The sequence below is a fragment of the Nerophis ophidion genome, linkage group LG11 (assembly GCF_033978795.1).
Source record: "Nerophis ophidion isolate RoL-2023_Sa linkage group LG11, RoL_Noph_v1.0, whole genome shotgun sequence".
NCBI classification, from domain to species: domain Eukaryota; kingdom Metazoa; phylum Chordata; class Actinopteri; order Syngnathiformes; family Syngnathidae; genus Nerophis; species Nerophis ophidion.
The window spans coordinates 12,161,922-12,306,100 of record NC_084621.1 but is presented as its reverse complement, the minus strand read 5'-3'; positions in this window follow the sequence as shown (position 1 = coordinate 12,306,100).

Below are 144,179 nucleotides of genomic sequence, written 5' to 3'. Positions count from 1 at the left end.
TGTATCACAACATTTTTTTAAATTTTTTTTTTCCCCATTTTTTGAAAGAGGTCCAGGGAGCCACTAGGGCGGTGCTAAACAGCTCTAAAACCAATAAAAAACTGACCTGCCACCCATTTTTGCTCCCACCCTGATTGTCATAGATACAAAAATAGAGTTTAATCAACAATATTGAGAGAAGTCTAGTACAGTGTAACATGTTATCGCCATCCTAGTAAACAAGTGTCATTAGGTTCATACAGTTCACGCACAGGATACAATGTTTGGTGGACAAAATGAGGCAAAGAAGGCGTGGCATAAAACACGTCACTCTGTGGCAGTGTCAGAGAAAGTTGCGCATGTAAACAAACTACGATGAGTTCAAGGATCACCAAAATTAGTAGGAAAAAGCATCCATCCATCCATCCATTTTATACCGCTTATTCCCTTTTTGGGGTCGTGGCGGGCGCTGGCGCCTATCTCAGCTACAATCGGGCGGAAGGCAGGGTACAGTGCTTGCCAAATATTCTCATCAGTGAAGCATGTATAACATCAACAGTGGGATTTTTTACAATTAGGAAGGTTTGTGTCATGTCAGAAAATATATCAAAACAATTTTATTTTTTTTTCCAATTTTCTGAAAGAGGCCCAGGGAGCCACTAGGGCGGCGCTATACGGCTCTAAAAACCGTGAGTTGCTGACTCCCAGGTTAACCAATAAAAAAAAACTGACCTGCCACACATTTTTGGTCCCACCCTGATTGTCATACAGTTCATGCACAGTATGAAATGTTTGGTGGACAAAATGAGACAAAGAAGGCGTGGCATAAAACACGTCTTTTTGAGGCAGCGTTGGACAAAGTTACACATGTAAACAACCCCCGACGAGTTCAAGGATCGCTGAAATTAGTAGGAAAAAACGGGGCTTGCCAAATATGCTCATCAGTGAAACATGTTTAACATAAAAAGTGGGTTTTAGAACAATTAGGTCATGTTTGTTCTCCTACAGAAAATGTATCAAAACATTTTTTCTATTTATTTTTTCCCCATTTTTTGAAAGAGGTTCAGGGAGCCACTAGGGCGGTGCTAAACAGCTCTAAAACCAACGAAAAAACTGACCTGCCACCCATTTTTGCTCCCACCCTGATTGTCATGGATACAGAAATAGGGTTTAATCAACAATATTGAGAGAAGGCTAGTACAGTGTAACATGTTTTCGCCCATCCTAGTAAACAAGTGTCTTGAGGTTCATACAGTTCACGCACAGGATACAATGTTTGGTGGACAAAATGAGGCAAAGAAGGCGTGGCATAAAACACGTCTTTTTTAGGCAGCGTTGGACAAAGTTACACATGTAAACAAACTCCGACGGGTTCAAGGATCGCTGAAATTAGTAGGAAAAAACGGGGCTTGCCAAATATGCTCATCAGTGAAACATGTTTAACATAAACAGTGGGATTTAGAACAATTAAGAAGGCTTGTGTCCTACAGAAAATGTATCACAACATTTTTTGTATTTATTTTTTCCCCATTTTTTGAAAGAGGTCCAGGGAGCCACTAGGGCGGTGCTAAACAGCTCTAAAACCAATAAAAAACCGACTTGCCACCCATTTTTGCTCCCACCCTGATTGTCATGGATACAGAAATAGGGTTTAATCAACAATATTGAGAGAAGGCTAGTACAGTGTAACATGTTTTCGCCCATCCTAGTAAACAAGTGTCATGAGGTTCATACAGTTCACGCACAGTATGAAATGTTTGGTGGACAAAATGAGACAAAGAAGGTGTGGCACAAAACACGTCTTTTTGAGGCAGCGTTGGACAAAGTTACACATGTAAACAAACTCAGACGAGTTCAAGGATCGCTGAACAAGTGTCACGAGGTCAGCTATCGGGTGCCCTGGGATGGGAACCGGAGGGCGTCTGCCCCTCTGAGCCCAGCTGTCAGTCTCGGGAAGACGTCCGTCTCGTCGCCGCGTTCGGACCGCCGTGTGACGCCCAACGGTCGGTGGCCGCGCTTTCACGTGGGAACCCAGTTTTGCAGACTAACCAAACAGGAAAAAAAAAAAGGGCCGGCGAGAACCTCCAAACTGTCACGGACTAGCGAGAGGATGAGTTGCCCCCCCCCCCTGCCCGCCCCCCCCCCCCCCTTAGTCCAAGACACCCCCTCGCCGCCAACTCCCGCCTCCTCACACTCATAGTGAGGAAAACTCCCATAAATCGTCCCTCGAGGTGTCTACGCCCACTGTCAATCAGCGGGTGTCACCGCGGAACTTCTCAGTAAAAGGGAAGACCGGAAAATGGGCCAAAAAGTGGCCCATCAGTCACTTGATGGAGCTCCCCCTCCCCCACCCAGAAAGTCTTTACGGGACAAAGGGACAAACAATAGGGAGCAAGAAAGTAAGCAAAAGTGAGCGGCGGGCAGAGGAGAACTCGAGTGCTGCCATTTTCTCACTGGCCGAGCGCAACAAAAGGAGCAGGGGGCACGGGGTGGGGGACCCTGCACGGTCCTGCACCAGGGTGGCGCCTCCCCCCCTTCACCCCCCTACCCTTCACCCAGAAAAATAACCCTCCTCTGAGGTCACCCCTCCTCTGACCCCGCCTCGATTGTTTCCCGTCGCTCCGTCAGCTCTGATTGTCGCTGACTGGTTAAATGGCTGAGACCTAAAGTGGAGGGGGCCTGCATGGGGGGGGGGATAGTGGGGGGGCGCTGGGAAAAAAAAAAAGTGGGAAGGAAAAAAGGGTGAGGATTTTTGGGTTGGAAGACGCCCACCCCTTTCTTTCTGGCTGAGATAACTGACTATTTGACCCAAATAAACAATCTCTCGCCACCAAGTGGCAAAAAGGGGGGGGGGAGGTTGTGGAGGGTGGTCCGACAGCGCCCCCTATGTAAGAAGTCACAACAACCCAAGAACTCAAATAAGAACTTGCAGTGAACTCAATAATGACAATTAAAAAAAAACTAAAATATTATTTATTTTATTAAAATATAATATATATATAAATTATATATCTATTTATTATAATATTGTAATTTTTAAAACTAGTATAAGTTAATTAATATTTTTTTTTAAAGTTTTTTCTTGATGCATTTAAAGCAATCTTTATTTATTGATACTTTGCAAAGGTTAACTTGTTTACACAACAAGTAAAAGTAACGGAACTCTACTTTTCTTTAAGTTAAGTAAAGTTAACTGCTTTAGTATTTTTGTAACTCTCAATATTATGTTAGATCCACTATGGACTGGACTCTCACACTATTATGTTAGATCCACTATGGACTGGACTCTCACTATTATGTTAGATCCACTATGGACTGGACTTTCACACTATTATGTTAGATCCACTATAGACTGGACTCTAACTATTATGTTAGATCCACTATGGACTGGACTTTCACACTATTATGTTAGATCCACTATAGACTGGACTCTAACTATTGTGTTAAATCCACTATGGACTGGACTCTCACACTATTATGTTAGATCCACTATGGACTGGACTCTCACACTATTATGTCAGATCCACTATGGACTGGACTCTCACACTATTATGTTAGATCCACTATGGACTGGACTCTCACACTATTATGTTAGATCCACTATGGACTGGACTATCACACTATTATGTTAGATCCACTACGGACTAGACTCTCACTATTACGTGAGATCCAGTATGGACTGGACTCTCACTATTATGTTAGATCCACTATGGACTGGACTCTCACACTATTATGTTAGATCCACTATGGACTGGACTCTCACACTATTATGTTAGATCCACTATGGACTGGACTCTCATTATTATTTTAGATCCACTATGGACTGGACTCTCACTATTATGTTATGGACTCTCACTATTATGTTAGATCCATTATGCACTGGGGGGGTCCCACATCTACGGTCCCCTCCAAGGTTGTCAGTGTCTCATTGGGTTGAGTTTTTCCTTGCCCTGATGTGTGATCCGAGCCGAGGATGAGGTTGTGGCTTGTGCAGCCCTTTGAGACAATGGTGATTCAGGACTGTATAAGCAAACATTGATTGATCGGTTGATTGGCGCTTTCAATGAGAGAGACGCCGCTCCTGATTAAAAGGCATCAACATTATTTCAAGGCGGTGGAATGGCAATAAAATAAAAAATTAAAAAACAGCTAATTTTCCTCACAGGTTTCCTCGCTATGAACAGGAAGGAGCTGAGGATGCGTGGGGAATGAGATAAGTGTTTAAAGACCTGCTCCTGATCAATGATGCAGGCCGGTGAGTTCCCTGGGCAGCACTTGGCGATCAAAGGGCTAAACAAGCCAGTCTGGACACGCCCCCTTTGCTCTAATTAGACAAATGACTTGTTTAATTGATCATTGACTGCTGATCAATAGTGAGCATGTGTTCCTGCTCTTTCTACAAGCCAGTTGACGGAGAGCCAGCTATAAAATCCGACGGCTAGTTTGATGCTCGCCGATGGGCTCCACGTGGTGTTCTGCGGGTGGAGGGGGTCGGGAGGCTCTTTTATCCGGGAAAAAAACAACTTACTGTGTTTCCTTCAACTGCCGCCGGGGCGCTAATTAATTTAAAACCTCTTCTCACTCCAACGTTTGCCAAAAACATGCGGTAAATTTAGGCCTGCGCTTATAAATTTGAGTGTGATGTAAGGATACCATCATCCATTCATCCATTTTTCTACCACTTATTCCCTTTCGGGGTCGCGGGGGCACTGGCGCCTATCTCAGCTACAATCGGGCGGAAGGCGGGGTACACCCTGGACAAGTCGCCGCCTCATCGCAGGGCCAACACAGATAGACGGACAACATTCAAACTCACATTCACACACTAGGGACCATTTTAGTGTTGCCAATCAACCTATCCCCAGGTGCATGTCTTTGGAGGTGGGAGGAAGCCAGAGTACCCGGAGGGAACCCACGCACTCACGGGGAGAACATGCAAACTCCACACAGAAAGATCCCGAGCCTGGATTTGAACCCAGGACTGCAGGAACTTCGTATTGTGAGGCAGACGCACTAACCCCTCTGCCACCGTGAAGCCCGGATATTTAATTAAAAAAAAACGTTGTCATGGTCATATCTTTACTTATAAATGAAGTCCAGGCGCAGCTCCTTCAGATTAAAGGTTTATAGAAGTCTTCCTTATCTTTCTTCAGTTTTAAACGTTTCTCTGTCTCAATGGAGATATTCCTTTATTACCTTCTGCTTATATCCATTTTCTACCACTTATTCCCTTTGGGGTGGTGGGGGCGCTGGTGCCTGTCTCAGCTACAATCGGGCGGAAGGCGGAGCACACCCGGGACAAGTCGCCACCTAGGCGCAGCAATTGAAAGTCCAGTTTAGAAAACTGTTTTATTTTAGATATGTTAAAAAGTGCTCACTCTTGCTGCTTGTTGTCACTTCGTCTGCAGCCGAGTAGTCGCAAGAAGGATCACTAGCGCCCTCTACCACCAGGGAGGCGGGAGTCATTTAACGACTCATATTTTGACACACGCAGCTACGGTATATTAATAAAACATAGCTGCTTATTTAGAAAACTGTTTTATTTTAGATATGTAATCCACCATGTTAAAAAGTGCCCACTCTTGCTGCTTGTTGTCACTTCGTCTGCAGCCGAGTAGTCGCAAGAAGGATCACTAGCGCCCTCTACCACCAGGGAGGCGGGAGTCATTTAACGACTCATATTTTGACACACGCAGCTACGGTATATTAATAAAACATAGCTGCTTATTTAGAAAACTGTTTTATTTTAGATATGTAATCCTCCATGTTAAAAAGTGCTCACTCTTGCTGCTTGTTGTCACTTCTTCTGCAGCCGAGTAGTCGCAAGAAGGATCACTAGCGCCCTCTACCACCAGGGAGGCGGGAGTTATTTAATGACTCATATTTTGACACACGCAGCTACGGTATATTAATAAAACATGGCTGCTTATTTAGAAAACTGTTTTATTTTAGATATGTAATCCCCCATGTTAAAAAGTGCTCACTCTTGCTGCTTGTTGTCACTTCTTCTGCAGCCGAGTAGTCGCAAGAAGGATCACTAGCGCCCTCTACCACCAGGGAGGCGGGAGTCATATAATGACTCATATTTTGACACACGCAGCTACGGTATATGAATAAAACATAGCTGATTACTGTTCTTTTTTTAGCATATTCAATAGCTTGGACCTTAAATCAGACAAAATGTAAACAAATGCAATAACAGGTGCGTCACACCCACAAAGAGGAATAAAGCGTCATCTTACCGGCTGTCCGTCCAGCTTTTGCTTTTGGTCCTTTTTTTGTTATCAACAACTCTGGGTTATGGTCAAGGATAGTAAACCTTCTTCCAGTCTGCACTGCGGTGGTGTCCAATGACTTTTGCACACCTTGATTGGACGCAGCTGTCTAATTATCGGGCTCGCGCACCAGCAGGTGTGCATGAACGTGAATAGATCGGCTCTGATCATATAAACTAGGGGCGTCCAAACTTTTTCCACAGAGGGCCGCACATGGAAAAATGTAAGCAAGCGGGGGCCATTTTCAAACCATAACAAAATATATGGATTTGTTTTTTTTTTTATACTTTAGGGCTCCTGGGGAGCATAGAGGGTCTCAGTCACTAAAATGTTAAAAATAAGTCAAATTATCATTATTTTTTTTATTTAATGCTCACAGTAAATCTCTATATCAGCTTGAGGTTGATATAAAGTCAAACAAATAAGGTTTAATGCCTGCTTTGTTTTTTATAGTAAAACTGAAATATGCAGTATTTAAATAGAGAGATAGTACTTTATTGATTCCTTCAGGAGAGTTCCTTTATTTAGCAATTAAAGCCCTCAAAGATCAATAATGCAGGACACCATTGATTTTAATGATTTAACATTTTTGAGTAATCACAGTGAAAAGTTAAATAAAATCCTACTAAATATATTTCAGATCCGAAAGGTTCCCCACTCATAATGTGATGCATTTTTTTTTTTTTTTTTACTTTTAATACTTAAATTTCAAGATCAAACTCTGATATAGAACTATTGTTTTGAATGAATGAAGTGAATTATATACTTTTCTCTGGTGACTCAAAGCGCTTAACGTAGTGAAACCCAATATCTCAGTTACGTTTAAAGCAGTGTGGGTGGCACTGGGAGAAGGTGGGTAAAGTGTCTTGCCCAAGGACAGAACGGCAGTGACTAGGATGGTGGAAGTGGGAATCGAACCTGCAACCCCCAAGTTGGTGGCACGGCCACTCTACCAACCGAGCTATACCTTTTGTCAAAACTTTGATGTTTTTATATGGCAACCACACAACATATGCAATATTTTTTCCCACATAGATCATTTTTAAGTAATAATTCATTATAACATGGATTTTTATGTCCTTTTATTTTGAGCAATGGAAAAAAAAAAAGAAAATAAAGACAAAATGAAAAAGAAAAAACTGCCTGCATGGCAGCTTTGTGTCAACATTGCCGCTTTTTTTTTCATTACATTTCACCGCATTCCACTTTTTTTAAAGTTTTTATTTTTATTTCGCAATACTATTAATTTTGCAATTTTTGCAGCAGGTGTGGCGGGCCAGTAAAGGATTAGCTGCAAGCCGTAAATGGCCCCCGGGCAGCACTTTGGACACCCCTGATGTAAACAGACTGGCTGAACTGATGCCAACTTGGGGTTGTGCTTTACCATAAAATATCATTTATTTATTTTTTTTAAATGGGTTCGCCGCCGTTGCGATCTCGCGCATCAGCTGATGAGACAGTTGTTCGCCGCTACAGGCACTCAGCATCAAGGCTTGGAATTGGGGGTTGAATCACCAAAAAATGATTCCCGAGCGCGGCATCGCTGCTGCCCACTGCTCCCCTCACCTCCCAGGGTGTGATCAAGGGGATAGTTCAAATGCAGAGGACAAATTTCACCACACCTAGCGTGTGTGAGACAATCATTGCTACTTTAACTTTAACTTAAACTTAATTCATCCCTAAAGGTGTTCTATCAAGTTCAGGTCAGGACTCTGTGCAGGCCAGTCAAGTTTATCCTCACCAGACTCTGTCATCTGTATGGATCTTGCTTTGTGCACTGGTGCAAAGTCATGTTGGAAGAGGAAAGGGCCCACAAGGTTGGGAGCGTGGAATCGTCCAAAATGTTTTGGTATCCTGGAGCATTCAAAGTTCCTTTCACTGGAACTAAGGGGCCAAGCCCAACTCCTGAAATACAACCCCACACCATAAATGGTTGTACTTGTGTAGCGCTTTTCTACCTTTTTTGGGGGGCGAGGGGCGTGTTTGGGTGCGGGGAATTGTTGGGAGCGTGGTTAAGTGAAGTGAAGTGAATTATATTTATATAGCGCTTTTTCTCAAGTGACTCAAAGCACTTTACATAGTGACACCCAATATCTAAGTTACATTTAAACCAGTGTGGGTGGCACTGGGAGCAGGTGGGTAAAGTGTCTTGCCCAAGGACACAACGGCAGTGACTAGGATGGCACAAGTGGGAATCGAACCTGCAACCCTCAAATTGCTGGCACGGCCACTCTACCGACCGAGCTATGCCGCCCATAGCTCGGTTGGTAGCTATGGGTGGTTAAGAGGGGAGGAGTATATTTACAGCTATCCATCCATCCATTTCTACCGCTTATTCCCTTTGGGACGCCTATCTCAGCTACAATCAGGCGGAAGGCGGGGTACACCCTGGACAAGTCGCCACCTCATCGCAGTATGTGTAGAAATCTTTATTTATAATTGAATCACTTGTTTATTTTTCAAAAAGTTTTAAGTTATGTTTATATCTTTGTTTTTCAAATAGTTCAAGAAAGACCACTACAAATGAGCAATAATTTGCACTGTTACACAATTAAATGAATCAGAACCTGATGACATAGTGCTGTATTTTACTTCTTTATCTTTTTTTTTTCAACCAAAAATGCTTTGCTCTGATTAGGGGGTACTTGAATTAAAAAAATGTTCACAGTGAGTATTACATCACTGCCAAAAGGTTTAGAACCACTGCTCTAAAAGCCGTAGATGTTATTGTCACATATGCATGCACAGTACATGGCAGTATTGTTCGGTTTAAGAGTGTCACAACATTGCTGTTTACGGCAGACAAACCGCTTTACGGTAGACGGAAACGTGACTGCTGTTGTTGTGTGTTGTTACCGCGCTGGGAGGACGTTAATGAAACTGCCTAACAATAAACCCGCATAAGAAACCAAGAACTCGCCCTCGACCATTCTACAGTTATAACGTCACTGGGCAGGCTCGCAGTTTATATTGTGGGAAAGCCGATGTGAAAACTGGCTGTCGACACGTCACTCGGGTCCCCATGGAGCTGGAGGGGGCGTGGAGATAATTTTGTCCTGGGAGGTTTTCGGGAGAGGCGCTGAATTTCGGTAGTCTCCCGGAAAATCCGTGAGGTTTTGGCAAGTATGACGTTCGCCTCTTTCCTCACAAGCGTTTGTGCAAAAATGTGCCTGTCCGCGCGAAAATTTCAAGCGTCCTAAATACAAAGACTTAAATCATCCGTGGCAAAGCCCTTTCAGTCTTGATAAATCAAACTGTGAGCGCCAAATGACCATATTTTCACATTCTCCCGTACTGTGGGCATTCTGATAATCAGCATTTATTCTTTTCTTTTATATTTTTTATTTCAGGCTATGACATAAGAAATGTACAAAGTTGACAACACACAATAATATAAATGAATATGATGCAAAAGGTAATGTACAATATGTAAGTATAATGATCCACTTTTGCCTGAAAGGGAGTGGGAAGAAGCTCAATTATTTAATCCCATCCCCAGTTCCCCTTTCAGTGAATCATACATTGAGTTTCACTTTTACTTTGTTCAAGGATTATATGACAAATGTTGTAGCATTTGTTGTATATTTTCCGTTGTGGTGAAATAAGGAGCTGAGCTGGAAGGCAAAGCTCTCAATTTACCGGCCGATCTACAAACCCCGTTTCCATATGAGTTGGGAAATTGTGTTAGATGTAAATATAAACGGAATACAACGATTTGCAAATAATCATTAACTTTAGAATTTGATGCCAGCAAAGAAGTTGGGAAAGGTGGCAATAAATACTGATCAAGTTGAGGAATGCTCATCAAACACTTATTTGGAACATCCCACAGGTGTGCAGGATAATTGGGAACAGGTGGGTGCCATGATTGGCGATAAAAACAGCTTTCCAAAATAGGCTCAGTCTTTCACAAGAAAGGATGGGGCGAGGTACACCCCTTTGTCCACAACTGCGTGAGCAAATAGTCAAACAGTTTAAGAACAACGTTTCTCAAAGTGCAATTGCAAAAAAATTCAGGGGATTTCAACATCTACGCTCCATAATATCATCAAAAGGTTCGGAGAATCTGGAGAAATTACTCCACCAACCAACATTCCATCCCCTCAGACGGCACTGTATCAAAAACCGACATCAATCTCTAAAGGATATCACCACATATGCTCAGGAACACTTCATAAAACCCATCCATCCATCCATTTTCTACCGCTTATTCCCATTTTGGAGTCGCGGGGGCGCTGACGCCTATCTCAGCTACACTCGGGCGGAAGGCGGGGTACACCCGGACAAGTCGCCACCTCATCGCAGGGCCAACACAGATAGACAGACAACATTCACACACTAGGGACCATTTAGTGTTGCCAATCAACCTATCCCCAGGTGCATGTCTTTGGAAGTGGGAGGAAGCCGGAGTACCCGAAGGGAACCCACACATTCACGGGGAGAACATGCAAACTCCACACAGAAAGATCCCGAGCCTGGATTTGAACCCAGGACTGCAGGACCTTCGTATTGTGAGGCAGACGCACTAACCCCTCTTCCACCGCGAAGCCACTTCATAAAACCACTGTCACTAAATACAGTTGGTCGCTACATCTCTAAGTGCAAGTTAAAGCTCTCCTATGCAAAGCGAAAGCCGTTTATCAACAACATCCAGAAACGCCGCTGGCTTCTTTGGGCCTGAGATCAACTAAGATGGACTGATGCAAAGTGGAAAAGTGTTCTGTGGTCTGACGAGTCCACATTTCAATTTTTTGGAGAAATATTCGACATGGTGTCATCCGGACCAAAGGGGGAAGCGAACCATCCAGACTGTTATCGACGCAACGTTGAAAAGCCAGCATGTGTGATGGTATGGGGGTGCATTAGTGCCCAAGGCATGGGTAACTTACACATCTGTGGAGGCACCATTAATGCTGAAAGGTACATACAGGTTTTGGAACAACATGTGCTGGCATCTAAGCGCCGTCTTTTTCATGGACGCCCCTGCTTATGTCAGCAAGACAATGCCAAGCCACATTCAGCACGTGTTAAAACAGTGTGGCTTCATAGTAAAAGAGTGCGGGTACTTTCCTGGCCCGCCTGCAGTCCAGACCTGTCTCCCATGGACAATGTGTGGCGCATTATGAAGCCTAAAATACTACAACGGAGACCCCGGACTGTTGAACGACTGAAGCTCTACATAAAACAAGAATGGGAAGAATTCCACTTTCAAAGCTTCAACAATTAGTTTCCTCAGTTCCCAAACGTTTATTGAGTGTTGTTAAAAGAAAAGGTGATGTAACACAGTGGTGAACATGCCCTTTCCCAACTACTTTGGCACGTGTTGCAGCCATGAAATTCTAAGTTAATCATTCAGCACTTGTTACAACAGCGTGCCTTCCTAAAAAAAAAAAAGAGTGCGGGTACTTTCCTGGCCCGCCTCATGTAACATCTCACAGCAGAGGAGTATTTTATCAACAGCTGCTTTTTAGGTCTTAATTAAGTCAACTATGTGTGCAGTGCGAGGAGGTTGTTATGTCATCATCTCAGCTGGAAATAATATTTATGGATGGCATTCATGTGCATCCGTGCGTGCAAACCTTTTGCATGAGATAAAATAAATAAAATATATGCCAATTAGAATGTTAAGTGGGTGTGCATTTAAGCACGGTGTGTTTTAGTGGCGCCGTGGAGTCATGTTGGACTGCGACTCGACACCTGTCAGCGGATGCTATCTTGCTTCGGAGCAACTTTATGGATTATCGTACAAACCCCGTTTCCATATGAATTGGGAAATTGTGTTAGATGTAAATATAAACAGAATACAATGATTTGCAAATCCTTTTCAACCCACATTCAGTTGAATATGCTACAAAGACAACATATTTGATGTTCAAATTCATTAACTTTATTTTTTTTTGCAAATGATAATTAACTTTGAATTTCATGGCTGCAACACGTGCCAAAGTAGTTGGGAAAGGGCATGTTCACCACTGTGTTACATCACCTTTTCTTTTAACAACACTCAATAAACGTTTGGGAACTGAGGAAACTAATTGTGGAAGCTTTTCAAGTGGAATTCTTTCCCATTCTTGTTTTATGTAGAGCTTCAGTCCTTCAACAGTCCGGGGTCGTATTTTACGCTTCATAATGCGCCACGCATTTTTGATGAGAGACAGGTCTGGACTGCAGGCGGGCCAGGAAAGTACCCGCACTCTTTTACTACGAAGCCACGCTGTTGTAACGCTTGCCGAATGTGGCTTGGCATTGTCTTGCTGAAATAAGCAGGGGCGCCCATGAAAGCGAACAACCGTATTTAGTGACGGTGGTTTTTGTGAAGTGTTTCTGAGCCCATGTGGTGATATCCTTTAGCGAATGATGTCGGTTTTTGATATTTGCAAAAAAAAAATGTTTAAATGATAAATGATAAATGGGTTGTATTTGTATAGCGCTTTTCTACCTTCAAGGTACTCAAAGCGCTTTGACACTACTTCCACACTTACCCATTCACACACACATTCACACACTGATGGAGGGAGCTGCCATGCAAGGCGCCAACCAGCACCCATCAGGATTAAGGGTGAAGTGTCTTGCTCAGGACACAACGGACGTGACGAGGTTGGTACTAGGTGGGATTTGAACCAGTGACCCTCAGGTTGCGCACGTCCACTCTACCACTGCGCCACGCCGTCCCAATAAGCAGGGGCATCCATGAAGGCGAACAACCGTATTTAGTGACGGTGGTTTTTGTGAAGTGTTCCTGAGCCCATGTGGTGATATCCTTTAGCGAATGATTTCGGTTTTTGATATTTGCAAAAAAAAAAATGTTTATGAGTTTGAACATCAAATATGTTGTTTTTGTCGCATATTCAACTGAATATGGGTTGAAAATGATTTGCAAATCGTTGTATTCTGTTTATATTTACATCTAACACAATTTCCCAACTCATATGGAAACGGGGTTTGAACCGCCTGTGAAATCTAAATCACCTGCCAGCTGTGTCTCGCCGTCAGCACCATGGACAGCGACAGTGACTTTTGCTCCTAAAGCTGGCTTCACCTCCCTCCACACAGCGGTCGTGAGTAGTGAAGTGAATTATATTTATATAGCGCTATTCTCTAGTCACTCAAAGCGTTTTTACATAGTGAAACCCAATATCTAAGTGTGGGTGGGACTGAGAGCAGGTGGGTAAAGTGTCTTGCCCAAGGACACAACGGCAGTGACTAGGATGGCGGGAGCGGGGATCGAACCTGGAACCCGCACTCTACCAACCGAGCTATACTGCCAGTAAAGTAGCAGGGCTCGAATTTAAAAAAGTGACAGAAGAATTGATCAAAATCTGTGGCAAGAACATATTTGTGACCACCCTTGACTTTTCCTTGTTAATGGACGAGGGATGTAACCATAAACGGTAAAATGATCATTTGCGATAATTCCTGACGCTTATAATACGTCACATTTTTTAACTACCATAACCCGGTTTCCCTCTGATTAAATGGAGCCGAGCGTCATTTTGCCTCGCTTCCCAAACGTGCGTTTAACCTTCGTCTTGTGTTGGGGTCGGCACCGACCCGTTTTAGTTTTTAAATGCATAAAAGAACCACATAAATGTATTTTTATGCATCAAGGCTTTTTTACTTTATCAGGAACCTCTATTTCAACAAAATAAAACTTGTTTTTTTTTTGTTTCACTAAATTATAAAATGCTCTGGTTGAAATTATGACCTTGGTGTTGTTAGGGTCGGTTTTGACCCAGTTATAAAAATAAGACTATAAAGCACTAAGTAGAGCCAAAACTGAACACGCTGACGGCCAGCTCCTCTCCCAATCATGTGAGCTTTAGTGGATTCTCATTTTACCTTGTTATCCTGTACAAAAACAAACACAATTTATGAGGTTCTTTTATGCATTTAAAAACTAAAATGTCCAGACATTTGAGGTCGATTCAGTATAGAGTTGTTACTATGTTAAAATTATTAAAATGAAAAAATAAATAAAACAAATTTATTTAAGAGATGTGTTCTAATACCCCTCCGTAATGGTCAGGTAACACAACAACCTTTTTTTTTTATTTATACGATTCTCTTGAGGTTTGTTTTACCATTTTTTTCAATTGAAATCGAGGGGTATACTGGCAAAAAAAAGGCCTAATGGCCCACACCAAAAATATTAAAACCAATATTTTCATGGATAAGGAAACCTAACGAGGTCACCAAGAGATGAGAAACAAATTGGATGATAGATAATTGTTTTTAGTGTATTTTACAGCTGATTTAAGACATGGGTCAAAACCGACCCGTTAACATAAGAGATGGTAACAGAAAGTTAACACAAGAGGAAGGTTAAAGGCCTACTGAAATGAGATTGTCTTATTCAAACGGGGATAGCAGGTCCATTCTATGCCTCATACTTGATCATTTCGCCATATTGCCATATTTTTGCTGAAAGGATTTAGTAGAGAACATCCACGATAAAGTCCGCAACTTTTGGTCGCTAATGAAAAAGCTTTGCCTGTACCGGAAGTAGCAGACGATGTGCGCGTGACGTCACGGGTTGTGGAGCTCCTCACATCTGAACATTGTTTACAATCATGGCCACCAGCAGCTAGAACGATTCGGACTGAGAAAGCGACGATTTCCCCATTATTTGAGCGAGGATGAAAGATTTGTGGATGAGGAAAGTGAGAGTGAAGGACTAGAAAAAATAAAAAATAGACGGCAGAGCGATTCAGCTGTTTTTAGACAAATTTACGAGGATAATTTTGGAACATCCCTTATTTGTTTATTGTGTTACTAGTGTTTAAGTGAGATTATATGGTCGTACCTGTACAACCTGAAGGTTGGAGGGGTGTGGCCACGGATGTGGTGACTCCCAGTGTCTTCGAGGGAAGCCACGTTTCTCAACGAGGCGATGGCAGCGAGTGGGGCCGGGCTGATTTTTTTTTCTTCCCCTCCTCCACGGTGGAAGCATCCGACGGTCGGGGGCAACCGGTGGGAGGAGGCAAGAGAGTCTGCAGCTGCCTCTTTGACACATGCTGGAGAAACGACGCAAGCTCTCCGCTCATGTCTACGGTAAGAGCCGACTTATTACCACCACTTTCTCACCGAAACCTGACATGTGGTAGGGAACCATATTCGCTTGACTGCTCTGTTCCATAGTAAAGCTTCATTGTCATCTTTCGGGAATGTAAACAAGGAAACACGGGCTGTGTTTGTGTTGCTAAAGCCGTCCGCAATACATCGCTTCCCACCTACATATTTCTTCTTTGATGTCTCCATTATTAATTGAACACATTGCAAAAGATTCAGCAAAAGAATACTGTGGGATTATGCGATAAAAAGAGACTGTGCTGGCACAAAATGTCCTCTACAATGCGTGACGTCACGTTTAAGCATGATACCTCCGCGGGATATTTAAAATTGTAATTTAGTTAACTAAAGCGGGTTGTGGAGCTCCTCACATCTGAACATTGTTTATAATCATGGCCACCAGCAGCTAGAACGATTCGGACCGAGAAAGCGACGATTTCCCCATTAATTTGAGCGAGGATGGAAAATTAGTGGATGAGGAAAGTGAGAGTGAAGGACTAGAAAAAAAAAAAGACTAGACGGCAGAGCAATTCAGATGTTATTAGACAAATTTACGAGGATAATTCTGGAAAATCCCTTATCTGCTTATTGTGTTACTAGTGTTTTAGTGAGATTATATGGTCGTACTTGTACAACCTGAAGGTCGGAGGGGTGTGGTGACCGCCAGTGTCTCTCAGGGAAGCCCCGTTTCTCGACGAGGCGAAGGCAGCCGATGCTTCCTCCACGTTGGAAGCATCCGACGGTCGGGGGCGGGCGGTGGGTGGAGGCAAGAGAGTCCGCAGCTGCCTCTTTGACAGGTGCACGAGGAACGACACAAGCTCTCTGCTCATGTCTACGGTAAGAGCTGACTTATTGCCACCATTTTCTCACCGAAACCTGCCGGTTGACATGTGGTAGGGAACCATGACCGCTCTGTTCCGTAGTAAAGCTTCACCGTCATCTTTCGGGAATGTAAACACGGGAACACCGGCTGTGTTTGTGTTGCTAAAGGCGGCCGCAATACACCGCTTCCCACCTACATCTTTCTTCTTTGATGTCTCCATTATTAATTGAACAAATAGCAAAAGATTCAGCAACACAGAAGTCCAGAATACTGTGGAATTATGCGATAAAAAGAGACGACTTGTAGCTGTGAACAGTGCTGGCACAAAATGTCCTCTACAATGCGTGACGTCACGTTTTAGCATGATACCTCCGCGGGAAATTTAAAATTGTAATTTAGTTAACTAAAGCGGGTTGTGGAGCTCCTCACATCTGAACATTGTTTACAATCATGGCCACCAGCAGCTAGAACGATTCGGACCGAGAAAGCGACGATTTCCCCATTAATTTGAGCGAGGATGGAAAATTAGTGGATGAGGAAAGTGAGAGTGAAGGACAAAAAAAAAAAAAAAGACTAGACGGCAGAGCAATTCAGATGTTATTAGACACATTTACTAGGATAATTCTGGAAAATCCCTTATCTGCTTATTGTGTTACCAGTGTTTAAGTGAGATTATTTGGTCGTATTTGTACAACCTGGAGGTCGGAGGGTTGTGGTGACCGCCAGTGTCTCTGAGGGAAGCCACGTTTCTCGACGAGGCGAAGGCAGCCGATGCTTCCTCCACGTTGGGAGCATCCGATGGTCGGGGGCGGGCGGCGGGTGGAGGCAAGAGCGTCCGCAGCTGCCTCTTCGACATCGACAGGCGCACGAGGAACGACACAAGCTCTCTGCTCATGTCTACGGTAAGAGCTGACTTATTGCCACCATTTTCTCACCGAAACCTGCCGGTTTACATGTGGTAGGGAACCATGACCGCTCTGTTCCGTAGTAAAGCCTCACCGTCATCTTTCGGGAATGTAAACAAGGAAACACCGGCTGTGTTTGTGTTGCTAAAGGCGGCCGCAATACACCAATTCCCACCTACATCTTTCTTCTTTGATGTCTCCATTATTAATTGAACACATTGCAAAAGATTCAGCAACAGAGATGTCCAGAATACTGTGGAATTATGCGATGAAAAGAGACAACTTGTAGCTCTGAACAGTGCTGGCACAAAATGTCCTCTACAATGCGTGACGTCACGTTTTAGCATGATACCTCCGCGGGAAATTTAAAATTATAATTTAGTTAACTAAAGCGGGTTGTGGAGCTCCTCACATCTGAACATTGTTTACAATCATGGCCACCAGCAGCTAGAACGATTCGGGCCGAGAAAGCGACGATTTCCCCATTAATTTGAGCGAGGATGGAAAATTAGTGGATGAGGAAAGTGAGAGTGAAGGACTAGAACAAAAAAAAAAAGACTAGACGGCAGAGCAATTCAGATGTTATTAGACACATTTACGAGGATAATTCTGGAAAATCCCTTATCTGCTTATTGTGTTACTAGTGTTTTAGTGAGATTATATGGTCGTACTTGTACAACCTGAAGGTCGGAGTGGTGTGGTGACCGCCAGTGTCTCTGAGGGAAGCCACGTTTTTCGACGAGGCGAAGGCAGCCAATGCTTCCTCCACGTTGGAAGCATCCGACGGTCAGGGGCGGGCGGCGGGTGGAGGCAAGAGAGTCCGCGGCTGCCTCTTCGACAGGCGCACGAGGAACGACACAAGTTCTCTGCTCATGTCTACGGTAAGAGCTGACTTATCGCCACCATTTTCTCACCGAAACTTGCCGGTTGACATGTGGTAGGGAACCATGACCGCTCTGTTCCGTAGTAAAGCTTCACCGTCATCTTTCGGGAATGTAAACACGGAAACACCGGCTGTGTTTGTGTTGCTAAAGGCGGCCGCAATACACCGCTTCCCACCTACATCTTTCTTCTTTGATGTCTCCATTATTAATTGAACACATTGCAAAAGATTCAGCAACAGAGATGTCCAGAATACTGTGGAATAATGCGATAAAAAGAGACGACTTGTAGCTGTGAACAGTGCTGGCACAAAATGTCCTCTACAATGCGCGACGTCACGTTTTAGCATGATACCTCCAGGGGAAATTAAAAATTGTAATTGAGTTAACTAAAGCGGGTCGTAGAGCTCCTCACATCTGAATATTGTTTACAATCATGGCCACCAGCAGCTAGAACGATTCGGACCGAGACAGCGACGATTTCCCCATTAATTTGAGCGAGGATGGAAAATTAGTGGATGAGGAAAGTGAGAGTGAAGGACTAGAACAAAAAAAAAAAGACTAGACGGCAGAGCAATTCAGATGTTATTAGACAAATTTACGAGGATAATTCTGGAAAATCCCTTATCTGCTTATTGTGTTACTAGTGTTTTAGTGAGATTATATGGTCGTACTTGTACAACCTGAAGGTCGGAGGGGTGTGGTGACCGCCAGTGTCTCTGAGGGAAGCCACGTTTCTCGACGAGGCGAAGGCAGCCGATGCTTCCTCCACATTGGAAGCATCCGACGGTCGGGGGCGGGCGGTGGGTGGAGGCAAGAGAGTCCGCAGCTGCCTCTTTGACAGGTGCACGAGGAACGACACAAGCTCTCTGCTCATGTCTACGGTAAGAGCTGACTTATTGCCACCATTTTCTCACCGAAACCTGCCGGTTGACATGTGGTAGGGAACCATGACCGCTCTGTTCCATAGTAAAGCTTCACCGTCATCTTTCGGGAATGTAAACACGGAAACACCGGCTGTGTTTGTGTTGCTAAAGGCGGCCGCAATACACCGCTTCCCACCTACATCTTTCTTCTTTGATGTCTCCATTATTAATTGAACACATTGCAAAAGATTCAGCAACAGAGATGTCCAGAATACTGTGGAATTATGCGATGAAAAGAGACGACTTGTAGCTCTGAACAGTGCTGGCACAAAATGTTCTCTACAATGCGTGACGTCACGTTTTAGCATGATACCTCCGCGGGAAATTTAAAATTGTAATTTAGTTAACTAAAGCGGGTTGTGGAGCTCCTCACATCTGAACATTGTTTACAATCATGGCCACCAGCAGCTAGAACGATTCGGGCCGAGAAAGCGACGATTTCCCCATTAATTTGAGCGAGGATGGAAAATTAGTGGATGAGGAAAGTGAGAGTGAAGGACTAGAACAAAAAAAAAAGACTAGACGGCAGAGCAATTCAGATGTTATTAGACACATTTACGAGGATAATTCTGGAAAATCCCTTATCTGCTTATTGTGTTACTAGTGTTTTAGTGAGATTATATGGTCGTACTTGTACAACCTGAAGGTCGGAGGGGTGTGGTGACCGCCAGTGTCTCTGAGGGAAGCCACGTTTCTCGACGAGGCGAAGGCAGCCGATGCTTCCTCCACGTTGGAAGCATCCGACGGTCGGGGGCGGGCGGCGGGTGGAGGCAAGAGAGTCCGCGGCTGCCTCTTCGACGGGTGCACGAGGAACGACACAAGTTCTCTGCTCATGTCTACGGTAAGAGCTGACTTATTGCCACCATTTTCTCACCGAAACCTGCCGTTTGACATGTGGTAGGGAACCATGACCGCTCTGTTCCGTAGTAAAGCTTCACCGTCATCTTTCGGGAATGTAAACAAGGAAACACCGGCTGTGTTTGTGTTGCTAAAGGCGGCCGCAATACACCGCTTCCCACCTACATCTTTCTTCTTTGATGTCTCCATTATTAATTGAACAAATTGCAAAAGATTCAGCAACACAGAAGTCCAGAATACTGTGGAATTATGCGATAAAAAGAGACGACTTGTAGCTGTGAACAGTGCTGGCACAAAATGTCCTCTACAATGCGTGACGTCACGTTTTAGCATGATACCTCCACGGGAAATTTAAAATTGTAATTGAGTTAACTAAAGCGGGTTGTAGAGCTCCTCACATCTGAATATTGTTTACAATCATGGCCACCAGCAGCTAGAACGATTCGGACCGAGAAAGCGACGATTTCCCCATTAATTTGAGCGAGGATGGAAAATTAGTGGATGAGGAAAGTGAGAGTGAAGGACTAGAACAAAAAAAAAAAAGACTAGACGGCAGAGCAATTCAGATGTTATTAGACAAATTTACGAGGATAATTCTGGAAAATCCCTTATCTGCTTATTGTGTTACTAGTGTTTTAGTGAGATTATATGGTCGTACTTGTACAACCTGAAGGTCGGAGGGGTGTGGTGACCGCCAGTGTCTCTGAGGGAAGCCACATTTCTCGACGAGGCGAAGGCAGCCCCTGCTTCCTCCACGTTGGAAGCATCCGACGGTCGGGGGCGGGCGGCGGGTGGAGGCAAGAGAGTCCGCAGCTGCCTCTTCGACAGGTGCACGAGGAACGACACAAGCTCTCTGCTCATGTCTACGGTAAGAGCTGCCTTATTGCCACCATTTTCTCACCGAAACCTGCCGGTTGACATGTGTTCCGTAGTAAAGCTTCACCGTCGTCTTCCGGGAATGTAAACACGGAAACACCGGCTGTGTTTTATGTTGCTAAAGGCGGCCGCAATACACCGCTTCCCACATACATCTTTCTTCTTTGATGTCTCCATTATTAATTGAACACATTGCAAAAGATTCAGCAACAGAGACGTCCAGAATAATGTGGGACTAGGCTGGACCAAAATGTCGTTTTAGCATGGTACTTTCACGCAAAATTTAAAATTGCAATTTAGTAAACTAAAGCGGCCGTATTGGCATGTGTTGCAATGTTAATATTTCATCATTGATATATAAACTATCAGACTGCGTGGTGGGTAGTAGTGGCTTTCAGTCGGCCTTTAAGAGCGAAGGAGAAAAAGTGAAGGAGAAAACCTGTTATATGTTGCTTTTTATTCTCAATAAAATTGTCAGCCGCTGTGACTGAGAGTTAATGAGGTGAGGAAACCTGCAGCAGGAACCATCCGTGCCACACCACATCTAAACCTTGCTTGCAAGCACACCCACTTCCTCCAATGGTGTCATTCCACTTGTGTGGTATACACCAGGGTTAGGGTGATCATGTTCACCCTTGACCGGAAGTATACCAGCGGAGCAAAGGAACCAAACATGACAAGTACGAACGCACCCGAGATGTGAGTTTTTAGATCTCTCCCGCTCTCGGTATCACTTACACTCAACACCTGTGTGAAAAGCCAGCAAGTGTGCGTGGGCGAGGGTCTTTCAACGACTGTATCATCCCAACAAAGAGGGGGGGGCTCCCTTTGATGTGCTCATAAATTGCGCTGAAAAGGACGTCGGTGGCGTCGGCGGCGGCGGCGGCGGCGGCCACAGCCCGGAGAGCGAAGAACAAGAGGCCCTTGAGGGCCGGCTTCAGTCCACCCCTCAGGTATCCTCGCTCTGTTTCCCGGCAAGCTCGATTAAATATGAAACGCTAAGACAAAAAAGGAGACCCCCCCTCCCACCCCCTACACCCACCCCCTGCCCCCGTGAAAAGGAGGTAGGGAGCTCGAGGGCCACAAAGGGCGTCCACTCCACGCCTTTGAAGAGGCGCCGACGCGAGCGGCATCACACACACACACACACACACACACACACACACACACACACACACACACAATGACTTCAAAACATTTTGCACAATTCAGCAATATTAGGCGACATATATTTAGGGGGGGGCTTCACGGTGGCAGAGGGGTTAGTGCGTCTGCCTCACAATACGGAGGTCCTGCAGTCCTGGGTTCAAATCCAAATCTGTGTGGAGTTTGCATGTTCTCCCTGTGACTGCGTGGGTTCCCTCCGGGTACCCCGGCTTCCTGTGAAGTGAAGTGAATTATATTTATATAGCGCTTTTCTCTAGTGACTCAAAGCGAGTGAAGCCCAATATCTAAGTTACGTTTAAACCAGTGTGGGTGGCACTGGGAGCAGGTGGGTAAAGTGTCTTGCCCAAGGACACAACGGCAGTGACTATGATGGCGGAAGCGGGAATCGAACCTGCAACCCTTAGGTTGCTGTCACGGCCGCTCTACCAACCGAGCTATACCTCCCACTTCCGAAGACATACACCTGGGGATAGGTTGATTGGCAACACTAAAATTGGCCCTAGTGTGTGAATGTGAGTGTGAATGTTGTCTGTCTATCTGTGTTGGCCCTGTGATGAGGTGGCGACTTGTCCAGGGTGTACCCCGTCTTCCGCCCGAGTGTAGCTGAGATTGGCGTCCGCGCCCCCGCGACTCCAAAAAGAGAATAAGCGGTTTGAAAATGGATGGATGGATGGGTTTTATGAAGTGTTCCTGAGCATATGTGGTGATATCCTTTAGAGATTGATGTCGGTTTTTGATACAGTGCCGTCTGAGGGGATGGAATGTTGGTTTCCGGCCATGCCGCTTACGTGGAGTGATTTCTCCAGATTCTCTGAACCTTTTGATTGTAGCTGAGATAGGCGCCAGCGCCCCCCGCGACCCCGAAAGGGAATAAGCGGTAGAAAATGGATGGATGGATGGATATATTTAGGGTCCGCAGGCCCATGTCCTTTGCCATGGGCCTGCGGACCTTATTGAAACTGCTGTGTTTTATTATTATTCCGCACCTACGCGCTGTAATTTGACCCCCTTAACATGCTTCAAAACTCACCAAATTTGACACACACGTCGGGATATAGCAAACCTTCCCAACATATTAAGCCACCAATCCCCCAAAATGAAAATTGCGCTCTAGCGCCCCCTAGGAAAAAAAATTACAGACAAAACTGCATGTAACTTCTGTTAGGAATGTCATAGCGACATGAAACAAAAAAACTCCTATGTAGGTCTGACTTAGACCCAATTTTCATACACTCACTTCTTTCAGCAAAAATCTACAGGAAGTTGGCAAAAACCCCTTCAAAATAAAATGTTCGCCAAAAATTAAATGTTTTGCCTCTTTGCGCTGTAATTTGACCCCTTTAAAATGCTTCAAAAGTCACCAAACTTGGCGCACACATAAGGACTGGCGAATATTGCGATCTAATGAAAAAAAAACAAACCCCAAAACTCAAAATTGCGCTCTAGCGCTATTTTTGAATAAAACACAGAAAAAACTGCTCCTAGGAAGAAAACAGAGACAAAACTGCTTGTAACTTCCGGTAAGAATGTCGGAGAGACATGAAACAAAAACCTCTATGTAGGTCTCGCTTAGACCTACATTTCATAGATTGACAACCCCCAAGAAAAATCAACCGGAAGTTTGCAATCCCCCCTTCAAAACAAAAGTTTTGTAAAAACTGGTCACCTTTCTTCAAACATTATCTCCTCTGAGTGCGTTTGTTTTTTTGGCTTCAAACTCGCACAGGAGAGAGATTGAACCCTTCTGATTAAAAGTATTGAACAGAGTTTTGATAAGTTCTCAGGTTTTGATTTTACGCGCCTTCAAAGAACCCCTGGGCAAAGTCTCCTAAAAAATGTCATTTTTGCCTCTTTGAGATGTTATTTGACCCCCTTAAAATGCTTCTAAAATTCACCAAACTTGACACACACATCAGGTCTGGCAAAAATTGTGACCTGATGAAAAAAACTAACCTCAAAACTCAAAATTGCGCTCTACCGCCCCCCTAGGAATACAACACGGACAAACTGCTCCTAGGAAGAAAACACAGACAAAACTGCTTGTAACTTCCGGTAGGAATGTCAGAGAGACATGAAACAAAAAACACTATGTAGGTCTCACTTAGACCTACATTTTAAAAAATAGCATACTTTAGCAAAAATTAACAGGGAGTTTGATATTTTCACTTCAATACAACAACTGCGTTACTTTCACAATGCATTAGATTCTCAAAATAGTGGCTCCAAGGCGTCTTCTAACGCTTATCAGGCCGTGGGTCTCGGGGGCAGCAGCCAAAGGCGGACCCGACCAACGCTGCTTGCAGCTTTAATTTGTTGATTGATCATCATCAATATGTTATTTCTTCATTTATATCACAAATTATTTATGGATTATTTTATTCAGGCCCGTATTTACAAATGTATATATTGACCTTCAATGTAGCAATAATGTATTATTTATTTGCAATTCATTCATCATGTATTTCTTATGTACTATTACTGATAGAGAGGCATCATTCACAAAACAGAGGCAGGTGGCCATTGTTGTTTGGTGGGTTCTGTGTAAAAGTCACAGGCGAATAAATGCCAGGATTTTTTCAGGCCCTATGTGTAAAAGACACTATGGAGGGAGATGCTGCAAGACACTGCCTGCAGGAGCAAAGGTCACCGCCTCTGTCCATGGTGCTGAGGACAGAGCACCATCAGACAGGGGCGTGGCAGTGCTGACGGCGAGACACAGCTGGTATTCGATTTCACAGGTGGTGCGTGTTAATCTAATCCTCCGTTGTCTTTCACAGTAAGTGGCCGGGAGCAGGAGCCGGGAAGGAGGATACGGACGTGGCTGGAAAGTCACGTTCTGCTGGAGAATGACTGTGATGAATGTATGTGTGACCGTCTCAGGCCCACCAAGGAAGGACATTGTGGCGCAGGTTAGACTGTCTTTTATTTTTCAATAATAAAAAGCTTTTCAGCCGTGCCGTGTCCTGCTTCCTCTGCTGTCCACCTTATCGGTGGCGCGCGTATTTGTCTTCCTGTGCCTCTCTCTTGTTCTCGTTCAGCATCCGCTTCCTTCCGGACTCTTTCTCTCTCCGTCTCTGCCCCCGGCATTTACGGCCGCTGCCCTTTTAGACAGTGCCAGAGGAGATTTAAATTGCACCCAGCTGGGCCACCCCCGCACCTGATAATATTTGCGGGGCTGATTCCGGCGTGCTCCGCCTCGCTGCTTGCTCGCAGTCCACGCCTCCTCGCCGCCATCTTGGGCCGGGCTCCGGCGTGCCCCGCCTCGCTGTCGGACTGCCGGCCACGCCTCCAGGCCACCGTCTTTGTCTTCCTGTGGCTCTCTCTTGTTCTCGTTCAGCATCCGCTTCCTTCCGGACTCTTTCTCTCTCCGTCTCTGCCCTTTTATACAGTGCTAGAGGATATTTAAATTGCACCCAGCTGGGCCACCCCCGCACCTGATAATATTTGCGGGGCTGATTCCGGCGTGCTCCGCCTCGCTGCTTGCTCGCAGTCCACGCCTCCTCGCCGCCATCTTGGGCCGGGCTCCGGCGTGCCCCGCCTCGCTGTCGGACTGCCGGCCACGCCTCCAGGCCACCGTCTTTGTCTTCCTGTGGCTCTCTCTTGTTCTCGTTCAGCATCCGCTTCCTTCCGGACTCTTTCTCTCTCCGTCTCTGCCCTTTTATACAGTGCTAGAGGATATTTGAATTGTACCCAGCTGGGCCACCCACGCACCTGATAATATTTGCGGGGCTGATTCCGGCGTGCCCCGCCTTGCTGCTTGCTCGCAGTCCACGACTCCTCGCCGCCATCTTGGGCCGGGCTCCGGCGTGCCCCGCCTCGCTGTCGGACTGCCGGCCACGGCTCCAGGCCACCGTCTTTGTGTTCCTGTGGCTCTCTCTTGTTCTCGTTCAGCATCCGCTTCCTTCCGGACTCTTTCTCTCTCCGTCTCTGCCCTTTTATACAGTGCTAGAGGATATTTAAATTGTACCCAGCTGGGCCACCCACGCACCTGATAATATTTGCGGGGCTGATTCCGGCGTGCCCCGCCTCGCTGCTTGCTCGCAGTCCACGCCTCCTCGCCGCCATCTCGCTGTCGGACTGCTGGCCACGCCTCCAGGCCGCCGTCTTTGTCTTCCCGTGGCTCTCTCTTGTTCTCGTTCAGCACCCGCTTCCTTCCGGACTCTTTCTCTCTCCGTCTCTGCCCCCGGCATTTACGGCCGCTGCCCTTTTATACAGTGCCAGAGGAGATTTAAATTTCACCCAGCTGGGCCACCCCCGCACCTGGTATTATTTGCGGGGCTGATTCCGGCGTGCCCCGCCTCGCTGCTTGCTCGCAATCCATGCCTCCTCGCCGCCATTTTGGGCCGGGCTCAGGCGTGCCCCGCCTCGCTGTAGGACTGCCGACTCCGCCTCTCCACAGTATGTCCATTAAAACTTTGATCAACTTTGCACGCCTGGCTCCTGTGAAGCATATGTCGACTTCCAGGGACACGAAAGTGCAAGTAAACTCTCCGGAGCACAGAGACAGGATGTGAGTGTTGGCCTCCTAACCTTCATGAATTCCATCCATCAGCTGAAGAGCGTGTGACGAAGATCTGATCTTTTATTGACGCCGCAGAGCCGTAATCAAAAGCCCACTTATTTGTAACGATAGTTAAACATTAATGAAATCAATCCCTCGTCCTAAAAGCTTGATTAGGATCATTCGTCTGGTGTCCAAAAAGCATGTGTCCCCCCCCCCCCCCCCCCCCCCCCACAAACAACATGGGTGTTTGACGAGCTAGCATCAGTGACACAGACAGATAAGTTGGCCTCAGAGCAGATTTTAAACTAAACGACCTCTACGGGGCAAACTTCTTTAGAAAACAATCAGCAACGTGCTCCTCCCTGACCTTTAGCGACTGTCCAATCACCGAGTATTGACATTATCTACCCCGCGCCATTTAGAACGCCGCTCGCCTCTTAGGGTCCGGTGGAAATACCAACGCAGTCCAGTCATGTTTTGGTTGTGTTGAGATGGACGACAAAGAGGAGCCCCGCCCTGCGGTACTTGACTTAAATGGCTGTCGTTAAAAACATTTTAATTAAAAAAAAATAGAAATCCTGAATGCCGTGTTACACGGAACAGCGTCACGGCAAAAAGTTGGGAAAAATCGATATTTGAAGGTGGCGAGTAGGGATGGGAATCGAAAACTGGTTCATGCAAACTGTTGTTACATCCGTGCCAAACCTCACATAACAAGTTAAATCTGGTTTTATTATCATTTTTAAAATACTACACAGTCTAGCTCCATCCTATCTTGCTGATTGTATTGTACCATATGTCTTCAAATCTGCCTTCAAAGAACTCCGGCTTATTAGTGATTCCCAGAGCTCAAAAAAAGTCTGCGGGTATTAGAGCGTTTTCTATTGGGGGTTCCAGTACTTTGGAATGTTCTCCCGGTAACAGTTCGAGATGCTACCTCAGTAGAAGCAAATAAGTCAATTTTAAAACTCATTTGTATACTCTAGCCTTTACATTGACCCCTTTTAGACCAGTTGATCTGCCGTTTCTTTTCTGCTCCGCCCCCCTCTCCTTCATGGAATGGGCCCACAGGTCCGGTGGCCACAGATGAAGCGCTGGCTGTCCAAAGTCGGGACCAGGGTGGACCGCTCGTCTGTGCATCAGTTGGGGACGTCTCTGTGCTGCTGACCTGTCTCCGCTCGGGACGGTCTCCTGCTGGCCTCATTATGGACTCTACTATCACTATTATGTTAGATCCACTATGGAATGGACTCTCACACTATTATGTTAGATCCACTATGGACTGGACTCTCACTATTATGTTAGATCCACTATGGACTGGACTCTCACTATGATGTTAGATCCACTATGGACTGGACACTCACACTATTATGTTAGATCCACTATGGACTGGACTCTCACACTATTATATTAGATCCACTATGGACTGGACTCTCACACTATTATGTTAGATCCAGTATGGACTGGACTCTCACTATTATATTAGATCCACTATGGACTAGACTCTCACTATTATGTTAGATCCACTATGGACTGGACTCTCACTATTATGTTAGATCCACTATGGACTGGACTCTCACTATTATGCTAGATCCACTATGGACTGGACTCTCACACTATTATGTTAGATCCACTATGGACTGGACTCTCACTATTATGTTAGATCCACTATGGACTGGACTCTCACTATCATGTTAGATCCACTACGGACTGGACACTCACTATTATGTTAGATCCACTATGGACTGGACACTCACTATTATGTTAGATCCAGTATGGACTGGACTCTCACTATTATGTTAGATCCACTATGGACTGGACTCTCACACTATTATGTTAGATCCACTATGGACTGGACTCTCACTATTATATTAGATCCACTATGGACTAGACTCTCACTATTATGTTAGATCCACTATGGACTAGACTCTCACTATTATGTTAGATCCACTATGGACTGGACTCTCACATTATTTTGCTGGATCCACTATGGACTGGACTCTTACTATTTTGTTAACATATATATATATATATATATATATATATAACTTAAGTACCCCAACTTTAAGATAACATAATAATGACCTAACGTTTTAAGTTGGTTTTCTAACTCCTTGTAAACCTTAGTGATTTTATAATTTCCAATTTAAAACACTTAATTAAGTATTTCAACAAATTCCAACCAGATCAATGAAAATGCATCCAAGCCTAACTGTAATTTTATCATAAAAATACTCATTTACAACATTCGATTGAACTGTACCAAAACATTTGAAGTTGTTTCAATATCAAAGTATGGAGGTTTAAAATCACAGTTTTGCCATCCTGTGCTGGGCTTTACATTTACCAGTTTAAGCAAAGGACAACAATACCCAGAACCCCTTGCAGCATTAACTCTTTTGGGATGCTACAATATACACCCCCCCATAGTTTGATTGGCAATACTAAAATGGGCCCTAGTGTGTGAATGTTGTCCGTCTTGGCCCTGCGATGAGGTGGCGACTTGTCCAGGGTGTACCCTGCCTTCCGCCCGATTGTAGCTGAGATAGGCACCAGCGCCCCCCGCCACCCCGAAAGGGGTAGAAAATGGATGGACGGATGGCACTACCACCAAAACCCCGCCCATAACCCCCCAAAACCACGACCCCCCCGCCCCATCTCCTGAATTGGGAGGTCTCAAGGTTGGGCAAGTATACAAAAAGAGATAGACAGCCACGACAAATGGGAAGATGCCAATACCTAAAAAAAAGTCCATCAGCCCAATTGTGTGACAACTTTCTCCGAATCACTGTTCGCCGTCCCGACTTCCACGCCTTTCTAGAAGCCACGTGGCCCTGGTGGCGGCTCCTCTTAAAGAACCTGGAGGCCTCGTCCAACTCCTGCCACATCCCCCCTTTTCAACCCCATCTGGGCAGACCCAGCCAGGCTCCATTACTCCCAGACCAGCTGTGAAATGGCCATTATGTGTGTGCAGGCATGTGTGCGGCGGGGCTCCGGGCCTCCCAGGCGGCTGTCAGCCTTTTGCGGCCAACAATGGGCCTGGTAGACGGCTCTCAATGCCCTCCTTAAGGGTGCCTGAACACAAACACGGTGGAATGGCGTTGACTCGCAACTCAGACCCACACAACACAAAGCGTCGCTGCACCTGCTGGAAATCACCATGCCGGGAATTCCAAAAACTACTTGACATACCGTACTTTCTATCTCGGGTGTAAAGGACACATGCACAAAACCCAAAAGCAGCAAAGTTGTCACGTTGTGTAAATGGTAAATAAAAACAGAATACAGAGATTTGCCAATCATTTTCAACTTATTTTCAATTGAATGGACCGCAAAGAAAAAATAATTACAGTTCCAACTGAAAAACGTAGTTGTTTTTGCAAATACTAGCTCATTTAGAACTCGGTGCCTGCAACTTGTTTCGAAAAAGCTGGCACACGTGGCAAAAAGGACTGAGCGAGTTGAGGAATGCTGATCAAACACTTATTTGGAACACCCCACAGGTGGGTGCCATAATTGGGTATAAAAGTGGGGCGGTATAGCTCGGTTGGTGCCAGCAACTTGAGGGTTGCAGGTTCGATTCCAGCTTCTGCCGTCCTAGTCACTGCCGTTGTGTCCGTGGGCAAGGCACTTTACCCACTTGCTCCCAGTGCCACCCACACTGGTTTAAATGTAACTTAGATATTGGGTTTCACTATGTAAAGCGCTTTGAGTCATTAGAGAAAAGCGCTATATAAATATAATTCACTTCACTTCACTAAAAGGAGCTTCCATGAAATGCTCAGTCCTTCACAAACAAGGACAGGGCAAGGGCAAATATTTGAAGAACGACATTTCTCAACCAGCCATTGCAAGGAATTATGGGATTTTACCATCTACGGTTTCGCGGTGGCAGAGGGGTTAGTGCGTCTGCCTCACAATACGAAGTTCCTGATGTCCTGGGTTCAAATCCAGGCTCGGGATCTTTCTGTGTGGAGTTTGCATGTTCTCCCCGTGAATGCGTGTAGCTGAGATAGGCGCCAGCGCCCCCCGCGACCCCGAAAGGGAATAAGCGGTAGAAAATGGATGGATGGATGGGTTTCGTAATATCATAAAAAAATTCAGAGAATCTGGAGAAATCACAGCACGTAAGCAGCAAGGCAGAAAACCAACATTGAATGTCCCTGACATTCATTCCCCTCATGCGGTACTACATCAAAAAGAGACATCAGTTTGTAAATGATATCACCACATTGGCTCAGGAAGACTTAAAAAAAAAAACACCGTCAGTAACTACAGTTCTAAGTGCAAATTAAGCCAAAGCCATTAATCAACAACACCCAGAAATGCCGCCGGCTTCACTGGACCCGAGCTCATCTAAGATGGACTGATGGAAAGTGGAAAAGTGTTCTGTGGTCGGACAAGTCCACATTTCATATTGTTTTTGGAAACTGTGGACGTTGTGTCATCCGGACCAAAGAGGAAAAGAACCAGGCGCGAAGTTGAAAAGCCAGCATGTGTGATGGTATGGGGGTGTATTAGTGCCCAAGGCATGGGTAACTTACACATCTGTGAAGGGACCATTAATGCTGAAAGGTACGTACAGGTTTTGGAGCAACATATGTTGTCATTCTTTGATTGATTGATTGAAACTTTTATTATCAGATTGCACAGTTTAATACTTATTCTGTACAATTGACCACTAAATGGTAACACCCCAATACATTTTTCAACTTGTTTAAGTCCACGTCAATCAAATCATTCAAGCAACGTTATCATGGACGCCCCTGCTTATTTCATCAAGACAATGCCATATGTTACAACAGCGTGGCTTTGTAGTAAAAGAGTGCGGATACTAGACTGGCCTGTCTGTAGTCCAGACCTGTCTCCCATTGAAAGTCTGAAGCGTAAAATACGACAACGGAGACTCCGGACTGTTGAACAACTTAAACTGTTCATCAAGCAAGAATGGGAAATAATTCCACCTGAATATCTTAAAAAACGATTCTCCTCAGTTCCCAAACGTTGACAGAGGGTTTTTAAAAGGAAAGGCCGTGTAACACACTGGTAAAAATGTCCCTGTGACAACTTCTTTTGCAAAGTGTTGCTGCCATTAAATTCTAAACGAATGATTATTTGCAAAGAAAACATTAAGCTTCTCAGTTCGAATATTAAATATCTTATCTTTGCAGTCTATTTAATTGAATATAAGTTGAAAAAGGATTTGCAAATCGTTGTATTTTGTTGTTATTTACCATTTACACAACATGACAACTTCACTGGTTTGGGGGTGTGTACAAGACCAGCAGGTGTAAGGGAGACTTACTTTGGCTTCTCTCTGTTTTTTATAGTTACGGATCATTCGTAATTACGTTCATAGGAAACATAGAAGAAGAAAAGAAAGACGAGAAGAAGAAGACGACAAAGGCCTGGCCACTCCCCTCCTTCTGCCCGAGAGCATCCTTGTTAGATACGGAACACTGCGAATCTCCAGGCCCGGACCAAGGTCTTGCTTGTCACACATAAAGTGCTTTGCATGAATTACATGCAATACATGAGCTCCATTAATAAAGCTTTGCTTTCAGAAGACTGCGCAGGTCAGGGTCTTTGTGAGGAACACATGTTGGAAGAGGCTAAGGTTGAAGCGTTAATAAGAAACATTTGTGTTCATCTGAACCATCGGCGTCAGTAGGCCTATTTTACAGAGGATGAAGCCCCCGTAGAATATTATTAAGCCCCACTAAATAATTTGGTGTCCATCCATTCAGGGAATCCCAGACCATCCTCTCCCCAGCCACTTGGTCCAGCTCCTCCCAGGGGATCCCGAGGCGTTCCCAGGCCAGGCGGGAGACATAGTCTTCCCAACGTGTCCTGGGTCTTGCCCGTGGCCTCCTACCGGTCGGACAGAGGCTTGTTAAGACTTTAGTTTACAAACTCATTCGATACACCCTCGTACCGAACCGAAACCCCCGTTCCAAAATCTTCACCAAGACGTCACTTAAATGACATTCACGGTACTGGAGGGTCTTGTGAGATGACGCTGGCTGCTGGAAGATCAATATTATTAAAAATGACCGAGAGGAAGGCGAGAAACACTTTTTATTTCAACAGACTCTCGCGCCGTACCTTCCGTCAAAACTCTAAAGGCCGACTGCATATTTCCTATCTTCACAATAAAAGCCCTGCTTCATGCTGCCTGCGCTAACTAAATACAGAGTCTCGGAAAACTGGCGTGCACAAGCGATCCCTCAGAAAGCTGGCGTGCACATCACAGGCAGCATGAAGCAGGGCTTTTATTGTGAAGATAGGAAATGTGCAGTCGGCCTTTAGAGTTTTGACGGAAGGGACGGCGCGAAAGTCTGTTGAAATAAAAAGTGTTTCTCGCCTTCCTCTCTGTCATTTTTTCATAATAATGAACTGGCAGCAGCCAGCGTCATCTCACATGACCCTCGGGTGCCGTGAATGTCAATCAAGCAAGCTACGGAATTTGCCGCCAATGTTTTTCTTGTAAAGTGTATGGAAGCTGGAAGAATTAGATGCCAAAAACCAAGCACTTTCATGTGGTATTGTACAGAAAGGACAACTTTTTTTCTCCTCCATTTGAAAATGTGGGCGTTATCATCATTACTGTCTGATTCCAATCAATGCAAGTCATCAGAATCAGGTAATACACCAACTTATATTCTTGTCTTCGTGAAAGAAAGACATCTATATGTGTTACACATGCTTGTATTATCATTAAACACATTTAACTTGTTTACAAAAATGTCTCTTTCATAAATAAATAAATATAAATGATATATATAAATGAGGTAGATCCCCTCGAGTTGGTCAATTGAAAAGTAGCTCGCCTGCAGAAAAAGTGTGGGCACCCCTGGGCTAGAGTATACAGATGAGTTTTAAGGCGAGACTTAAATGCTTCTACTGCTCTATTTCAACAATCATAAACAAAAAATTCCAGGATTTCAGTTTAACGTCAGCATCGGAGCGTTCACACGCAAATTCCTTCAGGACTTGCTTCATCTAGTTGGCAATAATGATTTAACGGCGTCCTCATGATGTTGGTTCAGTGCATCACATGACAGTCAGTCGGCGGCCACATTATCAGCACACTTTTAAAGGCGCAATACGTGCACTTGCGTGTTTGCGCGTGTGTGTCTTTTAGCGCTGCATAGATAAACAGCGGAGACAAACATCAGTTTAATGACCCGTCCCCGTAGAGTCCTTCTACATTCAATTAGCGGCAGGATAATTAATCGGGCCGAGCCTCTGGCTGCTGAGCTGGCTGGCGGGCGGGCAGACCGCTGGCTTGCGGGAAGCCAGGTGTTCTTGTGGCGAAGTGTGTGTGTGCGTGTGTGTGTGTGTGTGCGTTTGCAAGCATTAACAGAAAGACTCCCTGGGAGAAAAATGGCAAAAAACAGAAACAGCAGAAGAAGCAAAATATGTTTTTTTCCAGATCTAGCAATTAATGATAAAACCACTCAAAACCAGAAAGATTGTCACTTTTTTGTCACTGTCCCGTCCCCCCCCCCCCCCCCCCCCCAAATTAAAACTACCAAAGATACACACACACACAGGTTTTCATTTGGAATGGGGACCAAGTTGTTGTTCAGGACTTGTGGGGACCAGCCTTTCTACAGGTTGTGGAGGCATAAAAAAATGAGGTAGAATGGCTAATATGGTTCATGGGGACTAATTGTAAATAATTTTGTATAACTCACGCAAATTTGTACGGAACTACTGAGGACCATTTAAAAAAAGCAGCGAGTGCAGTACCAGCTAAAGCCCGATGAGGGGGCTGCTGTGCAAATGTCTCACACTCAAACTAACCAGTAAACATGTTTTATGGGCCGAAGCTTTAAAAAATCACTTAGGCATCTTCAGAATAGATCTGACTATCATTTAAAAGGGTTTCCTGTTTGTTTGTCTCCATATCGTCAGAAGTCCCCTAAAAGTGACTGTGTAAACAAAGCAATATGTCCCCATTAAGTAAGCATTGCCAGAACACACACACACACACACACACACACACACACACACACATACACACACACACACACACACACACACACAGGTTTTCATTTGGAATGGGGACCAAGTTGTTGATCAGGACTTGTGGGGACCAGCCTTTCTACAGGTTGTGGAGGCATAGAAAAATGAGGCAGAATGGCTAATATGGTTCATGGGGACTAATTGTAAATAATTTTGCATAACTCACACACATTTTTACGGAACTACTGAGGACCATTTTAAAAAAGCAGTAAAAGGGTTTCCTGTTTGTTTGTCCCCATATCGTCAGAAGTCCCCTAAAAGTGACTGTGTAAACAAAGCAATATGTCCCCATTAAGTAAGCATTGCCAGAACACACACACACACACACACACACACACACACACACACATACACACACACACACACACACACACACACACACACACACACACAGGTTTTCATTTGGAATGGGGACCAAGTTGTTGTTCAGGACTTGTGGGGACCAGCCTTTCTACAGGTTGTGGAGGCATAAAAAAATGAGGTAAAATGGCTAATATGGTTCATGGGGACAAATTGTAAATAATTTTGCATAACTCACACACATTTGTACGGGACTACTGAGGACCATTTTAAAAAAAGCAGCGAGTGCAGTACCAGCCGCAGCCCGATGAGGGGGCTGCTGTGCAAATGTCTCACACTCAAACTAACCAGTAAACATGTTTTATGGGCCGAAGCTTTAAAAAATCACTTAGGCATCTTCAGAATAGATCTGACTATCATTTAAAAGGGTTTCCTGTTTGTTTGTCCCCACATCGTCAGAAGTCCCCTAAAAGTGACTGTGTAAACAAAGCAATATGTCCCCATTAAGTAAGCATTGCCAAAACACACACACACACACACAGGTTTTCATTTGGAATGGGGACCAAGTTGTTGATCAGGACTTGTGGGGACCAGCCTTTCTACAGGTTGTGGAGGCATAGAAAAATGAGGCAGAATGGCTAATATGGTTCATGGGGACTAATTGTAAATAATTTTGTATAACTCACACAAATTTGTACGGGACTACTGAGGACCATTTTAAAAAGCAGTAAAAGGGTTTCCTGTTTGTTTGTCCCCATATCGTCAGAAGTCCCCTAAAAGTGACTGTGTAAACAAAGCAATATGTCCCCATTAAGTAAGCATTGCCAGAACACACACACACACACACACACACACACACACACACACACGCACAAACACACATACACACACACACACACACAGGTTTTCATTTGGAATGGGGACCAAGTTGTTGATCAGGACTTGTGGGGACCAGCCTTTCTACAGGTTGTGAAGGCATAAAAAAATGAGGTAAAATGGCTAATATGGTTCATGGGAACAAACTGTAAATAATTTTGCATAACTCACACAAATTTGTACGGGACTACTGAGGACCATTTTAAAAAAAGCAGCGAGTGCAGTACCAGCTAAAGCCCGATGAGGGGGCTGTTGTGCAAATGTCTCACACTCAAACTAACCAGTAAACATGTTTTATGGGCCGAAGCTTGAAAAAATCACTGAGGCATCTTCAGAATAGATCTGACTATCATTTCAATCAATCAATCAATGTTTATTTATATAGCCCCAAATCACAAATGTCTCAAAGGACTGCACAAATCATTACGACTACAACATCCTCGGAAGAACCCACAAAAGGGCAAGGAAAACTCACACCCAGTGGGCAGGGAGAATTCACATCCAGTGGGACGCCAGTGACAATGCTGAGTATGAGAAACCTTGGAGAGGACCTCAGATGTGGGCAACCCCCCCCCGCCCTCTAGGGGACCGAAAGCAATGGATGTCGAGCGGGTCTAACATGATACTGTGAAAGTGCAATCCATAGTGGCTCCAATACAGCCGCGAGAGTTCAGTTCAAGCGGATCCAAGACAGCAGCGAGAGTCCCGTCCACAGGAAACCATCTCAAGCGGAGGCGGATCAGCAGCGTAGAGATGTCCCCAACCGATACACAGGCGAGCGGTCCATCCTGGGTCTCGACTCTGGACAGCCAGTACTTCATCCATGGTCATCGGACCAGACCCCCTCCACAAGGGAGGGGGGGACATAGGAGAAAGAAAAGAAGCGGCAGATCAACTGGTCTAAAAAGGAGGTCTATTTAAAGGCTAGAGTATACAGATGAGTTTTAAGGTGAGACTCTCGAATTGTTTAAAAGGGTTTCCTGTTTGTTTGTCCCCATATCGTCAGATGTCCCCCTAAAGAAAAAAAATTAACTTCACTTTTTATTATTGAAAAATAATAGAAAGTCCAACCTGCGCCACAATGTCCTTCCTTGGTGGGCCTGAGATGGTCACACGTACATTTATCACAGTCATTCTCCAGCAGAACGTGACTTTCCAGCCACGTCCGTGGCATAGCTCGGTTGGCAGGGTGGCCGTTCAGCAACTTGAGGGTTGCAGGTTCGATTTCCGCTTCCGCCATCCTAGTCACTGCCGTTGTGTCTTTGGGCAAGACACTTAACCCACCTGCTCCCAGTGCCACCCACACTGGTTTAAATGTAACTTAGATATTGGGTTTCACTATGTAAAGCGCTTTGAGTCACTAGAGAAAAGCGCTATATAAATATAATTCACTTCACTTCACTTCACTAAAAGTGACTGTGTAAACAGAGCAATATGTCCCCATTAAGTAAGCATTGCTAGAACACACACACACACACACACACACACACACACACATTACATGTGCGTCCCCAGGGGCCGGCAAGGAAGGGCAGAGCGAAGATGGAAATGAATTCAGCCATGTTGCAAGTGGCAAACGCGAATCTGCATCAGTAATTAGCGGCAGAAACACACGGGGGAGAAGAAAGCCTTCCCTCCTTCTCCTCGCCGCCTTCCACGTCTCCTCCTCCTCTCTTCCTCTTGCTGTCTGCGAACACCTCCCTCCTCATCCTCCATGTCTATCTCACACCGTCTCCCACTCAAAAGGCTTCTTAAGTGTTGCTTGGTGGGCCAATTAAGGTGAGTAGCAGTGTGGGTCTGCACCGACGGTGTGTGTGTGTGTGTGAGTGTGTGAGTGTGTGTGTGTGTATTTCTGCATGCATCAAAAAGCTGGCCCAGGCTGGGTTGTGTCCACACGTGTGTGTTTGTGTGTGTATATGTATATGTGTGGCATGTCTTTGTGTCTGGCCGGGGTCATACTCTTGTGTTTGGAAATGTCCCCTCAGGCCGATTACTGCTCAGCTGTCTCTCCAAATGGAACAATTCTCTCTCTATATATGTATTCCACGCCCGTGTATGCCGCATCTCGTGGACACTTCCCGTCTGGCAGCAGCTGTGATTCCAAACACAATACATCATGAAAAAAAAAATAAATGAAGGTTCTCTGTTAAAAAAAAAAACTGCCCAGCTTGACTTGAGTGATATTGTTTGCATTGACACACTAACACATCTAGAAGGTCAGCAGTCAGGACAAAAAGTACAAATATTATACCATCTACCTGAATTAAAAAAAACGGAAATGCTGATTATCGGTCCTGCTAGACACCGACCTCTATTTAATAATACAACTCTAAAATTTGACAATCAAACAATTGACTCGGTAAAAAATCTGGGTATTATCTTCGACCCAACTCTCTCCTTTGAGTCACACATTAAAAGCGTTACTAAAACGGCCTTCTTTCATCTCCGTAATATCGCTAAAATTCGCTCCATTTTGTCCACTAAAGACGCCGAGATCATTATCCATGCGTTTGTTACGTCTCGTCTCGATTACTGTAACGTATTATTTTCGGGTCTCCCCATGTCTAGCATTAAAAGATTACAGTTGGTACAAAATGCGGCTGCTAGACTTTTGACAAGAACAAGAAAGTTTGATCACATTACGCCTGTACTGGCTCACCTGCACTGGCTTCCTGTGCACTTAAGATGTGACTTTAAGGTTTTACTACTTACGTATAAAATACTACACGGTCTAGCTCCATCCTATCTTGCCGATTGTATTGTACCATATGTCCCGGCAAGAAATCTACGTTCAAAAGACTCCGGCTTATTAGTGATTCCTAGAGCCCCAAAAAAATTCTGCGGGCTATAGAGCATTTTCCGTTCGGGCTCCAGTACTCTGGAATGCCCTCCCGGTAACAGTACGAGATGCCACCTCAGTAGAAACATTTAAGTCTCACCTTAAAACTCATCTGTATACTCTAGCCTTTGAATAGACCTACTTTTAGACCAGTTGATCTGCCGCTTCTTTTCTTTTTTCTCCTATGTCCCCCCCTCCCTTGTGGAGGGGGTCCGGTCCGATGACCATGGATGAAGTACTGGCTGTCCAGAGTCGAGACCCAGGATGGACCGCTCGTTGGGACCCAGGATGGACCGCTCGCCTCTGTATCGGTTGGGGACATCTCTACGCTGCTGATCCGCCTCCGCCTGTGATGGTTTCCTGTGGACGGGACTCTCGCTGCTGTCTTGGATCCGCATTGAACTGAACTCTCGCGGCTGTGTTGGAGCCACTATGGATTGAACTTTCACAGTATCATGTTAGACCCGCTCGACATCCATTGCTTTCGGTCCCCTAGAGGGGGGAGGGGGGGTTACCCACATCTGAGGTCCTCTCCAAGGTTTCTCATAGTCAGCATTGTCACTGGCGTCCCACTGGATGTGAATTCTCCCTGCCCACTGGGTGTGAGTTTTCCTTGCCCTTTTGTGGGTTCTCCCGAGGATGTTGTAGTCGTAATGATTTGTGCAGTCCTTTGAGACATTTGTGATTTGGGGCTATGTAAATAAACATTGATTGATTGATTGATTGATTAAAAAAACATATATATATATATTTACCGTATTTCCTTGAATTACTGCCGGGTCAAACTCGTTTCACCAAATAATTAGCATATGCCTAAAATGTCCGCCGGGTCAAACTCGTCACGTCACGAGTGACACTTCACCTGTCATCATTTTCAAAATGGAGGAGGCTGATTTCAATCATTTGAAACCGCATAAAGAGAAGAAGATTAAGAGCTATTCAGTAGGATTTAAGGTCCAAGCTATTGAATATGCTAAAAAGAACAGTAAGCAGCTATGTTTTATTAATATACCATAGCTGCGTGTGTCAAATATGAGTCATCGAATGACTCCCGCCTCCTGGTGGTAGAGGGCGCTAGTGATCCTTCTTGCGACTACTCGGCTGCAGAAGAAGTGACAACAAGCAGCAAGAGTGAGCAGCGGTCGTTTTTTTTTTTTTCTCTCGCTTGCACTTTTAACATGGAGGATTACATATCTAAACTAAAACATTTTTCTAAACTGGACTTTCAATCGAGGTAATAAAGGAAGATCTCCATCGAGACAGAGACTTTTAAAACTAAAGAAAGATGAGGCTTCTTATCTTTCAAAAACAAGTTATCAATGATCAGCAGAAGATGCGCATGGACTTCACTTATAAGTAAAGGTAATACCATAATAAAGTTTTTTTTATTAAATGTGCTTTTCATGATGGTATCCTTACATCACACTCAAATTCATAAGCGCAGGCCTAAATTTAAACGTTGGAGTGAGAAGAGGTTTTAAAATAATTAGCGCCCCGGCGGCAATTCAAGGAAATACGGTAGATAAAATATAGTTGGGGCTCCCCGGGATGAATTTTTTTTCCAAACAGTTGTGTTTATTTAACAATAAACCTGATGTATTTATTTTTTTTACATTCACATTTGCATTATACATCATCAAAACATGTTTTTTTCTGTCATGACGTGGACTTTGGTGCGGTTTGTTTCCCCGTGGTGCAAAGCGACTGGATCAGACATGGCGTGATGGTAATGATATCATTTAATTATACTATGAACAGGAACGAACAAAAGGCGCAGACAGCGAAGGTACAAAACTTGGCTAAGAAAATAAAAACTATTACTATAACGTAAATTATGGACATAAAACAGAACTTGCACACAATGGCATGAATAACGAAAACTTCGTACAAAAGTGGCATTCAATTTTTTTGGTTTAATTTTGTTTTTTGCCGCATGACAAATGTTTTTTTTAAACATAATTGTTTCTCTTTTCTTTTTCCTTTATATAAAGGACTTTCATGCAGCCGAAAACAAAATGAAACACAAAAAAAATGAATGCCACTTCTGTATTAATTACAGCATATTATACGGTAGTTGGTGATAATTTCCACTCTGTATTTATTTAATTTAAATGAGTTGTGTGCTAATAAATAATAGGGCCCTGCGATGAGGTGGCGACTTGTCCAGGGTGTACCCCGCCTTCCGCCCGATTGTAGCTGAGATAGGCGCCAGCGCCCCCCGCGACCCCGAAAGGGAATAAGCGGTAGAAAATGGATGGATGGGACTATAACGTAAATTATGGACATAAAACAGAACTTGCACACTATGGCATGAATAACGAAAACTTCGTACAAAAGTGGCATTCTATTTTTTTTGGTTTAATTTTGTTTTTTGCCGCATGACAAATGTTTTTTTTTTAAACATATTTGTTTCTCTTGTCTTTTTCTTTTATATAAAGGACTTTCATGCAGCCAAAAATAAAATGAAAAACAAAAAAATTGAATGCCACTTTTGTACTAATTACAGCATATTACCGGTAGTTGGTGATAATTTCCACTCTGTATTTATTCAATTTAAATGAGTTGTGTGCTAAGAAATAATAGTATTACTTAATAAGATACAAGTCTAGTATTCACATGAGTTTTAAGTAAAACGTACATTTTCCCCATGAAATGTATAAGAAAAAAAATAATTATTTTAACATGTTTGTATTTTTTTCCCATGAAATGTATAAAAAAAATCCCAAAAGCGTAATTGTTCTACTAATTACAGCACACGAGTTTGTATGAAAGTCTTGTATTTGATCACATTTTACAAAAAAAAACAAACAAAGGTAATACGAACTGATGAGGTTATGATATCAGTAGAAAAATCCAAAGGGTAACTCTGAATAATGCATGAGTTTTCAGGTCAATGCATTTTGATTTGTTTCAAGGAGGCCCCTCGCTCAGCCATCAGGAGATTGAGGCCAACCCGGACTCGTCAACACTGCGGCAAGATGGCCGACACACCATTACCTGCTACTTGGTTACTCTGATTAACGTGGACCCCCACTTAAACAAGTCCATAAACGTATTTGGGTGTTACCATTTAGTGGTCAATTGTACAAAATATGTACTGTACTGTGCAATCTACTAATTCAATTTTCAATCATTCTTTATTGAGCCCGTGTTGTTCCCCTGGCTGCGGCTGTCTCTTGCCACCCTCAATCACTTATGTTGTTGGTCACAATCAATAATCAATTTCCTTCAGGAATGACGCCCTCCACTCCCCCCTTCCCCTCCAACCCGTTACCGGTGAGCCGTGACCTTATGAGAGGATAAGGAGGAAATCCAAGCAGGCTGGAAAGGCAGCGCCAGGATGGGACAAGTTCCCGTGTCTCCATGGGAGACGTCAATGTCGGACATTCTGGTCCTCACGGACCGAGGGGATTGTTCCAAGCAACTTTCTGCCACTGCGGTCGGGGAATCTAAAGACACACTGCAGCCTATTGATTGACTCTCATAACTAGAAAAGGCGTGCCTGTAGACCACCACGATGTATTCCGCCCGGAATCCTTCCCCGATTGTTCATAATCCGGCTTGTGGGCACACGAAACAAGAAACAATGCCTTAAAACACATGTGCCAAAGCCATAGCCCGGAGGGACAGATCTAAAGGGGGTAGGGGACAGTGGGGGTTGTATATTGTAGCGTCCCGGAGGAGTTAGTGCTGCAAGGGTTTCTGGGTTTGTGTTCTGTTGTATTTATGTTGTGTTACGGTGCTGATGCTCTCCCAAAAATGTGTTTGTGGTGCATATTTGTAACAGTGTTAAAGTTGTTTATACGGCCATCCCCAGTATGACCTGTACGGCTGTTGACCAAGTATGCATTGCATTCTACCTGTGTGTGTGTGAAAAACAGTTGATATTATTTGATCGGGCCGGCACACAAAGGTAGTGCCTTTGAGGCACGCCCCCTATATTGTTGTCTGGTTGGAAATCAGGAGACATTCGGGAGAATTGCTGCCCCAGGAGATTTTCGGGAGGGAGACTGAATTTCGGGAGTCCCCCAGGAAAATTGGGATGGTTGGCAAGTATGACTGGAAGATGCTACTGCTCTGTATTGTCGGGCATCTCTAGTTATTATCAATTGTGCTGAAGTTGTACTTTTCTATCTGTGCAAGGACACAACTTGTGGTCTTGCTTTGCGAGTTTTCTCTTGTCAGCAGTTTGGTTCCAGACCCTGCCTGCCGACAGCCAAGGATGGACATCGAGTTCCTCGGCGCGGACTGGAGAGAGACAGGGTGAGATCACTAGTGCCTGCACATTTTCATTCTGAATAATCATGTATTTTGTCTACCGGGGTCAGTGATGTTAACTAAGGGACCTCCTGAATAAATAGAGGAGCACGTGGGACTGTACCTTAGAGGGGAGGGGGAAACTGTAACTGGGGGTACAGCCACATACGTCTCCCCTCATTAGTAAAATTCAACCCTGTCTCTGCTTGATTCCTACTTCTTGTCCTGTGTAATAGATAATTCAGTGTTTGAACCCGACACATTTAATTACACCTACGAACCAGCACTCGTATACTCTAAAATATACCAATCCCTGCCCTTTTTTTTTTTTTTTTTTTTAACGGGCATGACGGCACGTTGTCACGCCATAACATCGCTGGTTTTACGAGCAGAGGAGCACGTCCGGCAGCGCAAAATCACAGAGTACTTATAAGCAGACGCAGTGTGTGGATAAAAAAGGGGAATGAACACATTTTTGTGTAAAGAAGTAAAGATAAAGGTGAAGTTATAAAACTGAAATACCCTCAAGACATTTAGTTTTAGTTTAGTTTATTAAGGATCCCCATTAGTCTACACCGCAGTGGGGACTATTCTTCCTGGGGTCCAGGCAAAAAAACATCACACAACCAAAGAACAAACGATTAAAATGCAGTACAACATGATCCAATAATAAATTGTCATAATACAAAAATAGCAACAACAAAGAACCAAAAAATACTAATAAATGCTGTTACATAATAATTTTCATACCAAAGATAAAAATAGCAATATAAAAATAGATATACTGTATACATTTTTGCAAAAATAAAACCAAGAACCAATGGCCTAAAATATACACAAACAATAAGTGACGAAAAAGTATCATCCATCCATTTTCTGCTGCTTATCCCATAATCAATAAAATACTCAATAGTCAATAAAAACAGTCATGACATTAGGTACAATCTAGAATAATATCTTTACATTGCTAGCCAGCTAGCGACTAACGTCCATCCGCAGTGTTTTACTACTTCGAAATCACTCATCCTGGCCTCCATGGCAACAAATAAATTGCGTTTACTTCAAATACTATTATCGCTGCAGGACGAGGAATAGCTAAACATGCTTCACTACACACTGGAAGGAGGATACAATAGCTCACCGCCGTCAAATTGTAAACAAACTACACCTGGCATCCACTGTAATGATACCAAGTACAGGACTGTATCTAGTTGATACCACTATGATTACATTAAAAAAAAATTTTAGCATCGCAAAATATTGTTCTTGATTTTTCATTATACAATGTATTTAGGTATACATATATATATATATATATATATATATATATATATATATATACAGTGTATATACTGTACGTATATATGTGTATGTATATGGATATATGTAAATGTGTATATGTATGTGTGTATAAACAGTATGTGTGTGTGTATATATAGATACACACAATGTGTAGCTATATATGCACATACGTATGTATATATGTAAATATTTGAGCCTTTAAATAGACTACCTTTTTAGACCAGTTGATCTGCCGTTTCTTTTCTTTTTCTCCTATGTCCCACTCTCCCTTGTAGAGGGAGTCCGGTCCATTCCGGTGGCCATGTACTGCTTGCCTGTGTATCGGCTGGGGACATCTCTGCGCTGCTGATCCGCCTCCGCTTGGGATGGTTTCCTGCTGGTTCAGCTGTGAACGGCACTCTCGCTGCTGTGTTGGATCCGCTTTGGACTGGACTCTCGCGACTGTGTTGGATCCATTATGGATTGAACTCTCACAGTATCATGTTAGACCCGCTCGACATCCATTGCTTTCCTCCTCTCCAAGGTTCTCATAGTCATCGTTGTCACCGACGTCCCACTGGGTGTGAGTTTTTCCTTGCCCAAATGTGGGCCTACCGAGGATGTCGTAGTGGTTTGTGCAGCCCTTTGAGACGCTAGTGATTTAGGGCTATATAAGTAAACATTGATATGCGTTCAAAAGACTCCGGCTTATTAGTGATTCCCAAAGCCCAAAAAAAGTCTGCGGGCTATAGAGCGTTTTTCGTTCGGGCTCCAGTACTCTGGAATGCCCTCCCGGTAACAGTTCGAGATGCTACCTCAGTAGAAGCATTTAAGTCTCACCTTAAAACTCATCTGTATACTCTAGCCTTTAAATAGACCTCCTTTTTAGACCAGTTGATCTGCCGCTTCTTTTCTTTCTCCTATGTCCCCCCCTCCCTTGTGGAGGGGGTCCGGTCAGATGACCATGGATGAAGTACTGGCTGTCCAGAGTCGAGACCCAGGATGGACCGCTCGCCTGTATCGGTTGGGGACATCTCTATGCTGCTGATCCGCCTCCGCTTGAGATGGTCTCCTGTGGACGGCACTCTCGCTGCTGTCTTGGATCCGCTTTGAACTGAACTCTCGCGGCTGTGTCGGAGCCACTATGGATTGAACTTTCACAGTATCATGTTAGACCCGCTCGACATCCATTTCTTTCGGTCCCCTAGAGGGGGGCGGGGGGGGGGGGCACATCTGAGGTCCTCTCCCAGGTTTCTCATAGTCAGCCTTGTCACTGGCTTCCCACTGGATGTGAATTCTCCCTGCCCACTGGGTGTGAGTTTTCCTTGCCCTTTTGTGGGTTCTTCCGAGGATGTTGGAGTCGTAATGATTTGTGCAGTCCTTTGAGACATTTGTGATTTGGGGCTATATAAATAAACATTGATTGATTGATTGATTGATTGATGTGACAAATATACTGCTTTCAAAACAAAAAATAAGCAAAACATCAGCTTTTAAGGATTAATATCACCGATATAACAACTCAAAACACCTTGGAAATTTATTTTGTGCATAAAAACTGACAAAATGTACAGAACATCGCAGACGAGGAGCAATTAGCACACCCGTGTTTAGTTCAAGGACACTTCGGCAGAAAAGAGCGCTGATTACCAGACGGCCTCTCCAGCTAAACACCTCCGGGTATGCGGCTAAATATAGAACTACGGTTACAAACTGACAACTTTAGACTTTTGACAAGAACAAGAAAGTTTCATACGCCTATACTGTTATAACTATATACATATATACCTATATACATATATACCTACATATATACCATCATTACGACTACAACATCCTCGGAAGAACCCACAAAAGGGCAAAGAAAACTCACACCCAGTGGGCAGGGAGAATTCACATCCAGTGGGACGCCAGTGACAATGCTGACTATGAGAAACCTTGGAGAGGACCTCAGATGTGGGCAACCCCCCCCCCCCTCTAGGGGACCGAAAGTAATGGATTTCGAGCGGGTCTAACATGATACTGTGAAAGTTCAATCCATAGTGGCTCCAACACAGCCGCGAGAGTTCAGTTCAAAGCGGATCCAAGACAGCAGCGAGAGTCCCGTCCACAGGAGACCATCTCAAGCGGAGGCGGGTCAGCAGCGTAGAGATGTCCCCAATCGATACAGGCGAGCGGTCCATCCTGGGTCCCGACGAGCGGTCCATCCTGCGTCTCGACTCTGGACAGCCAGTACTTCATCCATGGTTATCGGACCGGACCCCTTCCACAAGGGAGGGGGGGACATAGGAGAAAGAAAAGAAGCGGCAGATCAACTGGTCTAAAAATGAGGTCTATTTAAAGGCTAGAGTATACAGATGAGTTTTAAGGTGAGACTTAAATGATTCTACTTACTACTTACATATGAAATACTACACGGTCTAGCTCCATCCTATCTTGCAGATTGTATTGTACCATATGTCCCGGCAAGAAATCTGCCTTCAAAGGACTCCGGCTTATTAGTGATTCCCAGAGCCCAAAAAAAGTCTGCGGGCTATAGAGCGTTTTCTATTGGGGCTCCAGTACTCTGGAATGTTCTCCCGGTAACAGTTCGAGATGCTACCTCAGTAGAAGCATTTAAGTCCCATCTTAAAACTCATTTGTATACTGCAGCCTTTAAATAGACTCCCATTTTAGACCAGTTGATCTGCTGTTTACTGTCTGCTCTGCCCCCCTCTCTTTCAGATTTGGTGACCACAGATAAAGCGCTGGCTGTCCAAAGTCAGGACCCAGGGTGGACCACTCATCTGTGCATCAGTTGTGGACGTCTCTGCACTGCTGACCTGTCTCCGCTCAATATGATCTCCTGCTGGCTCCACTATCCATCCATCCATCCATTTTCTACCGCTTATTCCCTTTTGGGGTCACGGGGGGCGCTGGCGCCTATCTCAGCTACAATGTTAAAGTTAAAGTTAGAGTAGCAATGAATGTCACACATACACTAGGTGTGGTGAAATGTATCCTCTGCATTTGACCCTTTACCCTTGTTCACCTCTTAGGAGGTGAGGGGAGCAGTTGGCAGCAGCGGTGCCACGCCTTGGAATCATTTCTGGTGATTTAAAGGGGGAACATTATCACCAGACCTATGTAAGCGTCAATATATACCTTGATGGTGCAGAAAAAAGACCATGTATTTTTTTAACCGATTTCCAAACCCTAAATAGGTGAATTTTGGCGAATTAAACGCCTTTCTGTTTATCGTTCTGTGGCGATGACGTCGGAACGTGACGTTACCGAGGTAACACACCCGCCATTTTCATTTTCAACACATTGCAAACACCAAGTCTCAGCTCTGTTATTTTCCATTTTTTCGACTGTTTTTTGGAACCTTGGAGACATCATGCCTGGTCGGTGTGTTGTCGGAGGGTGTAACAACACTAACAGGGAGGGATTCAAGTTGCACCACTGGCCCGAAGATGCCAAAGTGTCTGCCGCCAGACCCCCATTTAATGTACCAGAGTGTCTCCACATTTGACCGGCAATGCTAAGACAGACATGGCACAGAGATGTATGGATAACCTGCAGATGCATTTGCAACAATAAAGTCAACGAGATCACAAAGGTGAGTTTTGTTGATGTTGTTGACTGATGTGCTAATCAGACATATTTGGTTGCGGCTTGACTGCCAGCTAATCAATGTTAACATGCTATGCTAATCGATGCTAACATGATATTTACCAGCGGTGCTAAAACAGACATGGCACAGAGATGTATGGATAACCGGCAGATGCATTTGCAACGATAAAGTCAACGAAATCAGAAAGGTGAGTTTTGTTGATGTTGACCGTCAGCTAATCGATGCTAACATGCTACGCTAATCGATGCTAACATGCTATTTACCGGCGGTGCTAAAGCAGACATGGCACAGAGATGTATGGATAACCTGTAGATGCATTTGCAACTATATTACGTTTCCTTCCACCCACATTTAATGCAAAACAAACACTTACCAATCGACGGATTTAAGTTGCTCCAGTGTCACAAGATGCTAAAGTCCTGATCATTTGGTCCGCACATTTTACCGGCGATGCTAACGCAGCTATTCGGCTTTGCTATGGTTATGAATAGCGTCAACAGCTATTCGCTCAATAGCTTCAGATTCTTCTTCAATATTTTCATACTCCAACCATCTGTTTCAATACGTGCGTAATCTGAAGAAATCGCTCAAGCCGCTGAAATCCGAGTCTGAATCTGAGCTAATGTCGCTATATTTTGCTGAGGTATTCACCATTGTTTGTTTACATTGGCAGCACTGTGTGACGTCACAGGGAAATGAACAGTGTCTTCGCAGAGAGCGAAAAAAAGGCACTTTAAAGCTTTTTTTAGGGATATTCCGAGACCAATACAATTTTCAAAAACACTTCAAAAAATACATCAAGCCACTGGGAACTGATTTTTATTGTTTTTAACCCTTTTGAAATTGTGATAATGTTCCCCTTTAACTCCCAAATCCAACCCTTGATGCTGAGTGCCAAGCAGGGAGGTAATGGGTCCCATTTTTATAGTCTTTGGTATGACTCGGCCGGGGTTTGAACTCACAACCTACCCATCTCAGGGCGGACACTCTAACCACTAGGCCACTGAGTAGGTTATGTATGAACTGGACTCTGACACTATTATGTTGGATCCACTATGGACTGGACTCTCAAACTATTATGTTAGATCCACTATGGACTGGAATTTCACTATTATGCTAGATCCACTATGGACTGGACTCTCACTATTATGTTAGATCCACTATGGACTGGACTCTCACACTATTATGTTAGATCCACTATGGACTGGACTCTCACACTATTATGTTGGATCCACTATGGACTGGACTCTCACACTATTATGTTAGATCCACTATGGACTGGAATTTCACTATTATGCTAGATCCACTATGGACTGGACTCTCACTATTATGTTAGATCCACTATTGACTGGACTCTCACACTATTATGTTAGATCCACTATGGACTGGACTCTCACATAATTATGTTGGATCCACTATGGACTGGACTCTCACACTATTATGTTAGATCCACTATGGCCTGGAATTTCACTATTATGCTAGATCCACTATGGACTGGACTATCACACTATTATGTTAGATCCACTATAGACTGGACTCTCACACTATTATGTTAGATCCACTATGGACTGGACTCTCACACTATTATGTTAGATCCACTATGGACTGGACTCTCACACTATCATGTTAGATCCACTATGGACTGGACTTTCACTATTATGTTAGATCCACTATGAACTGGACTCTCACTATTATGTACGACTTTTTAGCAAGGTTCAGCTTTGACAAGGCGAGACTTGGGCGCTGAAATCGGCAGAGACAGGAGGAGACGAGCGGTGCAGTGTTTGAGTATTCACAGAAAGCATAATAAAACAGGCACGCTCCGTTAGCGACACTTAAAACTCGTTGCGCCGTCGCGCTTAGCCACTAATGCGAGAGTGCTGATTTGGAGGCGGGCTATTAATAGTGCAGGGAGGAGCTTCCCACGCATGCTAATGAGGCTGCTCATTAGCTATTAATAGCATCACATGGACGGGACTCCTGTGTGGAACTTAACTATCTGTGGGTTTTTTCCCCTATCCATCCTTTGCACCTGTGGGAGTCTCTGGGGGTTGTAAACAGTGTGTGTGTGTGTGTGTGTGTGTGTGTGTGTGTGCGCGTGCGCACAGATAGTCGACTTTGACAGGAAGCTGCAAGATGATGAGGCGTGATAAAGCTGGAAGTTTCCTCCTCAGCATGGCTATTTAATGAGCTGAGACCTCAACCAAAACCCTGAACACAACATCCTCGCACCAGGACTGACAACCAGACCCTGAACACAACATCCTCGCACCTGACCGACAACAAAACCCTGAACACAACATCCTCGCACCAGGACTGACAACCAGACCCTGAACACAACATCCTCGCACCAGGACTGACAACCAGACCCTGAACACAACATCCTCACACCATGACTGACAACCAGACCCTAAACACAACATCCTCGCACTAGGACTGACAACCAGACCCTGAACACAACATCCTCGCACCAGGACTGACAACCAGACCCTGAACACAATATCCTCGCACCAGGACTGACAACCAGACCCTGAACACAACATCCTCGCACCTGACCGACAACAAAACCCTGAACACAACATCCTCGCACCTGGCCTGACAACCAGACCATGAACACAACATCCTCGCACCAGGACTGACAACCAGACCCTGAACACAACATCCTCGCACCAGGACTGACAACCAGACCCTGAACACAACATCCTCGCACCAGGACTGACAACCAGACCCTGAACACAACATCCTCGCACCAGGACTGACAACCAGACCCTGAACACAACATCCTCGCACCTGACCGACAACAAAACCCTGAACCCAACATCCTCGCACCAGGACTGACAACCAGACCCTGAACACAACATCCTCGCACCAGGACTGACAACCAGACCCTGAACACAACATCCTCGCACCATGACTGACAACCAGACCCTGGACACAACATCCTCGCACTAGGACTGACAACCAGACCCTGAACACAACATCCTCGCACCAGGACTGACAACCAGACCCTGAACACAACATCCTCGCACCAGGACTGACAACCAGACCCTGAACACAACATCCTCGCACCATGACTGACAACCAGACCCTGGACACAACATCCTCGCACTAGGACTGACAACCAGACCCTGAACACAACATCCTCGCACCAGGACTGACAACCAGACCCTGAACACAATATCCTCGCACCAGGACTGACAACCAGACCCTGAACACAACATCCTCGCACCTGACCGACAACAAAACCCTGAACACAACATCCTCGCACCAGGCCTGACAACCAGACCCTGAACACAACATCCTCGCACCAGGACTGACAACCAGACCCTGAACACAACATCCTCGCACCAGGACTGACAACCAGACCCTGAACACAACATCCTCGCACCAGGACTGACAACCAGACCCTGAACACAACATCCTCGCACCAGGACTGACAACCAGACCCTGAACACAACATCCTCGCACCAGGACTGACAACCAGACCCTGAACACAACATCCTCGCACCAGGACTGAAAACCAGACCCTGAACACAACATCCTCGCACCAGGACCGACACCAAAACCCTGAACACAACATCCTCGCACCAGGACTGACAACCAGACACTGAACACAACATCCTCGCACCTGACCGACAACAAAACCCTGAACACAACATCCTCGCACCAGGACTGACAACCTGACCCTGAACACAACATCCTCGCACCAGGACTGACAACCAGACCCTGAACACAACATCCTCGCACCAGGACTGACAACCAGACCCTGAACACAACATCCTCGCACCAGGACTGACAACCAGACCCTCAACACAACATCATCGCACCAGGACTGACAACCAGACCCTGAACACAACATCCTCGCACCAGGACTGACAACCAGACCCTGAACACAACATCCTCGCGCCAGGACCGACAGAGAAACCCTGAACACAACATCCGCGCACCAGGACTGACAATCAGACCCTGAACACAACATCCTCGCCCCAGGACCGACAAAAAAAACCCTGAACACAACATCCTCGCACCAGGACTGACAACCAGTCCCTGAACACAACATCCTCGCACCAGGACTGACAACCGGACCCTGAACACAACATCCTCGCACCAGGAACGACAACAAAACCCTGAACACAACATCCTCGCACCAGAACTGACAACCAGACCCTGAACACAACATCCTCGCACCTGACCGACAACCAGACCCTGAACACAACATCCTCGCACCAGGACCGACAACCAGACCCTGAACACAACATCCTCGCACCAGGACTGACAACCAGACCCTGAACACAACATCCTCGCACAAGGACTGACAACCAGACCCTGAACAAAACATCCTCGCACCAGGACCGACAACAAAACCCTGAACACAACATCCTCGCACCAGGACCGACAACCAGACCCTGAACACAACATCCTCGCACCAGGACTGACAACCAGACCCTGAACACAACATCCTCGCACTAGGACTGACAACCAGACCCTGAACAAAACATCCTCGCACCAGGGCCGACAACAAAACCCTGAACACAACATCCTCGCACCAAGACTGACAACCAGACCCTGAACACAACATCCTCGCACCAGTACCGACAACAAAACCCTGAACACAACATCCTCGCACCAGGACTGACAACCAGACCCTGAACACAACATCCTAGCACCAGGACTGACAACCAGACCCTGAACACAACATCCTCGCACCAGGACCGACAACAAAACCCTGAACAGAACATCCTCGCACCAGGACTGACAACCAGACCCTGAACACAACATCCTCGCACCAGGACCGGCAACAAAACCCTGAACACAACATCCTCGCACCAGAACTGACAACCAGACCCTGAACACAACATCCTCGCACCTGACCGACAACCAGTCCCTGAACACAACATCCTCGCACCAGGACCGACAACCAGACCCTGAACACAACATCCTCGCACCAAGACTGACAACCAGACCCTGAACACAACATCCTCGCACAAGGACTGACAACCAGACCCTGAACAAAACATCCTCGCACCAGGACCGACAACAAAACCCTGAACACAACATCCTCGCACCAGGACCGACAACCAGACCCTGAACACAACATCCTCGCACCAGGACTGACAACCAGACCCTGAACACAACATCCTCGCACTAGGACTGACAACCAGACCCTGAACAAAACATCCTCGCACCAGGGCCGACAACAAAACCCTGAACACAACATCCTCGCACCAAGACTGACAACCAGACCCTGAACACAACATCCTCGCACCAGTACCGACAACAAAACCCTGAACACAACATCCTCGCACCAGGACTGACAACCAGACCCTGAACACAATATCCTAGCACCAGGACTGACAACCAGACCCTGAACACAACATCCTCGCACCAGGACCGACAACAAAACCCTGAACACAACATCCTCGCACCAGGACCGACAACAAAACCCTGAACACAACATCCTCGCACCAGGACTGACAACCAGACCCTGAACACAACATCCTCGCACCAGGACCGGCAACAAAACCCTGAACACAACATCCTCGCACCAGGACTGACAACCAGACCCTGAACACAACATCCTCGCACCAGGACTGACAACCAGACCCTGAACACAACATCCACGCACCAGGACTGACAACCAGACCTTGAACACAACATCCTCGCACCAGGAATGACAACCAGACCCTGAACACAACATCCTCGCACCAGGACTGACAACCACATCCTGAACACAACATACTCGCACCAGGACTGACAACCAGACCCTGAACACAACATCCTCGCACCAGGACCAACAACAAAACCCTGAACACAACATCCTCGCACCAGGCCTGACAACCAGACCCTGAACACAACATCCTCGCACCAGGACCGACAACAAAACCCTGAACACAACATCCTCGCACCAGGACTGACAACCAGACCCTGAACACAACATCCTCGCACCAGGACCGACAACCAGACCCTGAACACAACATCTTCGCACCAGGACTGACAACCAGACCCTGAACACAACATCCTCGCACCAGGACCGACAACAAAACCCTGAACACAACATCCTCGCACCAGGACTGACAACCAGATCCTGAACACAACATCCTCGCACCAGGACTGACAACCAGACCCTGAACACAACATCCTCGCACCTGACCGACAACAAAACCCTGAACACAACATTCTCGCACCAGGACCGACAACAAAACCCTGAACACAACATCCTCACACCAGGACTGACAACCAGACCCTGAACACAAAACATAAAACTAAATTTGCAAACTATGGCATGAATAAAGAAAACTTGGAAGGAGAAAAGAGCATGAAAAAGAGCAGCATGGATCATCAGCATGAATAACAAGGCTGTATAGAGTTGCCAGGCTGACTGCCTGGCAACTACAGGCTTAAATGGAGGTGACGTGATTACCAACTGGTTCGCAAGTCCAAATGAATCAGGTGTGTGACATGACGACAGGTGAAAACTAATGGGTTGTCATGGAAACAAAGCAAGGAGTGAAAAAACAGGAACTGACAGAGTGCAAAAACCAAAAAGAACTTAGCCAATTCAAACTTGATCACCAAGACATGAAAACACCACCGTCAAAAGTTATTTTTTGTTTAATAGGAGCCACTTAAAACTCGGTTGTTACTTTTTTGACAACGTTTTTAAACGCTATTACTAATAGTATTACTAATACTATTACTATATTTTTAATACACATTTTTAATACATTAATTTATTTCTGTCAAGACTACGACTTGGGTGTGGATTGTTTCCCCAAGGTGCAAAGCGATTGGAGTGGACTTCTGGGTTTGTTTTTCCAGAAGGCAAGAGAAAGTAGGCGCGGCGGGCAAGGCGTGAATGTAAGTACATATTTTTATTTCAACACAATAACTAAAAAAAACAGGAACAAACAAAAGGCCCTCACTAGGAGGTACAAAAACTTGGCAGTGAAAACAAAAACTTGCACTAAGGCAAAACTATGAATATAAAACCAAAACTTGCACTATGGCATAATAACAAAAAGCTTACTTGGAACGGAACAAGACCGGGACATGGATCATTGGCGTGGTTCATTACAAGGTGCGTAGCAGGTGATAAATGGTGGTAGAAGGTGATGTTACCAGGACGAAGAACAGAAACAGACAGGCTTAAATAGCAGTGACATGATCAGTGGAAACAGGTGTGCGAGTGCGAAACGTGAGACGGGTGCGTGACATGAGGGCAAGGTGAAAAGTAATGAGTTGCTATGGTGACAAAGACAAACAAAAGTGCACAAAGAGTCCAAAAAAAAAAACCCCGAACATGACTAAAACAAACAGACATGACAATTTCCAACGAAAGATGTCTTTAAACATATCAATAAAATGAAATTAAAATACACTCCCTATGTAGTGTAGTGCTATTCCATACCACTTCTCTGTACAAATGGATAACATAATTAATTTAAATAATATTACACTTTGCAGGAATTTTGATAAAACAGCAAATGTAAACCTTTGAAATCCAGGATAGATGATCTTAAAATGTCTCTTTTGAAAGCTGTAAATGTGTTTAATACTGTGTGAATACACTTATATTTCCTCACTGCTGCCAGTATCCTCTGCAAAAGTGCTTATTACAATAAATCGTTTTTTTGTTTGTATTTTGTTCAAAAATATGGCAGCTATTTTTATTTCCCCTCGTGCTTTGCAAAATATCAGTAAACATCTTTTCCCTTTGTTGTGATGCTGGTGTGTTCACAAAAGGGCCTCACGGCAACAGGAATGTGTGTGCCTGAGTGTGTCTGTGTGTGTGTGTGTGTGTGTGTGCGTGCGTGCATGTGTGTGTGTGTGTGTGTGTGTGTGTACAAGCAACTGGGCAGGTGTGTGTTCACTGAGGTGACACTTTTCTCTCTCCATATTTTGACACGTCACCATATCACTCACACATTAAAAACAGACACATGAGCGTGTGACACACACACACACACACACACACACACACACACACACACACACACACACACACACACACACACACACACACACACGTTGTTGTATTCGTTACCTTCTTGAGACCTAATATGGCTTCCCCCTTAGGACCACTCTTTCTAGATATAAAACACACTGTATTTACAACATTAATAACATCTACAGTACATACTATGCAAATATAAAAAAAAGGTATGCATTTAGTTATTTTTTTCTTTGCAATTGGTTTTTATTTTCATTATTTACTTCAAGTTATTAAAGTATATCTCTATTTGTATATTTATTTGATATTTTTTTTAAATTAATTTTGGCCAAAAGGGGCGCATTGCAATTTCTTACACACACTTGTTATTACATATGTTGGCCAGAGGAGGAGCACTTCAAATTTTTACACACACTTGTTATTTAATATGTTGACCAGAGGGGGAGCACTTGTAAAACCCGCACTCAGTAAATTTGAAAAATCCCTCCCTAATTTTGACAGATTTCACACACACACACACACACACACACACACACACACACACACATGGTCTAATAGGTTTAAACAAGAGCTAATCCTGGCATTTTGCTTTTGTGGACCTGCCTGGATGTCCCCACAAGGACATAAAGTCCCCATGAGGACAGAATGTCCCCACAAGGACATAAAGTCCCCACAAGGACAGAATGTCCCTGTGGCAGTACCTCACTGTCGTTGTGCGGGTTCCATGGTCCACCAAGGAAGGACATTGCTCGATCAGGTTTGACTCCTGTTTATTTTTTCAAATACAGGAAGTATTTTGCGCCGTTGTCGCTCCCACTTCTTGCTCCTCCGTCTCGCTCTTTAGTCGGCTCTGTCTTCGTCGTCGCTGTCTTGCTCTATCTCGCTTCCGCTCTTCATCCGTTTCTGCAGGCTTTCCTAACTCCTTCTGCCTCGTTCTCTCCTCCTTCTCCCCTTTTATACATTGTTAGGAGATACATTAATTGTGTCCCGGCGTGCGATCCACGCACCTGATCTCGCTTGCGGCGTCGCTCCCGGCACGCCCCGCCTCGCCGCTCGCTCGTATTTTACGCCTCCTTGCCACCATCTTGGGCCGGGCTCCAGCGTGTCCTTCCGCTCCGCCTCTCCACAGTCTCCACAAGGACAGAAAGTCCCCACAAAGACAGAAAGTCCCCAAATAGACAGAATGTCCCCACGATAACAACAGCAGAAAGAAGACACATTCATGTAGTGGATTGATGATCCCCATGACGACTACATTCCTAACAACCCCATGGAGTGCTGGGACACGCACCCGAGTGTCTTCTTTGCGATGTGCTTCTGATTCACGGATGATATCGCAGATCTAACCAGCGTGCAGACCGGCAAGGTTGAGGAGTGTATTGGAGACGTGCTTGTGTCGCTTCCCAGGATTGTGTTTTTGTCGGAGACCCCCATAACACCACCTCCTTCCACCTCATACCTGCACTGCTCGGTAATAATTCCCCCAGCTGGACGTGCGGAATATGCGGTCTGGCGTCTGGGCCCACAATGTCTCCAACGTCCGCCCTTCATGGAGGAGGGAACTGATTTCTTCAGGTGCTCTGTTGTGGTGATGCTAATGGCAAATGTTTGCGTGCACACACACACACACACATATATATATATATATATATATATACAACCAGACCCTGAACACAACATCCTCGCACCAGGACCGACAACAAAACCCTGAACACAACATCCTCGCACCAGGACCGACAACAAAACCCTGAACACAACATCCTCGCACCAGGACTGACAACCAGACCCTGAACACAACATCCTCGCACCAGGACCGGCAACAAAACCCTGAACACAACATCCTCGCACCAGGACTGACAACCAGACCCTGAACACAACATCCTCGCACCAGGACTGACAACCAGACCCTGAACACAACATCCACGCACCAGGACTGACAACCAGACCTTGAACACAACATCCTCGCACCAGGAATGACAACCAGACCCTGAACACAACATCCTCGCACCAGGACTGACAACCACATCCTGAACACAACATACTCGCACCAGGACTGACAACCAGACCCTGAACACAACATCCTCGCACCAGGACCAACAACAAAACCCTGAACACAACATCCTCGCACCAGGCCTGACAACCAGACCCTGAACACAACATCCTCGCACCAGGACCGACAACAAAACCCTGAACACAACATCCTCGCACCAGGACTGACAACCAGACCCTGAACACAACATCCTCGCACCAGGACCGACAACCAGACCCTGAACACAACATCTTCGCACCAGGACTGACAACCAGACCCTGAACACAACATCCTCGCACCAGGACCGACAACAAAACCCTGAACACAACATCCTCGCACCAGGACTGACAACCAGATCCTGAACACAACATCCTCGCACCAGGACTGACAACCAGACCCTGAACACAACATCCTCGCACCTGACCGACAACAAAACCCTGAACACAATATATATATTAGGGGTGGGCAAATTAATGCGTTAATTATGAGTTAACTCCTCAATCTATTAACGCCGACAATTATTTTATCGCACATTTGCGTATGTTGTTTACATGCTTTTATTTTGTTAACGCCTTTTCTTAACAAGCTTTGGCTTCGAGGGGCTCTTGGTAAAGATGGAACATTTGGCAAAAATACCGGACAATTCTGCAAATTTCATGGCTGGCTTACAGCGTGGTCACTCCGGGATCACTTACGACCGCCAGACAATTCTGGATGTGGATAGATCGGGCCGTTTTGGACTGAATGACGCGTGCTTGCTAGACCGGCTAGCTAGCATGGGAATACTTTGCCGGCTACATCCAGCGGCCTGTGAAGCAGCGGAGTATATGTGTTGTCTGTCTATTTATGAATAATGCAGACCAGGAGTGTTGGCTGAGTTCTTAACGTTTACTTTCAGAGCGTGCATATCACAACATACAAGATGCCGTCATGGCGACACACAACCTATACCGGGCTACCGCGCATGCTCGTCACTCCTGTTGCATGCTGGGTAGGGTAGTTCTTTTTTTTCCCTGGCTCATAACACATCACAATATAGTACCATGTATATGATTGCGTTCAGTTTATCAAAGCACCAAGCAAACAATCGAAAATTCCCATCATATCAATTCCTAGATATGGTCATAATTATTTTAAGTGCACTACGCAGAATAAACACAACATTATTAATATTGCTACTACGGATAATTTGATCAAAATTCCCTAAAACAGCCCACTACCTATAATATAGGTTTTTTAAACATAAGATCCCTGATAAAAAAAAATGTTTCTGCTGTTATCTCAGAAATTGCCTGTTCAGATGTATGATTGTGGCTCAGAGATTTGTATGTAGATTATATTTATTTTCCATAACAAACAGGATAACTTAAATACCCTGGCAGTGGCAATAAGCTTAAATGTTTGTATTGACATTTTTTGAGTTGATTTCATAAAAATATGCTATTTAACTGCTACTGTTTAACAAGGAATGATTTAAATTGTGTTTGCACAACAAATGTTTTGCACTTTTGTTCATGTGGGAGAATATTCCAATAAAGGTGCACTACACACTACTTTGAATTCGTTATTGGGCTTTGCGTATACAATGCAGTTAATCGCGATTAATCAGAGAAATAGTGCGATTAACTTCGATTAAAATTTTTAATCATGCCCAGCCCTAATATATATATATATATATATATATATATATATATATATATATATATATATATATATATATATATATATATATATATATATATATATATATATATATATATATATATATATACATATTAGGGTTGTCCCGATACCAATATTTTGGTACCGGTACCAGTGACCAAAATGAATTTCGATACTTTCGGTACTTTTCTAAATAAAGCGGGACCACAAAAAGGTCATTATTGGTGTTGTGATCCTCTGCACGGATCATATTCTGTTTGGGTTTTCCGGGTCCACTTGTGTTTTTCTGTTGGTTTTGGACTCCTTCGGTTCCCGTTTGTGCACTTTTTAATTGGTTACCATAGTTACGTATTATTTTCACTTAAAAACTTGTTCTGGACGCACACCTGTTTTGTAATCACTGTCATTATTTAAGCCTGCCTTCTCCCGTGAGTCCCGTCTGGCTTCTTAGTTTGTCTTCGTACAACAAGTAACGACGTTCTGTTTCATGCTCGCTACCTGCTAGCTTCCACGCTAGGCTTTTTATTCTCTAGCTCTCATGCTAGCTCTTTTAGTTTGTTTGCCCTTAGATGCTATAAGCACGTTTTTCTTTGTTCTGACCGATTTATTTTTAATACATCATTTTTCCCTACCTGCACGCTGTGTCTGAAGCCCCGTCTGCATTCCTGGTGGAGAACACTTTTTTTTAATGAAGAATCTTAGGATATACATGAAACAGATGTTTATTATTGTCAAGACGAGGACTTTGGTGTGGTTTGTTTTCCCAAGGTGCAAAGCGACAGGATCAGACACGATGTGAGGGTAACCACATGTTTTAATCTTAACTCAAAAAAGAAACAAATGAAAGGCACTCACAGTGGAGTACAACAACTTGGCTATGACACAAAACTATTACTACAACATAAACTATGGACATAAAACAAAACTTGCAAACTATGGCATGAATAACAAAACTTACAAGGAACGAGAAAAGAGCATGGGATCATCGGCGTGGATAACATGGGTGTGTAGGAGCTGACTGCCTGGCAACTACAGGCTTAAATAGTAATGTAGTGCTTGAAAACAGGTGTGTGAGTTTAAATGAATCAGGTGCGTGAGTGGTGAGGACAGGTGCACTGATTGGTAGGCATGGAAACAAAACAATAGAGTGAAAAAACAGGAACTAATGGAGTCTTGAAATAATCTAACACAACTAAACAAAACATGATCACAAAGAAATGACAATTATAACAACTTAGTCCTTAAATAAAATAGTGAACATACTAGACAACTTGTCTTTTGCGGGCAGCATAGCTCGGTTGGTAGAGTGGTCGTGCCAGCAACTTGAGGGTTGCAGGTTCAATTCCCGCTTCCGGCATCCTAGTTACTGCCGTTATGTCCTTGGGCAAGACACTTTACCCACCTGCTCCCAGTGCCACCCACACTGGTTTAAATGTAACTTAGATATTGGGTTTCACTATGTAAAGCGCTTTGAGTCACTAGAGAAATAAGCGCTATATAAATATAATTCACTTCACTTCACTTTTAGGAGTAAGTAAGCAGACTGGAAATGACAAGCTTAAATACTGCCTCTGATTAGTGCTCGGGAAGCAGGTGAGCGGGTGAGCACTAATCAGAGACAGGTGAACACAATAAGTAACCATGGCAACACAACAAGGGAGTGAAAAAACAGGAAGCAATGGAGTGTTCTACAAAACCGAACATAACTAAACAAAAACATGATCACAAGACATGACACACATATCAGTTCCAGGTGTTTGCGGGCCAGATAAAATGAAAAAGGCGAGCTTTGAGTTTGACACCTGTTGTTTAGGGGTCCTTGGCCTGAAAAACGTTGAAGACCCCTGTTCCAATGCTCCTTAAAGCCTTGTAAGTGCTGTTTGTTTTGGAGTATTTGTTGTTGCCCGCCTGCTCCGCCTTTTCAACTGAAATAACTGGGCTCCAGCAATTCTGCCTAGCAACAAAAGTATGCCAACACCAGCATGGAAAGCAATTGTGCTGATATACTGCCCCTACTAGATGGAACTCTCTCTCTGCAGGGAAGTGTTTCAGGTGATTTGTGTCGTTGCAAATGAAATTGTAATTAAAGTGCAGGCCGTAAGAGAGGAGTTGTCCTCTTTTCTCTATAAAACGCCCAGGCAAATCAAGCTAATTATTCAAAATGCATACAGAGTGTTTGAAGCGAGAAGAGAGGAGAACGGACGACTTGTATAGTGAGACCTGGATTCTCGATGTCACATTTTCTCTAGTGACTCAAAGTGCTTTTACATAGTGAAAGCCAATATCTAAGTGACATTTAAAGCAGCGTGGGTGGCACTGGGAGCGGGTGGGTAAAAAGTGTCTTGCCCAAGGACACAACGGCAGTGATTAGGTTGGCAGAAGTGGGGATCGAACCTGGAACCCTCAAGTTGCCGGCACGGCCGCTTTACCAACTGAGCTATATTGCCCTTTCAAATATTTAAACCATGTTTTAAATAGAATCAAATACTAATAATAATGATTTCAAAGCAAGTTATCCATCAAATTGTGCATTGAAAAAGTAGGAATAGACTTCATGTTCAAATTGTGAAATTTACTGCGGTTTTTGCAGCATTTATCTCGAAATCAGGGGTCCCCAAACTTTTTGAACAGTCCGCATTGGGTTGGAAAAAACAAAAAAAAAAAAAAAAAAAATATATATATATATATATATATATATATATATATATATATATATATATATATATATATATATATACATATATATATATATCCATCCATCCATTTTCTACCGCTTATTCCCTTTCGGGGTTGCGGGGGGCGCTGGCGCCTATTTCAGCTACAATCGGGCGGAAGGCAGGGTACACCCTGGACAAGTCGCCACTTCATCGCAGGGCCAACACAGATAGACAACATTCACACTCACATTCACACACTAGGGCCAATTTAGTGTTGCCAATCAACCTATCCCCAGGTGCATGTCTTTGGAGGTGGGAGGAAGCCGGAGTACCCGGAGGGAACCCACGCATTCACGGGGAGAACATGCAAACTCCACACAGAAAGATCCCAAGCCTGGATTTGAACCCAGGACTGCAGGACCTTCGTGTTGTGAGGCAGACGCACTAACCCCTCTGCCACCGTGAAGCCATATATATATATATATATATGTATATATATATATATATATATATAGATATATATATATATATATATATATATATCTATAGATATAGATATATATATATATATATATACCCAGCCTTCCGCCCGATTGTAGCTGAGATAGGCACCAGCACCCCCCGCAACCCCAAAGGGAATAAGTGGTAGAAAATGGATGGATGGATATATATATATATATATATATATATATAAATATATATATATATATATATATATATATATTGTTCGTTTTTTTTAATGCAGCAAATCAACAATTGTAGATTTTTCGGTGTATTACTGTAATGGTACCATAGTTTATTACAGTAAAAAAGTACTGTTTTTTTTTTAATTAAAGCAGTGGTCCCCCAAACTATGGCCTGCGGGCCAGATACAGCCCTCCCAAGTCCAAAATCCGGCTCGTGATAAGTCCTGATATATATATATATATATATATATATATATATATATATATATATATATATATATATATATATATATATATATATATATATATATATATATATATATATAATTTTAATTACAAAAAATTATAAATTATATATATAAATTATATATATATATATATAATTTTAATTAAAAAAAACTGTACTTTTTTACTGTAATAAACTATGGTACCATTACGGTAATACACCAAAAAATCTACAATTGTTGATTTGCTGCATTAAAAAAAAAAAAACGAACAAACTGACAGCTCAGGTGCCAACATTTTACTGTAAAATTGCATTTTTCTTTATTTCCAGTAAAAAAAAAAAAAAAAAAGTGAATTTTACATTAAAATTTTAGCAAATGGGCTGCCTTTTTTTTCAAACCATAAAAACAGCAGCACTATTCTTCCGTTGAGAGTAATATACATTACATTTTGAGAGGGAATGACTGCAACATGCCATATTTTTGTTTACATTTTAGTTTAAAAAATCAAAACAAGTAATAAAATGCATGAAAAAAATAGTGTAATATTATTTGGAGAAGGCCTGTCTGCTTACGACGTGTGATCTCGGTGAATACACGCAGCGACTCACAGTGCCTTTGAAGCCACACGTGCACACGCCCGCTGCGAGCGCGCACGTGTGGTCCGTCTGCGCTGGCTCGCTAGCTAGCGGGGTGATCATGTCTGCACATTGATATTCAAATATGCCCCCGAAAAGACAAACCCTTATGTCAGGGATCAAGGACTCTGCTGGTTTCAACACAATCACTTCAGTGCACGCTCCTCTCATAAATAAGGAAGCGCGCCGCCTCCACTTCACACCGCCGTCTTTTAATTATTAAGACACAACCACGGAGGTTATCGCTCGGCGCTCGTCAGCCCGACGAGCCCATTTGCATGTTTTTTCCACCGCGCTGCTAGCGAGGTGGCAAACATGCACACGCCTGAAAGGATGGCAGTTTGAGACGGAGAAGTTGAGTGATTGAAATTAGACTTAAAAGGTATTTTAAGCTTCATTTTCGATGGGAAACAGGTCTGGGCTACAGGCAGGCCAGTCTAGTACCTGCACTCTTTTACTACGAAGCCACGTTGTTGTAACATAAGGCTTGGCATCGTCTTAGTGAAATAAGCAGGGGCGTCCGTGATGACGTTGCTTGGATGACGACATATGTTGTTCCAAAACCTGTATGTACCTTTCAGCATTAATGGTGCCTTCACAGATGTGTAAGTTACCCATTAATGCACCCCCATACCATCACACATGCTGGCTTTTACACTTTGCGCCTATAACATTCCGGATGGTTGTTCCGGAGGACACGACGTCCACAGTTTCCAAAAAAAACTATTTGAAATGTGGACTCGTCAGACCCCAGAACACTTTTCCACTTTGCATCAGTCCATAGTTGATGAGCTTGGGCACAGCAAAGCCGGCGGGGTATCTGGGTGTTGTTGATAAATGGCTTTCGCTTTGCATAGTAGATTTATAACTTAAATGGGTTGTACTTGTATAGCGCTTTTCTACCTCCAAGGTACTCAAAGCGCTTTGACACTACTTCCACATTTACCCATTCACACACACATTCACACACTGATGGAGGGAGCTGCCATGCAAGGCGCCAACCAGCACCCATCAGGAGCAAGGGTAAAGTGTCTTGCTCAGGACACAACGGACGTGACGAGGTTGGTACTAGGTGGGATTCGAACCAGGGCCCCTCGGGTTGCGCACGACCACTCTTCCACTGCGCAACGCCGTCTTGCACTTACAGATGTACCGACCAACTGTATTTACCGACAGTGGTTTTCTGAAGTGTTCCTGAGCACATGTGGTGATATCCTTTACACGCTGAACGCTCATGTCAATTTTTGGTGAGGGATTGAAGGTCTGTATTATCATTGCTCTCATGCATTGATTTCTCCAGATTCTCTGAACCTTTTGATGATATTACGGTCCGTAACAACACATACTACGGCAGGGGTAGGGAACCTATGGCTCTAGAGCCAGATGTGGCTCTTTTGATGACTGCATCTGGCTCTCGGCTAAATCTGAGCTGACATTGCGTAACACGATAAGTAATGAATAATTCCACATGTCATCACAGTGTTAAAAAAAAAAAATTCAAAATATAAAACATTCTCATGCATTTTTAATCCATCCATCCGTTTTCTACCGCACCAGTTCAAGAAGTTGCATTAATGGTAAGAAGTTATTTATTATTGGTTAGTGTATGGCTTGCCCTCCTGGAGGGTTTTCAGACCACTACACTAAGCACCGACATGAGAGCCCGTTTCAGGGCTACAATATTGTTTTATTTTTCAATAAGTCTTTCAGTTTCTTTCCATCAATTGTATTTTCCTCTTTCGTTCTCGCTCGCGCTCTGGCTCCAGCCCCAACCCCGTCTCTCCTCCTGGCTGCTGCTTATAAACAGAGCGACAGGTGATCAGATAACAAGGCCCAGGTGGGCCGTCTACGCACCTGTCGCTGATTTCAAGGCCGATCCTGGCAACACCCCGCTTCGCTGCAGCCGCGCAGGCCACGCCCCCTCCACAGTTAGCTTCAGAATAAATGTTATTACAAAGAATAAGAGACCTATTATACTCTAGAACTGTTGGTCTCATTTAAAATGCACGCATTTATTTGTGTTCAGTGATGAAAAAAATGTATGGCTCTTACGGAAATACATTTTAAAATATTTGGATTCTTGGCTCTCTCAGCCAAAAAGGTTCCCGACCACTTTACTACGGCCATGTCTACACTAAGTCGTTTAACACCTTAAACGCTGTTTGTATATATATATATATACATATATATATATATATATATATATATATATATATATATATATATATATATATATATATTAGGGGTGGGCAAATTAATGCGTTAATTACGAGTCAACTCATCAATCTATTAACGCCGACAATTATTTTATCGCACATTTGCGTATGTTATTTACATGCTTTTATTTTGTTAACGCCTTTTCTTAACAAGCTTCGGCTTCGAGGGGCTCTTGGTAAAGATGGAACATTTGGCAAAAATACCGGACAATTCTGCAAATTTCATGGCTGGCTTACAGCGTGGTCACTCCGGGATCACTTACGACCGCCAAACAATTCTGGATGTGGATAGATCGGGCCGTTTTGGACTGAATGACGCGTGCTTGCTAGACCGGCTAACTAGCATGGGAATACTTTGCCGGCTACATCCAGCGGCCTGTGAAGCAGCGGAGTATATGTGTTGTCTGTCTATTTATGAATAATGCAGACCAGGAGTGTTGGCTGAGTTCTTAACGTTTACTTTCAGAGCGTGCATATCACAACATACAAGATGCCGTCATGTGACTTGTCCAGGGTGTACCCCGCCTTCCGCCCGATTGTAGCTGAGATAGGCGCCAGCACCCCCCGCGACCCCAAAAGGGAATAAGCGGTAGAAAATGGATGGATGGATGGAAGATGCCGTCATGGCGACACAACCTATACCGGGCTACCGCGCATGCTCGTCACTCCTGTTGCATGCTGGGTAGGGTAGTTCTTTTTTTCCCTGGCTCATAACATCACAATATAGTACCATGTATATGATGCGTTCAGTTTATCAAAGCACCAAGCAAACAATCGGAAAATTCCCATCATATCAATTCCTAGATATGGTCATAATTATTTTAAGTGCACTACGCAGAATAAACACAACATTATTAATATTGCTACTACGGATAATTTGATCAAAAATTCCCTAAAACAGCCCACTACCTATAATATAGGTTTTTTAAACATAAGATCCCTGATAAAAAAAAAAAAATTCTGCTGTTACCTACGAAATTGCCTGTTCAGATGTTATGATTGTGGCTCAGAGATTTGTATGTAGATTATATTTATTTTCCATAACAAACAGGATAACTTAAATACCCTGGCAGTGGCAATAAGCTTAAATGTTTGTATTTACATTTTTTGAGTTGATTTTCCTAAAATATGCTATTTAACTGCTACTGTTTAACAAGGACTGATTTAAATTGTGTTTGCACAACAAATGTTTTGGCGCTTTTGTTCATGTGGGAGAATATTCCAATAAAGGTGCACTACACACTACTTTTGAATTCATTATTGGGCTTTGCGTATACAATGCAGTTAATCGTGATTAATCGGACAAATAGTGCGATTAACTATGATTAACATTTTTAATCGTTGCCCAGCCCTAATATATACATATATATATATATATATATATATATATATATATATATATATATATATATATATATATATATATATTCAATGTCTTTCCTTTATTTTAATGAACTTTTACATTGTATTTACATTATATTCCCTCTCCTACTCACCCTTAATTTCAATTACTGCTTTGCACACTCTTGGCATGCTCTCCATGAGCTTCAAGCTCACCTGTGAAGTGAAGTGTGAAGTGTGCAAAGCAGTAATCAGAGAAAAGGGCATTGGATGAGAAGGTGTTTCCAAACTTGTGGCCTGTACTGGATGTTCTCATCTACTTGGTTGATGCGAAGCAATCGTTGACGATCCAAAAATCAAGAAGTGTGCGAAACAGAAACACAGAAATGTGTAAATAGTGCCAGCTCGGCGGTTTGCTTCACCTTCACCAGAACTACTTTATTGAAAGGTTTGAATCAAATCATCTCTTTGGTCGACCACACTGCAAAAACTAAAATCTAAGTAAAATGAAATATCTCAAATAAGGGTGATATTTGCTTATTTTCTGTCTGATAAGATAATTCTTTTCACTAAGCAGATTTGATGTTAGAGTCTTTTACTTGTTTTAAGGATTTTGCTCCTAAGTGATCTCAGTAAGATACTACAGCTTGTTTCCGACATTTTATGACCTATTTTGAGTAAAAATAGGTCAAAAAAATAGGGGAAAAAATTAAAAAAGTAGGCAAAAGTCCCCCAAAATTTTCAAAATACCTACCAAGGTTCGAGTTCCAACCGGGTTCGAGTTTGAGTTTGAGTGCACTTTTGAACATTTCACCGACTTTTCTCACTTTTCTCCCCACCTTCCTGTGGGATTTTGCTGGACACGTCTTGGACATTTTGGGCATCCCGGCCGGCGGCGGAACATGTGGGACTCGAACCTGTGTAAGTATTTTGAACATTTTTGGGACTTTTGCTGACTTTTCCAACTTTCATCTCCCCTCCCCATGGGACTCGGCTGGGTGTGTTATGGACATTTAGGGCGTCCCGGGACTTGCGCCGCCATACATAAGATTTTATGTTAGAGTGTTTTACTTGTTTTAAGGGTTTTGCTCCTAAATGATCTCAGTAAGATACTACAGCTTGTTTCCGACATTTTATGACCTATTTTGAGTAAAATATGCTTGAAACTATTTTTGTCCGAGTGTCCAAAACACACCCAGCTATGGTGCACAGGAAGGCGGGTAAGAAGAGGGGGAAAAGGCGGCCAAAATGTTCATAAGTCCCAATTGTGTCCAAAATACCTCCCCGGGTTTCCAGTCCCACGAGTCCCGCCGCCGGCCGCACAAATCCCGGGATACAAAACATTTCCAAAACGTCCCACGGGAAGTAGAGGGGAAAAATTGGAAAAGTCGGCAAAAGTCCCCCAAAATTTTCAAAATACCTACCAAGGTTCGAGTCCCAACCGGGTTCGAGTTTGAGTGCACACTCGAACCCGGGTGGGACTTTAGAACATTTCACCGACTTTTCTCCCCACCTTCCCGTGGGACTTTGCTGGGCGCGTTTTAGACATTTTGGGCGGAACTTGTGGGACTCGAACCTGCGTAGGTATTTTGAAAATTTTTGGGACTTTTGCTGACTTTTCCAACTTTCATACCCCCTCCCCATGGGACTCGGCTGGGTGTGTCATGGACATTTAGGGCATCCCGGGACTTGCGCCGCCACACATAAGATTTTATGTTAGAGTCTTTTACTTGTTTTAAGTGTTTAGCTCCTAAATGATCTCAGATACTACAGCTTGTTTCCAACATTTTATGACCTATTTTGAGTAAAATATGCTTGAAACTATTTTTGTCCAAGTGTCCAAAACACACCCAGCAATGGTGCACAGGAAGGCGGGTAAGAAGATGGGGAAACGGCGCCCGAAATGTTCAAAAGTCCCAATTGTGTCCAAAATACCTCACCGCGGTTCCAGTCCCATGAGTTCCGCCGCCGGCCACACAAATCCCGGGATACAAACACTTTCCAAAACGTCGCACGGGAAGTAGAGGGGAAAAATCGGCAAAAGTCCCCCAACATTTTCAAAATACCTACCAAGGTTCGAGTCCCAACCGGGTTCGAGTTTGAGTGCACACTCGAACCCGGGTGGGACTTTAGAACATTTCACCGACTTTTCTCCCCACCTTCCCGTGGGACTTTGCTGGGCGCGTTTTGGACATTTTGGGCGGAACTTGTGGGACTCGAACCTGTGTAGGTATTTTGAAAATTTTTGGGACTTTTGCTGACTTTTCCAACTTTCATACCCCCTCCCCATGGGACTCGGCTGGGTGTGTTATGGACATTTAGGGCATCCCGGGACTTGCGCCGCCATACATAAGATTTTATGTTAGAGTCATTTACTTGTTTTAAGTGTTTAGCTCCTAAATGATCTCAGATACTACAGCTTGTTTCCAACATTTTATGACCTATTTTGAGTAAAATATGCTTGAAACTATTTTTGTCCAAGTGTCCAAAACACACCCAGCAATGGTGCACAGGAAGGCGGGGAAGAAGAGGGGGAAAAGGCGGCCAAAATGTTCAAAAGTCCCAATTGTGTCCAAAATACCTCCCCGGGTTTCCAGTCCCACGAGTCCCGCCGCCGGCCACACAAATCCCGGGATACAAAAAATTTCCAAAACGTCCCACGGGAAGTAGAGGGGAAAAATTGGAAAAGTCGGCAAAAGTCCCCCAAAATTTTCAAAATACCTACCAAGGTTCGAGTCCCAACCGGGTTCGAGTTTGAGTGCACACTCGAACCCGGGTGGGACTTTAGAACATTTCACCGACTTTTCTCCACACCTTCCCGTGGGACTTTGCTGGGCGCGTTTTAGACATTTTGGGCGGAACTTGTGGGACTCGAACCTGTGTAGGTATTTTGAACATTTTTGGGACTTTTGCTGACTTTTCCAACTTTCATACCCACTCTCCATGGGACTCGGCTGGGTGTGTTATGGACATTTTGGGCATCCCGGGACTTGCGCCGCCATACATAAGATTTTATGTTAGAGTCTTTTACTTGTTTTAAGGGTTTTGCTCCTAAATGATCTCAGATACTACGGCTTGTTTCCAATATTTTATGACCTATTTTGAGTAAAATATGCTTGAAACTATTTTTGTCCAAGTGTCCAAAACACACCCAGCAATGGTGCACAGGAAGGCGGGGAAGAAGAGGGCGAAAAGGCGGCCAAAATGTTCAAAAGTCCCAATTGTGTCCAAAATACCTCCCCGGGGTTCCAGTCCCACGAGTCCCGCCGCCGGCCACACAAATCCCGGGATACAAAAAATTTCCAAAACGTCCCATGGGAAGTAGAGGGGAAAATTTGGAAAAGTCGGCAAAAGTCCCCCAAAATTTTCAAAATACCTACCAAGGTTCGAGTCCCAACCGGGTTCGAGTTTGAGTGCACACTCGAACCCGGGTGGGACTTTAGAACATTTCACCGACTTTTCTCCCCACCTTCCCGTGGGACTTTGCTGGGCGCGTTTTAAACATTTTGGGCGGAAATTGTGGGACTCGAACCTGTGTAGGTATTTTGAACATTTTTGGGACTTTTGCTGACTTTTCCAACTTTCATACCCTCCCCCATGGGACTCGGCTGGGTGTGTTATGGACATTTAGAGCATCCCGGGACTTGCGCCCCCATACATAAGATTTTATGTTAGAGTCTTTTACTTGTTTAAAGGGTTTTGCTCCTAAATGATCTCAGATACTACAGCTTGTTTCCAACATTTTATGACCTATTTTGAGTAAAATATGCTTGAAACTATTTTTGTCCAAGTGTCCAAAACACACCCAGCAATGGGGCACAGGAAGGCGGAGAAGAAGAGGGGGAAAAGGCAGCCAAAATGTTCATAAGTCCCAATTGTGTCCAAAATACCTCCCCGGGTTTCCAGTCCCATGAGTCCCGCTGCCGGCCACACAAATCCTGGGATACAAAATATTTCCAAAACGTCCCACGGGAAGTAGAGGGGAAAAATTGGAAGAGTCGGCAAAAGTCCCCCAAAATGTTCAAAATACCTACCAAGGTTCGAGTCCCACAAGTTACGCCCAAAATATCCAAAACGCCTCCAGCAAAGTCCCACGGGAAGGTGGGGAGAAAAGTCGGTGAAATGTTCTAAAGTCCCACCCGGGTTTGAGTGTGCACTCAAACTCGAACCCGGTTGGGACTCGAACCTTGGTAGGTATTTAGAAAATTTTGGGGGACTTTTACCGATTTTTCCCCTCTACTTCCCGTGCGACGTTTTGGAAATTGTTTGTATCCCGGGATTTGTGTGGCCGGCGGCGGGACTCGTGGGACTGGAACCCCGGGGGAGATATTTTGGACACAATTGGGACTTTTGAACATTTTGGCCGCCTTTTCCCCCTCTTCTTCCCCGCCTTCCTGTGCACCATTGCTGGGTGTGTTTTGGACACTTGGACAAAAATAGTTTCAAGCATATTGTACTCAAAATAGGTCATAAAATGTTGGAAACAAGCTGTAGTATCTGAGATCATTTAGGACCAAAACCCTTAAAACAAGTAAAAGACTCTAACATAAAATCTTATGTATGGCGGCGCAAGTCCCGGGATGCCCTAAATGTCCATAACACACCCAGCCGAGACCCATGGGGAGGGGAGATGAAAGTTGGAAAAGTCTGCAAAAGTCCCAAAAATGTTCAAAATACCTACACAGGTTCGAGTCCCACAAGTTCCGCCGCCGGCCGGGATGCCCGAAATATCTAAAACGCGCCCAGCAAAGTCCCACGGGAAGGTGGGGAGAAAAGTCGGTGAAATGTTCTAAAGTCCCACCCGGGTTCAAGTGTGCACTCAAACTCGAACCCGGTTGGGACTCGAACCTTGGTAGGTAATTAGAAAAGTTTGGGGGACTTTTGCCGATTTTTCCCCTCTACTTCTTGTGCGACGTTTTGGAAATTGTTTGTATCCCGGGATTTGTGTGGCCGGCGGCGGGACTCGTGAGACTGGAAACCCGGGGAGGTATTTTGGACACAATTGGGACTTTTGAACATTTTGGCCGCCTTTTCCCCCTCTTCTTCCCCGCCTTCCTGTGCACCATTGCTAGTTGTGTTTTGGACACTTGGACAAAAATAGTTTCAAGCATATTTTACTCAAAATAGGTCATAAAATGTTGGAAACAAGCTCTAGTATCTGAGATCATTTAGGAGCAAAACCCTTAAACAAGTAAAAGACTCTAACATAAAATCTTATGTATGGCGGCGCAAGTCCCGGGATGCCCTAAATGTCCATAACACACCCAGCCGAGTCCCATGGGGAGGGGGTACGAAAGTTGGAAACGTCAGCAAAAGTCCCAAAAATGTTCAAAATACCTACACAGGTTCGAGTCCCACAAGTTCCGCCGCCGGCCGGGATGCCCAAAGTATCCAAAACACCTCCAGCTAAGTCCCACGGGAAGGTGGGGAGAAAAGTCGGTGAAATGTTCTAAAGTCCCACCCGGGTTCGAGTGTGCACTCAAACTCGAACCCGGTTGGGACTCGAACCTTGGTAGGTATTTTGAAAATTTTGGGGGACTTTTGCCGACTTTTCCAATTTTTCCCCTCTACTTCCCGTGGGACGTTTTGTAAATTTTTTGTATCCCGGGATTTGTGTGGCCGGCGGCGGGACTCATGGGACTGGAACCCCGGGTGGGACATTAGAACATTTCACCGACTTTTCTCCCCACCTTCCCGTGGGACTTTGCTGGAGGCGTTTTGGACATTCTGGGCATCCCGGCCGGCGGCGGAACTTGTGGGACTCGAACCTGTGTAGGTATTTTGAACATTTTTGGGACTTTTGATGACTTTTCCAACTTTCATACCCTCTCCCCATGGGACTCGGCTGGGTGTGTTATGGACATTTTGGGCGGCCATACATAAGATTTTATACTTGTTTTAAGTGTTTAGGTCCTAAATGATCTCAGTAAGATATTACAGCTTGTAGCTGAGATTTGATGACCTATATTGAGTAAAACCTGCTTGAAACTAGAATATCAAATGTTGCAAAGCTGTGTCATCAACACTCACAAGTACAAAATTACTTTTTAAATTAAGAATTGCTCATTTTAAGAACGTAAAACGAAATCATGACTTTGACACAATTGTTTCTCATATTAAAACAGATGACAGCCAAATAGACTTTGCCGTTTTATTTCCAATGAAACAATAGAAAATTGGTACTCGTATAGTAGTACACTTGTTATTAGTGGGAATATACTTATTTTAAGAAATTTTTGGCTTCATTGAAGTTAGCTTATTTTACTTGTTTTGAAAAGTCTTGACAAGCCAAATTTTCTTGTTCTATCGGCAGATAATTTTGCTTAGTTCAAGTAAAATACCCCTCATTTTTGTATTTTTTTTTCTTGTTTTTGAACACGGACTTTTTGCAGTGCAGCCTTCCTGACGTGGACGCCCACTAAGCTAAACGAGCGTCCAGCACGGTGCACCATTGTTGTCGTCTCACCGCCATGAGACCACACCTTGCCATTAATCCAAAAGATGAAGAAAAAGCGGACGACGGTGACACGGTGCAACGTGCACGCTTGAAAGAAAAAGCGTCGGGTCCTAATTGATGTCGAGCAAATGCACCGCACACGCCACGGGCGACGCGGTAGATCCATCTTGATGCCAGGTGAATTATCACGGCGGCGAACACCCGCGTGCACGACGCAAAGGCGGTCAGCGGCATTCAAAATAAAAACAACGCCCTCAGCCCTCATTCATTTATCCACGGGGCCATTATTTGTTTTCCCAGTCTTCATTAGTCGGGTACAGGAATAATGTGGAGAAAGAAGAGAAGAAAAATTTGACGCCTCCCAGTCCGTGGAACGCTCTCCCTGGCCACCTGAGAGCACCACAGACTGTGAATGCTTTTAAAAAAGGCTTAAAAACCCTTCTTTTTAAAAAAGCAACATTTTTTTAGATTTATGCGTGCTAGTTCTAGCTATAATGCTATTGTTTTTATTTTTATTTAATACACTGTAGCCCTTTGAGGTTGTTTGCTCAATGTACAAATACAATCTATTATTATTATTATTATTGTTATAATGCCATTATAGTCGATAAGCTTCTTCTTTTTCTTTTTTTTTTGTCATGGGACATTCATCCGAGTTGTCAGGTTGGCGGCGGGGCAAGGGCGAAGACCGTGGGCGTGGCTACAGGGGTCATCAAGGGGGACGTCACCTGTTGCCTGATTTCAATTCAAATGTCAGCGTCGTCCTTGAAGCCAAATGTTGTCCGGACTTCACATCTATTGATTTTTTTTTTCCTCCTACAAACAGGATATATTCACTCCTCCTCCTTTACCTCCCATCCCCCGTTCTTTTACGCCCTCTCCTTGGCATATTAGGTGCAGGAATAATGTGGAGAAAGAAGAGAAGAAAAAATTGACGCTCCCAGTCTGTGGTACGCTCTCCCTGACCACCTGAGAGCACCACAGACTGTGAATGCTTTTAAAAAAGGCTTAAAAACCCTTCTTTTTAAAAAAGCACATTTTTTTTAGATTTATGCGTGCTAGCACTTTGAGGTTGTTTGCTCAATGTACAAATACAATCTATTATTATTATTATTATTATTGTTGTAATGACCTTATAGTCGATAAGCTCCTTCTTTTTCTTTTTTTTTGTCATGGGACATTCATCCGAGTTGTCAGGTTGGCGGCGGGGCGAGGGCGAAGACCGTGGGCGTGGCTACAGGGGTCATTAAGGGGGAGGTCACCTGTTGCCTGATTTCACTTCAAATGTCAGCGTCGTCCTTGAAGCCAAATGTTGTCCGGTCATCACATCTATTGATTTTTTTTTTTCTCCTACAAACAGGAAATATTCACTCCTCCTCCTTTACTTCCCACCCCCCGTTCTTTTACGCCCTCTCCTTAGCATATTAGGTGCAGGAATAATGTGGAGAAAGAAGAGAAGAAAAATTTGACGCCTCCCAGTCTGTGGAACGCTCTCCCTGACCACCTGAGAGCACCACAGACTGTGGATGCTTTTAAAAAAGGCTTAAAAACCCTTCTTTTTAAAAAAGCACATTTTTTTTAGATTTATGCGTGCTAGTTCTAGCTATAATGCTGTTGTTTTTATTTTTATTTAATACACTGTAGCACTTTGAGGTTGTTTGCTCAATGTACAAATACAATCTATTATTATTATTATTATTATTGTTATAATGACATCATAGTCGATAAGCTTCTTCTTTTTCTTTTTTTTTTCACATGGGACATTCATCCGAGTTGTCAGGTTGGCGGCGGGGCGAGGGCGAAGACCGTGGGCGTGGCTACAGGGGTCATTGAGGGGGAGGTCACCTGTTGCCTGATTTCAATTCAAAGGTGAGCGTTGTCCTTGAAGCCAAATGTTGTCAAGACATCACATCTATAGATTTTTTTTTCTCCTACAAACAGGAAATATTCACTCCTCCTCCTTTACTTCCCATCCCCCGTTCTTTTACGCCCTCTCCTTAGCATATTAGGTGCAGGAATAATGTGGAGAAAGAAGAGAAGAAAAATTTGACGCCTCCCAGTCTGTGGAACGCTCTCCCTGACCACCTGAGAGCACCACAGACTGTGGATGCTTTTAAAAAAGGCTTAAAAACCCTTCTTTTTAAAAAAGCACATTTTTTTTAGATTTATGCGTGCTAGTTCTAGCTATAATGCTATTGTTTTTATTTTTATTTAATACACTGTAGCACTTTGAGGTTGTTTGCTCAATGTACAAATACAATCTATTTTTATTATTATTATTATTATTATTGTTATAATGACATCGTAGTCGATTAGCTTCTTCTTTTGCTTTTTTTTTGTCATGGGACATTCATCCGAGTTGTCAGGTTGGCGGCGGGGGGAGGGCGAAGACCGTGGGCGTGGCTACAGGGGTCATTGAGGGGGAGGTCACCTGTTGCCTGATTTCAATTCAAATGTGGGCGTTGTCCTTGAAGCCAAATGTTGTCAAGACATCACATCTATTGATTTTTTTTTTTTTTCCTACAAACAGGAAATATTCACTCCTCCTCCTTTACTTCCCATCCCCCGTTCTTTCACGCCCTCTCCTTAGCATATTAGGTGCAGGAATAATGTGCAGAAAGAAGAGAAAAAAAAAAATGCTTAGCACACGAGAAGGAGGTCGGGGTGTGCAGACGTACGTGAGAGCGGCTCCCCCTGGGGGGATGTGGTGCGGAGCCCCTATCCCATAAATCCCAGTTCTGGTGCAAACAATCAATTTTCTATTTTAATTATTTACCATAGCCTGGCGGACAGAGGCATTTATTTTCCCCCGCGCTGTCCGGATTAAAAATAAAAAATTAGGAGATTGGTGGGGCTGGATAATGGCGAAAAAGGAGCTGGAGAAATTCTTTATGATCTGATGTGACGGAGGAGGTTAGTGACAGCCAAACGACTCAATCGGCCACTTCATAAATTTGAAGGGACCTGACATCCTGTTTCAGCTGGGCGCCATCTGCCGGGTTCGTACCAGCGCCCGGTCTGCTGCTCAGTCCCGCACTGCCGTGGTGATATTTCATCCGGGAACGTCACCACACAACCTGGAGGCAACATTGGGTATCCTCCACAAGAATCCAAATCCAGAAACGCACAAAAACATTAACAACGGGAAAATGCAAATATATTTGACGGATGGAAGACTTGAATTATTAGACTGAAATACAAACTTATTTTGCAACCACCGATATGTCACCAAGCCGTAAGGAAAAGGGCAGTTTCAAACTTGAACAATGACCAATCTCGATGCTGTAAATTAATAAAATATGTTTACATTTTTGAAGAGTTGATGTCTAATATTTGAGGTTTTCTGTAGAAACATTCGCAAAAAACTTGTAAAATGCCTATATTCTGGAAAAATGTATCATCAAGTAAGGAAAATAACTTGAATTTGGTGCATGTGCAGATCGGACCAGTAGTTTGTGACAAACCAGACTATGAGGAAGTTAGCAAGACAACCATGAAGTTAGCCAGACTGCAAGGAAGTTAACCAGACTACAATGAAGTTAGCTAGACTATCGGGATGTTACTCAGACTGCAAGGAAGTTAGCCAGACTACCATGAAGTTAGCTAGACTATCGGGATGTTACTCAGACTGCGAGGAAGTTAGCCAGGCTAACGAGAAGTTAGCTAGGCTACCGAGAAGGTAGACAGATTGCAAGGAACTTGGTCAGGCTACCAAAAAGTTACACAAACTGCAAGGAAGTTAGCAGGACAATATGGAAGTTAGCCAGGCTACCAAGAAGTTAAACAGACAGCAAGGAAGTTAGCCAGGCTACCATGAAGTTAGCGAGACTATCGGCACATTAGTCCGACTGCAAGGAAGTTAGCCAAAATACCATGAAGTTAGCTAACCTATCGGGACGTTACTCAGACAGCAATGAAGTTAACCAGGCTAATGAGAAGTTAGCCAGGCTACCAAGAAGGTAGACAGACTGCAATGAACTTGGCCAGGCTACCAAAAAGTTACACAAACTGCAAAGAAGTTAGCAGGACAATATGGTAGTCAGCCAGGCTACTGAGAAGTTAAACAGACAGCAAGGAAGTTAGCCAGACTACCGGGAAGTTAGCCAGACCACCAAAAAGTTAGAAAGACTACAAGGAAGTTAGCCAGACTAACAGGAAGTTAACCAGGCCACCAGGTAGCTAGCCAGGCTACTAAAAAGTTAGACAAGGTACCAGGAAGTTAGCCAGGCTACCGAGAAGTTAGACAGACTGCAAAGAACTTAGCCAGGCTATTAAAAACTTAGAGAAGCTACGAGGAAGTTAGCCAGGCTACCGAGAAGTTAGCTACGCTACCGAGAAGGTAGACAGACTGCAAGGAACTTGGCCAGGCTACCAAAAAGTTACACAAACTGCAAGGAAGTTAGCAGGACAATATGGACGTTAGCCAGGCTACCAAGAAGTTAAACAGACAGCAAGGAAGTTAGCCAGGCTTCCATGAAGTTAGCGAGACTATCGGCACGTTAGTCAGACTGCAAGGAAGTTAGCCAGACTACCAGGAAGTTAGCTGGACTATCGGGACGTTACTCAGACTGCAAGGAAGTTAACCAGACTACCATTAAGTTAGGTAGACTATCGGGATGTTACTCAAACTGCAAGGAAGTTAGACAGACTACCATGAAGTTAGCTAGACTATCGGGATGTTACTCAGACTGCGAAGACGTTAGCCAGGCTACCGAGAAGTTAGCTAGGCTACCGAGAAGGTAGACAGACTGCAAGGAACTTGGCCAGGCTACCAAAAAGTTACACAAACTGCAAGGATAGCAGGACAATATGGAAGTTAGCCAGGCTACCAAGAAGTTAAACAGACAGCAAGGAAGTTAGCCAGGCTATCATGAAGTTAGCGAGACTATCGGCACATAAGTCAGACTGCAGGGAAGTTAGCCAGAATACCATGAAGTTAGCTAACCTATCGGGACGTTACTCAGACAGCAATGAAGTTAGCCAGGCTAAAAAGAAGTTAGCTAGGCTACCGAGAAGGTAGACAGACTGCAAGGAACTTGGCCAGGCTACCAAAAAGTTACACAAACTGCAAGGAAGTTAGCAGGACAATATGGAAGTTAGCCAGGCTACCAAGAAGTTAAACAGACAGCAAGGAAGTTAGCCAGGCTACCATGAAGTTAGCGAGACTATCGGCACGTTAGTCAGACTGCAAGGAAGTTAGCCAGACTACCATGAAGTTAGCTAGACTATCGGGATATTACTCAGACTGCGAGGAAGTTAGCCAGGCTACCGAGAAGTTAGCTTGGCTACCGAGAAGGTAGACAGACTGCAAGGAACCTGGTCAGGCTACCAAAAAGTTACAAAAACTGCAAGGAAGTTAGCAGGACAATATGGAAGTTAGCCAGGCTAACAAGAAGTTAAACAGACAGCAAGGAAGTTAGCCAGACTACCAGGAAATTAGCCAGACCACCAAAAAGTTAGAAAGACTACAAGGAAGTTAGCCAGACTAACAGGAAGTTAACCAGGCTACCAGGTAGCTAGCCAGGCTACTAAAAAGTTAGACAAGCTACCAGGAAGTTAACCAGGCTACCGAGAAGTTAGACAGATTGCAAGGAACTTAGCCAGGCTATTAAAAACTTAGAGAAGCTACGAGGAAGTTAGCCAGGCTACCGAGAAGTTAGCTAGGCTACCGAGAAGGTAGACAGACTGCAAGGAACTTGGTCAGGCTACCAAAAAGTTACACAAACTGCAAGGAAGTTAGCAGTACAATATGGACGTTAGCCAGGCTACCAAGAAGTTAAACAGACAGCAAGGAAGTTAGCCAGGCTTCCATGAAGTTAGCGAGACTATCGGCACGTTAGTCAGACTGCAAGGAAGTTAGCCAGACTACCAGGAAGTTAGCTGGACTATCGGGACATTACTCAGACTGCAAGGAAGTTAACCAGACTACCATTAAGTTAGGTAGACTATCGGGATGTTACTCAAACTGCAAGGAAGTTAGACAGACTACCATGAAGTTAGCTAGACTATCGGGATGTTACTCAGACTGCGAAGACGTTAGCCAGGCTACCGAGAAGTTAGCTAGGCTACCGAGAAGGTAGACAGACTGCAAGGAACTTGGCTGGGCTACCAAAAAGTTACACAAACTGCAAGGAAGTTAGCAGGACAATATGGAAGTTAGCCAGGCTACCAAGAAGTTAAACAGACAGCAAGGAAGTTAGCCAGGCTACCATGAAGTTAGCGAGACTATCGGCACGTTAGTCGGACTGCAAGGAAGTTAGCCAGAATACCATGAAGTTAGCTAACCTATCGGGACGTTACTCAGACAGCAATGAAGTTAGCCAGGCTAACGAGAAGTTAGCTAGGCCCGAGAAGGTAGACGGACTGCAAGGAACTTGGCCAGGCTACCAAAAAGTTACACAAACTGCAAGGAACTTAGCAGGACAATATGGAAGTTAGCCAGGCTACCATGAAGTTAGCGATACTATCGGCACATTAGTCAGACTGCAAGGAAGTTAGCCAGAATACCATGAAGTTAGCTAACCTATCGGGATGTTACTCAGACAGCAATGAAGTTAGCCAGGCTAACGAGAAGTTAGCCAGGCTACCAAGAAGGTAGACAGACTGCAAGGAACTTGGCCAGGCTACCAAAAAGTTACACAAACTGCAAGGAAGTTAGCAAGACAATATGGAAGTTAGCCAGGCTACCAAGAAGTTAAACAGACAGCAAGGAAGTTAGCCAGGCTACCATGAAGTTAGCGAGACTATCGGCACATTAGTCAGACTGCAAGGAAGTTAGCCAGAATACCATGAAGTTAGCTAACCTATCGGGACGTTACTCAGACAGCAATGAAGTTAGCCAGGCTAACGAGAAGTTAGCCAGGCTACCGGAAGGTAGACAGACTGCAATGAACTTGGCCAGGCTACCAAAAAGTTACAAAAACTGCAAGGAAGTTAGCAGGACAATATGGAAGTTAGCCAGGCTACCAAGAAGTTAAACAGACAGCAAGGAAGTTAGCCAGGCTACCATGAAGTTAGCGAGACTATCAGCACGTTAGTCAGACTGCAAGGAGGTTAGCCAGAATACCATGAAGTTAGCTAACCTATCGGGACGTTACTCAGCCAGCAATGAAGTTAGCCAGGCTAACGAGAAGTTAGCTAGGCTACCGAGAAGGTAGACAGACTGCAAGGAACTTGGCCAGGCTACCAAAAAGTTACACAAACTGCAAGGAAGTTAGCAGGACCATATGGAAGTTAGCCAGGCTACCAAGAAGTTAAACAGACAGCAAGGAAGTTAGCCAGGCTACCATGAAGTTAGCGAGACTATCGGCACGTTAGTCAGACTGCAAGGAAGTTAGCCAGACTACCATGAAGTTAGCTAGACTATCGGGATATTACTCAGACTGCGAGGAAGTTAGCCAGGCTACCGAGAAGTTAGCTTGGCTACCGAGAAGGTAGACAGACTGCAAGGAACCTGGTCAGGCTACCAAAAAGTTACAAAAACTGCAAGGAAGTTAGCAGGACAATATGGAAGTTAGCCAGGCTAACAAGAAGTTAAACAGACAGCAAAGAAGTCAGCCAGACTACCAGGAAATTAGCCAGACCACCAAAAAGTTAGAAAGACTACAAGAAAGTTAGCCAGACCAACAGAAAGTTAAACAGGCTACCAGGTAGCTAGCCAGGCTACTAAAAAGTTAGACAAGCTACCAGGAAGTTAGCCAGGCTACCGAGAAGTTAGACAGACTGCAAGGAACTTAGCCAGGCTATTAAAAACTCAGAGAAGCTACGAGGAAGTTAGCCAGGCTACCGAGAAGTTAGCTAGGCTACCGAGAAGGTAGACAGACTGCAAGGAACTTGGTCAGGCTACCAAAAAGTTACACAAACTGCAAGGAAGTTAGCAGGACAATATGGACGTTAGCCAGGCTACCAAGAAGTTAAACGGACAGCAAGGAAGTTAGCCAGGCTTCCATGAAGTTAGCGAGACTATCGGCACGTTAGTCAGACTGCAAGGAAGTTAGCCAGACTACCAGGAAGTTAGCTGGACTATCGGGATATTACTCAGACTGCGAGGAAGTTAGCCAGGCTACCGAGAAGTTAGCTTGGCTACCGAGAATGTAGACAGACTGCAAGGAACCTGGTCAGGCTACCAAAAAGTTACAAAAACTGCAAGGAAGTTAGCAGGACAATATGGAAGTTAGCCAGGCTAACAAGAAGTTAAACAGACAGCAAGGAAGTCAGCCAGACTACCAGGAAATTAGCCAGACCACCAAAAAGTTAGAAAGACTACAAGAAAGTTAGCCAGACTAACAGAAAGTTAACCAGGCTACCAGGTAGCTAGCCAGGCTACTAAAAAGTTAGACAAGCTACCAGGAAGTTAGCCAGGCTACCGAGAAGTTAGACAGACTGCAAGGAACTTAGCCAGGCTATTAAAAACTTAGAGAAGCTACGAGGAAGTTAGCCAGGCTACCGAGAAGTTAGCTAGGCTACCGAGAAGGTAGACAGACTGCAAGGAACTTGGTCAGGCTACCAAAAAGTTACACAAACTGCAAGGAAGTTAGCAGGACAATATGGACGTTAGCCAGGCTACCAAGAAGTTAAACGGACAGCAAGGAAGTTAGCCAGGCTTCCATGAAGTTAGCGAGACTATCGGCACGTTAGTCAGACTGCAAGGAAGTTAGCCAGACTACCAGGAAGTTAGCTGGACTATCGGGACGTTACTCAGACTGCAAGGAAGTTAACCAGACTACCATTAAGTTAGGTAGACTATCGGGATGTTACTCAAACTGCAAGGAAGTTAGACAGACTACCATGAAGTTAGCTAGACTATCGGGATGTTACTCAGACTGCGAAGACGTTAGCCAGGCTACCGAGAAGTTAGCTAGGCTACCGAGAAGGTAGACAGACTGCAAGGAACTTGGCCAGGCTACCAAAAAGTTACACAAACTGCAAGGAAGTTAGCAGGACAATATGGAAGTTAGCCAGGCTACCAAGAAGTTAAACAGACAGCAAGGAAGTTAGCCAGGCTACCATGAAGTTAGCGAGACTATCGGCACGTTAGTCAGACTGCAAGGAAGTTAGCCAGAATACCATGAAGTTAGCTAACCTATCGGGACGTTACTCAGACAGCAATGAAGTTAGCCAGGCTAACGAGAAGTTAGCCAGGCTACCGGAAGGTAGACAGACTGCAATGAACTTGGCCAGGCTACCAAAAAGTTACAAAAACTGCAAGGAAGTTAGCAGGACAATATGGAAGTTAGCCAGGCTACCAAGAAGTTAAACAGACAGCAAGGAAGTTAGCCAGGCTACCATGAAGTTAGCGAGACTATCAGCACGTTAGTCAGACTGCAAGGAGGTTAGCCAGACTACCAGGAAGTTAGCCAGGCTATTAGAAACTTAGAGAAGCTACGAAGAAGTCAGCCAGGCTACCAGGAAGTTAGCCAGGCTACTACAAAGTTACATAGACTGCAAGGAAATTAGCCAGACTACTAGAAACTTAGAGAAGCTACAAGGAAGTTAGCCAGGCTACCAGGAAGTTAGCCAGGCTACTACAAAGTTACACAGACTGCAAGGAAATTAGCCAGACAATATGGAAGTTAGCCAGAATGCCGAGAAGTTGGACACACTGCAAGGAAATTAGCCAGGCTACTAGAAAATTAGAGAAGCTACGAGGAAGTTAGCCAGGCTACCAGGAAGTTAGCCAGGCTACTACAAAGTTGCACAGACTGCAAGGAAATTAGCCAGACAATATGGAAGTTAGCCAGGATGCCGAGAAGTTAGACAGACTACAAGGAAGTTAGCCAGGCTACGAGGAATTTAGCCAGGCTACCGAGAAGTTAGACGGACTGCAAGGAATTTAGCCAGACAATATTGAAGTTAGCCAGCGTACCATGAAGTTAGCCAGGCTACCGAGATGTTAGACGGACAGCAAGGAAGTTAGACAGGCATACTTGCAAACCCTCCCCGATTTTCCAGGAGACTCCTGAAATTCAGCGCCTCTCCCGAAAACCTCCCGGAAGAAATTTTTGCCCAAAAATCTCCTGAAATTCAGGCTGAGCTGGAGGCCACGCCCCCTCCAGCTCCATGCAGACCTGAGTGGGTACAGCTTGTTTTCACGTCCGTTTTCCCACGATATAAACAGCTTGCCTGCCCAATCACGTAACAACATCTATGGATTTGAATAAAAAAACTGCACACACAAGGAGACTAAGCAGAAGAACGAAGAAGTTACAGCCATGGCGGCGCTGTCTGTAATAGAGGCATTCTTTTTTGTCTGTTGCCATCTCCTGGTGAATGTTGGCTATAGCGTTAAGGGGTTGCTTTTTGATTGGCCAACGATTTACGTGGTGTTGCGTACCTGACGGCAAGTGACTCTCGCCAGTACACAAATGGAAGAACAAAGGTTACTCGAATAGTGAAAGGTAAGTGTTGTTGTTTTTTTTTTAGTAACCAGCAAGAACAGTAAAGTTAGTAGAACAACTGTGTTTTTATTAGTGTATTTGATTGGTGCCGTCTGAATTTCAACTATTTCTTTTATTTATATATATAATAAAATACATATATATAGCTAGAATTCACTGAAAGTCAAGTATTTCATACATATATATATGAAATACTCGAGTTGGAGTTGCTTTTTGATTGGCCAACGATTTACGTGGTGTTGCGTACCTGACGGCAAGTGACTCTCGCCAGTACACAAATGGCAGAACAAAGGTTACTCGAATAGTGAAAGGTAAGTGTTGTTGTTGTTTTTTTTTTAGTAACCAGCAAGAACAGTAAAGTTAGTAGAACAACTGTGTTTTTATTACTGTGTATTTGATTGGTGTGGTCTGAATTTCAACTATTTCTTTTATTTATATATGTAATAAAATACATATATATAGCTAGAATTCACTGAAAGTCAAGTATTTCATACATATATATATGAAATACTCGAGTTGGAGTTGGTTTTTGATTGGCCAACGATTTACGTGGTGTTGCGTACCTGATGGCAAGTGACTCTCGCCAGTACACAAATGGCCGAACAAAGGTTACTCGAATAGTGAAAGTTAATTGTTGTTTTTTTAGTAACCAGCAAGAACAGTAAAGTTAGTAGAACAACTGTGTTTTTCTTACTGTGCATTTGATTGGTGCCGTCTGAATTTCAACTATTTCTTTTATTTATATATATAATAAAATACATATATATAGCTAGAATTCACTGAAAGTCAAGTATTTCATACATATATATATGAAATACTCGAGTTGGAGTTGGTTTTTGATTGGCCAACGATTTACGTGGTGTTGTGTACCTGACGGCAAGTGACTCTCGCCAGTACACAAATGGCAGAACAAAGGTTACTCGAATAGTGAAAGGTAAGTGTTGTTGTTGTTGTTTTTTTAGTAACCAGCAAGAACAGTAAAATTAGTAGAACAACTGTGTTTTTCTTACTGTGTATTTGATTGGTGCCGTCTGAATTTCAACTATTTCTTTTATTTATATATATAATAAAATACATATATATATAGCTACAATTCACTGAAAGTCAAGTATTTCATACATATATATATATGAAATACTCGAGTTGGTGAATTGTAGATGTAAATATACCCCTCCCCTCTTAACCACACCCACCACCCACCACCTCCCGAAATCGGAGGTCTCAAGGTTGGCAAGTATGTAGACACGCTACCAAAAAGTTAGAATAATATTACAAATAAGTGATTATACATTTTAACAGTAGTGTAGATAGAACATGTTAAAACAGAAAATAAGCAGTAAATGAACAATTGGATTAATAATCCATTTTCTACTGCTTGTCCCTCATAATGTGTATAAAATAATAGGTGTATAAATGACACAATATGTTACTGCAGACTAATTAGGAGTCTTTGTTTGTTTACTTACTTCTAAAAGACAAGTTGTGTAGTATGTTGAACATTTTATTTAAGGACTAAATTGCAATAGTAAACATATGTTTCATGTACCCAATTTTTGGTTAAAATAAATCCAATAATGAACATTTTTCTTGTCCCCTTTATTTAGAAAAAAATATTTTAGTACTGGGAGCACAATATTGGTATGGAGACAACCGTAGGTGCATTCCATTGTTACTTTTGTTATTTCCTGTAGGTCAGGACTATCCAACTACACAACCAAGGGGGCGGCCAGTTGTACAGTTCTAGCGTAAAAGTGTTATGACAAAAACAAACAAATACAAATAAAAACAATAACAACGACGGACGAACCGCTTTTTTTCCTTCAAAGTTAAAGTTAATTGGCGGCAGGCAGGAGTGGTGGAAGAAAGCCTCCGACACACAACAACACATCATCGTCTCACCTCTCACTGTCACACTTTGTTTATAGAAGCGCTTCTAATGTCGCCATAAATTAGAGGCGGCTCGAAGGCGGGAGTGGAAGCTTTAATGGCGATCAATGGCAGCGGCCGGCCGATGATCTCATACTGAAAACACTTACCCAGCGGAGTTTGACTTTATGTGGGATTTTAACCTCCAGCCACGGTCTACGCTCGTGTGGAATGTACTTTGGTGCGCTTGACGTCACATCAACGCAATTTCGACATTCTTTCTTGAATGCTAATCATACATCTGTCCACAACTTTCTCATGGATTTTCGGAAGATTTGTTTCGCACCTTGGGATCATTTTTTTTAAACATGTTACCTATTACATATCAGTTCGAAATACCGTATTTCCTTGGATTGCGGCCGGGAATATAGTATGCGCCTGCCTTGAATTACTGCCAGGTCAAACTCGTTTCGCAAATAATTATTTTTATTAGCGCATGACAAGAATTTTCGCCGGGTCAAACTCATTTTGCCAAATAATTAGCATGTGCCTAGAATTTCCACCGGGTCAAACTCGTCACGTCACGAGTGACACCATGAATTGATTAACGTGGACCCCGACTTAAACAAGTTGAAAAACTTATTTGGGTGTTAACATTTAGTGGTCAATTGTACGGAATATGTACTGTACTGTGCAAACTATTAATAAAAGTATCAATCAATCAATCAATCAACACTTCACCTGTCATCATTTTCAAAATGGAGGAGGCTGATTTCAATCATTTGAAATCGCATAAAGGGAAGAAGATTAAGAGCTATTCAGTAGGACTTAAGGTCCAAGCTATTGAATATGCTAAAAAGAACAGTAAGCAGCTATGTTTTATTAATATACCGTAGCTGCGTGTGTCAAATATGAGTCATTAAATGACTCCCGCCTCCTGGTGGTAGAGGGCGCTAGTGATCCTTCTTGCGACTACTCGGCTGCAGAAGAAGTGACAACAAGCAGCAAGAGTGATCTGCGTGTTTTTATTTTTTCCTCTCGCTTGCACTTTTAACATGGAGGATTACACATCTAAAATAAAACTGTTTTCTAAACTGGACTTTCAATCAAAGCAGGAGGTGATAAAGGAAGATCTCCATCGAGACTGAGATACTTTAAAACTGAAGAAAGATAAGGAAGACTTCTATAAACAAGTTATCGATGCTTTTGATCAGAAGGAGCTGCGCATGGACTTCATTTATAAGTAAAGGTAAGACCATAATAACATTTTTTTTTATTAAATGTGCTTTCTGAAGACTTGTTTCGCACCTTGGGATAATTTTTTCAAACATGTTACCTGTTACATTTCAGTTCTAAATACCGTATTACCTTGGATTGCGGCCGGGAATATAATATGCGCCTGCCTAGAATTACTGCCAGGTCAAACTCGTTTCGCAAATAATTATTTTTATTAGCGCATGACAAGAATTTTCGCCGGGTCAAACTCATTTTGCCAAATAATTAGCATATGCCTCGAATTTCCACCGGGTCACACTCGTCACATCACGAGTGACACTTCACCTGTCATCATTTTCAAAATGGAGGAGGTTGATTTCAATCATTTGAAATCGCATAAAGGGAAGAAGATTAAGAGCTATTCAGTAGGATTTAAGGTCCAAGCTATTGAATATGCTAAAAAGAACAGTAAGCAGCTATGTTTTATTAATATACCGTAGCTGCGTGTGTCAAATATGAGTCATTAAATGACTCCCGCCTCCTGGTGGTAGAGGGCGCTAGTGATCCTTCTTGCGACTACTCGGCTGCAGAAGAAGTGACAACAAGCAGCAAGAGTGAGCAGCGTGTTTTTATTTTTTCCTCTTGCTTGCACTTTTAAAATGGAGGATTACACATCTAAAATAAAACCGTTTTCTAAACTGGACTTTCAATCAAAGCAGGAGGTGATAAAGGAAGCTCTCCATCGAGACTGAGAGACTTTTAAAACTGAAGAAAGATAAGGAAGACTTCTATAAACAAGTTATCGATTCTTTTGATCAGAAGGAGCTGCGCATGGACTTCATTTATAAGTAAAGGTAAGACCATAATAACATTTTTTTTTATTAAATGTGTTTTCTGAAGATTTGTTTCGCACCTTGCGATCATTTTTTTAAACATGTTACCTGTTGCACATCAGTTCTAAATACCGTATTTCCTTGGATTGCGGCCGGGAATATAGTATGCGCCTGCCTAGAATTACTGCCAGGTCAAACTCGCTTCGCAAGTAATTATTTTTATTAGCGCATGACTAGAATTTTCGCCGGGTCAAACTCATTTTGCCAAAGAATTAGCATATGCCTAGAATTTCCACCGGGTCAAACTCGTCACGTCACGAGTGACATTTCACCTGTCATCATTTTCAAAATGGAGGAGGCTGATTTCAATCATTTGAAATCGCATAAAGGGAAGAAGATTAAGAGCTATTCAGTAGGATTTAATGTCCAAGCTAAAAAGAACAGTAAGCAGCTATGTTTTATTAATATACCGTAGCTGTGTGTGTCAAATATGAGTCATTAAATGACTCCCGCCTCCTGGTGGTAGAGGGCGCTAGTGATCCTTCTTGCGACTACTCGGCTGCAGAAGATGTGACAACAAGCAGCAAGAGTGAGCAGCGTGGTTTTTTTTTTTCCTCTCGTTTGCACTTTTAACATGGAGGATTACATATCTAAAATAAAACCGTTTTCTAAACTGGACTTTCAATCAAAGCAGGAGGTGATAAAGGAAGATCTCCATCTAGACTGAGAGACTTTTAAAACTGAAGAAAGATAAGGAAGACTTCTATAAACACGTTTTCGATTCTTTTGATCAGAAGGAGCTGCGCATGGACTTCATTTATAAGTAAAGATAAGACCATAATAACTTTTTTTTTTATTAAATGTGCTTTTCGTGATGATATCCTTACATCACACTCAAATTTATAAGCGCAGGGCTAAATTTACCGCATGCCTTTGGTAAGTGCTGGAGTGAGAAGAGGTTTTAAAATAATTAGCGCCAAGGAAATATGGTAATTTAATCTTTGTTTTTAGTCTTTTTTTTTTTTTTTTGGACTACCACAATTTATATTATATTTTTTTAAGGTGTTGTAATTAGAAATGACCACAGTTTTGTGTCATGTCCGTCATATATTTGTTCTACAAAACCAAAAATAAAAAAATGAATGAACATCTTCCAAGTCTGGTAATCTCATTATTGGCCTAGTTGTTAGAGTGTCCGCCCTGAGATGGGTAGGTTGCGAGTTCAAACCCCAGTCGAGTCATACCAAAGATTATAAAAATGGGAGCCATTACCTTCCTGCTTGAGACTCGGCATCAAGGCTTGGAATTGGGGGTTGAATCACCAAAAATGATTCCCGGACCCGGACACCTAGATTGACAATCATCGGGACTTTAACTTTTAAGTTTTTAACTTGTAGAAGCACACTAAAAATATCAAAAAGACTGACAAAGGGACTTAGTGAAAGTCTAGTATTTACTTTCTAACTATGGCTCCACATTGCAGCCACATGACCTTCAACCTGCAGCGAGGTTGTGACACCTGTACGGCCGCGGGAAAATCAGAGGTGGAAAAGTCTTGACCTCTCTCTCCGACCCGCTCTGGCCGGTCATAGTCGAGGTCAAGTGTTGGACCGGCGGGCCTGGAGGGGAAGGTTATTAAAAGCCGCTGACCCCAGCGACAGGCCACTTGACCCCGCTGTAGCCCGAGGCTGGGAGAACTCTGCGCGGTCCACCGGCTGCGGCCCACGAGACACGGGGGTAAGGAACGGTCAGGGCCGAACAAACGAGGTCAGGTCAACGGAGCCGGGAGATTTATGTCGGTGCGAGGCGCTTTATGGCCTTCTGGCCGAGGAGAGTGCGCCGCCAGCCGGGCTCTGTGTGATGAATTTGTGCAGCCTTGCCACGGACGGTTTTGCACTTTGCCACCGTCCCGACACGGCCGAGAAGAGCTTAAACTGCGAAATAAGGAAGGGGTCAATAACGATGGTGTCAAAGCCGACTATTTCATTCCTTTTCCTTGTCTCCCAGTCAAGAAAGAGTTAAATTTGCCTGCTATGACAGGACACTAAATTTGTGAATGTGAATTGTATTTATATAGCGCTTTTCTCTAGTGACTCAAAGTGCTTTACATAGTGAAACACAATATCTAAGTTACATTTAAACCAGTGTGGGTGGCACTGGGAGCAGGTGGGTAAAGTCCCTTGCCCAAGGACACAACGGCAGTGACTAGAATGGCGGAAGCGGGAATCGAACCTGCAACCCTCAAGTTGCTGGCACGGCCACTCTACCAACCGAGCTATGCCGCCAGACCTCCAAGAAGCCAGTGTCAAGCTTTGTATGTCATAGGGTTGTCCGGTTTATCGGTAATAGTATATCTCAATACTAATGAATCATATTCAGTACTATACCACCTCTAGAAAGTACCGGTCAACCCCCTTCCGACCCCTCTCCTATTTTTTGTATTTTTTTTTAATATTGTTGATGTACGAACTTTGAGTCAGAATGTATGTACTGTATTTGTGCTCCAGGTGTCCTCAACGACACCTGTAGTCAAACTTTTGCTTGCATGCAGAACGGGGCCAGGCCTATGGACACTACATCAATACACTCAGTACCATGGTGATATACACACACACACACACACACACCTTTCACCCTTTCACCACCCCACGCCTTCACCACTGCCTGATTCCCCTTCAAGGTGATGGACGGCTGGCAACAGTGCATTGCAGCAGTCAACCTCCAGGATCCCCCTCCACCCCCACCTCTGTTGCGAGTTGGCGTCATTAAAAGTCATATGTTCATGTGTGCATGGCATGGAGGTTTTTTCCCCACTCCAGACTAGGCCCCCCTTAGGAGCCCAGTGTAGATTGTATTTTTTTACTCATCTTCTTCCCCAGCGTTTTACCTTTTTCGTGACAACTCATCAGCGCTCCTGTTCTAAAACCCTGTACACTGTTAGTCTCATCTTGAACGGGTTTGTGATGAAAACATAGTTTTGTTGTACTTGTTACAATGACAGTAGAGACTTATCCTATCCTATCCTATCCTATCCTATCCTATGTACTGTAAGTGGGAGCGTAGGTACCTATATATGTATGAATAACGGTGTGTATGTGAGTATATGTGTGTTTTTATGTACAAAATATATGACTCCCAGTGCGTGTGGGAGCCAGAGTACGGCCCCAGCCACCCTGAGAGCCCAACCCACAAACAGCGGGTGTGGCGCTCAGAGAACAAGGGACCACCGGCCCCACGCAGCCAGGCCGGCCAGCGGCATGACCCCCAGAGCCCGGCCCACTGTCCCGCCCGGAAGAGCCAGCAGCAGTAGGCCGTCGACTGACTCGCCCGACAGAGGACAAGGCACGGGAGAAGCAGGGGACAGCCAGCCCTCAAGCCAGCGAGAGACCACACCCCACACGGGCAAAAAAGCGGGATGCCCCGTCCAAGGGGCCCAGAGATTCCTCGCAATTTGACGGAAAGACCGCCCCTGCCCTACCAGCAAACGGATCCCCAGCCCCGGAGAGCATGGCACACCCGTCCCAGGCCACCCCACCCAAGTCGTACGCCGCAGGACCACCCAGCACGGGGCCACGGGAACCCCCCACCCCACTCGCAGGGACCCCAATGATGGACATGGAACAACCAGCAACCGCCCTGTCAAAACCCCCCCATTCCATGAAACTCTCTGCATACTGCACGTGGGCTAATTGGGAGGTCACATGAAGTTTGGAGCTCCGTAGCAACTGACTGCAGAAAGTCTTCGCACTATGCGCTTCAGCAGCCGCTGACCCCTCTCTCTCAGTTTATGTGGCCTACCTGAGTTGCTGTTGTTCCCAAACTCTTCACTTTTCTTCTAATAGAGTTGACTTCGTAAGATTTCGACTAGATTTGTTGCACAGGTGGCATCTAATGAAATCCCCGAGAGTGGCCCATTTTCATAAATGTTTGTAGAAACTGTCTCCGTGCATAAGTGCTTGATTTGATACACCGGGCCAAGTGATTAGGACACCCGATTCTCATCATTTGGATGGGTGGTCAAATACTTGTGGCAATATAGTGTAGTTCTGGAACTACAAAGGACAAGGCACGGGAGAAGCAGGGGACAGCCAGCCCTCAAGCCAGCGAGAGACCACACCCCACACGGGCAGAAAAGCGGGATTCCCCGCCCAAGGGGCCCAGAGATTCCTCGCAATTGGACGGAAAGACCGCCCCTGCCCTACCAGCAAACGGATCCCCACCCCCGGAGAGCACGGCACACCCGTGCCAGGCCACCCCACCCAAGTCGTACGCCGCAGGACCACCCAGCACGGGGCCACCGGAACCCCCCACCCCACTCGCAGGGACCCCAATGATGGAGATGGAACAACCAGCAACCGCCCTGTCAAAACCCCCCCATTCCATGAAACTCTCTGCATACTGCACGTGGGCTAATTGGGAGGTCACATGAAGTTTGGAGCTCCGTAGCAACTGACTGCAGAAAGTCTTCGCACTATGCGTTCTCTCTCAGTTTATGTGGCCTACCTGAGTTGCTGTTGTTCCCAAACTCGTCACTTTTCTTCTAATCGAGTTGACTTTGTAAGATTTCGACTAGATTTGTTGCACAGGTGGCATCTAATGAAATCCCTGAGAGCGGACCATTTTTCACAAATGTTTGTAGAAACTGTCTCCGTGCATAAGTGCTTGATTTGATACACCGGGCCAAGTGATTAGGACACCCGATTCTCATCATTTGGATGGGTGGTCAAATACTTGTGGCAATATAGTGTAGTTCTGGAACTACAAAATGACGTTGAGGAGAATACTGTTGCTTTAAGGTCACTGGTCGCCAGCTGGACCACAGACAGGGTGATGAATCATACTAAAAAGTACTAATTCCTCCTCATTCTTCCTCAAGCGGCGTACCAGAAGAATAAATCGGTGCGACGCACGTATCAATCCATCTCGCCCCGGCCGCTCTTTTAAAGCGAGGCTGCGGGCTTTTACCCAAATGGCGGCCGGGGGCCCACCGGTATCATTTATAACCGGACGGCAGCTGCTAATGCAGTGCGCGGCTTCAGTCGCCATGTTTTATTCATGGTGTTTTATTATTAGGGCCACCCTCCCGCCTTCCCCCCCACTTAAAAAAAGGTGAGGCGCTCTCGTCTTCTCCGGCCCCGCATCCTTCAGGGGGGCTGACTGAGGCGCCGGCTTTATCTATCACCCTGACAAGAGCGCCTTTTTCCCTGGGAAGTCTTTCAGAAAACTTCAAACGGCTTCACTATTGATTCACCCCCCCGTACCCCCGCGCCGCACCACCACCATCACCGGCACCCTCTCTCCACCTGGGCACCGGCATGCAGGGGGGAGGGAAATAAAGGATAATAAGTAAAAAAAAAAAAGTCAGATGGAGATAAAAGTAGACGCGGCATAACAATATGCATGACCCGACTTCACTGCTCCACTTCTTGTTAACTCCACATCGCCGTATCCGGCGAGTCGGCGCGCACGGGGGGATTACGGCATCAACGGTATGCTAAGTGCGGCGTGACATGAGGCGGAGGCACGCCGGAAGATCACACGGTCACCGCCACATCCGAGCTGGTTGTTTGTACGCCTTGCAAACCTTCTTCAGGCCACGTCTTGAAAAAGGAGAAAGCTCTCTTTGAACAAGGACTGAACAGGCCCCTCGTTTTCGGCAATCACAGCTAAACCACACAAACACGTCTCACACCGATTTACAAACAATAATAATCGTGCCGCTGCCGCGGCCTGAAGCACGAGCGCAGGTTTCCACTGAATGTCCCATAACAAGTAGAGAAAAAGAAGATATGGCATCACCATTGACTACAGTGGCGGACGTGCACACATTTTCTGGACTTATGCAGATCCCACATACAGATCAGCAGGTACCAGAAGGTAAGAAAAGTTGCTTTTGCATAACATTGTGAAACAAAACGCCGGAAGATCAGACGGTCACCGCCGCATCCGAGCTGGTTGTTTGCACGCCTTGCAAACCTTCTTCAGGCCACGTCTTGAAAAAGGAGAAAGCTCTCTTTGAACAAGGACTGAACAGGCCCCTCGTTTTCGCCAATCGCAGCTAAACGACACAAACACGTCTCACACCGATTTACAAACAATAATAATCGTGTCGCTGCTGCGGCCTGAAGCACGAGCGCAGGTTTCCAGAGGATGAATGTCCCATAACAAGTAGAGAAAAAGAAGATGCTAATCCACTACGGCATCACCATTGACTACAGTGGCGGACGTGCACACATTTTCTGGACTTATGCAGATCCCACATACAGATCAGCAGGTACCAGAAGGTAAGAAAAGTTGCTTTTGCATAATATTGTGAAACAAAACGCCGGAAGATCACACGGTCACCCCCGCATCCGAGCTGGTTGTTTGTACGCCTTGCAAACCTTCTTCAGGCCACGTCTTGAAAAAGGAGAAAGCTCTCTTTGAACAAGGACTGAACAGGCCCCTCGTTTTCGGCAATCGCAGCTAAACGACACAAACACGTCTCACACCGATTTACAAACAATAATAATCGTGCCGCTGCCGCGGCCTGAAGCACGAGCGCAGGTTTCCAGAGGATGAATGTCCCATAACAAGTAGAGAAAAAGAAGATGCTAATCCACTACGGCATCAGCATCGACTACAGTGGCGGACTTGCACAAATTTTCTGGATTTATGCAGATCCCACATACAGATCAGCAGGTACCAGAAGGTAAGAAAAGTTGCTTTTGCATAATATTGTGAAACAAAACGCCGGATAATAAGTCTGCTAATGGGTGCCATTTTGCGGTCCTTATACACACACCGTAGTAATACTTGTACCTCCGACTACGGTAACCGTAATGGGCCGACTATCCATCAAGCGGTGTGGCGTCAAAATCATACTTAAACATTTTGACAGACTTTTTTAGCGCCGTGTTCTTTATTTTCAATGGAACATTTAAAGTTCTGGTGTTGTTTACTGGCGGCATATTGCAGTCTATATGTATCTCTTATGTGTGACTGCCATCTACTGGTCAGACTTATCATTACACCATGTACCAAATAAAATAGCATCGAAGTCGGTAAGCACAACCAGATTTATTCCGTACACTAGGCACATTAGGTTATAAGGCACACTGTTCATTTTTAAGTAAATGAAAGGATTTTAGTCGATTTTAATGTTTTTCACATTGTTTTCTGCAAGAAAAACTATTAGTATTTTTTTTTTCCTGTAAATATTATTGGGGGTCTGGACCAGACTAATTATTTATTCTGGAAATCATTGCGACTGGGATGAGAATCAGCACCTCCAAGTTCGAATCCATGGTTTTTGCCCGGAAAAGGGTGGAGTGCTATCTTCGGGTTGGGGAGGAGACCCTGCCCTAAGTGGAGGAGTTCAAGTACCTTGGAGTCTTGTTCACGAGTGAGGGAAGAGTGGATGGTGAGATCGACAGGCGAATCGGTGCGGCGTCTTCAGTAATGCGGACGCTGTATCGGTCCGTTGTGGTGTTAAAGAAGCAGCTGAGCCGGAAGGCATAGCTCTCAATTTACCGGTCGATCTACGTTCCCATCCTCACCTATGGTCATGAGTTTAGGATTATGACCGAAAGGACAAGATCATGGTGTGAGCGTCTTTGCTTGTGCAGGGTTCTCCTGAGTCCGATAGAGCTGTCTTTGAGCCCGGTATACAGGGTTTGAGCAAGTTTTTTTGTCATGCACAATATTTTGGACTTTCCAGTCCAGTGTGTCTTTGCTCTTCTTCGTTCTGTCCCTATGCATGTGTCTTTCTCTGGCTCCAACTCCAACCACTAGTCTCGGACAGGCTGCTGCTTATAAAGGCGAAAGGTGATTCGATAACCAGTCCCAGCTGGGTAATCTACTCACCTGCCGCTGGCTTCGAGGCCGGTCCTTACACACCCCGCAGACCAACTACAAGTGTCTGAAATGACCTCCCTTTGCCGGGTAGAAGCTCTGTAATCCGGGAAGAGCTCAAGGTAAAGCCACTGCTCCTCCACATGGAGAGGAGCCAGATGAGGTGGTTCGGTCAGCTGGTCTGGATGCCACCCGAATGCTTCCCTAGGGAGGTCCGACCAGTAGGAGGCCACGGGGAAGACCCAGGACACGTTGGGAATATTATGTCTCCCGGCTGGCCTGGGAACGCCTCGGGATCCCCCGAGAAGAGCTAGATAAAGTTGCTAGGGAGAGGTAAGTCTGGGCTTCCCTGCTTAGGCTGCTGCCCCCGCGACCCAACCTCTGATGAGCAGGAAAAGATGGATGGATGGATGGATGAATGGAAATAATTGCTTTGAGTTCCGTACAACAAACACAATGACTGTTAGAAGACCATTGAAAGTAACCTTTGCATTATAGGACAGATCCAGTTGGACAAAGACAAAACTTAAAACAAAAAAACAGACTGTTTGTTGCACACGCTTATGGTGGTCTGGACTGCATTGCTACCGTCATGCAGATTTATTAGCAGATATGATTTAATGACTTGCTAATGAGTCGTCCTTAGCGGGTTAATGAGAGACGGCGGACTTCTTGAACCTCGCAAAAAGCGCGGCGGCCGGTTTCAAGAGGCTTGTTAAGAAGGAGAGGGCGGCTGGCATGAATTAAAGCCGATAAGCAAGTCATTAAGACAATAAAGTAGAAGGCAAAGAAAAAGTCCTTGTAGAGAAAATGGGATCAGTCTAAAGCCTGGTTCGGCATCTGTGAGTTGATAAAGTCCTCACGGCATCTTTTGATTGCAGACTTTCGACTTAATTGCCTTAACTATTGTCTAGTGGCTATGTTGTTGTTTTTAAACCCTCTGCCAATGTGTGTGTGTGTGTGTGTGTGTGTGTGTGTGTGCAAACCCCCCCGGCACTCTTAACACGCTCAGAAATCGATAGCGCGAGGCCCCCACAGGTCGGAGCGTGGTGGAAGCCATTGATTGACACGTTACTCTCATGTCAAACAGCACAACACGGCGTGACAGCAACCACCTGCCATCCGCTCTCACCTCCATAAACGCTCGTGTGCCACAGAGGAGCTTTTTTTTTTATTTTTTTTTATTTTAGAGCTGTCAAAAGCTAACTGCTCCACTTGGGCTCGCAATGTAATCGGAGAGGCGGCGATAGGTGAGTTCCAGAAAGCCGGGAACTTATTTTAAAACCTCTTCTCACTCCGGCGTTTACCAAAGGCATGCGGTAAATTTAGGCCTGCGCTTATGAATTTGAGTGTGATGTAAGGATACCATCATGAAAAGCACATTTAATTAAAAAAAACGTTATTATCGTCTTACTTTTACTTATAAATGAAGTCCATGCGCAGCTCCTTCTGATGAAAAGCATCGATAACTTGTTTATAGAAGTCTTCCTTATCTTTCTTCAGTTTTAAAAGTCTCTCTGTCTCGATGGAGATCTTCCTTTATTACCTCCTGCTTCCATTGAAAGTCCAGTTTAGAAAAGCGTTTTATTTTAGATACGTAATCCTCCATGTTAAAAGTGCAAGCGAGAGGAAGACATAAACGGTCGCTTCTCACTCTTGCTGCTTGTTGTCACTTCTTCTGCAGCCGAGTAGTCGCAAGAAGGATCATTAGCGCCCTCTACTACCAGGAGGCGGGGAGTCATTTAATGACTCATATTTGACACACGCAGCTACGGTATATTAATAAAACGTAGCTGCTTACTGTTTTTTTTTTAGCATATTCAATAGCTTGGAACTTAAATCCTACTGAATAGCTCTTAATCTTCTTCCCTTTATGCGATTTCAAATGATTGAAATCAGCCTCCTCCATTTTGAAAATGATGACAGGTGAAATGTCACTCGTGACGTGACGCGTTTGACCCGGTGGAAATTCTAGGCATATGCTAATTATTTTGCAAAACGAGTTTGACCCGGCAGTAATCCTAGGCAGGCGCATACTATATACCCGGCGGCAATTCAAGGAAGTATAGTAGATCTATTTTTTTGTTATTTTTTACCATAACATTTTTTTATCAAAACTTATCCAATTCACTCCCCTTTATTTGTGTAGCACGTCTGAACAACATAAATGTTTTCAAAGTGCTGCACAACAATTGTAAAAACAATATTCAAATATTATCCGTGGCTCCACCAAAGACTGAATAAAGAAGAAAACTAATACAAAAATAAATATGATTAAAAACAATTTTAACTATATTCCCGATTATTTCCTGTTTTCCTGCTGTGTGAGTTTTTAGCTTCTGTGTGACTCAGTGAAAGTTTTGTGTTTTACCGTTTTTTTTACCTCGGGGCCTGAGTTTTCCACGATAGAGGAGCCCGGGCCCCACTCAATTATTACACTAGGATAGTAATATTAGAGTTATTTATAGTACGTACTATATATATATATATATATATATATATATATATATATATATATATAGTTACAGTTAAAGTAACTAGGTGTGTAGAAATTATTTTCTGCATTTGATCACCCTTGATAACCCCATGGGAGGTGAGGGGAGAAGTGAGCAGCAGCGCTGGGCGTGCCCAGGAATATTTTTGGGTGATTTAACCCCCAATTCCAGCCCTTGATGCTGTGTGCGCAGCAGAAATGTAATAATGGGTCCCGTTTTTATGTAAATGATGGTGGAAAATAAGTATTAGGTCAACCACTCAAAGCTCTCACTGATGGAAGGAGGTTTTGGCTCCAAATCTCACGATACATGGCCCCATTCAGTCTTTCCTTAACACGGATCAATCGTCCTGTCCCCTTAGCAGAAAAACAGCCCCAAAGCATGATGTTTCCACCCCCATGCTTCACAGTAGGTATGGTGTTCTTGGGATGCAACTCAGTATTCTTCTTCCTCCAAACACGACGAGCTGTGTTTGCAGCTGAGATAGGCTCCAGCCACCCCCGCAACCCTGACCGGGACACACGGTAGAAAATAAATGGATGGATGGATATATATATATATATATATATATATATATATATACCTCAGTAGAAGCATTTAAGTCTCACCTTAAAACTCATTTGTATACTCTATCCTTTAAATAGACTCCATTTTTAGACCAGTTGATCTGCCGTTTCTTTTCTTTTTCTCCTATGTCCCACTCTCCCTTGTGGAGGAGGTCCGGTCCGATCCGGTGGCTATGTACTGCTCGCCCGTGTATCGGCTGGGGACATCTCTGCGCTGCTGATCCGCCTCCGCTTGGGATGGTTTCCTGATGGCTCCGCTGTGAACGGGACTCTCGCTGCTGTGTTGGATCCGCTTTGGACTGGACTCTCGCGACTGTGTTGGATCCATTATGGATTGAACTTTCACAGTATCATGTTAGACCCGCTCAACATCCATTGCTTTCCCCCTCTCCAAGGTTCTCATAGTCATCATTGTCACCGACGTCCCACTGGGTGTGAGTTTTCCTTGTCCTTATGTGGGCCTACCGAGGATGTCGTAGTGGTTTGTGCAGCCCTTTGAGACACTAGTGATTTAGGGCTATATAAGTAAGCATTGAGTGATTGATTGATATATATATATATATATATATATATTTATACAAACATTATTACATAACAAGGCACCTTTCTCTAGTTATAATTTCGCATTTTTACTTAGATGATTGGCAACACTAAATTGGCCCTAGTGTGTGAATGTGTTGGCCCTGTGATGAGGTGTCCAAGGTGTACGCCGCCTTCCGCCCAAATGCAGCTGAGATAGGCTCCGGCAACCCCCCCGCGACCCCAAAAGGGACAAGAAAATGGATGGATGGATGTATGATATGGAACTGACTACGACATACTCAACAAAACATAAAACAACAACACAATCTTTCCCCCCAAGAATGAAATGTTGTGGCGCCCAAAGCTTCACAGCCCTAGTAAAAAGCATCTTAACAAGACTTTATTTGCTCTTACAGAGTTCTGCAATCCCGGAAGAGCCCCATATTGTAAAAATACTCTGTTGTGTTAACTTGAACATGCAGCGCTTTTCATTTGCCTCCGGCTATCTCACCCTGACCCGAGTGTCTTGTTGTTTCTCTGCAGCCTCCCCTCAACCCCCCAGCCCTTTTTAACTCCTTTTGACTCAGGGGGGGGAAAAAAGTGCACTTGTAGTGCTTACACACATGCCAGGATGCTGGGTGTCGGGCACCCTGAAAGAAGCATCAATTAGCACCCTGCCAACAATGGTACCCAGGAGCCGCCTCCCGCTGCTCGCCATCAATATGGGGCGAGAAGTGATCGGCGTCAGAGAGGCCAAGTGGTTGTCACTTTTGTCGGAGCAGATGTCAGACCGCGACTCGCGGTTCACACATCCAGACCTGCGGCAACGGACTCGCGCACATCTGTGGAAACGTGCACGGAAACAACAATTAAAACTGGATAGCGCCGCAAATCTCGCTTCTGAATTAGCAAGGACGTCGTCAATGATGAACCTGACGTGAATTACCGTATTACTTAACTTAACCTACTCAGTGGCCTAGTGGTTAGAGCGTCCGCCCTTAGATGGGTAGGTTGTGAGTTCAAACCCCGATCGAGTCATACCAAAGACTATAAAAATGGGAGCCATTACCTCCCTGCTTCGCACTCAGCATCAAGGCTTGCAATTGGGGGTTAGATAACCAAAAATGATTTCCCAGGCGCGGCCACCACTGCTGCTCACTGCTCCCCTCACCTCCCAGGGGGTGATCAAGGGTGATTGGTCAAAGGCAGAGGACCCATTTCACCACACCTAGTGTGTGTGTGTGTGTGTGAGACAATCGTTGGTACTTTAACTAGAAAAATCAACGGTGCGCCCAATACCTAATAGGGACGGCGTGGCGCTGTGGGAGAGTGGCCGTGCGCAACCCGAGGGTCCCTGGTTCAAATCCCACCTAGTACCAACTTCGTCACGTCCGTTGTGTCCTGAGCAAGACACTTCACCCTTGCTCCTGATGGGTGCTGGTTGGCGCCTTGCATGGCAGCTCCCTCCATCAGTGTGTGAATGTGTGTATGAATGGGTAAATGTGGAAGTAGTGTCAAAGCGCTTTGAGTACCTTGAAGGTAGAAAAGCGCTGTACAAGTACAACCCATTTAAGTTATAAATCTACTATGCAAAGCGAAAGCCATTTATCAACAACACCCAGATACCCCGCCGGCTTTGCTGTGCCCAAGCTCATCAACTATGGACTGATGCAAAGTGGAAAAGTGTTCTGGGGTCTGACGAGTCCACATTTCAAATTGTTTTTTTTTGGAAACTGTGGACGTCGTGTCCTCCGGAACAAAGAGGAAAATAACCATGTTATAGGCGCAAAGTGTAAAAGCCAGCATGTGTGATGGTATGGGGGTGCATTAGTGCCCAAGGCATGGGTAACTTACACATCTGTGAAGGCACCATTAATGCTGAAAGGTACATACATGTTTTGGAACAACATATGTAGTCATCCAAGCAACGTCATCACGGACGCCCCTGCTTATTTCACTAAGACGATGCCAAGCCTTATGTTACAACAACGTGGCTTCGTAGTAAAAGAGTGCAGGTACTAGACTGGTCTGCCTGTAGTCCAGACCTGTCTCCCATCGAAAATGTGCAGCGCATTATGAAGCTTAAAATACCATTAAAATACTACATTCACACATCAGTGTGTGAATGTGTGTGTGAATGGGTAAATGCGGAAGTAGTGTCAAAGCGCTTTGAGTACCTTGAAGGTAGAAAAGCGCTATACAAGTACAACCCATTTATCATTTATCATAATGTACGGAATAATTCTGGTTTTGCTTGCCGACCTTGAAGAAATTTTATTTGATACATGGTGTAATGATAAGTGTGACCAGAAGATGGCAGTCACACATAAGAGATACGTGTAGACTGCAATATAACGCTAGTAAACAACACCAAAACTTTAAATGTTCCATTGAAAATAAAGAACATTACACACAGTGCTAAAAAAATATAAAACAAATGTTTTAGTATGAATTTGAACCCGCGGTGCTTGATGGATTGTCGACGCATTAAAGCTACCATAGTCAGAAGTACGAGTATTATTAGGGTGTGTGTATAAAGGCCACAAAAATGACCCCTATTAGCAGACATTAGCTGGCATTTTGCAATATTATGAAAAAAAAACTTTTCTTACCTTCTAGTACCTGCTGATCTGTTTTTGGGATCTGCATTAATCCTGAAAATGTGCTCTTGTTCCGCTATTTTAGTCCGTGGCGACTCCATAGTCGATAAGTTTCTTTTTCTCTATCTTCTTGTTATGGGGAATTTGTAATATAAAGTAGTGTAGTGTGAAGTTCTAACTTATATCTTGCTATGGAGGCGGTAAAACATACCGGTGTGGTGAGTTTACATTATTCACCCAAGGAACAAGTTATTAGAGAGTGCTGGTCGGACGTTTTTTCACGGGACACATTTCCGGCCTTGTTGTTGTTGTTGCACTAGTGAGCCACGGATGAGGAGACGCTGCTCCGTTATTGATCGAAGTAAAGTCTGAATGTCATTAAAACAACTAGAGCCATCTTTTGACATTTCTTCCACTCCCGTCCTTGCACGCTACACCGCTACAACAAAGATGCTGTCGAAGGTGGGCCACGTAAATAAGACCGCCCAAAAACCGGGCGCATCCTGAAGCAAATGTCAGAAAGCTTGTATAAGTTATCACACAACTCTTATGCTTAAAGGCCGTTGCTATCGTTATTATCATCCATTCATCCATTTTCTACCGCTTATTCTCTTTGGGGTGGCGGGGGGCGCTGGTGCCTATCTTACCTACAATCGGGCGAAAGGCGGGGTACACCCTGGACAAGTCGCCACCTCATTGCAGTAGTTATTACCAATTGTGCTGAACTGTACTTTTCTATCCATGCAAGGGACAACTTGCAATATTTGATTGCGAGTGGTCTCGTATCAGCGTTTGTGTCCAGACCCGGCCTGCTGACTGCCAAGGCTGAATGCTGACTGCCAAGGCTGAATATCGAGTACCTTGACGCAGAAAAAGCAGAGACAGGGCGATAGCGACTGTCAGAAAGTGTTAGAATAATTATGTATAAGTTATCACACAATTCCTATGCTTTAAGGTTGTTGCTATAGTTACTATCAATTGTGCTGAAGTTGTACTTTCCTATCTGTGCAAAGGAACAAATTGCAATCTTGAATTGCGAGTCGTCTCGTATCAGTGTTTGTGTCCAGACCCTGCCTGTTGACTGTCAAGGGCGAACATCAAGTACCTTGACGCAGACAAAGCAGAGACAGGGCGATAGCGACTGTCAGAAAGTGTTAGAATAATTATGTAAAAGGTATCATACAACTCTTTTGCTTTAAGGCTGTTGCTATTGTTACTGTCAATTATGCTGAACTTGTACTTTTCTATGTGTGCAAAGGGACAAATTGCAACCTTGAATTACAAGTCGTCTTGTATCAGTGTTTGTGTCCAGACCACGCCTGCTGACTACCATGGGCGAACATCGAGTACCTTGACGCAGACAAAGCAGAGACAGGGCGATAGCGACTGTCAGAAAGTGTTAGAATAATTATGTATAAGTTATCACACAATTCCCATTTTTTAAGGTTGTTGCTATAGTTATTATCAATTGTGCAGAAGTTGTACTATTCTATCTGTGCAAAGGAACACATTGCAATCTTGAGTTGCGAGTCGTCTCGTATCAGTGTTTGTTTCCAGACCCTGTCTGTTGACTGTCAAGGGCGAACATCAAGTACCTTGACGCAGAAAAAGCAGAGACAGGGCGATAGCGACTGTCAGAAAGTGTTAGAATAATTATGTATAAGTTATCATACAACTCTTTTGCTTTAAGACTGTTGCTAAAGTTACTGTCAATTGTGCTGAAGTTGTACTTTTCTATGTGTGCAAAGGAACAAATTGCAATCTTGAATTGCGAGTCGTCTCGTATCAGTGTTTGTGTCCAGACCCTGCCTGCTGACTACCATGGACAAACATCGAGTACTTGGACGCAGACAAAGCAGAGACAGGGCGATAGCGACTAACAGAAAGTGTTAGAATAATTATGTTTAAGGTATCATACAACTCTTTTGCTTCAAGGCTGTTGATATAGTTACTGTCAATTGTGCTGAAGTTGTACTTTTCTATGTGTGCAAAGGGACAAATTGAAATCTTGAATTGCGAGTCGTCTTGTATCAGTGTTTGTGTCCGGACCACGGCTGCTGACTACCATGGGCGAACATCGAATACCTTGACGCAGACAAAGCAGAGACAGGGCGATAGCGACTGTCAGAAAGTGTTAGAATAATTATGTATAAGGTATCATACAACTCCTTTGCTTTAAGGCTGTTGCTATAGTTACTATCAATTGTGCTGAAGTTGTACTTTTCAATCTGTGCAAAGGAAGAAATTGCAATCTTGAATTGCGAGTCGTCTCGTATCAGTGTTTGTGTCCGAAACCTGCCTGTTGACTGTCAAAGGCGAACATCGAGTACCTTGACGCAGACAAAGCAGAGACAGGGCGATAGCGACTGTCAGAAAGTGTTAGAGTAATTATGTATAAGGTATCATACAACTCTTTTGCTTTAAGGCTGTTGCTATAGTTACTGTCATCTGTGCTGAAGTTGTACTTTTCTATGTGTGCAAAGGGACAAATTGCAATCTTGAATTGCGAGTCGTCTTGTATCAGTGTTTGTGTCCAGACCACGCCTGCTGACTACCATTGGCGAACATCGAGTACCTTGACGCAGACAAAGCAGAGACAGGGCGATAGCGGCTGTCACAAAGTGTTAGAATAATTATGTAAAAGGTATCATACAACTCTTTTGCTTTAAGGCTGTTGATAAAGTTACTGTCAATTGTGATGAAGTTGTACTTTTCTATGTGTGCAAAGGAACAAATTGCAATCTTGAATTGCGAGTCGTCTTGTATCAGTGTTTGCGTCCAGACCACGCCTGCTGACTACCATGGGCGAACATCGAGTACCTTGACGCAGACAAAGCAGAGACAGGGCGATATCATGAGTATCAGCACATTTCCATTTCTGAATAATCCTACATTGTGTCTAACTGGGCCTGCTGAAATTACCCCGCTTCCCTTCAGAAGCAGCCTCAGTGATGTAACCAGGGACCTACCGAATAAATAGTGGAGCACGTGGGCTGTGCCTTAGGGCGTTAGGTTAGAACTGTGACTGAGTGCACATGTTTTTCATTGAGCAAAATTGAACTCTGTCTCTGCACGATTCCTTGCTTCTTGTCTGTTTAATAGATGTCATCAGTGTTTGAACCTGACAAAGCGACTTGAAGATGATGTGTAAAACATCATCCAGGCAACATTTGGACCCTAGAACCACCATTTCATGTTATGTAGACCACAAGGACGTTTTTATATTTCGAAAAAAAATCCAAATACGACCACTTTAATGCGCCTTATAATCAATAGACCTGTATAGACCAGCTCATCTGCAGTGCGCCTTATAAACCGGTGCGCCCTATGGTCCGGAAAACAGGGTCCACACAATGAAGTGACATGAAGACTGATGGAGGACATACAAACAGCCCCAAATAAATATTTGATCAGAAGTGAAATATTCATGTCATTTTATGCTGGGACCTCTCATCGGCCCTTTGTGTGGCCACTGTGGGCGAGGAGGAGGAGGAGGGGTGTGTTTGGGAGGGGGCGGTGGAAAAAAAAGGGGGGCGCCAAGTGTCCCACAAATGTGACGTACTCAAGGGGGATGAAAAGACAAAGAAGACTCCTGAGTATTCATTAGTGGCACTGTGGCTCATGAGAGAGAGAAAGCATGGATGTCATATACTTTTATATCTGGAGAGACGTATACATTTATTATATATATAGTCAGTCAGGCCTCGGGAGAGTTTAGTAGGGGACACACACACACACACACTAACACACATTTTTACTGCAACGTACCTTGTGGGGACCCCAGAACTATTCTTTTCAGCAAGATCTTCCAGTGCATCCGGAAAGTATTCACAGTGCTTTATTTTTTTCACATTTTCTTATTTTACACTTATTTTAAAATTTCTGCTCAATACTTTGTGGATGCACCTTTGGCAGAACAGCAGTCCATTGCTGCTTTCATTTTAGTCTAGTCGGGGAGGTGACCAAGAACCCGACGTTCATGCTGGCAGAACTACAGCCTTCCTCTGCGGAGAGAGGAGAACTTTCCAGAAGAACCAACATCTCTGCAGCAATTTCAGACCATGAGAAAAAATATCTCTGGTCTGATGAGACAAAGCATGAAGTCTATGGTGTGAATCCCAGGCGCCATGTGTGGAGGAAGCCAGGCATCAGCCATACTGTAGCATCCCCATAGTCAAGCATGGTGGTGGCAGCATCATGCTGTGGGGTTGTGTTTCAGTGGCAGGGACTGGGAGACTCGTCAGGATAGAGGGAAAAGTGAATGCAGCAATGTACAGAGACATCCCGGAAGAAAACCATCACTTCCGATCAAACCTGATTAAGCGTAAGAGGTGCTGCAAAGAGGAATGTGCAAAACTGCCCAAACATAGGTGTGTCACGCTTGTGGCATCCTATTCCCCAATTGTTCAGGGTGCAACTGCTGCCAAATGTGCATCAACCAAGTATTGAGCAAAGACTGTGGATTTTATGCAATTGTGATTTTTCCCTATTTTTTGAAATTGTAATACGTTCGCGAAATTAAAACAAAAATATATATATATATATTTATCCATCCAACCATCCATTTCCTACCGCTGGTCCCTATGCTAAATTAAAACAAAACCAAAAATTAAAAAATTAATGAAGAAAAAAAATAAAAAAATAAATATCAATCAATCAATCAATGTTTATTTATATAACCCCAAATCACAAATGTCTCAAAGGACTGCACAAATCATTACGACTACAACATCCTCGGAAGAACCCACAAAAGGGCAAGGAAAACTCACACCCAGTGGGCAGGGAGAATTCACATCCAGTGGGACGCCAGTGACAATGCTGACTATGAGAAACCTTGGAGAGGACCTCAGATGTGTGCAACCCCCCCCTCTAGGGGACCGAAAGCAATGCATGTCGAGCGGGTCTAACATGATACTGTGAAAGTTCAATCCATAGTGGCTCCAACACAGCCGCGAGAGTTCAGTTCAAGCGGATCCAAGACAGCAACGAGAGTCCCGTCCACAGGAAACCATCTCAACCGAATGTGGATCAGCAGCGTAGAGATGTCCCCAACCGATACAGGCGAGCGGTCCATCCTGGGTCTCGACGCTGGACAGCCAGTTTTTCATCCATGGTCATCGGACCGGACCCCCTCCACAAGGGAGGGAGGGGCATAGGAGAAAAAAGAAAAGTAGCGGCAGATCAACTGGTCTAAAAAGGAGGTCTATTTAAAGGCTAGAGTATACAGATGAGTTTTAAGGTGAGACTTAAATGCTTCTACTGAGGTAGCATCTCGAACTGTTACCGGGAGGGCATTCCAGAGTACTGGAGCCCGAACGGAAAACGCTCTATAGCCCACAGACTTTTTTTGGGCTCTAGGAATCACTAATAAGCCGGAGTCTTTTGAACGCAGATTTCTAGCCGGGACATATGGTACAATACAATCGGCAAGATAGGATGGAGCTATATATATATATATATATATATATATATATATATATATATATATATATATATATTGTCAGGGTTATTTGTTGACGAACCCCATGATGCAGAGAAGGAGGCAGGCATTGAATGGGAAAACATGATTTAATTTGAATAATAGAACAAGAACAAACAAAAAGCACGCACATGGGTGGAATAACAAACTAAGAGAGCTAGCACTGGGAGCTAGAAAAACAAAAAGGAACTTTAGCATGGACGCTAGAGGATAACAAAAAGAAAAAAACTGGAAATAGCTATGGCTAACGAAAACAGCTTAGCGCTACGACGACCAGGACAAGATGTAGCACGACAAGTATTAGCTGAAGTGATGCTGGACACGACACGTAGCAAAAACACAAGAGTGACATGAGGCAACGACAATACAAATGACACAAGACAAAGGAGGTACAAATAAGAGCCGGCTGATTGGCAACAGGGGTGGCCAGATGTCAATCAGCCGCAGCTGAAGGGGAACACAGCACTCAGGGGACAAGACAGGAAGCTGACAGAATAAGAGCACTGGACAGGAAATACTAAACACACCGAGGAGGAACACAGCACTCAGGCAACAAGACAGGAAGCTGACAAATTAAGAGCACTTGACAGGAACTAAAAGACTGGGAACACTAAACACAGGAAACAGACAAATGCGGAGGAAAAAACCTAACATATATATATATATATATATATATATATATATATATATATATATATATATATATATATATATATATATATATATATATATATATATATATATGTATATTTGTTCTGGCCCCAAGACACATTTTTTCTCTAAATTTGGCCCCCTGAGTCAAAATAATGGCCCAGGCCTATTTTGAAGCATAAAAATCTGGTATCGGTGGTATCGATATTTCAGTATCGATCTGCACATCACAAGCTTATGTACCAGTCCCCTCAAATGTCTGGAATATACAGTAATTTAATTTGACTTCCTTGTTCATTTATGGAACTTTCTTTGGTTTCACTTTATCCAACTGTGCATGCAAGTGACGTCAAGGGGCCACATTGGGGCCACATTGGGGCCACATTGGGGGCCACATTGGGGCTGAAGTCTGATAAAGATCACATTCTACTTCTAATATAAACAGTCAGCCGGAAATTTAGGAAAAAATCAGATTTGTTCCATTTGTGCCGGGCCGTTTAATGTAGTCAACGAGACGACGTCGTGTTCGATTCCGACCGCAGGGATGGCAGTTAGCCTGCTCTCTTCCCACCCTCCTCCATCATCCCTCCTTCCTTACTCTTCCCATCGCCGGCGGCACCAAGGGCAAAAAGCAATTGACGTGAAACTTTCAAAAATGAATTTGGCCACATGTGTCACTTAGGGAAGAGGGGAGGGGGGATGGGGGGGTTTGGGTCTGGGTCCCATCCCACCTTCCACTCCAGCTGGATCATTTGTTACTCAGCCCTGATTGGCCCTGACAAAACAATACCCTAAAAACTCACCAAAGTAAATTACGCTCCCGGTAAATGGCTGCTTAAGGATGGGGGAGGGGGGGGGGAGGAAGTGGCGGTCCGTCGGTCAGTGGGGGGGGCCGCGGACCCGCTCCATCCCTTGGCCCGCCGCCAGACAGAGAGAAAAGTAATGCACATTTGATATTAATAACGGAGATGATATTGATCCGAAACTACGCCTCGCTTCAAGGTGGGCCGGCCCCCCTCATTGTGGAGGAAGAGGAGGGGTAACAAGGTAAAGATGGGGGGGGGGGGGGGGGGTCCTTGAAGAACCGATGCCACACTACTCTGCCTCTCATCCTCCTCCTTGCTGAAAGCCACTCTTCCTGAGGGTCCATTTCATTGGAGGATCTTTCATTATGTGAAATGGATGCCATGGGAGGAGAGAAAGGAGAAATGCCGGTGGTCACCGACAGAAAGAAAAAAAGAGCGGCCCTCAGCCGGAGGTAACAACCACAATTCTTTTCATTCAATCCATTTACCGATTTTTCAGATTATTCGTCACCCCGGCCGATGATGCATAATAAAGCAGGAAAAAAAAACATACATACGTCATATTATGTTTACAAATTCAGGAAAAAATATGACCTTGGACTTTGAATATGACCGATGTATGATCCTGTTACTACTTGCTATCGAATTGATACCTAAATTAGTGGTATCATACAAAACGGATTCCCCGGCGCGGCCACCGCTGCTGCTCACTGCTCCCCTCACCTCCCAGGGGGTGAACAAAGGGATGGGCGGAATGCAGAGGACAAATTTCACCACATCTAGCGTGTGTGTGATAATCATTGCTACTTTAAGTTTAATCCTCGTCTCCATGGCGACAAATAAATTGAGTCTCTTATAAGTATCATCCCTGCAAGACGAGGAATAGCTCAACATATATTCACCTTTATCAACAGTTTTCAAGCCAAAATGTGTCCATTCTCCCTTTTCTGTCGACACTGTTATGTTTACTGGAGGGAGTTGACGGCACAGACACAGGGGGGCACAGTAAAGCTCTAGGATTATTATATATATATATATACAAAATATATACAAAGTTTGTATATATGTATATACATATATATCCATCCATCCATTTTCTACCGCTTATTCCCTTTTGGGGTCGCGGGGGGCGCTGGCGCCTATCTCAGCTACAATCGGGCGGAAGGCGGGGTACACCCTGGACAAGTCGCCACCTCATCGCAGGGCCAACACAGATAGACAGACAACATTCAACTCACATTCACACACTAGGGCCAATTTTAGTGTTGCCAATCAACCTATCCCCAGGTGCATGTCTTTGGAGGTGGGAGGAAGCCGGAGTACCCGGAGGGAACCCACGCATTCACGGGGAGAACATGTAAACTCCACACAGAAAGATCCCGGGCCCGGGATTGAACCCAGGACTGCAGGACCTTCGTATTGTGAGGCAGACGCACTAACCCCTCTGCCACCGTGAAGCCCATATATATATATATATATATATATATATATATATAATAAAAAATACTAACAAAATAAACCATAGAATGGTGTGTGTGTCAACATCCAAGAGTGTGTGTTTGAGGCTATGTGTGTGGTTAGCTGTAGTGTGTGTTACCAAGTGTTGTGTTGCGCGAGAGGAGGGACAGCACAGGAAGGCAGTCCGTGGTCAAGCGAGAGGTCAAGATGCCGGAGGGAAACGCAGAGAGAAAGAGAGAGCATCAAGATGGTGTCGGCTTACGGTACACGAAAGGGAGTTTAGGTTCGGGCGAGGATCCTAGGGTCCACTTGTCCTTATACCGCTCGCCCTCATCAGTCCCAGGTGTGCAGAATGCTGATCGCTCACAGCCTTGGCGGCATGTGGGCGTGACGCGGCCAGGGCGAGCAGGGGCGCCGGTGGACCCAGCTGCCAAGGAAAAGCGGGTTCAAGCCGGCGCCGTGACACACCGCTGTGTCTTCTTGTCGGCTTTTCTGTCTCGCCTCTGATGAGGGCGCTCACATTTTTGCCACACCCTTCTTCTCCCTGCTTGCTCTCTGTGTTTTTTTGTCTTGTCTACACTTTTTTGAAGTCATCCTTCTTTGCGCTGTCCTCCAAACCCAAAAATCACACATGGAAATGACCAGCTGGACTCTCGACTCCATTTACAAAATCTTTTTCAACAAGGAATAGAGAGCCTGTCCTCCCTGATGGAACCATTGCTGGGGGGTACTTGAGAGATTCCTGGGATGAATGGAGAATCATGTGCCTCTCAGTCCTTTCCATCGAGGACATGGAAGACATCTACCTATTTGAAACCGTGACTGCGGGGCACCTGCTGATTGGGCTGGGCATTGCTCTGATGTATGGTCAAATTGCGAAGACGATGGCAGCCACTCAAGGAGCCCAAAGGCTGTTGGTCGCAATGGGGGATCAAAGACTGGGGCGACTTGAGGGAAAAATTGGATATGAGGGCCAGCATGGACAAACAGAACAGACAAGCCATTGTAATGTCTGCTCGCGGGAAAACAAAAATCCTAATCTATGATTTGACTCCCTCGAATGGCTTTGACGCTGCAACAACAGGAGCAGGCTGTTCTGACGCTGCTTTGACGCTTTGGACCTCCCTTCCTCCTCAACGACACCTGGAGTTCAACTTTTGCTTGCATGCAGAACGGCCCCAGGCCTATGAACATGAACGCTACAGCAACACACCCAAGACAATGGGCATATACACGCACTCCCCCTCCCCCACCCCACGCCTTCACCACCGCTTGATCCCCCTTAAGGGGCCCAAAGGCTGTTCGTCGCAATGGAAGGTTAGTCGACCTCCAGGGCCCCAACTCCCCCACCCTCTGTTGCGAGTTTCCATCCATCCATCCATTTTTCTACCGCTTGTCCCTTTTGGGGTCACGGGGGCGGTAGCTGGAGCCTATCTCAGCTGCACATGGGCGGAAGGCGGCGTACACCCTGGACAAGTCGCTGCCTCATCGCAGGGCCAACACAGATAGACAGACAACATTCACACACTAGGGACCATTTAGTGTTGCCAATCAACCTATCCCCAGGTGTATGTCTTTGGAGGTGGGAGGGGCCTATCCCCAGGTGCATGTCTTTGGAGGTGGGAGGGGCCTATCCCCAGGTGCATGTCTTTGGAGGTGGGATCAAGCCGGAGTACCCGGAGGGAACCCACGCAGTCACTTGGAGAACATGCAAACTCCACACAGAAAGATCCCGAGCCTGGGATTGAACTCATGATCTTTGTATTGTGAGGCAGACGCACTAACCCCTCTGCCACCGTGCTGCCCCTGTTGCGAGTTGTCGTGATTAAATGTAACATGTTTATGTGTGCATGGCATGGAGTTCCCCCCCCACTCCAGACTAGGCCCCCGTAGGAGCCCAATCTAGATTGTATTTTTTTTTTACTCATCTTCTTCCCCAGTGTTTTTTTTACCTTTTTTACGGGGCGCTTCGTGGCCACCTATCAGCGTTCCTGTTCTGTAACCCTGTACCCTCTTTGTTTGTCTCAGCTTGTACTTGTTGCAATGACAATAAAGACCTATCCTAATATCCTATCCTTGTACGTACTCTGTGTGTGTGCGCTGCCGATCATGCTCCTCTGCTCGTAAAATTGCGACGTGACGACGACACACCGTCATCCCAGTAAAAAAAATGTTTAACAGGTATTTTTCAAACAGAATATAGTACCCTTTTTGATTGATTAGTACCGCAATACCATACTAGTACCGGTACACTGTACAACCCTAGTTTATAGACTTTTAAATATGTGGTATATTGGGTGTACAGACCATAAGATTTGTTGTAAATATGTTGCTATTGAGTATGATGTAAACACGACATGGTTGTTGCATAGGACTAATATTTTGCACCCAACGGATGGCGGGTCAGTAGAGTGGGTTAGACACCATTCATTCAATTTGGATATTTTTTTTCCCCCAGAATCAGAACTTCATGTGGACTGACGGCTCACTCAATGACTTCGGTGTGGGGACGCCTCGATGCAAGCAGTAAGTACGAGGAATGATTTCAATTTTAACACAAAGTGTCGTAGGTTAACCCTTTTATTTGTTTTTTTATTTTTTTGGTGACAGACAACCTCTGGGATGACGAAGACTGCAGTGAACTGAAAGCATATCTTTGTATCAGAGACGCTTGATGCGGTGGATGTCCTTGAGGAAGGCGGTTGTGACATTTAAATAAAACAATACAAATAAACTTGAAAAGCGAGTGTTTGATCAACTTTTCTCTTCCAAAAAGTGAGGGAAATGATAGCTTTTTTTTTCCTTCTTTTTTCCCCACTAAAGAGGCAATGAGAGAACACGTAATACTAGAATAATCATTCCAAAAATGGGTTAAAAAAAACATACCAACACTATTATGTCAACAACACCCGGTTTGGATGACACTGTGAGGCCTGTGTGGCATTGTAATGCCGGAATGGTTCTTCCAGGGATGCGTCGAAGCAGAACACAGCGTGATGTAAGATGTAAATGGATTTATTAAAGTAATAAACGGCTAGGAACAAAAACACAGGAGCTAAGGAAAAAGGCAAACAAAATACGCTAGCGTGAAAGCTAGGATAAACAATCAATCAATGTTTATTTATATAGCCCCAAATCACAAATGTCTCAAAGGACTGTATATACCTTTATATACATATATACCTACATATATATCTATACTGTATATACTTTTATATACATATATACCTACATATATATCTATACTGGCTCACCTGCACTGGCTTCCTGTGCACTTAAGATGTGACTTTAAGGTTTTACTAATTACGTATAAAATACTACACGGTCTAGCTCCATCCTATCTTGCTGATTGTATTGTACCATATGTCCCGGCAAGAAATCTGCGTTCAAAAAACTCCGGCTTATTAGTGATTCCTAGAGCCCAAAAAAAGTCTGCGGGCTATAGAGCGTTTTCCGTTCGGGCTCCAGTACTCTGGAATGCCCTCCCGGTAACAGTTCGAGATGCTACCTCAGTAGAAGCATTTAAGTCTCACCTTAAAACTCATCTGTATACTCTAGCCTTTAAATAGACTCCCTTTTTAGACCAGTTGATCTGCCGCTTCTTTTCTTTTTCCTCCTATGTCCCCCCCTCCCTTGTGGAGGGGGTCCGGTCCGATGACAATGGATGAAGTATTGGCTGTCCAGAGTCGAGACCCAGGATGGACCGCTCGCCTGTGTATCGGTTGGGGACATCTCTACGCTGCTGATCCGCCTCCGCTTGAGATGGTTTCCTGTGGACGGGACTCTCGCTGCTGTCTTGGATCCGCTTGAACTGAACTCTCGCGGCTGTGTTGGAGCCACTATGGATTGAACTTTCACAGTATCATGTTAGACCCGCTCGACATCCATTTCTTTCGGTCCCCTAGAGGGGGCGGGGGGGTTGCCCACATCTGAGGTCCTCTCCAAGGTTTCTCATAGTCAGCATTGTCACTGGCGTCCCACTGGATGTGAATTCTCCCTGCCCACTGGGTGTGAGTTTTCCTTGCCCTTTTGTGGGTTCTTCCGAGGATGTTGTAGTCGTAATGATTTGTGCAGTCCTTTGAGACATTTGTGATTTGGGGCTTTATAAATAAACATTGATTGATTGATTGAAATAAAGCCAATAATGCCATTTTTTCCTGGTTCCCCTTTTTTTTTTTTTTAGAAATGCATCGAAAAGTAACAATATTAGGTACCTTTGTTTGTTTACTTACTACTAAAAGACTAGTTGTCTAGTATGTTCAACATTTTTATTTAAGAACTCAATTGTTCTTCAATTGCAATAACAAACACATGTTTAATGTACCCTAAGATTTGTTATTAAAATATAGACAATAATGTCCTTTTTTTTTTGTGTGGTACCCTTTATTTAGAAAAGTATCGATGTACATTTTTGTACCGGCACTAAAATATTGGTATCGAGACAACCCAATTGCACCGTTTTATCGGCGGCAGGATTCAAAGCGTTGGAAAAAATAAAGTAGCGGGGAAAAAAACTGCGCCTTGCAAGATCTTCCTTGTGTTTTTTGTTATTTTTCAGGGATTTGGCAAGCACAATACCCCCCACCTCCACCTTTTCAATGTACCTGCTGCTTCTGTCTCATTAGGCCGTAACGCAAATGAAGCGGGGGAAAAAAACCAAGCATTAGCCTCTCTCCTCCAACTGGTCGCAGTGCTCCATTACACCGCCAGTCAGAAATGAGCTGCAAGGTGTCAGTAAACGCTAAATAATGGAGAGGCTGCGTTGGTCTGGGTCAGAGCGCTCCCTCGCTCGCTCTTCTCTCTGATACATTATTAAATGAGGATGCACTTCCCGTTCGCCGCGGGAGGGAACAAGGGGCAGGGGGGCACCCTGTCTTCTCCACAGGAATGGAAGAGGATGATGGTGTGTGTGTGTGTGTGCGTGCGTGTGGGTGGGATTAGGTAGGTACACCGAAAGTGAGACACAGTGCTTCCCTCCAGCAACACACACACACACACACACACATTATTGTATTTCTAACCTTCTTGAGACCTACCTCTTTAAGACCACCCTTTCTATACATACAAACCCCGTTTCCATATGAGTTGGGAAATTGTGTTAGATGTAAATATAAACAGAACACAATGATTTGCAAATCCTTTTCAACCCATGTTCAGTTGAATATGCTACAAAGACAACATATTTGATGTTCAAACTCCTAAATTTTATCTATTTTTTTCGCAAGTAATAATTAACTTAGAATTTCATGGCCCTTTCCCAAAGTAGTTGGGAAAGGGCATGTTCACCACCGTGTTACATCATCTTTTCTTTTAATAACACTCGGCACGGCGTAGTGGGTAGAGCGGCCGTGCCAGAAACCTGAGGGTTGCAGGTTCGCTTCCTGCCTATGGACATCAAAGTCGCTGCCGTTGTGTCCTTGGGCAGGACACTTCACCCTTTGCCCCCGGTGCCGCTCACACCGGTGAATGAATGATGAATGAATGATTGGTGGCGGTCGGAGGGGCCGTAGGCGCAAACCGGCAGCCACGCTTCCGTCAGTCTACCCCAGGGCAGCTGTGGCTACAGATGTAGCTTACCACCACCAGGTGTGAATGAACGATGGGTTCCCACTTCTCTGTGAGCGCTTTGAGTATATAACAATAGAAAAGCGCGATATAAATCTAATCCATTATTATTATTTATTATAATAAACGTTTGGGAACTGAGGAAATGGGATTTCTTTCCCATTCTTGTTTTATGGAGAGCTTCAGTCGTTCAACAGTCCGGGGTCTCCGCTGTCCTATTTTACGCTTCATAATGCGCCACACATTTTCCATGGGAGACAGGTCTGGACTGCAGGCGGGCCGGGAAAGTACCCGCACTCCTTATTTTTACAAAGCCACGCTGTTGTAACACGTGCTGAATGTGGCTTGGCATTGTCTCGCTGAAATAAGCAGGGGCGTCCATGAAAAACCTGTATGTACCTTTCAGCATTAATGGTGCCTTCACAGATGTGTAAGTTACCCATGCCCTGTGCACTAATGCACCCCCATACCATCACACATGCTGGCTTTTTAAGTTTTGAACACCCACCTGTTCCCAATTAGCCTGCACACCTGTGAGATGTTCCCAATAAGTGTTTGATGAGCATTCCTCAACTTTATCAGTATTTATTGCCACCTTTCCCAACTTCTTCGTCACGTGTTGCTGGCATCAAACTCTAAAGTTAATGATTATTTGCAATGTGTTTGAACATCAAATACGTTGTCTTTGTAGCATATTCAGCTGAATATGGGTTGAAAAGGATTTGCAAATCATTGTATTCTGTTTATATTTACATCTAACACAACTTCCCAACTCATGTGGAAACGGGGTTTGTATGAAAATTTGTATTCATCACATTAATAATATATACAAACTATGCAAATATAAAAAAGCCTGTTATGAAAAGTGAGTTGGAATATCACAAGAAAAACTCAGAATGTTGGCAGTGTTATAACAAGAGTCATCATTTTACTCAAACCCAATTCGTAATTTTTGTGCAATGTTATGATAAAAGTTGGAATTTTACTCAATAGCAGTCGCAATTTTGCAAGAAAAGCTTAACATGTTGGCAATTTTATGAAAAGAGTTGTAATTTTACTCGACAAAAGTCCACAATTTCTTAAGAAAACTTTAACATTTTGGCAGGGTTATAATAATGATCAGAATTTTACTGGCGAAATGATGACAAAAGTCATCATTTTATTGTTTTGCTATTTTAAAAGAACAACAAAAACAATTGGGAATATTGTAATATGTCCGAATTTTATACGACAAATGTCACCATTTTACATTAAAAAGTAATATTTTTACGAGTAAATATTCTAATATTACATCAACGGAAAGAACATGAGAAATTGCTCCCAAATTTATTAGAAATATGTCGACACATTGTGAGAAAAAGACTGCTTTTAGTTAATATATTTTGAACGTTTTTGTTTGTAATTGGTTTTTAATCTTCATTTTTTTACTTCAAGTTATTACAGTATTTCTCTATTTACATATTCATCAATTTTTTTTTAAATAATAATTTTGGCCAAAGGGGATCTTTTCAATTTCTTACACACACTTATTATTACATATGTTGGCCAGAGGGGGAGTATTTCCAATTTTGACACACACTTGTTATTTCATATGTTGACCAGAGTGGGAACACTATCCCTTCTTTTGATAGATGTCACCAGCAGGGGTGAAAGTGAGACATTCTCTATTAGATGCAATGGTATTGGGACCAGGATCTATGTCATCACTTGTTCCACCTCGTCATATGGAAGATACTTTTCCTTGGTGATGTCTCAAGAAGGGCAGAAATACAAGAACACACTCACACACACACACACAAAAACACACACACACACACACACACATACGTTACATGCAGATGTACCTTGAGCCCATTTGTACTAATGACTGGCTTTGCCTAATGCACTTGATGGAGGTTGTGTGTGTGGCGGCGAGGAGAGGGCTGGATGTGTGGTTCATAGCGTACACGCTGCTCTGTCTGCCAGGTGCCACTACATCATTACAGCAAGGGAAGATGGACTGCTACCTCAACACTAAAATATATATATATATATATATATATATATATATATATATATATATATATATATATATATATATATATATATATATATATATTGTGAAGAGGCGGAGCCGGCGGTGCGACAGAAAGGCAGGGCACGGTGGAACCCAGCCCAGGATGGTGGCGAGGAGGCGGGAATGTCGAGCGAGCGGCGAGGCGAGGCGCACCTGAAGACAATTAACGTATCTCCTCTTGCTGTATAAAAAGGGAGAAGGAGGAGAGAACGGGTCTGGTTGATGGAAATGTGACAGTCTCAAGCCGTCGTCTCGCGGGTTCCATGGACCACCAAGGAAGGACATGACTTCAAGCATGTTTGACTTGCTTTATTTTCCCACACAAGCTTGTCTGCGGTCAGGTCACTCTTCCGCTGCGTCTCCCGTCTCCCTCTGCTGCTCGCTCCACCGTCTGCTTTTCAGCAGCACGTACTTCTTGTCTCTGTCGTTGTATGTGTTTTTTTTTCGTTCCGCACCATCTCACTCGCCATCCCCGTCTCCTCGCCGCCATTTTGGGCCGGGCTCCAGGGTGCCCTTGCCTGTCTGTCGGACCGCCGGCTCCCCCTCTCCACAATTGTATTATGATTTTAAGGTGGTCTGTCATAACGTTTTTAGCATTCAATCAGACATTATTGTGAGCTTCTGTATTAGTGTTCCTAAAAATAGATATACCAGCCCCCAGACAAGTGGACTACAACGTGCAATAATGTTATATGTGTATATATGCATATGCATATGTGTCTAATATATATATATATATATATATATATATATATATATATATATATATATATAATGCCAAGCCCTCGGGTCAAAAAGTTTTATTAAACTAGGCAAACTTTTAAATTTGGATTAATCGCAGTTACTTATTTACTTGTATAAATTAAAACAAAAAAAAATATATCCCACTATTCCGACACACAAGCTAACATTAGTCTATCTAATTTTTTTTTCTTTTAACCGTGTCAGTATTGTTTTTTTTCGAGCGGTATTGCCTCAGGAATATTATCTGACCAAACAGACTCTAATTTTCTATGTTTTCTCTTCCAAGTGAAGGTGAAAGAGCTTACAAAAACACAACATGAATAATGTGCTGGGTCGAGGGCGCCGATGCACAAACCAGCAAGGATAATGGATTCCAGTCCAACATCATTAACTGCCTTCTTTAGCCGCTACCTAAATGTTAATGCCTTCATCTTCTGCAACGGAACATGCCGGCAGCTTAGCGCCTTCTTTGGACTTGGTTCTGGCCTTGTGTGGCAAAGGCCTGCAGCGGGGTTCAAGGCTGACTCGGCATATGGAAGAAGGCACAGGAGCTAATCTTCCACCAGCGGCCTCCTTGAATGATGTAGCATGAGCCAGGCCAGCAAGTATGGCTACGTTCTGGTTTGGACCTTTTTGAGCGACCACTTGATCAGAGGCCATTAAACACTCATTCCTCTTCATTGTGCTCCTTTATGAAGTCTGGGGACAGAGAACGTGGAAAAGCATCAGTTGGAACAATAAATATTCATCTAAGAGTCACAAATGCAGAAATCAGAGGAGTCTCACTAACTACAATAAGCCTCTACTTTTTTCCTACGCTTTTAACCCCGCAACTTACAAGTTGTCTTTACTGGGGGCTGAAATAAAAATTATTTTCTTTAAAAAACAAACTAACAATTAAAGCTGCAAGCAGCGTTGGTCGGGCCCGCCTTTGGCTGCTGCCGCCAAGACTCAAGCCCTGGTCTTAGTCAGACCTACATAGACGTTTTTTATTCATGTCTCTACGACATTTCTAACAGAAATTACAAGCAGTTTTGTCTGTGTTTTTTCTTAGGGGGCGCAAGAGCGCACTTTTGATTTTTGGGGTTTGTTTTTTTATTAGATGGCAATTTTCGCCAGTCCTAATGTTTGTGTAAAATTTGCTGAGTTTTGAAGCATGTTAAGGGGGTGAAATTACAGATCGTTTTTTCTGGATGTTGTTGATAAATGGCTTTCGCTTTGCATAGTAGTGCTTTAACTTGCACCTTGAAGCATTTTAAGGGGGTCAAATTACAGCTCAAAGAGGCAAAAATGACATTTTTTAGGAAAATGTGCGCAGGTTTTTTTGATGGCGCTAAAATCCAAACCGGAGCAGTAATCAAAACTCTTTCGATAACTTTTAATTAGAAGGGTTCAAACTCTCTTCTGTGCGAGTTTGAAGCTGAAACGACAAACACGCTCAGAGGAGATAACGTTTGAAAAAGGTGACGGGTGTTTACAAAACTTTTATTTTGAAGGGGTAATTTTTAACTTCCTGTTTATTTTTGCTGAAGGATGTCGATCATTAAAATGTAGGTCTACGTGAGACCTACATGTAGGTTTTTGTTTCATGTCTTTCCGACATTCCTACGGGAAGTTACAAGCAGTTTTGTCTGTGTTTTCTTCCTAGGAGCAGTTTTTTCTGTGTTTTATTAGAGCGCAATTTTGAGTTTTGGGGTTTGGTTTTTTCATTATATCGCAATTTTTGACAGTCCTGATGTGTGTGCCAAGTTTGGTGAGTTTTGAAGCATTTTAAGGGGGTCAAATTACAGCTCAAAGAGGCAAAAATAGCATTTTTTGCGAAAATTTTGCTTTGAAGGGGTTTTTGCCAACTTCCTGTTGATTTTTGCAATAGAAGTTTAAATTGGGAAATGTAGGTCTAAGTCAGACCTACATAGAGGTTTTTGTTTCATGTCTCTACGACATTCCTAACGGAAGTTACAAGCAGTCTGTTTTTTTTTTTCTTCCTAGGGGGCGCTAGAGCGCATTTTTGATTTTTGGGGTTTGTTTTTTTTATTAGATGACAATTTTTGCCAGTTCTGATGAGTGTGTGAAATTTGGTGAGTTTTGAAGCATGTTCAGGGGGTCAAATTACAGTTCAAAGAGGCGTCGGAATAATAATAAATAAAGAATAATAAAACGCACGAAAAACAATAGGTCACAGGGAGTCCTTTTGCAATGGGCCATGCGGGCCCTAAAAATACCGAAACAGGGTTTTTTTGTTTGTGCTGTGGCCTAAGTGACAAAGTCAAAGCTCGCAAGCCGGGCCGCCAATGAATCCCCCGGGCTGATCAATCAGTCAATCAAGAGACAAGCAGAGACAAGGCAACCACAAGGCCCCCAGCACATTCCGCCACGTATTTTTGCGTGATGTAACCAGGGACCTCCCATATAAATAGAGGAGCACGTGGGTGGGAGATTGTAACCAAGTATTCAATCCCAAACGTCTCTCCTCATTAAATCAAATAGAACTCTGTCTCCGCATGATTCCTTGCTTCTTGTCTGTTTAATAAATGTTGTCAGTTTTTGAAAAATATTTTACTCAATATTTGAGCTTGTTATAATAGAACATTAATTGACTGAATAGAAAATAATACATACCAATAGATTAAGATTTATGCAAAATAGTATTTGTTTGGTGATAATAGTTCTTCACAATAAAGCAGGTTAGAGAACGTCCGACCTTGCCACAAGTCCCGTGCACGTCAAAGCATGTTGTTTGTTTACACACACTGTCTGCTCTTCTACCGACGGCTAAAAATGAGAGGAAAAAACTATTTATTTCCAGGCCGAAACAGAAACACTTGGCCCAAGAGCGTGTTACCATTTGCATGCATGTCCTCCTGGTGTGCATCTTTGACCCTGGAGGAGATTACTTTTATGTCCAGTTTTTCAAAGTTGAAAAATTGTTGCAAAATGACAAAAAAAATGTGTGTGACCTTCAACAGTTGACTACACGCACGTGACTTTAACATGACTCTAACTCAAATTTTCTCCAGTGGGAGCCCAACACTGAAAAATGAAAGCGTGCGATACTATATATATATATATATATATTAGGGCTGGGCAACGATTAAAAATTGTAATCGAAGTTAATCGCACTATTTCTCCGATTAATCGCGATTAACTGCATTGTATACGCAAAGCCCAATAATGAATTCAAAAGTAGTGAGTAGTGCGCCTTTATTGGAATATTCTCCCACATGAACAAAAGCGCCAAAACATTTGTTGTGCAAACACAATTTAAATCAGTCCTTGTTAAACAGTAGCAGTTAAATAGCATATTTTATGAAAATCAACTCCAAAAATGTCAATACAAACATTTAAGCTTATTACTACCACTGCCAGGGTATTTAAGTTATCCTGTTTGTTATGGAAAATAAATATAATCTACATACAAATCTCTGAGCCACAATCATAACATCTGAACAGGCAATTTCTGAGGTAACAGCAGAAACATTTTTTTAATCAGGGATCTTATGTTTAAAAAAACTATTTTATAGGCAGTGGGCTGTTTTAGGGAATTTTTTATCAAAGTATCCGTAGTAGCAATATTGATAATGTTGTGTTTATTCTGTGTAGTGCACTTAAAATAATTATGACCATATCTAGGAATTGATATGATGGGAATTTTCCGATTGTTTGCTTGGTGCTTTGATAAACTGAATGCATCATATACATGGTACTATATTGTGATGTTATGAGCCAAGGAAAAAAATAACTACCCTACCCAGCATGCAACAGGAGTGACGAGCATGCGCGGTAGCCCGGTATAGGTTGTGTCGCCATGACGACATCTTGTATGTTGTGATATGCACGCTCTGAAAGTAAACGTTAAGAACTCAGCCAACACGCCTCGTCTGCATTATTCATAAATAGACAGACAAACATATACTCCGCTGCTTCACAGGCCGCTGGATGTAGCCGGCAAAGTATTCCCATGCCAGCTAGCCGGTCTAGCAAGCACGCGTCATTCAGTCCAAAACGGCCCGATCTATCCAAATCCAGAATTGTCTGGCGGTCGTAAGTGATCCCGGAGTGACCACGCTGTAAGCCAGCCATGAAATTTGAAGAATTGTTCGGTATTTTTGCCAAATGTTCCATCTTTACCAAGAGCCCCTCCACGCCGGGCGACGTCATCTTGTTAAGAAAAGCCGTTAACAAAATAAAAGCATGTAAACAACATACACAAATGTGCGATAAAATAATTGTCGGCGTTAATAGATTGATGAGTTAACTCATAATTAATGCATTAATTTGCCCACCCCTAATATTTATATATATATATATATATATATATATATATATATATATATATATATATATATATATGTAGGTGAGGGAAAAATCACAAGACTACTTCATCTCTACAGAACTGTTTCATGAGGGGTTCCCTCAATCATCAGGAGATTTTTATATATATATATATATATATATATATATATATATATATATATATATATGTATATATATATATATATACATATATATATATATATATATATATATATATATACATATATATATATATATATATCCATCCATCCATCCATTTTCTACCGCTTATTCCCTTTCGGGGTCGCGGGGGGCGCTGGCGCCTATCTCAGCTACAATCGGGCGGAAGGCAGGGTACACCCTGGACAAGTCGCCACCTCATCGCAGGGCATATATATATATATAGTCACAATCAATGTTTTACATACACTTGTAGAGAACATGATATCATGCTGTCTTTATTTTTTGTGATGTAGTCATTGTAGCACATACTTGTTGGTCTCAAAAAAAACATTCATGAAGTTTGCTTCTTTTAAGAATCTATTATGGCTCTACTGAAAGTGTGAGCAAATGTGCTGGGTCAAAAGTATTCTGTAAAGGAGGGCGTGGTTGGCAAGAATGGGGTGTGTATGTCTCGGCCGGCCTCAAAGCCAGCGGCAGGTGAGTAGATTGCCCAGCGGGGACTTATTATCGAATCACCTGTCACCTTTATTAGCAGCAGCCGGACGGAGACATGTTATTATGAGTTGGAGGCAGAAAAAGACACACACACACACAGAGACAGAACAAGGAAGAGCAAAGACACGCCGGACTGGAAAGTCCAAAATATATTGCTGGAAAGCAATCCGTTGATTGATTGATTGATTGAAACTTTTATTAGTAGATTGCACATATTCCGTACAATTGACCACTAAATGGTAACACCCCAATAAGTTTTTCAGCTTATTTAAATCGGGGTCCACGTTGTGTGTATGACAACAGAACCTTGATCTAACCCTGCACACCGGGCTCAAAGACAGATCTATTGGACTCAGGAGAACCCTCCATGAGCCAACACGCTCACATATAAATACAGCAATGTTAATATCGGCTTTCTTGCCCCTTGTCAAGTTTTACAGCAATAAGGCGTTTTTGGTAGCCATCCACAAGCTTCTGCTTGAATTTTTGACTACTCCTCTTGACAAAAATCGGTGCAGTTCAGCTGAATTTGTTGGTTTTCTGACATGGACTTGATTTTAACCTTCCTCTTGTGTTAGCTTTCTGTTACCATCTCTTATGTTAACGGGTCGGTTTTGACCCATGTCTTAAATCAGCTGTAAAATACACTAAAAACAATGATCTATCATCCAATTTGTTTCTCATCTCTTGGTGACCTCGTTAGGCTTCCTTATCCTTGAAAATATTGGTTTTAATATTTTTGGTTTGGGCCATTGGACCTTTTTTTTTGTCAGTATACCCCTCGATTTCAATTTTTAAAAATGGTAAAACGAACCTCAAGAGAATCATATACATTAAAAAAAGGTTGTTGTGTTACCTAACTATTACTAAGGGGTATTAGAACACATCTCTTAAATAAATGTGTTTTATTTATTTTTTCATTTTAAGAATTTTAACTATAGTAACATCTATGGTGTTACGGGTCAATTTCGACCCATATATATTTACTTCAAGAAAAAGGCTAAAAAGTATTTTTTTCAGCAACAGAAATCCAACATCAAACAAACAACAACCAATCAAGCAAATGAAACCAAGAGAAATAGATTACTAGTTCCAAAACTAATAAAAAAACAAAATCAGAGTGGCAAAAAGTGACACTTTTAGTGTCCGTCTTTTGTTTGTTTTTGTACAGGATAACAAGGTAAAATGAGAATCCACTAAAGCTCACATGATTGGGAGAGGAGCTGGCTGTCAGTGTGTTCAGTTTTGGCTCTTATCATTGCTTTATCATCTTATTTTTATAACTGGGTCGAAACCGACCCTAACAACACCAAGGGCATAATTTCTACCAGAGCATTTTATAATTTAGTGAAAAAAATTAAAATGTTTTATTTTGTTGACAAAGAGGTTCCTGACAAAGTCAAAAAGCTTTGATGCAAAAAAATAAATGTATGTGGTGTTTTTATGCATTTAAAAACTAAAACACAAGACGAAGATTAAATCAGGTCGCTGACAAGGCCATTAGAAAAACCTTAATTCTAGCCTGATTTAGCCATTCCTTTACCACTATTGAGATGTGTTTGGGGTCATTGTCCTGTTGGAACACCCAACTATGCCCAAAACCTCCAGGCTGAGGACTTTAGCTTGTCCTGATTAATTTGTAGCTAATCCTCCTTTTTCATTGTCCCGTTTAAAGCAGCAGTTCCATTGGCAGCAAAACAGGCCCAGAGCATAACACTACCACCGCCATGCTTGGCGGTAGGACTGGTGCTCCTGGGATTAAAGGCCTCACCTTTTCTCCTCCAAACATATTGCTGGGTATTGTGGCCAAACAGCTCCATTTTTGTTTCATCTGACTAACACAACAATTTTTTTGTATTTTTGGTCCAATATGGCTCTTTCAACATGTTGGGATGCCAACCCCTGCCCTACCTTTTTACAAATAACACATTCGCGACAGTAACCCTCTGTTGTCTTTTGTAGTTTGAATGAAAAAAATCTCAACTGTTATCAAAAATTGGATTTTATTTTTTGGTAATAATGGTGCAGCCCTGCTTATAATAAACACATGAAACTGTGTTTGTCCAGCGAGTGTCTCTAGGATGGACCTCCAAAAGAAAGAAACAGGCCGTGGTCCAAAAGACAGCTTAAGTCATGTTCTTAACCCTTGTATTATGTTGGAAAAAATTACATTGATTATGTTGCGGGTCGTTTTGACCCGTACTGTGTAAATGCACTCAAAACAGTCAAGAAAACAGGTTAAACCAATAAAAAAATTATTTTAGGTTATATAAACATTTAGAAAAGTGACATACAATACATTTTTTATTCCAATTGTATTATGTTAAGGGTCAATTTGACCCATTTCAGTTTTTGTGTTGATCAAAGTGCTGGTTATCCTTTCTTTTTCTTGCTGAAATCTGGTGACTTTTCCTCTTCTAGGGTCATGAACTGGTGTGTACATCTGGACACTTTGTTGTGTAGTGGAATGTTTGTGCAGAGTTTGTATAAAAAGATGATGTTGCGAGTCATTTTGACCCAGGCGCTTTAATGTGGGTAAATAGCTGTTCAGATCCAAAAATAAACATGTCTCCTTGATGTACTTTTTACTTTGAAGTACACTTGTCCTTGTCTCCTCAGATGTCCTCCTTCTGGAGCTCATTTTTGGTGAGTTTGTCAAAGAGATGAAATGAGAACAGTGACAAGGACAAGTTTGAGAAAGTTCCCTCTCTTCACACACCTGGCTCTGGGTCTCAGAGGCAATCAAAATACAAACAATTGTACATCAAAGTAAAAAGTACATCAAAGAGACTTGTTTATTCTGGCTATTTACCCACATTAAAGCGCCTGGGTCAAAATGACCCGCAACATCATATTTGTATACAAACTCTGCAAGACATTCCAGTACTCAACAAAGTGTCCAGATTTTAAGCACCAGTTCATGACCCTAGATGAGGAAAAGTCACCAAATTTCAGCAAGAAAAAGAAAGGATAACCAGTACTTTGATCAACACGAAAACTGAAATGGGTCAAATTGACCCTCAACATAATAGAAGGGTTAATAAAGGTTAACCAACGTGCCGCATCACGTGTCACAGCCGTGTCTGCTTCATGTTGAACAAAACAAGGTTGCTGAGGTTGTCGGGGCGGGAATTCCATAAATAACTTGATAATGGGCTTTTTAAAAACAAGACGTCCTCTGTCCTTATTACGCTTAGAAAAAAATCCCTTCTCAAATGTGTGTGTGTGTGTGTGTGTGTGTGTGTGTGTGTGTGTGTGTGTGTGTGTGTGTGTGTTTCTTTAAGAATGGAGAAAATATTAGAATGCAAATGGATTCACAGCACATCCCCATAAACAACAGTGTTCATTTAACCTCCGACCTCTGCATTTAACTGCCCATCAAGTCATTTGTGTTGGGCAAGACACGAGAACCATGAGTGTGTTTTATGTGTGTGTGTGTGTGTGTTGGGTGCAGTCAACATACAAAGTGTGTCCTGTTTGTTGTCCCTGCACCGTGTGTGTGTGTCCCAGTGAGGTTTCAGACTTTGCCATCCGTAATGCTCAATTAATCTTGTCAGCATGCATTTACAGGCGTGGGTAAGCGAGCGCCTTTTAGAGCGGCCCTGCCTCCGTCACTCTCTCTCCTTGTCCATCCATTACAGCCAGACAGTCCTCCGAAGGACGCGCCTGATTAAAACGTCCACGGGAGACTCCCTTAACTGCAGCTCCTTGATGCTGGAAATCTTACTTTTACAGTGTCGCTTTCTACTTGCTAGTGTCTGCTTTCATTCCTCATGTCTCTCTCTCTCTCTCTCTCTGGTGCTGCTGTCATTCCAAAATGTTGGTAAAAATTATTTTTAATCAAACAGGATGTCTGGCGTAAAACGTTCTTATTACTTCACGCAGCTTCCACGGTGACATGTACGGAAGTATCTACTAGGGTTGTACAGTATACTGCAATACTAATGAATCATATTCGGTACTATACCACATCTAAAAAGTACCAGTCAACCCCCCCAACCCCCTCTTAAAAACCATACTATACTCTGTTTGAAAAGGCATGACGTCACGTTGTGACATTGCTGGTTTTTACGAGCAGAGGAGCATGTTCGGCAGCACACACACACAGAGTACTTACAAGCAGACATAGTGTGTAGACAGAAAAGGGAGAATGGACGCATTTTGTCTTAAAAAGTAAAGATAAAGATGACGTTACAACACTGAAACACCCGCAGGAAGAGGTGCTTTAAGACATGGCCGTTACAACCGGGTCGCATGGTGATGCAGGGTTTGTTCGCCCAGGATGCAAATGGACGAATCCGGACAGAACTTGCAGGGAAGGACTTGATTTAATAATAAAACAAACAAAAAACATACCGAGCGCACCTTGTCACCCAGTCTGTGCTAAGGCTACAACTTAGCACAAACTAAGATCACTAGCTGCGGCAAGGAGACAAGCAAAAACTCACATAGCAGTCGCGTGACGCAAGTAAAGAAGCCGGACTGACTGACTGGAAAAGGCAGGCTTAAATAATGTCGGTGATTACAAACAGGTGCGCGTACGGAACACAAGCTGGCAGGTGAAAATAATAAGTAGCTATGGTAACCAACTCAGAGGTGCACAAACAGGAACCGAAGGACTCCAAAACCAACAGAAAACACAAGTGAGATGAAAACCCAAACAGAATACGATCCGGGCAACGGGTTATAAAAATGGCTAGCAAGTTAGTGGCTAACGTCCATCCGCAGTCTGCTGTGTTTTAGTTACTTCTAAATCACTAATCCTTGCCTCCATAACTCACCGCCGTCACAATGTAAACAAATGAGTGGATCTATACCTGACACCCACTGTAATGATACCAAGTATCTAGTTGATACTACTATGATAACATCCATATTTTTACCATCACAAAATCTGTTTTAATTTTTTTTTTTGTATTCTTATTATGTTTATAAAGTCAGGAAATATGTCCCTGGACACATAAGAATCAATGTTTGATCCTGTATCTACTTGGTATCATCGGATCCATACCTAAATGTGTGGTATCGTCCAAAACTAATGTCAAGTATCAAAGAAGAGAAGAATACGTGATTATTACACTTGAACAGAAGTGTCGATAGAACATGTTAAAATAGGAAATAAATAAAAGAACAGGTAGATTAAAACATTTATTTTCTACACATGCCAATGATAATTTTGACAAAATTATAAAAATAAAAAAAATATTTAACTATTTGTTTTTATTTAAAAAAAAAATAGTTTTGCTATACAGTATATATGAATATAATTGGCATGATCGGATAATATTAAAATTATTATTATTAATATTTTTTTTTTCAAAGTCCAGTTCATAGTGAATCCAACATAATAATAAACAATAAGAAAGAAAAAAAATACAAAGATGAATAAATAAAAGATATACAAAAGTTTGAAATTTAAAAACGAAAAATCTTCTACATCAATCTTAATGATTTTTAAAAATTGAAAAAAGACAGAATTTGACGTTTATTTGGACGCACCAAGCAAACGCCACCGGTCGGGTGAAATGGCGAACTCTTGTACGGTCGCACAAGTTAGCGTCAAATAACCACACAAACACACAAAGTGGTGAGCGACGACACAAAGCCAGAAGTTCTAGGCATGCTTGTATGAGGGGGCAGTCAGAAATGTGAAGGGGGCATCATGGGTACACATCATGCTCCAGCACCTTTTTCCTGTGCTTATAGTAACGATGCTTTCTTCATTGAAATGGGTCTTTAGCTATGTGTCCAACCCCAACCTGGAGTAGTGTATTGCACTTTGTCAGGCCTCTACCTTCAGACCTGTCCAACTTGGGTGTCCCACCTGAAAACTAAGCTCCTGCTGGTATAGCTCTTACGGTCACTGAGGCACGCAAACCCCCTGACCACAATAAGGTGGCAATCCCTCAGGGGGGGGGGGGGGGGGACGGAAAAATAAAAATAAATGAATAAAATAAAATAAAACATCCTTCATCCAGATTTTATCAACCAACAACATAACATTTATCCTAACTGGATGGCCTAACTCTCAAATAAATGTTGACCCAAAGTAGGACTTCACACACTACAGTCAATATTTACAAAACTGAAAAGTAGTCTGATGAATAATGATAAAAAAGAATCTAAAACTAATTTATAAAACAGAACATTCCAAAACACTCCAATGTATGTGTGTTGCCCACTTGCTTGTAAATTGATGAAAACGGCTGTGTTTTTGTTTTTAGGTGTCTTGGTCATATCAAATGAAACTTATAATTTGTTTATTGCAAAATGTAGATTGAAACATTAAAGGTTGACTATGTAGAACTACAAGAAAAAACAACAGAAAAAGAATTCCTGCAGTCGATTGCCAGACCGTCCATCCATCCATCCATCATCTTCCGCTTATCCGAGGTCGGGTCGCGGGGGCAACAGCCTAAGCAGGGAAACCCAGACTTCCCTCTCCCCAGCCACTTCGTCTAGCTCTTCCCGGGGGATCCCGAGGCGTTCCCAGGCCAGCCGGCAGACATAGTCTTCCCAACGTGTCCTGGGTCTTCCCCGTGGCCTCCTACCGGTTGGACGTGCCCTAAACACCTCCCTAGGGAGGCGTTCGGGTGGCATCCTGACCAGATGCCCGAACCACCTCATCTGGCTCCTCTCGATGTGAAGGAGCAGCGGCTTTACTTTGAGTTCCTCCCGGATGGCAGAGCTTCTCACCCTATCTCTAAGGGAGAGCCCCGCCACACGGCGGAGGAAACTCATTTCGGCCACTTGTACCCGTGATCTTATCCTTTCGGTCATGACCCAAAGCTCATGACCATAGGTGAGGATGGGAACGTAGATCGACCGGTAAATTGAGAGCTTTACCTTCCGGCTCAGCTCCTTCTTCACCACAACGGACCGGTACAACGTCCGCATTACTGAAGACGCCGCACCGATCCGCCTGTCGATCTCACGATCCACTCTTCCCTCATTCGTGAACAAGACTCCAAGGTACTTGAACTCCTCCACTTGGGGCAGGGTCTCCTCCCCAACCCGGAGATGGCACTCCACCCTTTTCCGGGCGAGAACCATGGACTCGGACTTGGAGGTGCTGATTGTCATTCCGGTCGCTTCACACTCGGCTGCGAAACGATCCAGCGAGAGCTGAAGATCCCGGTCAGATGAAGCCATCAGGACCACATCATCTGCAAAAAGCAGAGACCTAATCCTGCGGTTACCAAACCGGAACCCCTCAACGCCTTGACTGCGCCTAGAAATTCTGTCCATAAAAGTTATGAACAGAATCGGTGACGATTGCCAGACCGTTGCTAAGTAAAACGGGCCGTTGCTAGGGACTCCGCTCTGAACGGAGGACAGCAGAGGAGGACTGCTAAGCAGGATATATACCTTATGTTTCATTTTTACCCTCATTAACAACATCATAAATGACTTGTAGCTTGTTACAGGGACAGTGGAGGCTCTCTGCCTTCCAAACCACTGCTGCTCAGAGCCTCCGCTGTAACTGCTCTCGTCAAGTTGTAAAAAAAAAAAAAAAATAGGAAGTCGGTAGCACCGAAAGTCCGCGACGATAAACGTGTTTATGACGGATAAGACTACACAAATACACCCATCCTAACAAGTATATGATAAATGTAGACAACTTTTCCTTTTCTTTTACTTTCATACTGCAACAGGGGCGGTATGGCTCGGTTGGTAGACTGGCCGTGCCAGCAACTTGAGGGTTGCAGGTTCAATTCCCGCTTCCGCCATCCTAGTCACTGCCGTTGTGTCCTTGGGCAAGACACTTTACCCACCTGCTCCCAGTGCCACCCACACTGGTTTAAATGTAACTTAGATATTGGGTTTCTCTATGTAAAGCGCTTTGAGTCACTAGAGAAAAGCGCTATATAAATATAATTCACTTCACTTCACAAAACTGAAAGGTAGTCTGATGAAAAATAATAAAAAATAATCTCAAACTAACTTATAAAACAGAACATGGACACAAAATTCATTCACTCCAATGTATGTGTGTTGCCCACTTGCTTGTAAATTGATGAAAACTTCAGTGTTTTTGTTTTTAGGTGTCTTGGTCATATCAAATGAAACTTATAATTTGTTTATTGCAAAAATGCAGATTGAAACATTAAAGGTTGACTATGTAGAATTACAAGAAAAAACAACAGAAAAAGAATTCCAGCAGTCGATTGCCGGACCGTTGCTAAGTAAAACGGGCCGTTGCTAGGGACTCCGCTCTGAACAGAGGACAGCAGAGGAGGACTGCTAAGCAGGATATATACCTTATGTTTCATTTTTACTCTCATTAACAACATCATAAATGACTTGTAGCTTGTTACAGGGACAGTGGAGGCTCTCTGCCTTCCAAACCACTGCTGCTCAGAGCCTCCGCTGTCACTGCTCTCGTCAAGTTGTAAAAAAAAAAAAAAAATAGGAAGTCGGTAGCACCGAAAGTCTGCGACGATAAACGTGTTTATGACGGATAAGACTACACAAATACACCCATCCTAACAAGTATATGATAAATGTAGACAACTTTTCCTTTTCTTTTACTTTCATACTGCAACAGGGGCGGTATAGCTCGGTTGGTGGAGTGGCCGTGCCAGCAACTTGAGGGTTGCAGGTTCAATTCCCGCTTTCGCCATCCTAGTCACTGCCGTTGTGTCCTTGGGCAAGACACTTTACCCACCTGCTCCCAGTGCCACCCACACTGGTTTAAATGTAACTTAGATATTGGGTTTCACTATGTAAAGCGCTTTGAGTCACTAGAGAAAAGCGCTATACAAATATAATTCATTTCACAGTGATTGGATGTTTACTGAGGGCTGAGGGGTGTGTGCGGGTGTGTGTCTGCTGCGCAGCCTGTGGAATGGTGAATACACGCACAGCGGAAGGGGGGATGAGAGGGAAGCAGACACTACTATATTGTGTGTGTCACTTTTTCGGCGCTGGTGCAGATAATTTTGTCAACTTTTAATGTAGTAATTTTGTGAGTTTATTCAAATTTGCTTTCTCAAATTTTGATTTGAGAGGGCAAGACATTTATTTAAGGGGGCTCTGCCCCCTATTGCCCCTGCGTAGAGCCGTGGTCATGGTCAGGGAGAGCAAACATGGCGGGAGGAGGGGGGGTCCAGGGGGTGTAGGTGTGTCTCTTAATCCTGAGCGTTAGTCGCGGCTAATTATGGTGGACAAGCCTCTTCACGGACGCCGCTCCTGCCGCCGCCATTAGGATGCATGAGCCGCGCCTGTTGTTTTAAACGCTCTCATTAAGCACACAAATCAGCGCTGTTGACAGAGTGCTTTTGAATTAAGCGTCTCGCCCCCACCGCCGCCGTCACCGCCGCCGTCACCTCCGACGCTGGCAGGGCCCGGGACAAGGAACAATTTATAACGCCATTAGCCACACTCGCCGAGGTTACCCGCATCCAAATTGTTCCCGTCTAATTATTCCTAATGGATACCGGGGGAGGCGGCGACGCTCAGGACAGCTTTTTCATTAGCCCTCAATCACGGGGGGGGAGTAAGACAGGCGGGCCAAATGCACTGCTCCGACAAAACGGAGAAATCAAAAATAATTACGTTGGCTTTTTTCATAATACAACAAGAATGCACGTGGAGTGAGAGAGAGAGAGAGAGAGAAAAGGGACGCTGAGAGGCCGAGCGAGAAGACGGAGATAAAGAAAGCCGGCGTGGTGTCCTAGTGGCAGGCGGGAGTGACAGCTCCTTTGCGGGCTAATGTGCGCGTGAGCATCGTGCGACGCCTGATTGATTGCAATGATGCCGCTAGCGCTTAATGAATGCTGGGGTAAACGTCAGCGGCTTTAATCGTCGCTTAATTGTTCGTGTGGGAGATGCTGCCAGCTAGCGTTTAATGCAGGGGGTTTCAAACGTACGCTCCACGGGCCCGCCTTCAGATATAATCCGGCCCGCCGTGTCGCAGCCCCAAGCGCATTTCTTTCCAATATTTTGAAGTGCTCCCCATCTGGTCAACATATGTAATAAGTCTGTGGGAATGCTCTCCCTGACCACCTGAGGGTACCACAGACTGGGGAAGCTTTTAAAAATGGCTTAAAAACCTTTCTTTAAAAAAAAAAAAGAAATTAGGCTGTTTTAGTTTTTATTTGTATTTATTTCTAGTATATATTTTTTTAATATTTGCTTAATGTAAAGTGTTTTTTACAAATAAAATATTTATATAGCGCTTTTCTCTAGTGACTTAAAGCAAGTGAAGCCCAATATCTAAGTTACATTTAAAGCAGTGGCGGCACTGAGAAGAGGTGGGTAAAGTGTCTTGCCCAGTGACACAATGGCAGTGACTAAGATGGCAGAAGCGGGGATTGAACCTGGAACCCTCAAGTTGCTGGCACGCCCACTCTACCAACCGAGCTATACCGCCCCATATTATTATTATCATTATTATAATAAGTGCTCCCCATCTGGTCAACATATGTAATACGTCTGTGGAACGCTCTCCCTGACCACCTGAGGGTACCACAGACTGTGGATGCTTTTAAAAATGGCTTAAAAACCCTTCTTTAAAATAAAAATAAAAGAAATTAGGCTGTTTTAGGTTTTATTTGTATTTATTTCTAGTATATATTTTTTTATATATTTGCTTAATGTAAAGTGTTTTTTTACAAATAAAATCTATTAGTGAATTATATTTATATAGCGCTTTTCTCTAGTGTCTCAAAGCGAGTGAAGCCCAATATCTAAGTTACATTTAAAGCAGTGGCGTTACTGGGAACAGGTGGGTAAAGTGTCTTGCCCAAGGACACAACGGCATTAACTAGGATGGCACAAGCGGGAATCAAACCTGCAATCCTCAAGTTGCTGGCACGCCCACTCTACCAACCGAGCTATACCGCCCCATATTATTATTATCATTATTATAATAAGTGTGTGCCAGAAATTGAAATGCGCCCCCTTTGGCCCAAATTAATTAAAATAAATCAATAAATAAGCATATAGGGACATATTGTAACAACTTAAAGTAAATAATGAAGATTAAAAACCAATTACAAAAAAAAATAAATACATAAAATAACTAAAAGCACTCTTTTTCTAACAACCTGTCGACTTTTCTCTTATAAAATAGGGAACAATTTCTCATATTCTTATTTTTTTAATGTAAACTTATTACATTTTTAATGCCAAATGGTGACGTGTCATATAAAATTCTGATTTTTTAGCACAATAGTTCCAATTTTTCTGTTGTTTGGTAAAATAGTGACAGTTTTGGAGTGAAATCATGACTTTCGTCATAATTTTGCCAAGTCTATCTATCCATCCATCTTCTTCTGCTTATCCGAGGTCGGGTCGCGGGGGCAGCAGCCTAAGCAGGGAAACCCAGACTTCTCTCTCCCCAGCCACTTCGTCTAGCTCTTCCCGGGGGATCCCGAGGCGTTCCCAGGCCAGCCGGGAGACATAGTCTTCCCAACGTGTCCTGGGTCTTCCCCGTGTCCTCCTACCGGGTCGGACGTGCCCTAATCACCTCCCTAGGGAGGCGTTCGGGTGGCATCCTGACCAGATGCCCGAACCACCTCATCTGGCTCCTCTCCATGTGAAGGAGCAGCGGCTTTACTTTGAGTCCCTCCCGGATGGCAGAGCTTCTCACCCTATCTCTAAGGGAGAGACCCGCCACCCAGGGGAGGAAACTCATTTCGGCCGCTTGTACCCGTGATCTTATCCTTTTGGTCATGACCCAAAGCTCATGACCATAGGTGAGGATGGGAACATAGATCGACCGGTTAATTGAGAGCTCTGCCTTCCGGCTCAGTTCCTTCTTCACCACAACGGATCGGTACAACGTCCGCATTACTGAAGACGCCGCACCGATCCGCCTGTCGATCTCACGATCCACTCTTCCACCACTCGTGAACAAGACTCCTAGGTACTTGAACACCTCCACTTGGGGCAGGGTCTCCTCCCCAACCTGGAGATGGCATTCCACCCTTTTTCCGGGCGAGAACCATGGACTCGGACTTGGAGGTGCTGATTCTCATTCCGGTCGCTTCACACTCGGCTGCAAACCGATCCAGTGAGAGCTGAAGATCCCGGTCAGATGAAGCCATCAGGACCACATCATCTGCAAAAAGCAGAGACCTAATCCTGTGGTCACCAAACCTGAACCCTTCAACGCCTTGGCTGCGCCTAGAAATTCTGTTCATCAAAGTTATGAACAGAATCGGTGACAAAGGACAGCCTTGGCGGAGTCCAACCCTCACTGGAAATGTGTTCGACTTACTGCCAGCAATGCGGACCAAGCTCTGGCACTGATCGTACAGGGAGCGGACCGCCACAATAAGACAGTCCGATACCCCATACTCTCTGAGCACTCCCCACAGGACTTCCCGAGGGACACGGTCGAATGCCTTCTCCAAGTCCACAAAGCACATGTAGACTGGTTGGGCATACTCCCATGCACCCTCAAGAACCCTGCCGAGAGTATAGAGCTGGTCCACAGTTCCACGACCAAGACGAAAACCACACTGTTCCTCCTGAATCCGAGGTTCGACTATCCGGCGTAGCCTCCTCTCCAGTACACCTGGATAAACCTTACCGGGAAGGCTGAGTGTGATCCCACAATAGTTGGAACACACCCCCCGGTCCCCCTTTTTAAAGAGAGGAACCACCACCCCGGTCTGCCAATCCAGAGGTACCGCCCCCGATGTCCACGCGATGCTGCAGAGTCTTGTCAACCAAGACAGCCCCACAGCATCCAGAGCCTTAAGGAACTCCGGGCGGATCTCGTCCACCCCCGGGGCCTTGCCACCGAGGAGCTTTTTAACTACCTCAGCGACCTCAGCCCCAGAAATAGGAGAGTCCACCACAGATTCCCCAGGCACTGCTTCTTCATAGGAAGACGTGTTGGTGGGATTGAGGAGGTCTTCGAAGTATTCCTTCCACCGATCCACAACATCCGCAGTCGAAGTCAGCAGAACACCATTTGCACCATACACGGTGTTGAGAGTGCACTGCTTCCCCTTCCTGAGGCGGCGGACGGTGGTCCAGAATCGCTTCGAAGCCGTCCGGAAGTCGTTTTCCATGGTTTCCCCGAGCTCTTCCAATGTCCGAGTTTTTGCTGAAGCCGCTTTTGCTGAAGCCGCACACCGCTTGGCCTGTCGGTACCTGCCAAGTAAAATTCCAGTTATTATTATTATAACTTGCCAAATTTGTTGAAGTTTTCTTATAAAATTGTGACTTTTGTTGAATAAAATTACAACTCTTTTCATAAAATTGCCAAAATGTTAAGCTTTTCTGGTAAAATTGTGACCGCTATTGGGTAAAATTCGAAATTTTTAATAATGTTGGATACATATTCAGTTTTTCTTGTAAAATTTTGACTTGGGTTGAATAAAATGACGACTTTTATTATAACGTTGTCAAAATTCTAAGTTTTCTTGTGAAATTGTGACCTTTTTCTTGTAAAGTTCCTACTCATTTTTTACAACAAGCTTTTTTATATTTGCATGCGCATTCATCTCCAGCTGCAATCAATCAGCGCTCAACACACCTGTCGCTGATGAGTTCCCTGTGCTTCTTAAGCCAGAGCATACCTGCGTTCCGGGCCAGAACGTAGCTACCTGTTCCCGTACAGTAAGCCGACATCTCTTGCTCTATGCTCACTCTCTCTCCCTCTCTCTGTGTTTTCTCCTCCGTGTTCTTTGGTCTCGTGTGTCGAGCTGTGTATCTCGTCTCCCCGTATTGCCTCTGGTTCCCTGGCTGCCCTTTTGGATCTCGACCTCCCGTCCGGACACGGACTTTAACGCCTCGCTCTTGCCCCTGACCTCCTGCCTGTCCCTGGATCTCAGAGCTTGCCTTACCCTCTTGGACTTCCGCACCTCGCTCAACACTCCCAGTAGCACTCAACATATAATCACTGCACATAGTCGCACACATAAACATTTTGGATTATTTACACGTCTCGTTTCCTATTGTATTTAAATAAATCGAGCTAAAGGACATCCGTGCATCTGTGTCATCTCCTTTCTCTGCCTCTGCACCGTAATACGCAGTCCGCAAAATACGTTTTCTGAGTATAAAAATAAACTGATAAACTGAAAGAAACTTTCTAAAAGTGTCCACTGGATGTCGCAATAGCAATTCCAGTGTAACCCACATCATACTGTTGCAAGCAGACTAATACTGTTGCGACACACAATACCTTATTTTATTGTTAATATCCACTTTTATTAAATCATCCACTTAACAGATAAAATAACAAAACCGAAAGATGCAAAGACTTAAGTCAACTTGACCATCATCTTTGTGGTTAGAATTACAAGCGGCCCGATGTGCACTCTGAACTCCATTGTAAAAATGTATGTTTGTACTTTTCTTGTTAGTTCTTGTTTATTTATGATTAAATCTACAATCTTCACATGGGTTAAGTTTGTTAATTCTGTTATTATGGTGTCATTTTGACAATTGTTTTGATGATATAACAATTGTAATATTTTGAATGATGATAAATACATGTGTTGTGGCAGTTGTGGATGTCACCAATGTGGCAGTCTGAGGAAACATTTGGCTGCTTCTCCAATCGCGTCTTTAGATTAACGGCTATGTAAATGCACCGAGAAAAAAGTTGTAGTTAATTGTGTTCTTCAAGGTTTCTTTGAAACTGCACCAATTTTTTCTTCAGAATGTTCAACTAACTTAATGCCTCACAACACTTTTATGTTAAAAATACTGGATATATATTTATTTAATACAATATATACATACATATTTATTTTATATAATATATATTTATTTGGATATGGTAAACCTGTTTTACGGTATTTTAACACAAGAGTGTTCTATTGTGAGGCATTAAAAGACATTAGAAGATGTCAGGTTCAAACACTGGTGACATCTATTAATCAGACAAGAAGCAAGGAACCAAGCAGAGACGGAGTTCAATTTAGCTCATGAGGAGAACGCACGGCGCTGAACACTTAGTCACAGTCTCGCCCTTTGCTCTAATGTTCAGCTCCAGCGTCCCTCTTTTTATTCAGAGTTCCTTAGTCAACATCACTGAGGCTGCCTTTAAAACCTGTTGTGTACACTGCTGATGTGTTTCAATGCAAAGTAGTGCGTAAATGTGTTCCTGTATAGTATTTCTCCAGCAATGGTCATGTGGCGACATCAATGATGTGGTTTTGAGAGGTCATAGTTGAAGTCGGGCATCAGTCGGGCAACAGTGCATTTTATTTTCCACACCTGCGCCATCATGACCACGTCTACTCAGTCAGCCTGGGACTGAGGAATGTCAAAAAAGACAAGACTGAACAAATTGGCAAGGAATAATGAGGGATGGGGTGCATATAAATACTGGACACACTGTTGGGATCAGGTGTGGACAAACAGAACTCATTAGCATTAAAGCTGCAGACACGCTAATAGGGCTGACAACACACTTAATTGTTCTGAAACTGCTGACACTTTCATATGAGATGTTTAGGTTTTTATATCAGGAAATTGGGTATGGGACTGTCTGATTGTGGCGGTCCACTCCCTGTATGATCAGTGTCAGAGCTTGGTCCGCATTGCCGGCGGTAAGTCGGACACGTTTCCAGTGAGGGTTGGACTCCGCCAAGGCTGCCCTTTGTCACCCATTCTGTTCAGAACTTTTATGGACAGAATTTCTAGTCTCAGTGAAGGCGTTGAGGGGATCTGGTTTGGTGGCTGCAGGATTAGGTCTCTGCTTTTTGCAGATGATGTGGTCCTGATGGCTTCATCTGGCCGGGATCTTCAGCTTTCACTGGATCGGTTCTCAGCCGGGAATCAGCACCTCCAAGTCCGAGTCCATGGTTCTCGCCCGGAAAAGGGTGGAGTGCCATCTCCGGGTTGGGGAGGAGACCCTGCCCCAAGTGGAGGAGTTCAAGTACCTGGGAGTCTTGTTCACGAGTGAGAGAAGAGTGGATGGTGAGATGGACAGGCGGATCGGTGCGGCGTCTTCTGTAATGCGGACGTTGTATCGATCCGTTGTGGTGAAGAAGGAGCTGAGCTGGACCGAGTCCATGGTTCTGGCCCAGAAAAGGGTGGAGTGCCATCTCCGGGTTGGGGAGGGGACCCTGCCCCAAATGGAGGAGTTCAAGTACCTGGGAGTCTTGTTCACGAGTGAGGGAAGAGGGGATGGTCAGAACGACAGGCGGATCGGTGCGGCGTCTTCAGTAGTGCGGACGTTGTAGCGATCCGTTGTGGTAAGAGTCCAGTCCACAGTGGATCTAACATAATAGTGTGAGAGTCCAGTCCATAGTGGATCTAACATAATAGTGTGAGAGTCCAGTCCATAGTGGATCTAACATAATAGTGTAAGAGTCCAGTCCATGGTGGATCTAACATAATAGAGTGAGAGTCAAGTCCATAGTAGATCTAACATAATATTGAGAGTCCAGTCCATAGTGGATCCACCATAATAATGTGAGAGTCGATTCCATAGTGGATCTAACATAATAGTGTGAGAGTCAAGTCCATAGTGGATCTAACATAATAGTGAGAGTCCAGTCCTTAGTGGATCCACCATAATAGTGTGAGGGTCCAGTCCATAGTGGATCCAACACGAGTGAAGGAAGAGTGGATGGTGAGATCGATAGGCGCATCGGTGCGGTGTCTTCAGTAATGCGGACGCTGTATCGATCCGTTGTGGGGAAGAAGGAGCTGAGCCGGAAGGCAAAGCTCTCAATTTACTTGTCGATCTACGTTCCCATCCTCACCTATGGTCATGAGCTTTGGGTTATGACCAAAAGGACAAGATCACGGGTACTAGCGGCCCAAATGAGTTTCCTCTGCCGGGTGGTGGGTCTCTCCCTTAGAGATTGCCATTGTTTGAGAACGGGTTCACAAACTAGGTAAAATTCCTAGTTTGTGAACATGTTCTCAAACAATGGCAATCAAAACTTTTCTGATTCGGAGATAGGCTGAGAAGCTCTTTCATCCGGGAGAGGCTTAAAGTAAAGCCGCTGCTCCTCCACATCGAGAGGAGCCATATGAGGTGGTTCGGGCATCAGGTCAGGATGCCACCCAAACGCCTCCTTATGGGGGTGTTTAGGGTGCATATGACTGGTAAGAGGCCACGGGGAAGACCCAGGACACGTTGGGAAAACTATGTCTCCTGGCTGGCCTGGGAACCCCTCGGGATCCCATCGGGAAGAGCCGGACCAAGTGGCTGGGGAGAGGGAAGTCTGGGCTTCCCTCGACCCAACCTCGGATAAGTGGAAGAAGATGAATAGAGAATCATTTTGAATGGAGAGTGAAATTGTTACGCCCAAGAACCGAATCGAATCCTAGCCCTTATATCCCAGTTATTTCCTCAGGTCCAGTCCCTGGAGAAGATACAGTTCTATATGTTTCTCTGCCCAGGTTCCTGCAGACAAGAAGAAGGGTTGTACTTCTGAACACCCGGACACTCACCGAGACATTTATTTGCCTTCCTGCCCGTTAACAACGCAGGCGACATCTCAGCCAGCGACGCTTAATCATTTCTAATCCTCGTTGTGGTTTTAGCCCGAGGCTGGCATGACACCGCTCTTCCAAATTGCAGTCGCTTAGCTACCCTTCGTTATCTCCTCGGCCCCACAATTAGAAGGGTGCTCTGTCATACTGTATCTGTCATGTAAGGGGCGGGGCAGGGAGGAGGGGGAGCCAAATACCGGGTGTTAACCATTCATTTTACAAGCCATTAAACGGGAGGACATTACGCGGCGGTCTCTTAACGAGGACTGACATATGCGAGAGAGGCTGTTAGCAGCTAACATTAAGACGCGGCGGCTGGCTGATGAGATGGGACATTGTCCATGGGGGAGGTATCAGTGTTAATTAGAGGATAATCACAGCCGCTTTTACATCCCTGCGGCCCGCCTCCAACATGATACGGCCAAGGGCCGCGGTGCATTCCGAGACGGCGTATCATTTGCGAGCGATGCGAGGCCGGAGACAGGTATAGCGCTGCTCTACCTGGAAGGAGAAACAGCTGTCGGTGGCTGGGTGGAGGATGCCGGATGCCAGAATTTTCGACTAACTTAATGCCTCACAACACTTTTATGTTAAAATACTGGATGTATATTTATTTAATACAATATATAAATACATATTTATTTGATATAATATATATTTATTTGGATATGGTAAACCTCTGTTTCGGTATTTTAACAAAAGGGTGTTAAAAGACATTAGAAGATGTCAGGTTCAAACACTGGTGACATCTATTAATCAGACAAGAAGCAAGGAACCAAGCACAGTTCAATTTAGCTCATGAGGAGAATGCACGGCGCTGAACACTTAGTCACAGTCTCGCCCTATGCTCTAATGTTCAGCTCCAGCGTCCCTCTTTTTATTCAGAGTTCCTTAGTCAACATCACTGAGGCTGTCTCTAAAACCTGTTGTGTACACTCTGTCATACTGTATCTGTCATGTGGGGGCGGGGCAGGGAGGAGGTGCATTCCGAGACGGCGTATCATTTGCGAGCGATGCGAGGCCGGAGACAGGTATAGCGCCGCTCTACCTGGAAGGAGAAACAGCTGTCGGTGGCTGGGTGGAGGATGCCTGATGCCAGAATTTTCAACTAACTTAATGCCTCACAACACTTTTATGTTAAAATACTGGATATACTTTTATTTAATCCAATATATAAATACATATTTATTTTATATAATATATATTTATTTGGATATGGTAAACCTCTGTTTCGGTATATTAACACAAGAGTGTTAAAAGACATTAGAAGATGTCAGGTTCAAACACTGGTGACATCTATTAATCAGACAAGAAGCAAGGAACCAAGCAGAGACGGAGTTCAATTTAGCTCATGAGGAGAACGCACGGCGCTGAACACTTAGTCACAGTCTCGCCCTATGCTCTAATGTTCAGCTCCAGCGTCCCTCTTTTTATTCAGAGTTCCTTAGTCAACATCACTGAGGCTGCCTCTAAAACCTGTTGTGTACACTCTGTCATACTGTATCTGTCATGTGGGGGCGGGGTAGGGAGGAGGTGCATTCCGAGACGACGTATCATTTGCGAGCGATGCGAGTCCGGAGACAGGTATAGCGCCGCTCTACCTGGAAGGAGAAACAGCTGTCGGTGGCTGGGTGGAGGATGCCTGATGCCAAGATGCCAGCATGCCAGGATGCCTGATGCCAGGATGCCTGATGCCTGATGCCTGATGCCAGGATGCGGCGCGTGAATAACCTTTTTTCTTACGGTGCCTAACAAAGGGGTGATGGTAGCGTTCTGACAACAAAATAACGTCTTCAATTAATCAATCAATTGAGCAATGTTTACTTATATACACTGAAAAAAGTCAAGTGTTCAAGAACAAGAAAAACTAGATCGCAATTTTTGCCAGTCCTGATGTGTGTGCCAAGTTTGGTGAGTTTTGAAGCATTTTAAGGGGGTCAAATTACAGCTCAAAGAGGCAAAAATAGCATTTTTTGCGAAAATTTAGTTTTGAAGGGGTTTTTGCCAACTTTCTTTTGATTTTTGCTATAGACGTTTCTAATTGGAAATTTAGGTCTAAGTCAGACCTACATAGAGGTTTTTGTTTCATGTCTCTACGGCATTGCTAGCGGAAGTTACAAGCAGTCTGTTTTTTGTTTCTTCCTAGGGGGCGCTAGCGCGCAATTTTGATTTTTGGGGTTTGGTTGCTTAATAAGTTGGGAAGGTTTGCCGGACTGACGTGTGTGTCAAATTTGGTGAGTTTTGAAGCATGTTAAGGGGGTCAAATTACAGCGCGTAGGTGCGGAATAATAAAGAAAGAATAATAAAGAATAATAATAAAACACACAAAAAACAATAGGTCCTTTGGCAATGAGATCATTTAGGAGCAAAACCCTTAAAACAAGTAAAAGACTCTAACATAAAATCGTATGTATGGCGGCGCAAGTCCATAACACACCCAGCCGAGTCCCATGGTGAGGGGAGATGAAAGTTGGAAAAGTCAGCAAAAGTCCCAAAAATGTTCAAAATACCTACACAGGTTCAAGTCCCACAAGTTCCGCCGCCGGCCGGGATGCCCGACATGTCCAAAACGCGTCCAGTAAAATCCCACAGGAAGGTGGGGAGAAAAGTGAGAAAAGTCGGTGAAATGTTCAAAAGTGCACTCAAACTCAAACTCGACCCCGGTTGGGACTCGAACCTGGGTAGGTATTTTGAAAATTTTGGGGGACTTTTGCCTACTTTTCTCATTTTTTCCCCCCGACTTCCCGTGGGACTTTGCTGGGTGCGTTTTGGACATTTTTTGTATCCCGGGATTTGTGTGGCCGGCGGCGGGACTCGTGGGACTAGAACCCCGGGGAGGTATTTTGGACACAATTGGGACTTTTGAACATTTTGGCCGCCTTTTCCCCCTCTTCTTACCCGCCTTCCTGTGCACCATTGCTGGGTGTGTTTTGGACACTTGGACAAAAATAGTTTCAAGCATATTTTACTCAAAATAGGTCATAAAATGTTGGAAACAAGCTGTAGTATCTGAGATCATTTAGGAGCGAAACCCTTAAAACAAGTAAAAGACTCTAACATAAAATCTTATGTATGGTGGCGCAAGTCCCGGGATGCCCTAAATGTCCATAACACACCCAGCCGAGTCCCATGGTGAGGGGAGATGAAAGTTGGAAAAGTCAGCAAAAGTCCCAAAAATTCTCAAAATACCTACACAGGTTCGAGTCCCACAAGTTCCGCCGCCGGCCGGGATGCCCAAGATGTCCACAACGCGTCCAGCAAAATCCCACAGGAAGGTGGGGAGAAAAGTGAGAAAAGTCGGTGAAATGTTCAAAAGCGCACTCGAACTCAAACTCGAACCCGGTTGGGACTCGAACCTTGGTAGGTATTTTGAAAAT